We start from the raw sequence: 144,179 nt of genomic DNA on the forward strand, positions 1-144,179 counted from the left end.
GGACTCTGTGTTTGAATGATTGCTTTCTGGTACCATCTATGTCCTTCTAGACATTGTGTCAAGTTACATGTGTTTCAAACATATTTTAAGTGGCAGAAAAGCACTGGGAAAATGAGAATAGGAAAAAATGATCATTAGGTTTTTATAGTGCTAAAGGGAAGCTATGATGTCAGATCTCCACATCAGAGAACTCAAGGCCATGACCCTCCTGGTCACAGTGGCAGTTTTACATGTGTTTATGACATTTGATTAACATGTGTCAGGCTGTAAGCTCCATGACAGTAGAGAGCCACATCTCTTTTTTCCTCCTTCTTCATTTGTCTTAAAGCTAAGCATAGCTTAAGCAAAGCACTTAGCAAAGCATCCAATAAACACTGTTGACTGAACGAGTGTTAAGATGCTTTAACCCCTTGTTGTGGGTATTATTATTTATAGGCAAAGAAACAGCCTCAGAATACCCAAGACTACATACAACTGCTGGAGCAAGGATTGATTCCAAGACGGCTCTGCCTGACTCCATAGCCCATGCTCTTTCTACTGTGTCACACTCCTTCCCCAGGATTGAAGGGGCTCCGGAGGGTGGGGGGAGACAGGAGCACCTGCACTGGGTAAGTGCGAGAGTCTCCACGAAAGAGAGATGAACCAGACGCAGCGAGGCAGGCAAAGGTGGAGTCTACCGCTCCGCCTAAGTCCCGCCCTTGGAGAGGAAGCAAAATTATGAGTGGATGGGTTTCTGCATCGTGCTGAGAACCGTACATTTCGAGGAAGGTGGAAAGAGTTAGGATGCCCTGGGGGGTGGGGGGGATGAGGCAGAGGAGAGAAGGAAGGACTAGCAAGAAGAGGGGTGTAGCATTCTTCCTTGCATCGTGTCTTGCAGAGAAACGTGACCCTGAGTCCCAGCCATTGGTGTCAGGATGATTCCTTAAAAGACGCTTGGTAGCCCAGGGTGTTCAGTCACCTGTACAGGTGAGGCATCGGCGCGCGAGCTGCTTACCAGACCGTGATCTCGTCAAGTAACTTCTCCCCGATTTGAGGAGGAGCGGGCAGATAACTATTTTAGTGGGGAAGAGATTTAATAAATAAGGGATGTTAGGGCTCTGGGAAGAATTACAATGCAAACACCATGGCTATTATCTTAATCAGACACCATTTCAACACCTACCTCTGCCTTCAAGTCAACCAGCCCTACAACAGGATTTATTTTCCAATAAGCGAAATCCCCGCCCGCCAACTCCGAGGCGCTGGGATGCGAGCTCTGTGGGAAACAGCAGAGACGTGGAGAGGCTATTTTGGGTGTGGGAAGGAGGAGGGAGGAGGGGCGGCGCCGCGGGGCTGGGCGCGAGTGCGCGGGGAAAGCCTCCAGCTCGGGCTGCCACGGCAACCGCGTCCAGGCAACGCGCCCGGAAGCGGCTCGGGCGGCGCGCGGCGGCTCGCGCCCCCCGGGAGCCGCGAACCCGGCCGGGCCGCGCGCGGGGCCAGGCGGCAGGCGCGCGCTGATTGGACGGCGCTCCCCGCGGCGCGGGCCCGCAGCCGGGCGCCCTGCACAGCCCGCGCCAGCGGCCGCCGCACCCAGCCGCACCGGCGAGGACATGGGCAGTCGCGGCGCGCCCGCCCCCCGCGCCGGTGAGTGCCGCGCCCCGGGCCCTCGGCCATCCTCCGGTCCCGGCAGCGGGCCCTCCCCGGGACAGCCGTTGACCTTGGGGCAGCAGCTTAGTAGACAGGCGGGGGGAAGAAAGGGAGCTGCGCGTGGCCCATGTGACACGCTGCGGGCGAGAGGGTTAACTGCATGCTGACGCGAAGGGCTGAAGTTGGGCATAGAGCGCAACTGGCATTGCATTTTCGCGGGGGCTGCATGCTAGCAAACCAGCAGAGGCCCGGAGGGGCTGTTGGGGGGAGCTGGCATGGTGCACAGATTGCCACGGGTAGGGGCGAGTCGGCTGTCCCACTACTCAGAGCTGAGTGACCTTGGGCAGGTTAATCATTTTGCTCCCTCGCTGCTTTTCTTTTTCTCATCTTTGAAAGGAGGGGCTTAGGTTCTTTGCAGTTTCACAGGGCTGTTGTACCATTGTACTGTGAGCTGAGAAAGGGTCCCAAAGTATGGTTTTGCTGGTACTGGATATACAAGGATTAACATGTTAATTTAACCGGGGGTTTCTGTTCATTGATTCCCAAAACGGCAAGAAATGTTACTGCTTAAAGGAAGGTTAGTTATGGCGAGAGCAGTTGATGGTCTAGAGAGTGGCTTCCTAAAATCACAGGTTAAAACCCCTTAAGCTGCCTTAATGTAGTGAACAAAATCAGGATTAATGCTCCCGAAGTACTTCTTTCCTGTAGTTGATCTAATAGAAAACTTTGTATTTGAACAGGTAAAATCAAAACCCAGTAGTGGCAGGCAGCAGCAAATTAAGTGAGTCATTTCTTCAATGTGCATGAGGTTTTGTGTGTGTGTGCGTGTGTGAGAGTGCGCACGCGCACACCCTCAGCTTAAAGTCTGTTCTTCATGTTAGAAATTATTTCATAGGAATAATCAGAATAACGCTAAACTTATTTGAACCCACAGAGGTGTAACTCCCAGAAGCAGGGACAAACATTTGCAGTTTATTCTTTTGGTGAAAGGTCCGTGAGTATAGACATGTTCTTCAGTGAGAACCATTCCCAGGATTTGTGCATTGTATCTGTCATGAGTGTGTATGTATATGTAGGGGGGTGACAAATAGGCTGTGGTACTTCGATTACTTTTAGCACTAGTTAGTACTAAAAAAAGATACTCAGGCCCCTTTCCATATTCTCCATCCATAAACCTCCCTCTTCCACTGAGAGGGAAAGAAGTGTTCCGGATTCCTCTGATAGATCCCTTGGGATGCCCCTTTTGACTTTCTGCTTCAAGGATGCCCTTGATATTCATTTGAATCTGATTTCATCTATATAAAAATATTAATTAGGAAGAAAAAGTTATCAATGTTAATGAATAAGCTTCTGAAAGCTGGTTTACCTGAAGGCTTAATAATGTTTAATGGTTTTTGTGTTAGAAATCTGATGGCATACAGATAGTAAAATCCTTAATGTTCAGAAATTGAACCACTACGCCCTGCAAACTCTATAGTGAAACATACCTCATTGTGCTTGGAACCCTCATAGCAAACGGATCTGCCACCTCTCTCTGCAGGGCATTAACCTGCATTATTCCGACCTGCCTGTCAGTGTCTTCTTTCTTGCACCCTGCAACCATACTTCTGTATTTTCTTGCCATCTTCTCTCTCTCCCCTCGTCAGAGCCTGAGTGAAAACTTGACTCAGAATCCTCTCTGCTGTCCTCTCCCGTTGTGCCAGAAGGGGATGCTCTTCCCCTTGCTCCTTAGAGTCACCTCCAAACCATTAACCCATTCCCAGCCAGGTCTTGTCTTAGAAAGTAGTTCTGTCTGCTTGTTCCTCTACTTTCTTTCTTATCTTCTGTCTTCCTTCTTATCTTAAATCTGGTGGCTCCTCAGAATTACCTGGAACATTTGGAAAAGCATGGCTTGTTAGACTCTCTCAAATATACCAAATTAGAATCTTGAGGGTGGGTGAGACCTAAAAGATCCTTATTTTAAAAACAAACCCAAAAAGAAGGAGGAGTGACAGGGGAGGGAGAGAGAAAAGAGAGTTTCCTGGATGATCTGATATTCACTCAGGTTTGAGAATCACTTCTCTTGATACTACAAAAAAAGTAATAAACAGAGTGAGCAGCCAGCTTCTTTCTCTTCTCTGTCTTGTCTTGTGCTAGTGACTTTGCAGATATGTTGAGGCTCTTAATTCATTGACCTTGAAGTTCTTCAGTGTTAAATTCTGTGGCTTCAGTTTTCATTCTACTTCAACAGCTAATACCTTGGACCTATTTAGTCTTGGGAATTTTTCTGTCTTCAAGAGCTAGAACTTGGACTTCTGCCCCCTATTGTGCCCGATTTTAACCATCCCTTAGGACTCTGTTCCAATGCTTCAGCCCCTTATGGCTCCATTTTTTCACTTGGAATATGTAGGTAACCAGCCATTTCAGTTCCACCTGGAATCTGGAATCCTTTGTCTTAACATTTTGGGCTTCTCATATTCTAGTCCTCAATCCAAAATCTCCCTCATCATCTGTATTTTCTTCTCCCATCCTGCCAAGCTATCTAGGAGAAGATTGCAAAGACCTTCAGACTGGTCACCATTGCAAATTTATGCTGGTTCTAATTTCACTGAGGTCTTGCTTTTCTATGGACAAAAGCAAAACAAAGCAAAAAATCCACCATTTATTAACTCTGTATCTGTTTAGAGGTTGAATGCTACATCTTTTCATTACTCAAACTTTCGGATACTTTCCTTTCCAGAAGTAGCCCCCTTTTACTGTTAAAATTAAGGATCCACATTCTAGTTTACTGTCTGTACTTCAATATAAATTCCTACAGCACCCTCCTCACTACTTCCAAACTTTTTTCTCTGCTTCTTCCTGTCCTTTATCTTCTCTTTCTCTATGGGAGAAAATGTCTGACAGTCCCTTCACTAAGGTTAACCCACATATACCACATTGTCTATTCTCTGGACTTTGTTCCTTCTTTCTTGCCTCCTTTGGGAATTTCCCCCAGTTTTTGTTCTCTTTGTCCATTTTTTTGGTCCCTCGTTCCTCTGCCCCAGCCCTCACTACACCATGTATTCAGGACATCTCTCTCATAAGAAATCCTGCTGGAGTCCCCACTCTGTCCAATAGAACTTTCAGTGGTGAGGGAAACTATTGGATTGTCCCACATAGTAGTCACTAGCCACATGTGACGACTGAACTTGCAAAATGGGTCTAGTGAACTGAGGTACTGCTTTGTAATTTAGGTTAATTTAAGAATAATTTGCATTCTCAAGGCTGAGAGTAGGGCTAACTGATAGATCACATGTTTGGGGTGCATGAGGCCCTGTGTTTGATCTCCAGCACCCTTGCCCCACACAATTTGAGTGGTCACATGGGACTCTTCACAGGCAAGTAGGGCAGCACAGTCCTCTAATCTGTTGCTCTGTTCAACCCTCTTCAAGTTTCTTCTTTTGCCCACTTGTCTCTGCTGGCGTCACTCTTACTTTCTGTTGAATCTACCTCCCTGAAGGGCTCCAGCGGTGGGGTTTTGGCAGCAGATCTGAGCCTGTGCTGTCCACTGCTCCTGGATGGTACCCTGCTCCCCTGCATCTGCTGCCAGGGTCAGCCCTCCTTCTGTGCTGCTTTTTCCTGTCTCTAAGGCACTGGCTCTCCAGGTTCCGCTCAGACAGATCTCCTTGGTTTCTTTCCTCTTCTGACCTCTAGGAGTGAGATTCTGTGAGACTCTGTTTCTCTTCCTTTCCTGGCCTCCTCCCTCCCAGCTCAACCTCACTCCAAGCCCCTGACAGCCAAGAAGAGTGGGCGCTTTCCCTGTGCTGACCTGGGAGCATGGTTCATCCCTGTTAACCCTTTCATGCTTCATTCCTCTTTGTGTGGCCAGCTCTTCTTAGTCCTGTCACATAGGTGAGGAGACTGGAGTAGAGGGGACACAGAATAAGTGAAGGGAGACAGTTCTTTTGGGGAGCAGGTCTGGGAAAGGAGCTCTGGCATCAGTGTGACCTTAGAGCCCAGCTTTCAGCCCTGATTTGCTCAGCCCCCTGCCCCTTCTCCCAGCTTCCGTTCAGAATTTAATACCAGAAAGCCTGACTGTTTTGTCATTCTGGTTCTGTAAAAGCATTTTCTTCTCTTTCTTAATTGTTTTTTTTTTTTTTTTTTTTGAAAAAAAGTTTAGATTTATAGGAAATTTCAAGAATAATTTAAGTAGTTCTGATATACCTTTCAACCCAATTCTATAAATATTAGCTTTGGACTACACTTGCTTAATCTTTCTTACTCTAGCACATTCTGTCATCCTCTGAATCTGTATACATACACATATGTGTACATATACACACATACATAATTTGTAATTTTTCCATGAATCATTTCAGAGTAATGTAGACATGATATACCTTTATCCTCCTAAATACATAAGGGCATATTTCCTTCTTAAAAAGGACATTTCTTGCATAACAAGTGTCAAAATCAGGAAACTAACATTGATTTGGTACTGTTATCTAAGCTATAGACCTTACTCAGGTGTCACCAATTGTCCTAATAACATCCTTTATACAAAAAGAGGGGAAAAAAGATCTCAAAACTGAAAAACCAAAACCAGAATCGAAAAGTTTCTGTTCAGGAGCCAATCCAGGATCCTTGATGCATTAGTTGTTATCCCTCTCTTGTTCCCTTTAATGTAGGCCATTTCCCTAGTTGTTCTGTTTCTTCTGACATTGACACCTTTGAAGGGTACAAGCTGGTTATTTTGTAGGATGCCCTGCCTTTTTTTTTGAGGTATTAGGGGTTGAACCCAGGGGTGCTCTACCACTGGCCTACATTCTCAGCCCTTTTTATTTTTTATTTTGAGACAGGGTCTTACTACATTGCCAAGGCTGGCCTCAAACTTTTGATCCTCCTGCCTCAGCCTCCCAAGTCACTGGGATTATAGGCATGTGCTACTGCACCTGGCTGTAGGGTGCCACTGACTTGTGCATGCCTGTGTGTTCTCCTGAGTGACCCTGTGGTGCCCCTCCCAGTGCACTTGCTGATGGTTTAAAGCTGCCATCCTTCTCCCTTGGGGTTATGCTGACTTTCTGCTCTTCTTTCCTCTCCCATGTCCAGTTGTCATCTAGTGTCGAGGTGCAGTCTCCCTCAACTTGTTTCTTCCTTCTGTTCCTGCTGTCTTTCCTGTTTCTAGCAATTCTGGAGTGAAGGCCTCTGCACACTGACCACACTCAACTCTCCAGCCTTATCTCCCACTCTTTACTTGCTGATTTCCACTAGTCAGTATTTCCTCTGCTTTGTCTCCTCACCCTTCCTCTTGCTGCCCCAAGTTCACTTAGCTGACCCTTTGGAATATTCGACTCAAATGCCTGCTTCTCAAATGCTTTTCCTGATGCCCAGTTCCAACTGATCCAGCCTTCTGTCCCATGGCCTCACCTGGTTTGTACCAGTCTTGCTTGGTGGTCTGCTAGTGCTATTTCCCTGTTGAGTTGAAGCTCTTGTGGTGCCGGGTCTGTGTCTTGTTCAGAGTGTCAGTGAGTGTTGACTGGACTAAAGTGTTCGGTTAAATCATGAAGCGAGTGCATAGAATGACCACAGAGCTGTCTGCTACCATCCAGTCCCTGGTGGAGGATGTGAGACCCGGGCCTACCCTTGGAGTCAGATGAGCATTGGTTCAAACCAGGATCTTTTAGGAAAGCGGTGGAAATTTTGGGAAGGTATTTCCATGTTGTAAGTGGAATAAATGATTTTCCCTGATGACGTCTTAATTTTGTGTTTATGTTGAGACAAAGAAAGAGCACATTTGATTAAGAAAATGAGTAGAGAAACCTGGCAGAGCATATTAAAAATGGCCCATCTAGTTCTTCACACCCCAAATGAGCAGCTGAATGTGAGAGGAGTAGTTTCTCCGGCTTCCTCCCTTTGGAGCCCAGCCACCTGTTCCTTGCATTGTCTGGCCTCCTGCTCTGCCTCCTCGGGCTCCCTCACTGCTGCCTCTTCTCCTCAGCCCTCCCCTTGCTCACTCCCTCTTCTTCCTTATTTCACTCTCCCTGCCTGTTCCTTCCTGTCAATAGCACTTCTGTTTCCTCCCTCTCCCTATATTATTTCATTTTTTTGTCTGATTAGATGTGGTTTTATGTTCCATGAATTTTTAATATAAAAGCAGGTATTTTTTGAAAAAAAAAAAATAGGAAACTCGATTGCGTGTGTGTGTGTGTGTGTGTGTGTGTGTGTTTTACTATTCAGTTGTCTTTTGTTGATTCCTCTCTATGGCTCAGTGGTTCTTGGTATTTTATTTAGTTTTTACAGTGCAGGGGATTAACCCTGGTCTTTGAGCATGCTAAGCAAGTGCACCAGCCAACCCCTTTACTATTTTAAAGATGTGGCTCTTGATGATAATAAAATGGTTGTTTCGGAAATAATCACCTCTCTCTGGAACACCAGGAAACTTACTAGGAATGTGCTGTTTGACAAGCATCAAAAGGCCTGAATCTTTCAGTCTCTGCAAGCAACATTTGTTCTTGAAGTCAAAAATCAGATGTGAGGATGGCGAGTGGTTGAGGTTGTGGGGAACTGCAGACGTCCCTCCTCAGGGTGTGTCTGCCTTGCTGACTGGTGGTCGGCTCTGCCACCTGCAATGCTTCTGTGGAGATGACGTCCTCCCTGGACAAGGAACCACAGAGGTAAAGGCAGAGATCCCGCTGCTGCTGCTCAGAGTGGCTTCAATAAAGTGTGTTTGTGTGGGAGAGAATGTGTGGGGGTTGCTTTTGCATTATGGAATTCTTAAAATTGTTTAACTGGGAAGATGTTATTCAGAAACCCCTGGTGTCTTCAGCTTGTTTTTTGTTTAGTTCAGATATCTTTTTTTTTTTTCTGCATTTTTAATTATCTGTGGAAGAGCTCAAGAGTCCTCCCCTGCTCTCTCTAAATAGTCATAAAATTAATGTGTCGCGCTCCACTTGTTACTCCAAATAAAAGAGTCTCCCAGAGTCTCCCATGTGTGCCAGGCAGTGCCACTGCTCCCTCTGCATGTGAGGAAAAGGGCACAGGCTGGGGCCAGGTCCTCTTCCAAGCCTGCACCCTTAGCTTTCCCTCGGAGATTCTAAAAGCCACAGCTAGCATTTTGCCTGCATGAGAACACAAAGTCGTGCTTTCCCCTCCCGTGAGAGCCCTGGTGCGTCTGGGGGTGTAGGTAGAGTTCAGTAGGTAGAGAGTTTATGCCGGCTTTGAATAATATTTTTTCTGTTCTTGCTATTGCATTTGGCAGATTCCCTTTTTAACATTTGGTAATGTGTCTTCTCTAATGCTAGAAAGAAAAGTTGCCAAATATAGCTGTTGATAAAAGTAATATTAAGACATTTCTTTTTGGGTGTGGGTGTGTGCACGTGTGTGTGCCTAGGCCCGCTTCAGGGTGACCTCAAGCAGTCTGCCAAGTTCACAGCTGGAGGGGCACCTTGAGTCAGCCATCGATATGTCATTTGAGCAGAGCCACTCAATAATTAAAATGATGGGCCTTTCCAAATTAGAAAAACAAAAAGGCAAATGAGCACATATTTATGAGCATCTGTGAGGAGGCACTCTGCTGGGCTTCACAGGGATGCGGCTCATATAGGATGTGGTCCCTGATGCCCGGAAGCAGCTTGGTTGGGGAGACATAATCCGTGAGAAGTTCAAATAACAATAGAAGATTTAAATAGTATTTCAAAATAGCTGTTATTAATAGATGAGAACAAAAACCAGTCTGTTTTTACCGGGGTTCTCCTAGAAATGTTAACATTATTCTAAGCTGTGGAGAGTGGCTTAAGGCAACATCAGTGATTGTTCCTTGGGTGCCAGGGGTTGGTTTGTGAGTCCATCTGTATCTGACAGAGGCCACATGTATGTTGCGTATTACTGGATCCCTTCAGTTAGGCTGGAAGGCCACTGCAAATGTTTTAAGCATTTTGAAACACATTTTTGTGAATCAAACACATTCCCTTCTCATCTTTCTATCCCCAACAGAGTTCCCTTTGTGAATGTAACAGAGTGGAGGGGAAAGAAAGCAAGTCTTACAGAGTAGAATCAAGGTCATTTTCACAAAGGACATTGGGAATATCTGCCTTGGGACTCTGTGGAGGAATCACATTTTCCCTGGAACTAAGGCTTTTGGAATGCTGTGCTGGTGGCACCCCTAAGCCATTGTATCTGTGCCACATGCCTGATTCCCTTCCTCAGACAATCCAGTCTACAATTATGGCTTTGCTGAGGGTGACAGGCTCAAACCTTATGTGCCCCCAAGGGAATGAGGCAAAAGTAAAAATTGACAGCACATTTGTTTTAATTGAACCATAAGATCTTTCAGATCCAGAATCAGACTTGTTTCTTGGTTTTGATGACATTAAATGAGTACTTTCTGCATTTATTGTTGTTCATTGGTTCATTCTTTTACTTGAGAAATACCATTTAAGGCTGGGTGTGAGTGGCACATACCTGTAATCCCAGCAGCTTGGGAGGCTGAGCAGGAGGATTGTGAGTTCAAAGCCAGCCTCACCAACTTAGTGAGGCCCTAAGCAACTCAGGGAGACCCTGTCTCTAAATAAAATATAAAAAAGGGCTGGGTATGTGGCTCAGTGGGTTAAGCACCCCTTGAGTCAATCCCTGGTACCCCCCCAAAAAAGAAAGAAAAACTCATTTAAATTTTTGTAATTGTGAAAATAGCGCACTTACTAAAGTACTGAACATAAAGAAAAGCAGAATAAAAATGTATGGCAACTTTTCCTTGCTATACATTACACATTTGATACAATAACAGTCTTTTCCTCCATAACCCATATCTGTTGAGATGTAAATTATGGTTGATTTATCTGATATATGCATGCAAACGGTGCCTCTATACACTCAGTGATACTATTAATATTTTTATTTACTTCTTCTCACCATTTAAAAAGATACTACTATAATTAATTTCCAGGGTGGCACTCATGCCCTATCCTTTCCAAGATCGTGGAGGGATTTCTGAGTTTGGTGGGGTAATGTAAGTTTGAAAAAGCATCAGCGTATAACAAATGAATGGAAGCTTCATCAGCCATTGCCTAGTATTATCCAAAGACAGACCCTTTGGTAAGGACACCCAATACCTTAGAGGCCAGTGGGGAGACCCTGGAACTTACCTGTATGCAGCAGGACAGTGTTGCCTTGCCCTGGCCCCAGGATCTCCTGCTCCAACCGCCTCTGCTGGGTCAGGATCTGGTTGACTTCTCACAGTGTGGAGAAGGAGGGGGAAGAGGAAGAAGACTGGGATTTGGCAATAGTGGCATTGGTAGTATTGGTAGAGAATTTGCAGGATTCTTTAGACACATAAGTTAAAATATTTGTCCCACCTAAATTGCAATGCCAAGAAATAGCTCTGGATTCTAGGCCCTGATTATGGTTGTATATAATACTGTAAACTTAATTTGTTTTTGTCTTAAACCTTGACATAAATAGCACATAAATATTTCCTATGTTACTTCATAGTCTGTATAACCATAATTTTAATTAGCTGTTGATAATCTTTTGATAAATAGCTGTGGATGGCTTTGATAAATAGCCATTGATGCTGTAATTAACTTCTATTACTGGACACTTAACCTGTAGCCACTTATAGAAATATCAACCTCTAGTTAAGATCACATTATTGTTGAGTTGTTGCCTTGGTTTGAAACGGATGTGCTTTCTGCTTGGCCAGTTCTTACAGTCTTTGGTTTCCACCAAAGTAAGTCTTTGTTGCTCACCGTAGTAAGGCCCATAAGCAGATCTACTACTCAGACAAGTACTTTGACGAGCACTATGAGTACCGGCATGTCATGTTACCCAGAGAACTTTCCAAACAAGTATCCAAAACTCATCTAATGTCTGAAGAGGAGTGGAGGAGACTCAGTGTCCAAGAGTCTAGGCTGGGTTCATTACATGATTCATGAGTCAGAACCCCATATTCTTCTCTTTAGACAACCTCTTCCAAAAGAGCAACAAAAATGAAGTATATCTGGAATCATCAATTACATCTTTCACAAATTTAATGTACATATGTATATAAGGTAGTATTCAGTGAATGCTTGAAAAGTGTACAAATCATTCATCCAGACTTGTGCATGAGCTGTATTCTTCACAGCAGCAGAGCTCCGTTAAATGCAAGTGCAAGTAGGTTATTATAATGTGTTTAAAATTTCTTCTAGTCACTTTTTCTCTTAATGTAAGTGCCCGTTTGATATAACCTGTTACTTTTGTTAAGTAAAGTTTGTATGTTGCATTTACCACCATTGGAAGTTACTGAGGTATATTTTCTTAATTTGTGACTATTGAGATTGATTTTCATTTTATAATTTTATCCCTGAGGAAATAAACTTAAATGAACGAAATTAAAAAAAAAATCACATTATTAAGTATGGATGAAATGCTTGAAGGGTAGAGATTTGGTGCAGATTAGTTATCATTGCCATGAAATTCCATTTGTGGGCTTAGAATGTGTAGGGCAAGATTGAATCCTGGGCATGTCCTGGAAAATCTAATAATGTGACAAAAACTTACATATTTTGTCATTTTTTTTTAAAGTGGGAAATGGAAAAAGTAATTTTCTTTCTTTTTAAATGATAGAGTAGAAAATTAAGCATAAGAAGTAAAACATCTGACAGTTTACTTGACTCCCCCTATATTATTCTGACTCCCTCTAGCTCCCACTCAGAAAAAAAACATGTCCCTGGTTTGGAACTGGTGATTTCCATTTTGATCTTCTTTACATGTTACAGAGATGGCATACTATATGATATATTTTAAAACTGTATCAAAATGGCACCATAGTGTCCACATCCTTCTTTATCTTGCTTTTTTCTCTTTATGTATTTGTTAGAGTCTTTCATACTGAGCTTGTAATTCTAATTAGTTTATTTTCAATATTGTTTATTCTTTCATTGCATGAATATCCTAGTGTGCTCACCAGTGGCCTAATGATGGGAGACCAGCTCCCACATTCATTTTTTGCTCTCAGAAATAACACTTTCTCAGGGGGCAGGTTGGGAAAGGGAGGTTGGATTTGACTAGTGAGCACTATATGCATGTATGGAAATATCACACTGAACCACATTACTACATAAAATTTATATATGTTAATTAAAAATAAAATAATTGTTAAACACTATCTTTAGTACCCTTGTAAAAGTCTCCTTATGAACACATTTGTAAAGTTTTTTGAGTAGTTCCTAGCAGTAGAATTTTTGGGTCATGAGATTTCTGCATCTTCAGCTTTACTAGATACTGAACACTGTTTTCCAAGTAATGGTACCAATTCTCATTTTCATCTGGTGTTCCTATTGTTCCATGTAGATTCTTGTCAGTAGTTAATCTTATCAGACTTGATTTTTGCCAGTCCAGTGGAATGAAATGGCTTCTCTTGTGATTTTTTTTTTTTTCTGGTGGCAAATTAGATTCATTTTGTAATTTGCTTTCACTGCCAGAATAGAGCCAATGGTATGGAAAAAAATTGTTAAAGTTCTTGTTGATTCTTTTGATATATTTTTTGATATATTGATAATATATAAAGTATTCTTTTGATATATTTTAAGCAAGATATCCATCTGAAATTTGTGAAATGACTTAAAAATTAAATTATAAAATAGCAATTCTATTTCTAGTGAATGGAACTACATTTTAGGCGATTTAGCATTAGAATTGCAACTGATTACAGCTGTCCACTTCTCTTCCTGCTGCTCTGGAATCTTAGGTTCTTGGAAACACTGATACATTTCATCTCTTCAAATTACCCAGTGGAGTAGAGCTTGCCATAGTCCAGTTACTTGGGATACTGAGGCAGGAGGATCATTTATATCAAGGAGTTTGAGATTAGTCTGGGCAGTATAGCAAGACTCTATCTCAAAGTAAAAATTTTAAAAATTAAAAATTAAAAGAAGAAAAATTGTTTTTACTAGCATGATGTGGTTACCAATCTCCTTTCTAGTTGCACATTTATTTGTCAGTCAAAATATAATTCAGTTGATCAAATCCAACATTATGAAATTACTTCAGTTCATACACGTGTCCTTGAGAGTCACTCATCCAGCAAACATTTGTTGGTCAGGTACTGTGCCTGGTGTTTGGGATATGGCTCTGGACAACATAGCTCCTTTCTTACCAAACGGAACAGAGCCCAAGACTGATATTGAACCAGAGTGAATGTTTGCCTTGTTTCAGTCTCCCATATAATTTTTACAGGTCACCTGGTTTTATTACTTCTTGATTCTTCAAATTTCATTAGCAGAGTCTCATCTTAACTTGAATTTTGCATGTAGCTTGTACTTTGCCCCATTCATTTTCCATATACCTGAATCATTCTGTAGAACAAAGGAAAGGAAAACAAGATACTAAAAAGCTGAACTAAATCATGATAATAAACAGTATTTCAGTGTAAATGTTCATCAGCAGTAAGGAGCTGGCTAACAATTATGATATATTCATTCCCAGGACTATTTTGCAGGAATTAAAAATGGTGATATAGGACTGGGGGTGTGGCTCAGTAGTAGAGTGCTTGCCTAGCATGCCTAAGTTCCTCGGTTCACTACCCAGCACCCCCCAAAAAAGTGATATAGATTTTTATATCAACATGGAGAGATGTGCATAATATAGTACCAGTTAGGAAATGCAGGGTACACATAGTGTGAAGTATGCGTTCATTATTTTAAAAGGAAAATTATATGTATCTTTGAGAGATTTTTTTTTTTAATGTAAATTGTTAGAATATCAGCAATTTCTTTTTTCTTCTTTTTTGTTACTAGGAATTGAACCCAGAGTCTCAAGCATGCCAGGCATGCTGTACTCCTGAGGTATACCACCGCCCCAACACCAGCAATTTCTGAGTGTCAGCTTTCAGTTTATTTTTTATGTGTCTATGTAGGACCCAAATCTTAATAGTATATTACTTTTTTAATCACATACACAAAAATACATTTTTTAGCTTAAGAAAATTTGTTTCTCAAAATGTTTCAAAGTTCTTCAAACAAAATACATGTTACAAATCATTATTTTTCATGTATGTGCTCTGGTTCCCAAAACACCAAATAACGCACCATTACTTCAGTCCAGCTGTAACCTCAGCACCCTTTGACCCAGGAGAGACAGATTTGGCCACCCAGGGGTTCTTGTAGGTACTTAGCAATTTTCCATTAACCCCAAACAAAAAACAATGTAATATTTCTTTAAATATACCAATGAATACTGTTTCCTAGAACCTAACTTATAAAGGTTTATTAAAAAAAAAAAATAGACAGATGTGCATGAAGAGACATTAGCTAGGGAAGGAACCAGCCTTTTTTGGAAGCTTATCCAGTAGCCCAAGGCCAGACCCTGTCCTAGAGACCCCACAGCTTCCCTGTGATGAAAAGGTCAAGGCCCTGGGTTCGAATCTCTGTCCTCCTCCTCCTGATAAATGTTGAACATTTACCTGGCTCAGCTTCCTTCTGTTGAATAGAAGAAAAGCTGCCCCTTCTCAAATAATCGTGAATGAATTAAACTACTGCGCCCAAATACTCTTCTTGAGCGCCTGGCCTAGGGCAAGCTTCTGTCAGTGCGCACGGCCAGCCTGCCAGTGGGCCCTTTCCCAGCGCGCTGTCAGTTTTCCAGGACTGAAAGTTTTGCAGGACTGCAGCTAAATGGAAAATGGCGAGTGCGAGGAGGAGCAAAAGGGATGGTGGAAGGAAGGGAAAGGGAAGTTAAGGGAAGGGAGAGGGCAAAGGGAAGTGAGTGGAGCAAATCAATAAGAAAGAGGAGAGCTGGAGGGAGCGATGGCGGGCAGGAGCGGGCTGGAGGAGAGAGGGAGCAGCGGCTATGGTGACCAGCCCTACTCCAGCGGGATCCCACCCCGTGGCGCCTGGGGGCTCCCCAAGCTTGCCCTCCGCTACCTTGCTCTCACCTGCCAGCACCCGGGGAGCCCGGGAGAGCTCGCCTCCAGACCCGAGTGAGAGCGGCTCCCACCTGTCTTGCACACACCTTCAGCTGCTCCCGCCCTCTCTCCTCTCACTCTATTTTTGACTGCAAGGAAATGGGCGATTTCCCCCCCTACTACCAAATTACAATCACTTTATTCATAAATTCTTTGCCTATTTTTAAAAAATCTGACACTTGGCATAACACATCAGCACTATATTTTAATAGTAAAGTGAAAACTACATTTTTACATGATATCCAGTTTTTCAGTAAAAGTTGTCATTTTAAATTCATGCCTTGTTTACATTAAAATGTTTCTCTAGCATTTCTACCCAGTATCACTTTACTTATAAAAATATAGTAGTTGGCACTAATGTCTTCTTTTGTCATTAAGGTACTAAATATGCATAAGTATGTGCACGTACGCGCGCACACACACACACACACACACACACTGCCTCTTTGTGTTTTTTCTCAGAATCCTTATAATCACAGATAACTCTTTTGATTTATATGGTAGCATTTTCCTTTACTGTTGTGTGGGCCTCCAAATTCTGTTGATGTATTACATATTATTTTGGGCATCATGATTTTGCCTTTCTTATGCTTTCCAGTTCTTTTCTTTTTGCTTTACCTACCTGTCTCATCCCCTAATTTCTCCCAACTCATAAAGTGGAAATCATTTATTGTAATAGTGAACATGACACAATCAGCACAGTGTACTACACAGACCTGCTTGATAAGGCTGTGGACCACTTACAGTATCAGTGATCAGATTTATAAATGCATAGGAGATGATAACCTCAGCACATAACCCAGAATTCACAATGGGAAGTTGGGGAAATGCTGTTTGAGAAGATATTTAATACAGTGACTTATTTATTATCCACACTTATTCCTCTACAATATAGATCCCATTGTTCTGGCAAAATATCAGGATGCTAACCGATTAAGTGCCCTAAGAAAGGAACAGAGCTTTACCACATTCTTGAAAGGTGCAATTTTGAGTAGACAGCAGTGACACATGAAACTTCCTGTCATAGAGCTAGAGCCGTAGCACTGGGTAACAGGAAGGTCTGCTACTGAACGCCTGTTTCCAACAAGTAGTGGTGTACACACTGCTTTTTCAGTAGGTTGATCTGTGCGGGCTTCTGTAGGTCAGGCCAGGTAATTCCAAGTGGATGAAAAGAACTTCAGGGTGTGCCGGAGGCGGTGGGGGCAGGGGCAGACAGCAAGTCTCTGTTTACTCACAGATCCTTACTGGGCTCCTAACTGCTGGAATTCATCCTCTGTAAAGAGCTCTACTTTTTAACTAAACCATATTCTGGGATGCCTTTATTGCTGCCATTTCTGATCCAGGAACAGTAGCCATTCACTCATTAACAAACGTGTGGTGTATTTTAGGTCAGTTCTATGTCTATTAAGGTTTGAAATGTGCCCTTAAGGAGTGTGTAGTTTAATAAAAGAGGCAGCCTGTTAAACAACTGAAAATAATGGTGCACAATAATTAGTATAAAACATGCAGGTAGAGAGTTGAAGAAATACACAAAAGTCACTTTCTACAACTGAGGGCCTGGAGACTCTTACAGGGATGGGAAGGCATTTCTAGAGAACCCAGGAATCTGTGATGGCTGCAGAGCACAGGACTGACGCAAGCACAGTGGTGGATGGGGTGGCAGAGGGATGTTAACATGAGCAGGTGTCTGTGGCAAGTCATGGCCAGATGTGAGGCTGGAAGAACAGGTTTGGCTTTAGCTGAGAGTGGAGGAGGAGAGCTAGTGTTGGGGAGCCTAGGAGAGGAGCTGTGGGATCATCTCTGTGTTCCCTACTCTGGGAAATCCTGCTCATTCATTGGCCTTAGTTCTTCATGGACCCAGCTGCCACACAGGACAAATGCATCCCTCCTCTTTTGTCCTCCCTGTGTGATTTTGTTCATGTTATTATTTATCTCCCTGCTTTATGATTGTGTTAGCTGGCCTCCTCCTGATGGGGTTTTTGTCTTACCTATTTAGATTACTTAGCTACTTAGTAGACGCTAATAAATGTTTCTTTCTTTCTTTTTCTTTTTTTGTACCAGGGATTGAACCCAGGGGCACTTAACCACTAAGCCACATCCCCAACCCTTTTGATTTTTATTTTGAGGCAGGGTCTCACTAAATTACTTATAGCCTCACTAAGTTGCTGAGCCTGTCTTGGAGCTTGTGATCCTTCTGGCTCAGCCTCTGGGATTATAGGTGTGTGCCATTGTGCCTGCCCCATAAGTGAGGCTACTCTGTAGATGAATATTTCAGCTAATGTGTCTTACAACTTTAAAAGCAAATGATTCTGTGATTCTGAAAGCATTTTTTCACATCCATCTAATTTTATTTAGTCTAAATGGCAGCATTTCTTATCTTTGACACTTAAGAACTCCTTGGGCATCATAGCTTGTTTGGCATGAATTACTTTTGTTCTTAAATGAAAATTGTTTAAATTTTGAAGTTCTTTGTCTATGAAAGTAAAATGTTCACATTCTGAAACTCTAAAAATAAAACACCAGAGAGCTGATGCCAAAACAATGGTGTCAATCAGAAATGCCTTCTGAATTCAGTGTCTGAGAACAATTACTGAGTCAGATCCCAGTTACTAGGCATTCATTGTTTTAAGCCAATTAACAGCAGTGCTGAGAAACCAAAGTAATGAAATCTTTTAAAAACTCTCTAGTTTTCTAATGAGTTGTGATGATCAAATGTTCCTTATGTGTTAGATGCAATACATATGATTTTATCTTATAACATCGTTTAAAGCTTTAATTAAGAATATTATTCTCATTTTGTTAGTGGATAGTTAGGTTCCCCCAAATCATATGACATTGACCACGAGTTGTTTTATTTTTGATTTAGAAACAAGCATTCTTGATTGCCATGGAACTTACTGAGATCAAATTTACTAAGATAGTTTCCTGTAAATTTGTACAGAGAAGTATAAGATTGAAAAAAATCTACTAAAGAAATTATCTTGCCAGGCACAGTGTAGTCCCAGTGACTCAGGAGGCTGAAGCAGGAGAATTGCAAACTTGAGAACAGTCTTGGCAATTTAGTGAGACCCTGTCTCAAAATAAAAAGAGCTGGGATGTAGCCCAGTGGTAGAGCTCCCTTAGGTTCAATCCTCAGTAAAAAAAAAAAAAAAAAAAAAAAAAAAAGAAAAGAAAGAAAAAGAAAAAAGAAACTGCCTTGTTTCTGAAAAAGTGGCTTTTTGTTTATTTGTTTGTGGTACTGGGGATTGAACTCAAGGGTGCCTACCACTGAACCATATCCCACCCCTTTGTTATCTTTTTATTTTGACAGGATCTTGCTAGATTGTTGAGGCTGGTCTCAAACTTACATCCTCCAGCTTCAGACTCTTAGTTATTGGAATTATAGATGTGCACCACTGTGCCTGGCTTGGAAAAGTGTTTTTTCAGCTTGAGATGTAGGTGTGGAGTTAGGAAAGTTCTGGAAATGCCATTTGACAGTCTGCGTTGATTGGTTCAGCAAAGTTTAGTAGTATTAACTTCAGAGGCATTTTGATTTTGCTAAATTCTTTTCTCTTTTATTTGGAAACATTTACTGTTTATTTCACATGATACACAGCCATTCAATAATATAACTGATCAGTGTGTCAGCATGATTTATGAGCCACTTAGTAACTTCATAATAAGCTTTGTGGTCATTTTAATTTCCAGGTATAAACTGTTAAATAATTTAGTACTTGTTTTTTCAACAGATGTGAATTATTAAAAAGAAAATGGCCCAACGGAGCACTGTATTTCCTTCTCTTGTCACCGAGGAAAGGTATAATATATGGAAAATATGCATCTAAGGTATACTTTTCCTTTCTGCCAATCCCATGAGGGCTGCTAGTGGGTGTGATGGTCTTTATAAATGAAGTCTTGTGGCTGTTATATTATCCAAGTATAGTTTTGTTCAAGGGCAAGGAAGTATTCTTGTGTCCCCTCTCCTGGTTTCCAATTTATAGGATACCATGGAACACTCCATGACCCCAAGAGGTGGATATTTCACAGTTGCCCTATAGTAGGGTTGAACTTCCTATCAACAGTGAACTGTAACACTGGAGGCTTAAGGTTAATGTTCCTGTTAATTAATTAATTAATTAATATGTACTGGGGATTGAGCCTAGGGATGCTGTAACACTGAACTATATCCCCAATTCTTTTTATTATTTACTCTAAGACAGGGTCTCACTCAGTTGCCAAGGCTACCCTTGAACTTGACATCCTCCTGCCTCCTGAGTCATAGGTGCGTGCCACCAAAGCTGGCCCTGTTAACCTTTTTAAATCAAAAGTTTCAAACTGGGGGCCTACATGACAAAATTGACTCTTGGAAGTACATTTCATGATCTGTATGATCTTAAATACTTTTAAAAATGAGTTGTCAACTTTTAAAAATAGGGCAATTTCACATACAAGTCTGAATTTTTTGACTTTTTTTTTTTTGAAATACCAGATAATCTGAAAAGATGGACTTGCACTCTCAGATGATCATTTATAGGAGGAGCAGAATTGTGGCTCCCTTTAGCTGGGAAATGCCCTGTCCAGTTCTCCAAAGTCCCCGCCACTCCCTCATGCATGGTGTGCTTCACTCATTTATGTCACTTGCCTGACCCTTGTAGGCATTTGACTTTGTAACCATTGTTTTCAGGCACAGGGCTGGGGAGGAGAGCCTGTCAGAAGATCTTGTTAGTCAGCTGTATCTTGATTTCACAGCTTGTGTGGGGACAGAGGTCTGTGCCCAGTTCTGCCAGCCTCTTGACCTTGGAGGTCATGCGCATAATTCTATGAGTACAATTATCTCAAGATCCTGCCTGGTTCATGGAGGAAACTCTGGGGCAGAAACTTTGCCTCAAACCCTGTTAATCTTATAGGGGTAAAAATTTGTATTTCTTTCTCTGTGAAGTCTTGAATCTGCTTTAAGAATTATTTCTTCCTAACGAGCCACCCTCATCCTGTGGTTTCCTTCTGCAGACGAGTGAGAACCATGCCGCGACACAGCCAGTCCCTGACCATGGCTCCCTACTCCTCGGTCAGCCTCGTGGAGCAGCTGGAAGACAGGATCCTCTGTCATGAGAAAACCACCGCTGCCCTGGTGGAGCATGCTTTCCGAATTAAAGATGATATTGTCAGTAGTTTGCAGAAAATGCAAAACAAAGGGGGTGGCGACCGCCTGGCCAGGCTTTTCTTGGAGGAGCACATCAGAAACATAACTGCCATAGTGAAGCAACTTAATCGGGACATTGAGGTAAGGTGTGTGCAAGTCATGTGGGCTGTGTCTCTTCCCACAGAATTGGTCCTTATCAGGTCACCCCACTCTAATTCCCACTTCTCAGGCAGTGTGCATGCAGACCTAAGCTGTCCCTCTTGTCTGTAGTGATCGCCAAGGAAACAGCTAGCACAAATATACTAATTAAATTTATTCTAGCAGTTTCTGTCAGTGTTATTTGTGTTTATTCTGCAATTGCCTTGCTGTTTATTAAATCACTTTGTTTTGTTTGGCTTTCAATGGGGAGAGAGAACTAGTCAAAAAGTTTCCTTGTAAAACCCTTCATATCTTTGAAGATAGCTATTAAATCAATTACTAGGTCAGCCTTTGCTGCTCCAGATTAGATGTTTCTAGGCCAGAATGATTATATATTATGCAATTTATTATTCAGAGAGCTTAGGTATTTGAATTGCTTCTCAGACTCCCCTTTATTGCTCTATTTTGCTCTGAAATGGATCCCATAAAAAAGCCAATGTTGTCTACTTGTAGAATTTAAAAGTTTACTGCTATTTTTTGGGCAGTCACAGGGATCATAAAACGTAGTTCAGAAATCTTAGATTATTTAGGGCCTGGACTTCCATCGCTGCATAATGGTAATATTCTTCACATGTAATTATTAAATATAGAAATAAATATATATGGCTAAATTAAGGAAAATCTTTGTGTCTTCTCATGGGGATTGTATATGAACTATGCTTCCTGAAATTAAGTGCTTTTTTTTTCTTATTGCCAGATTTGTGTTGTTATTAAACAGCTTTATTGAAGTATAATTTAAGAACCACAAAAAATCACCCATTGTAGGTATACAATTAGATAACTTTTAGTATAGTTGCAGAAATATGCTACTGTCAACACAGTTCTGTTTTATGACATTACCATCACCTACTGAAATTCATACAAGCCCTGATTCTATTCCAGCCCAGGGCTTATCCATTTACTGTATTTATAAATGTATATTTTCTGGACATTTCATATAAATGAAATTATACAATATGAAGTTTTTTGCATCTGCCTACTTTCAGTGGACATAATTTTTTGGGGGGTGCCAGGGATTGAACTCAGGTGTACTCGATCACTGAGCCACATCCCCAGCCCTATTTTGTATTTTATTTTAGAAATAGGGTCTCACTGAGTTGCTTAGCACCTCACTTTTGCTGAAGCTGGCTTTGAATTCACAATCCTCCTGCCTCAGCCTCCTGAGCTACTGGGATTACAGGCATGTTTCACCGTGCCTGGCACTGAGCATAATTTTTTGAGGTTCACCTATGTCCTCGCATGTGTCATGTCATGTCTTCTTGATGTCTCAGTAGTATTCTATTGTGTAGATATACCACTTTCTGTTTATCCATTAATTGATGGGCATTTGAATTGTTTCCAATTACTGTCAGTAAAGCTGCTCTGAATATTTAAGTACAAGTCTTTGATGTGGAAAAGTCTTCATTTCTCTTGGGTAAATATTAGGAGTGGAATTGCCGGGTCTTATAGTGAACTTATGTTTAACTTTTAAAAGCATAGCCCAACAATTTCCAAGGTGACTGTCTATTTTATAATCCCACTAGCAATGTATGGATGTTCTAGTGTGTGTGTGTGTGTGTGTGTGTGTGTGTGTGTGTGTGTGTGTGTGTGTTTTGCAGTTCTGGGGCTTGAACCCAGGGTCTCAAGCATGGCATATCCCAGCCCTTTAAAAATTTCATTTTGAGATGGTCTTGCTGAGTTTCCTAGGCTGGCCTTGAACTTGCAATCCTCCTGCCTCAACCTCCTGAGTCTGAGATTACATGCATCCTTACCTCTTAAAATGCTACCACAGTGGGGACTGAGTCTGAATATGAATTTGGGAGGGACACCATAATTTAAATCATAGCAAATGCTTATTAGTGAATAAACACCCAGTTTAGAGTGAAGGCAGTTGTAGATTTTCTAGTGGGGACTCTGAGGTCATCTCTACAAAGTGTATCCTTTCAGGATAGGCCCAGTGAAGTGACCTGAAGTCTCAAGTGTCAGTGCTGAGACTAAACCCAGGGGATTAAAAACTCCAAAAATGTTTTCCTTTCCCTTTTCTTCTTTTCCTCTTGGAAGCTGTTCTGGAACGCTGATCTTATGTAACCAATTCTCATATGTGACAGGATGGCCACTGTAGCCATTCTCTGCTTTCTGAGTATTTCTAACCCTCCAGGGAGAAGTTGTTCATGAAACTAGGTAATTCCAGCACAGTCCTTACTGAGTTCTCCCTGGCCTCATTCTGTTGATGAGCATTCACTGGAACGACTTTGATAACTGGGCTCAGTACCAAACATACCTAGGAATTCAAAGTCATCAATCATTTTATGCTTTTGCTAACTATTTCTCCCCAAACATGTTTCTTTAAGACAATTTTTGAACACTTTACAACGCAGTGAGTTTTAAAGTAATCGCAATTTTGCCATTTTTCCAACATCTGAAACACATTTTATATACTGATTATGTCAGCCTCACCCAGACAGCACTTTTTTCCATTTATTTTTAGAGTATGCAAATTTTGCGAATAAAAATATGATTTCTGTTGTAGAGAGGGAAAATTGAGTAAAATCTAATTTTGACAAAAAATTTACTTTGGGCATGCGAGTGTTTACTTTTTTTATAACTGGGAATAACTGTATATCATATTAAAGTAACAGCATGAAAGTTTAGAAATGTAAGACTGCTCTGAAGCACTAATTATATGTACTTGTGTATATTATGAACTTTGAATACGTCTACCCAAACATAACCAAAATTAGAATACTTGATGAAACATCAGAATTGCTACATTGTAGCCAAACTTCATCAAAATGAAATCATGACAAATTAGTGTGTGTGGCTTAAATAACAGAACCATATAGCTTCAGTTTTAGAGACTGGGAACCCCAAGATCCAACCTGTTTCCTGGTTCGTAGATGACTATTTTCTTGTGTCCTCACAGGGCAAGAATGGAAGCAAGACCTTGGGTCTCTTTTTTTTAAGGGCACTAATACCATTCTTCAATGCTCCACCCTTATTACCTAAGTACTCCCCAAAGTCCCCCAAATCCCCACCTCCTAATACCATTGCAGTGGTGGGGATTTCAGTGTATGCATTTAGGGGTAGATACAAACATTTAGCCCATAATAATAATATAGGGTAAAAATTTTAAGAAGTCCTTGTTTATAAGTAATAATAAAATTGGGAGGGTGGGTATTATACAAAAGATGATAGTTGCATATTTAAAACTACAAATGTAACAATATTCCAATTGTTTTTAATTCGTGTGTGTGTGTACGTGCGCGTGTGTGTCTGTGGTACTGGGAATTGAACCTACGGGTTCTACACTGATCTTCATTCCCAGCCCTTTTTATTTTTTATTTTGAAATAGGGTTTCACTAAGTTGCCCAATCTGATCTTGAACTTGCAATCCTACAGTCTCTCAACCTCTTGAATAACTGGAATCACAGAGCATGTGCCACCATGACCAGCTTTAAATTATATTTCAGTGATGTGAAAAGTGTATTTTTTTTGTCTATAGATTCTGAATTTCTTCTGAAAATTGCCTGGCATTTTGCTATTTTTATTACTGGCTTATACTTGTTTCTTCAGTTCACTCAGTAAAATTTTACTAGGCATTTATTTTGTAAGAGTAATCCTGCAGGTGATTTTGTGTTACAAAGTTAAAGCAAAAAGCAAAAACCATTCTCAATATGCAGAGCTCACTCTAGGCTCTTGACAGAGCTGGTCAATTTGAGAGATGTTAAATCTGCATCTTGGTAAATATACCTAGATAAGTCTTTATGATTTTTTTTATCACATGGCTCTCAACACAGTTATATACTAGAAAAAAGTGTAAAATATGTTGTCAAACCACTAGGCTGCATGATCTTCAAGAACTAGAACAGAGTTTTAATTTTTCAATTTTTAGCGCGTGCCATGGTGTTCAACACATAGTAGGAGCTCAATCAATGTTTCACAATCAAAGGCTCCAGAGTCTTTTGTTCTTCTAGAACTCCATAATCTTTGCCCATATTCCATGTGCAGACTCCAATATGAAAACAAATGACTTTTGTACACTAGTATACAGTAGGTACTTAATAAATGCCAGGTGGAAGAATCTATTGTTTTAATACTTCCCCACCCATGTCTCCATTAGCATTTTGCCTTGTGTTTGGAGTATGTCATCAATTATTTATTCTTCCAAGACTTGCCACAAATTATCATTGCCATTATAAATTTAGAAGAGGTAATGTAGTCACTCTGAATTATAAATGTCTGGATTATCCATACTGTCTCTGGGTAAGCATCATCATCCCCAGAAGCCAAGTTCTGGTAAGTAGTCTGTTGTCCCTTTTTGGGTGGTAAGCTTTCCCTTCTATGCCAACTTGATGGCTTGGAAAGTAGTTTGTATTCCGCTGTGTCCTCTTAGCACTTTAGTTGTATCTTTGGCCTTTGGGGAACCAGGCAGTGGGGCCTGATGGTTAGAATCTGTAGACCTACCCCTGGTTTCCATGTGCTCAGACCTCATGGTGTCCTGCTGGCTTCACATGCTGGCATTGATCTTGTTGAGTTATGGAAAACTGTATCAAGTCTTTATCTAACTGAATAGGTTGTATACAGTTTGGTAGTTTAATATTTTGCAAGTGAACTGCTAAAGAGTTTTCTGAACTCATGGTGAGTGCAGCATTGGATGTTATTAACATGTCAAGATAGAGATATAAAAATGATGTTAACATGTAGTCGGACTACAGAGAGTCTTGGTTCAATGTGTATCCAGCACTAACAATGAGGAGGAATTTTTGGCTACTGAATTTCATATATTGTACCTAAAAATGAAATTTTGAAAGGACTGTTTAGAAAGGATGCTGCTGAGTGATCTGGTCCCATTGAATTGAATAGAGGGATTTTAGTGATTTCAGTTATCATCCAAATTCATTTTATTTTAACTCCACCCATTAGACTTGACTTGAGTCAAGGGAAAGAAGACAACAAATTGAGTGGAATTTGAATATTCATTCAGTTCTATCGACAGAGGTTTTTCACTGTAAATAAATTGGTGTTTTGGTGTCTGCCTCATCTCTAGTACATCTTAGCTTGTCTGAGTTTATCTTTGAGGGTGTGGTCACCTATGGTACAAGCTAGAATAGTTTCTGAGCCTTCAACTTGGAAGACCAGATCCCATAACATGGCATTAAATTAATTGCTAAATTCCTCAGTTACCCAGGGTGAGCCAGGTACTGTGAGAGTGACAGGGGTTACAGTACTTACCCAGGCATACAGGGTCACTACCCTTAGCCCTGCTCCACATTCTAGTAGGTGTACAGGCAGTAAAAACTCAAGTAACCAAGGTAATATCAGTCCATGTCAATGGTCTGATAAGATAACATGATGGCGAGTGATTGTGGGCTATTTAGAGAGGATGGAAGGTGACGTAAACTGAGACTGGCAAAGGGGCCAGGCTGGCAAAGGTAGAAGAGACAATGGGGAGACCATTCCAGAGGGAAGGAAGGCCATAGGCAGGAAGGAACTTGGTATACTTGAGCAGGGAGGACCAAGGGACTGGAGTATCATGAATGGAGGGAAAGGACCAGTCAGAAGCCTTGAAGTCTCTTAAGAAGTTTGGGGTTTGGATATGGGAAGCTGTTATTTAGTTTCCTTCCTTCCTTCTTTCTAATAGGGGTCTTTCTAAGTGGCCCAGGCTGGCTTTGAAACCATGATTCTTCTGCCTTAGCTTTCCAAGTAGCTGGGATTACAGGCACATGTCATTGCACCTGACTTCGCTATTAAGTTTTAAGCCAAGGACTTTAAATAATTAATTCACACACCTGGTGCTGGCAACACATTAGTAAACAAAACAGATAAAAACCCTTGTGGAACTTTCAGACTAATTAATGTTTCGAGAAAGAGTACTCTGGCTACTGTGAGAAGAAGGGGTCGTGTGGGAGCAAGAACAGAAGCAGGGAGTTGGGTTGTGTCTCCTGCAGAAGTTCCAGGGAACATGTGATGGCAGCTTGAATTAGGAGAGTCACTAGATGTGGAGACAAGTGGGTGGATTCTGGACTTATTTTGGAGGTAGAGATGGCAGGACTTCCTGACGTTGGAGTCTATTTGGGACTTGGCATCTTTTAGGGATCCACTGAATACCCAAGTGGAAGTAAATGCCAAGAAGGCCATTTGATAGAGAGGCTGGAACTCGGGGGAGTTGCAAGCCCCAGTGTGGAGATGGGGAGCCAGGTAGGGAGCACCTACCTTGCAAGGCTCTGCCTTGAGCAGGTGGGCCTTTCTCTAGTGATAATGGAGTTATACATTGATTTCCAAATCCTTATTAATCTAGGAAGAGTTGGAGAAGGAGAAACATGGAGAACTCTTTCTTTCCTGGTTGTTCCTAGGTAGTGCTAGCCTGTTTGGGTGGCTTGGAAGTCCCAGGGTATGGGTTGTCCCCACCTTTGTATAGATAGCCTTATAGAGCCTGCTAGCCTGACACAGGAGTCCCTGTTCCATGCTGTCTTTGGGAAGGGAATTGCAATGATAGGCCATAACTTAGAAAACATAAAAAATGGCAGAATGTCCTTGTTCTAAGGTGGCTGGCCTCTTCTCTGTGTGTGTGTGACTCATGTTTACTGGATAGACTTGGCCATGCATTCACCTACCCTGTAGGCTTCTCTGCTGCAAATGAGCTCCCTGAAGTTATACCTTGTGCTCTGCATGTAGTAGGCAGGCAAAAACGTTTCTTGAACTGACAGTAATGGAGAATTGATGACTTACTTAAGGATAACCTTTTTAAAGTAAATGCATCATGATAATAAATTTCTCCAAAATGACAAATTAGGGCACATTACTGATTTTACAGGATTGTTTTTCTAAGACTTCATTTTCAAATTCTGTTAAATAGTAAGCTCTGCAATGCCTTCTGTTTTCAGTAATATGAATATTGTGTTAAGCTCAGATAGAATTCTTTTCTGTGTTCTTCAGAGTACTTCTAATACAATATCTTATTCACCTACATAAGAACTCTGAAAGATAAGTCGTCTATTTTTTCTTATTCTAAGCATTAAAAAAAATACATTTCTTTTTCTGGTTATAAAGTAATGTATGTTAATTGTGGGAAATACACAAAAGAGGAATCACCCATAATCCCACTGGAGATAAACAAAACCTTAACGTTCTAGTACTTTATGAGGATTTTAGCACACAGCTGGAATCATGCTGTGTGATTATTTTGTGCCCTTTCTTTTTGCTTAACATTAGATTGTACACATTTTGCCTTGTTTTAAAAAGCCCTCCATGAACCTCCTAGTGCTTGTATAACGATGCTTCTTGTGAAAGACTTTGTGTGTGTCACACTATGAGAACATTTTTGTTATTTTTCTTAATATTTCCTTTAAGATTAATTCTAAGAACTAGAGTCACTGAATCAAAAGTCATGAACATTTTGAGTGTATTTTGCTGCATCACTCTCCCGAAAAGTTGTTTTAGGAAGGGCCCAACTGTGCCTTTTTGATTTTTGATACACTTTTTTAGTATTAAAGTTAAAACTATTTCCTACCCCTTTTTTTTCTCTTCCTCTGCGATACTGGGAATTGACCCTAATGTGCTCTACCACTAAGCTATGCCCCCAGCCCTTTTAATTTTTTAATTTTGAGACAGGGCCTCACTAAGTTGCCCAGGTTGGCCTGGAACTTGCAATCTTCCTGCCTCAGCCTCTCCAAATCCCTTGAATTACAGGCATGTGCCACTGCATGACCTAAAAATATATTATAGGCATGTGCCACTGCCTGACCTAAAAATATATGCTTCTTCTACAAGTAAAGATGATATGATATTTTGATTTTTTAAAAAATACACTTTGGGCTGGGGATGTAGCTGAGTAATAGCACATGTTCTGTGTGCACAAAGCCCTGGGCTTGTTTCCCAACCTACTTATTTACTTATTTAAAATAAGCCTATAAAATAAAAAAAAAATAAGTAAATAAAAATAAAAATTAGACTTGATCTTTTTTTTTGAGCAGTTTTAGGTTTGCAAGAGCTGAGCAGAAAGTACAGAGAGTTCCCATATAGCCCCTACTCCCACACATGCACAGCCGCCTCCACCATCTACATCCTGCACTGAGTGGTACATGATAATGGTATGATCTTATTTCCTGACTCTTTGCTTACTAGAAAGGTTGAATCTTTAAAAAAAAAATATGTTGTTTAATTATTTTTAGCTTCTCTTTTATGAAACCACTTTCCATTTTCTTTGCTTAGTGATTGAAAATCAACCCAAATGAAGTATGACTATATCTAACCTTTGCTGTTTCCATTAGTCTAATGCAATGCTGCTATCTCCAGGAATGGTTCATGACCCTGAATAGCTGGACTCCTGGGTCCATTCCTTACCTTTGTTTTTTTTGTGGGTGGGGCCTGGGACTTTGCATGTGGAATAAGCCACCTGATGATATTTATACACCCCAAAGGCCTTTGAGAAGGACTAGTCTTATGCTTTATAATAAAGGTGTGAAGCATTCCATACAGAAAGCGTAAGTGTTACTTCTATTAACTGTTAACTAATAGGTGTTACTTCCCATTAAGAAAGAGAGAGTGCTTACCAGCCTTCCATTCAGTGGGAGAGTGCCAGGACCTGATTAGTCAGATCTGAAGTGTTCTTGCAGGAATATGTTCAGATGACTAATGTTTTGTCATTCACAGGTGATTGTAACTAGTTTGTATTCTTCATAGAGCAAATTCATTCAGAAAAAAGTTGGAAACTACAGAAAAAACAGATAGATCTGACAATTCCAGCTTCCTTTCAGTGAACTATTTCTTTATTGTCATTGTTACTCCATCCAAAGTGACCCCTGTGAGATTTCCAATAAGGAAAACACACAACACCCCCATTCCTAATTTCTACTTTTTGCTAGGAAGTTTGAAAATCCTAAAAAATGTACATTAAATACACTTTTCTGTGTGTGCATTATGCCAGAGAGAGAGAGACAGAGAGAGAGAGAGAGAGAGAGAGAGAGAGAGAGAGAGAGAGAGAGAGAGAGAGAGAGAGAAAGAGAGAGGGAGAAGAAAAGATAAAATAGTTGAGGAAAGGATTCACAAAAATAATTTCTGTAAGCATAATTGCATTGTCTTGAATTGGTCTTCCCTATTCATTTGCAAATGGGACCACAAATTGTCAGTATATCAGAAACCATCAGATTTCTAGAAATGAACAGCTGCAAGTAGATACCCAAGCCTATATCCTCAGGAAAGGGAAGGTGGTGGTTTAGTGCCTGCCTCTACCGTGTTCCCAATCCTAGTGCCACCTTCCTGAAAATGGCTGTACTAGATAGACTGGAGGCCCTGGGGACCCATCAGGGACCCAGCTTGGGAAAGCCATGGATCCAGGGTGTGGAACCCATGGCCAGGAGTCTGTGGAGGAAGGGTCCATCTTATGGCCTCACTCTATAGATTTGAGCCAGTCTCCTGCCCTTGGAGGCCAGGAGGGGCTGTGGAGGTGGTCTGTGTCCCCACTGCCTCTCAGCTGGGGCAGGATGCAGAGAGCCCTTCTCCTGGTGCCTCACCTGGAGCCTGCCCCCATGCCTTCACAGGCTGCACCTCCAGACCAAAGCTCCTCCTACACTCAGGAACACCTACTTAAGGCACTCCAGTGAGCAGGGAAAGGGAAGTCACATCACACCCTAGGCACCCCCCCACCCCCAGCAGCTGGAGGGAGGAAGAATAAGAACGGCCCCTAAAACAATGGAAACAAAGAGGTGGACCATGAATAAAAAACCATCACACATTTAGGAGACCCAAGGGCAACATAAAATTTCTTTCTTAAACTCAAATTTTTAAAAGTGAGCAGATGAATTGGAAGCAATTAGTTGTCCACAAGACAAAGTGGAAGAATTCCATGAGACATCAGAGCCAAATGTAAAGAGAGAGGAACCAGAAGGGAAAAGGGAGAGACCTTGGTGGACAGATATAGGATATCAGATTGTGAATGACAGGGGTTCCAAAAGGAGAAAAATATACAGATGACAAAGAAGTATTAGTTACATAGAAGAATTTTATCCAAGTTGAAGAAAAATCGGAGACTATAGGTTGAAATGCTTACTGAGGTGCAGGTAGAATTGAATTTTAAAAAGACCTACAATCAGGAATCAGGTATGTTCTGGGAAAATTCCTGAACTCCAATGATGAAGTACTTACTTCTAGGTACCAGGACCCAAGATACTTATAGAGGAAGAAGCATTGGACACTCTGGCAGCCTCAAAGTCACCCGGAGGAAAGGCCCTTAGCTCAAGAGTTCTGTAACCCATTCACAGATCACCTACCTTCAGGGTGGGGGAGGATGGGAATCCCCATGGCATGGATCCAGAGTCTTTCCTCAAGTCCCTGATAAAAGGAATGCTAGAGAAAGGACTTGAATACAGTGAACATGAGCAGAGACCCTGAGGTAGGAGCAGATGAAAAGCACACAGAAGATCTGTGATCCTTAAAGAAAGATCTATATAATTTTGGGCAAATACATATTGATAAATGCCTGGGACTATGTAATGAAAGCATTAAAAAAAGAAAAAAAAAAAAAATCAAAACACTAGAGAGATTCTGCAAGCAAAATCTAATGATAGCCCAATCAAGAGTATTAAGATATTTTAGGAAAGCCTGATGGGAGTAGGGGACAGGGCAGAAAGGGAACAAAGTAAATTTCTTCTAAATAAGATTTCTGGGTTTGAAGAGTGATGGAGGTAGCCATGCAGATGTGCTGAGTGTTCATATGAGGACAGCCATGCAGGAGCTGAGCCTGGAATAGACGTGTGTGCAGTGCGAACGTGGGAAAGGGAAGATAACCACTCATGGAATAGCAATGTCTGGAATATTCCCCATTAACAGGCAAGATGAAAGCATGGATGCAAGTCTAAATAAGGAAAAGGAGAAAGAACAACACAGTGACCGACATCGAATACATACAGCGAGATGAGAATGCAAACAACCAAAGCAGTGTGGTGTCACTGTATGGAGCCAGACTCCCTGGGTTTGGATCCCAGCCCAGCCACTTGGTGTCTGCGTGGACTTAAGCAAGTTGCCTAGAGATTTCTCTCTCTGTGACATGGGGATAGTGATAGTACTCTCTTCTTGGGACTTTGTGAGGATTCAGTTAATACACCTGATACACTTAGAACAGTGCCTGGTGCACAATCAAACCAAGCAGCTAACACAAAGTTACAGTTTGCCTCGTTATTTCTGAAACATAATAGTAATATCAGGCAAGAGGAAACTTAATGTTAAAGGTACTAAAGAAGGTTATTACAGGATGGTAATAAACGCTTTTATCTAAATATGTACCAAATAAAATGGCAGCTAAATGGAGAACTTGATGAAAATATTGTGCAGTGGGAGAATTCATAATTCCTCTTTCACAGATGAAGAGATGAAGTAGATAAAAATAAATAAGATCTAGGGGAAATGAATAATGAAATCAACAAACGCATAATAGACAAATTCAAACCTTATGTTCCTCAAGTAAAAAATATGTACTTTTGCATGTCTATGGAACATTAAAAAACTCAATCATGTGCCACAAATCAAACCTTAACATATTCCAAAATTAGACTATATGTATCATAAACCCATGTAATGTGAATTTAATGATAAAAATGACCACAAAAACTTCACTGCTTGAAAAGGAAGATGTGCAATTCTAATTTTTTTTTTTTTTGAGATAGGGCCTCACTATGTTGACTGCAATTGTAAGTAATCCTTAAATATTCAGAAATCCTTAAATATCCAGATATCCTTATGTCAAAGAGGAATCCAAAACTGAAATTAAAACAATAAAAAAGAAAACAACTACCACAACAAACACACAAAAAAGAAACAAACCTACTTCACACTCGACCTCTGGGCACAGCAAATACTGTACTTAAAATGCCTTCATTATTTAAAAAAAATTAAAATAAAGGAACTTAGTTGTTATTGGTGAATTAAAGGACACACCCAGAGTGGTCCCTAAGGTCTCTCGCTTTCTTCCTAAGCCTCCTGGTTTACTCCTCAGCTACCTCTTTTTACCACATGACTACTAAAAAGAAGCTTCTTATAAAATAATAATAATAATAATAATAAGTTGTTAAACATTTTTATTTTTTCCCCAAATATACAATGCTTTTGTGACTGCATATAAATTTACAAATGACCTTCAGTGGTCTTTGTGTTCCCCAGGTACTTCAGGAACAGATCCGTGCCAGGGACAACATTAGCTATGGAACTAATTCTGCCTTAAAGACCCTGGAGATGCGTCAGCTTTCTGGTTTGGGTGATCTCCGAGGAAGAGTGGCAAGGTGGGTGTTCAAGTGTTGAGGTCTGTGCTCATCAAAAGCTGTGTTTCATAAACTCCACTTTAGTGAGCAATATATTCATGAAGCCCCAAATTCCTTGCATTTCTTTACACATTCCCTCCCTGCTTTGCCCATAAAATTAGTGGTCCAAATCAAGTCTGGTTGTGAGCATGCCATGATTTCTTGTGTTTCTGAAATCAGCATGGTCTTCATGGAAAGAAATGAGCAGAGAGTTCCCTCCGCTGACCTGTGGCATTTGGTAAGGTAACATGTTCATTTTAACAAAAATAATACAATGTTGGGACTAACATTTTGTATGCCTTTTTAAATTTTTAATTTTTCTTATAATTTGTTTTTATTTTCTGAAAGTATTGGTTTTTGATAGACTAGAAATTTTAAAAAGAGGTCCTTCCTCTAAGATAATGTGAAAAGTGCCGCTCTCTCTGTGTGACATGTGCTCCGTGAACCAGTAGCATCAGTATCACCTAGGACCTTGTCAGCAATGGACAATCTGGGGTCCACCCCACAACTACTGAATTGGAATCTGCATCTTAACAAGATCCCTGGATTCACGTGCATGTCAGTGTTTGAGAAGAACTGCACAGGACTGTATCTAGGATTATTTTTATCTAGCTGGGATATAGTTGTCCAAATTATTTATGGGCCTCTTCTGCCCTCTGCTGCTATCAAGAGCCAAGTACATGCATCTACACAGGAGCTTCAGAGTGAATGGATGTGTCCTATCAGCCTGCAGTGACGATGAGGGTGATCTGCAAGTGGGGTGGAAGAAAGAGTAGGGACCCCCCCAAGGTTCAGGGCCTCTTGGGAGTATTGAGATCAGTTTAGTGGCAGAGGAGAATGCATGAATTGAATGAAGGACTTGTTGACCACTCTCCTGTGGCTTTCTGTCCTTATCAGGATGAACTCCCATCTCCTTAGTATGAGACTTGGTGATGGACAGCCTGCTGACCTCTTCACGAGCTCCACCCTAGAGCGCTTTCTGCTGTGCCTTTGCACATGCTGTCCTTGTATCTAGCATGTCTGTCCTCCTTCTTTTCTAACTTCTTGGACTTCTGCTTCTGCTCAGATGTCACTCCTCTGGGAGGCTCTCCTGACACCCCCAACTCTACCAGGCTCTCCTGGATGCATGTACCATTCCACCCAGTCTCTGTTGTCCTACTCACTCTTGTGATCACCATCTTGGAGTGGGGTTCCATATCTTTTACTTCTGTAGCCCAGTTCCTGGAACAATCTCTGGAAAGCAGTAGATCTCAACAAATGTTTGTTTGGATGAGCAAATAATCTAGAAAAATCACTGTTAATGGGACTGAAAAAGCCTTAAATCCTTTACTTGTTGAATGGCTTAAAAGAAACCCCAGGTCTATGCTACCTCTGAGAATGGCAAGGAGTTGGAAGGACTTGAGAACAACAGGGTGGAGCAGGGACTTCAGGAGAGCCCTGAAGGTCTTCCTGGCCCCTCTGGTTGCAGGTTCTTGAAGGTTAAGTAAAGTAATGTATGTAAGAGGCCTTGGGCACAGCATGGGGTGGAGTGAGCTTATGCGAATGGTAGCTATCACCTCTGGGGCAATAGTGAAAGTTGAAATTTTCCTCATGATACTAGATTTAACACCCAAGTGGAGAAATTATTTGGAAACACTTTTAGAAATCTTACCTTTTTCTTCAGTTTCCTATCAATTTCTCTACCCAACTTGTTCCTTCCCTGTAACAAAAATACTTCTAAAATTGTCAAAAACATTTGTTATGAGCACCAGATATTTTTGCTTTGTTTTGTGGCTATATTTGTCTTTCCCTTGGAATGCTAATGAGAGTTTGATTGTTGAAATGAATTCATGGGAAATAAAAGTTCTTTGGCAAAGCTTTGACTTTCTTGCATTTATTATGTAATTGTATTAAAGTGGTATGAAATTTATTAGTGATATTCTTTTTTTCCTCCCTATGCTAGGGATTGAGCCCAGGGATACTCTACCACTGAGCTACATCCCTTGCCCTTTTGAAATTTTATTTTGAAACAGGGTTTTGCTAAGTTGCTCAGGCTAACCTTGAACTTATGATCCTCCTGCCTCAGCCTCTGGAGTAGCTGGGATTACAGATGTACACCACCACACCTGGCTGTGATATTATTTAATTTTATAGTTTTATGGATACATTGGTGGTATAATGAATAGCAAACAGGTCCTGATTTTTCTTTGTTAGATCAAACTCAGAAGGGTACAGGCAAGTGCTCCTTAGAGGTGAGGGACACATTCATCCCAGTGAACAGAACACATCCTAAACAGGACTTGGTCAGAGATTTTCCCATTTCTCCTTAAAGCAGAGCTCCAGGAGTTCAGCTTTCCAGTTCTTACCAGAACATTTGAACCATTATCTGGTATGTTGTCTTCACTTTTCCAAGGTTCAGTGGCCTCTTCCACTTTCCTCTGTGAGGTTGGTTGGCATGGTCAGAGAGCTTTATAGGAAAAATACCTGTGTGCTGAGGCAGAGGCCTGAGTCCCCTCCTAGGTGCTTAGTAGGAATTGGAATAGGATAATACGAGGAGTCCCTCAGGAATGGCACAGCAGAGATGCATGATGACCTTTTCTCTCTCTCTTCTCTCTTGCTCTTTATGAGGAGCTTTAGTGAGATAGAATCCACTCACCATAGAAATTACCTGTTTAAAATATACGATTCAGTAGGTTTCTTTCTTTCTTTTTTTTTGAGGCAGGGGGTCTTGCTAAATTGCCCAGGCTGGCCTCAAACTGGTGATCCTCCTGTCTTACCTTCCTGAGTAGCTAGGGTTACAGGTGCCTGGTTTTTAGTATATTTACAGAGCTGGGTAACTATCATAATTTATTTTGTAATATTTGTATCATTCAAAAAGAAACCCCACACCCATTACCTATCATTCCCCATCTTTCCCCCAACACCCACCCATCCCTCCATTCCTCTTGCTTCACCCCCTAGCCCATGGCAACCACCAAACACTTTCTGTTTCTTCTGACATATCACATGAATGGAATCATACCATATGTGGTCCTTTGAAACTTCCTTGTTAGGCTAAGCATGTATTTTCAGGGTTCATCCATACTGTAGCATATATGAGTACTTCATTCCTTTTTATGATCAAGTGATGTTCCATTTGTATTTCATGTTTTTTCTTTCTTTCTTTCCTTTCCTTTCTTTCTTTCACTGTGCTAGGGATTGAACCCCAGGCCTCACACATGCCAGGCAAGTGCTCTACTATTGAGCCATATCCTGAGCCTGAATGTTTTGTTTATCTGCTCATCAGTTGAATGTTTAGATTGTTTCTACTTTTTGACTGTTATGAAGAATGTTGCTGTGAACATTTGTATACAAGTTTTTATGAGATTGTTTTCATTTCTTTTGGATATGTAACTAGAGAGACATCGTTGAGTACTATGGTAACTAAATTAGACCTTTTGAGGAATAAAGTAGCTAAACCATTTTCCAAAGTGGCTGCACCATTTTACATTGGTACCAGCAGTGCATGAAGGTTCAGATTTCTCCACATCCTAACACTTAACTGTCTTTTTGATTATAGACATCCCATTGGGTTTAAAGTAATATCTCATTGTGGTTTTGATTTGCATTCCCTTAATGACCAATGATGTTGAACATGATTTAATATGCATATTGGTTATTTGTATTTCATATTGATTATTTGTATATCTTCTTTGAAGAAATGTTTTTCCAGGTTTCTTGCTAATTTTTAAATTGGATTGTCTTTTTATTATTGAGTTGTAGGAGTTCTTTATAGTCTAGCTACAATTCCCTTATCATATCTGATTTCATTTTTTTTCCTAAGAATCATCTTCTCACTTTCTTTTTCTTTTTTCTTTTTTTTTTTTTTTTTCTGTGGTGCTGGGGATTGAACCCAGGGCCTTATGCTTGGGAGCTATACCAACTGAGCTATATCCCCAGCCCTCTTTTTTCTATTTTTGGTACTGGGTATTGAACCACCCATTTGTGTTCTACCACTGAGCCACATCCCTAGCCCTTTTTTATTTTTGAAACAGTGTCTTGCTAAGTTGCTGAGGCTGCCCTTGAACTTACAGTCCTCCTGCCTGAGTAGCTGGGATTACATCACTTTCTTGATTGTGTCCTTTGAAGTGCACCCAAAAAGTTTATCTTGATTACATCTAACTTATTTATTTTTTTCTTTCGTTGTATGTTTTTGGTTTCATATTTTAGAGACCATTGCCTAAACCAGGTCATGAAGATTTATACTTATTTTTTTTCTATAATTTATAGTTTCAGCTCTTAGATTTGAGACTTTGATTCATTTTGACTTAACTTTTTATATATGGTGTGGAGTAAGGTTCCAAATCCAGTCTTTTGCTTGTGGATATTTAGTTCTTCCAGAATCATTTGTTGAAAAGTCTGTTCTTTTCTCCATTGAATTGGTTTATAATCCTACCTGAAACCCATTTGGCCACAGATATATAGGTTAATTTAAGACTCTCAATTCTATTCCATTGATCTATTAATCTGTTCTTATGCCAGTACCACACTTCCTTGATTACTGTAGCTTTGTGGTAAGTCTTGAAATCCAGAAATGTAAGTCCTCCAATTTTGTTCTTTTTTTTTTAACTAAGCTTAGGATCTTGCTTAATAGCTGAGGCTGATCTCAAGCTTGCCATCCTCTTGCCTCAACCTCCCAAATCACTGGGATTATATCCCTTTAATCTTTGGGTCACTGCTTTTTTTAAATTTATTTTTATTGTAAACAAATGGGATACATGTTGTTTCTCTGTTTGTACATGGTGTAAAGGCATACCATTTGTGTAATCATAAATTTACATAGAACAATGTTGTTTGATTCATTCTGTTATTTTTCCCTTCCCCCCACCCCTCCCACCCCTCTTTTCCCTCTATACAGTGCTTCCTTCCTCCATACTTGCCCCACTCCCTAACCCTAACTCTAACCCTAACACTAACCCTTCCCTCCCCCGCATTATGTGTCATCATCCACTTATTAGCGATATCATTCATCCTTTGGCTTTTTGAGATTGGCTTATCTCACTTAGCATGACATTCTCCAATTTCATCCATTTGCCTGCAACTGCCATAATTTTATCATTCTTTATGGCCGAGTAATATTCCATTGTATATATATACCACAGTTTCTTTATCCACTCATCAATTGAAGGGCATCTAGGTTGGTTCCACAGTCTGGCTATTGTGAATTGAGCAGCTATGAACATTGATGTGGCTGTATCTCTGTAGTATGCTGATTTTAAGTCCTTTGGGTATAGGCCAAGGAGTGGGATAGCTGGGTCAAATGGAGGGTCCATTCCAAGTTTTCTAAGGAATCTCCACACTGCTTTCCAGAGTGGCTGCACTAATTTGCAGCCCCACCAACAATGTATGAGTGTACCTTCCTCCCCACATCCTCGCCAACACCTGTTGTTGCTTGTATTCTTGATAATCGCCATTCTAATAGGGGTGAGATGGAATCTTAGGGTGGTTTTGATTTGCATTTCTCTAATTACTAGAGATGTTGAACATTTTTCCATATGTTTGTTGATTGCTTGTAGATCTTCTTCTGTGAAGTGTCTATTCATTTCCTTAGCCCATTGGTCGACTGGATTATTTGAATTCTTGGAGTAGAGTTTTTTGAGTTCTTTATAGATTCTGGAGATTAGTGCTCTATCTGAAGTATGATTGGCAAAGATATTCTCCCACTCTGTAGGATCTTTCTTCACATTGCTGATAGTTTCCTTTGCTGAGAGAAAGCTTTTTAGTTTGAATCTATCCCAGTGGTTGATTCTAGCTTTTATTTCTTGTGCTATGGGAGTCCTGTTGAGGAAGTCTGGTCCTAAGCCGACATGTTGAAGATGTGGACCTACTTTTTCTTCTATAAGATGCAGGGTGTCTGGTCTGATTCCGAGGTCCTTAATCCATTTTGAGTTTAGTTTCATGCATGGTGAGAGATATGGGTTTAGTTTCATTCTGTTGCATATGGATTTCCAATTCTCCCAGCACCATTTGTTGAAGAGGCTATCTTTTCTCCATTGCATATTTTTGGCCCCTTTGTCTAGTATGAGAAAACTGTATTTATTTGGGTTTGTGTCCATGTCCTCTATTCTGTACCATTGATCTACCTTTCTATTTTGGTACCAATACCATGCCGTTTTTGTTACTATTGCTTTGTAGTAGAGTTGAAGATCTGGTATTGCAATACCCCCTGTTTCACTCTTCCTGCTAAGGATTGCTTTAGCTATTCTGGGTTTCTTATTCTTCCAGATGAATTTCATAATTGCTTGCTCTATTTCTGTAAGGTACGTCATTGGGATTTTAATTGGAATTGCATTGAATTTATATAGCACTTTAGGTAGTATGGCCATTTTGACAATATTAATTCTTCCTATCCAAGAACATGGAAGATCTTTCCATCTTCTAAGGTGTTCTTTAATTTCTTTCTTTAGTGTTGTATAGTTCTCATTGTAGAGGTCTTCACCTCTTTTGTGAGATTGATTCCCAAGTATTTTATTTTTTTTGAGGCTATTGTGAATGGGGTAGTTTTCCTAATTTCTCTTTCTGAAGATTCATCACTTATGTATAAAAATGCGTTGGATTTATGGGCATTGATCTTGTAACCTGCTACTTTACTGAATTCACTTATGAGTTCTAAGAGTTTTCTGGTGGAATTTCCAGGTTCCTCTAAATATATAATCATGTCATCAGCGAACAGGGATAGTTTGAGTTCTTCTTTTCCAATTCGTATCCCTTTAATTTCTTTGGTTTGTCTAATTGCTCTGGCCAGAGTCTCAAGAACGATGTTGAATAGAAGTGGTGAAAGAGGGCATCCCTGCCTTGTTCCAGTTTTTAGGGGGAATGCTTTCAGTTTTTCACCATTTAGAATGATATTAGCCATGGGCTTAGCATAAATGGCCTTTACAATGTTAAGGAATGTTCCCACTATCCCTATTTTTTCTAGTGTTTTGAGCATGAAGGGGTGCTGTATTTTATCAAATGCTTTTTCTGCATCTATTGAAATAATCATGTGATTCTTGACTTTAAGTCTATTGATATGGTGAATTACGTTTATTGATTTCCTGATGTTGAACCAACCTTGCATCCCTGGGATGAAACCTACTTGATCATGGTGCACTATCTTTTTAATATGTTTTTGTATGCGATTTGCTAAAATTTTGTTGACAATTTTTGCGTCAATGTTCATTAAAGATATTGGTCTGAAATTTTCTTTCCTTGATGAGTCTCTGTCTGGTTTAGGTATCAGTGTGATATTGGCTTCATAGAATGAGTCTGGGAGGGTTCCCTCCTCTTCTATTTTATGGAATACTTTGAGAAGTATTGGAATGAGCTCTTCTTTAAAGGTTTTGTAGAACTCGGCTGAGAACCCATCTGGTCCCGGACTTTTCTTTGTTGGTAGGCTTTTGATGACTTCTTCTATTTCAGTACTTGAAATTGGTCTATTTAAATTGTGTATGTCCTCCTCGTTCAGTTTAGGCAATTCATATGTCTCTAGAAACCTGTTGATGTCTTCGAAATTTTCTATTTTGTTGGAGTATAGATTTTCAAAATAGCTTCTAATTATGTTTTGTATTTCAATCGTGTCTGTTGTGATATTTCCTTGTTCATTCCGAATTTTAGTGATTTGGGTTTTCTCTCGTCTTCTCTTTGTTAGTGTGGCTAAAGGTTTATCAATTTTGTTTATTTTTTCGAAGAACCAACTATTTATTTTGTCAATTTTTTGAATTGTTTCTTTTGTTTCAATTTCATTGATTTCAGCTCTGAGTTTAACTATTTCCTGTCTTCTACTACTTTTGGTGCTGGTCTGTTCTTCTTTTTCTAGGGCTTTGAGCTGTAGTGTTAGGTCGTTTATTTGTTGAGTTTTACTTCTTTTATTAAATACGCTCCATGAAATAAATTTCCCTCTAAGTACTGCTTTCATAGTGTCCCAGAGATTTTGATATGATGTTTCTTTGTTCTCATTTACCTCTAAGAATTTTTTAATTTCCTTCCTAATATCTTCTGTTATCCATTCATCATATATAATAGCATATTGTTTAATCTCCAGATGTTGGAATAGTTTCTGTGTTTTACTCTTTCATTTATTTCTAACTTCAATCCATTATGATCTGATAGAATACATGCTAGTGTCTCTATCTTCTTGTATTTGCTAACATTAGCTTTGTGGCATAATATATGGTCTATTTTAGAGAAGGATCCATGTGCTGCTGAGAAGAAAGTGTATTCCCTCTTGGTTGGATGGTATATTCTATAAATGTCTGTTAAGTCTAAATTATTGATTGTGTTATTGAGATCTATGCTTTCTTTGTTCAATTTTTGTCTGGAAGATCTGTCCAGTGGTGAGAGAGGCATGTTAAAATCACCTAGTATTATTGTGTTATGGTCTATTTGGTTTCTGAAATTGAGAAGGATTTGTTTGACATACATGGATGAGCCACTGTTTGGGGCATAGATGTTTATGATTGTTATATCTTGCTGATTTATGCTTCCCTTAAGCAGTATGAAATGACCTTCTTTATCCCTTCTGACTAACTTTGGCTTGAAGTCCACATTATCGGAAATGAGGATGGATACTCCAGCTTTTTTGCTGAGTCCATGTGCATGGTATGTTTTTCCCCATCCTTTCACCTTTAGTCTATGGGTATCTTTTTCTATGAGGTGAGTCTCTTGTAGGCAACATATTGTTGGATCTTTCTTTTTAATCCAATCTGCCAGTCTATGTCTTTTGATTGATGAATTCAGGCCATTAACATTCAGGGTTATTATTGAGATATGATTTGGTTTCCTGGTCATTTGGTTCATTTTTAAAATTTTATTTATTTATTTCTTTGACACAACTTGTTTCCTCCTTTATTTGACAATTCCTTTAGGATAATTCCTCCCTTTGCTGATTTGCTTCTTTGTTTTTCATCTCTTCCTCATGGAATATTTTGCTGAGAATGTTCTGTAATGCTGGCTTTCTTTTTGTAAATTCTTTTAGCTTTTGTTTATCATGGGAGGATTTTATTTCATCGTCAAATTTGAAGGTAAGTTTTGTTGGGTATAAGATTCTTGGTTGGCATCCATTTTCTTTCAGGGCTTGAAAAATGTTGTTCCAGGCCCTTCTAGCTTTTAGGGTCTGGATTGAAAAATCTGCTGATATCCGTATTGGTTTCCCCCTGAATGTAATTTGGTTCTTTTCTCTCACAGCCTTTAAAATTCTGTCTTTATTTTGTATGTTAGGTATTTTCATTATAATGTGCCTTGGTGTGGGTCTGTTGTAATTTTATGTATTTGGAGTCCTATAAGCCTCTTGAACTTGATTTTCCATTTCATTCTTCAGATTTGGGAAATTTTCTGATATTATTTCATTGAATAAATTGTTCATTCCTTTGGCTTGTTTCTCTAGGCCTTCCTCAATCCCAATAATTCTTAAATTTGGCCTTTTCATGATATCCCATAGTTCTTGTAGATTCTGTTCATGATTTCTTACCATCTTCTCTGTTTGTTCAACTTTGTTTTCAAGGTTAAATATTTTGTCTTCAATGTCTGAGGTTCTGTCTTCCAGGTGTTCTATCCTACTGGATATGCTTCCTATGAAGTTCTTAATTTGGTTTATTGTTTCCTTCATGTCAAGGATTTCTGTTTGGTTTTTTTTCAATGTCTCTAACTCTTTATTGAAATGATCTTTTGCTTCCTGTATTTGCTCTTTTAACTGTCGATTAGTGCGATCATTCAATGCCTGAATTTGCTCTTTCATCTCATCATTTGCTTCCCTGATCATTTTAATTATGTACATTCTGAACTCCTTTTCTGTCATTTCTTCTGCCATGCTGTCATTGAGTTTTATTGATGTAACATCTAGATTTGTTTGCAGCATTTTCTTTCCTTGTTTTCTCATATTGTTCAGTTATCAGTGGACCGCTGAGATATTGCAGATTTCCTCTATTGACTTACAATGTCCCTGAAGATTTCTATATATATCCCCTCTTAGCCTTCAGTAGGCTGAAGTCTTGGAGGAAGTTGATAATGCGGTGCTCCACAAGGAAGCTGCCTCTCTAGGAGTGGTGGCCTTCAGGTGGGGTATATTCCCTGCTAGTGGGCAGAGGTGCCTCCACTTGTTGACCAATGGTCATCCAAAGGGGAACTAGGCTGCGGGCTGAGGCAAGGCCTGTTTGGGCCTGAGGTTTCCTTGTGGGGAAACCTCACCTGGCAGGGAAGACTCACCCGGTGGGGAGGTCGCTGGTCAGTTCCCTCCTAGAGGTTCCCCTCAATTTACAGCTACTGCCTGAGCTGGGCTGCCTTCCTCTGCCCAATTTTGTTCTTTTTCAAGATTCTTTTGGTACTTCTGAGTCCCTTATATTTCCATATGAAATTTAGGACCAGCTTGTCAATTTCTGCAAAGAAGGTAACTTATAATGTTGATCGGGACTGTACTGAATCTATAGATCAATTTGGAGAATATCATGATTCTGTAAGTATTGTCTTAGATTTATGAATGTGGGTGTCACTTCATTTGTTTAGGTTATCTTTAATATCTTTCAATAATATGGTTTTCAGAGTATAAATTTCATACTTCCATAAACTTATTCCTAAGAATTTTTTGTTTTCTTTTTTAAAATATTTTTTTTAGTTGTTGATGGACCTTTTCTAAAATTTATTATCTTTGTATGTGGTGATGAGATTTGAACCCAGTGCCTCATGCATGCTAGGCATGCACTCTACCACTTAGCTACAACCCCAGCCCCTATTTTGTTTTCTTAATTTAATTTTCATTGCTACTGTATAGAAGTACCATTGATTTTTTGTATTTTGGTCTTTTATCCTGCAATCTTGATGAACTCATTTATTACTTCCAATAATTTTCAGTGGAATTCTTAGGATTTTCTACATACAATGTCATGGCATCTGCATATAGATAGTTTTACCTCTTACTTTCCATCTTGGGTGACTTATTTCATTTTCTTGTCTAATCATGTTCAACAGAACCCTCAATAAGCTGTGGAATAGAAGTGGTGAGAGCAGACATCCTTGTCTTGTTCCTGATCTTAGGGGAAAACATCCAGTTTCTTACCATTAAAGATGATGCTTGGTTTTTTTTTTTTTTTTTTTTTTTTTTTTTTTTTTAGTTGTTGTATGTTTGTTTGTTTGTTTTTTAGTACTATGTATTGAACCCGGGGCACTTTACCATGGAGCTACATTCCCAACCCTTTTTGAGACAAGGTCTCACTAAATCACCCAGGGCCTCACTAAGTTATTGAGTCTAGCCTTGAACTTGGCAATCCTCCTGCCTTAGCTTCCCAAATCACTGAAATTAGAGGCATGCACCACTGGGCCTGGCTCTGTGTGGATATTTTGTATTTTCTTTTTGTCAGGTTGAAGACAGTTCTTTCTATTTCTAGTTTGTTGATTGCTTATATCATGAAGAGTGTTGAATTTCATCAAATGTTTTTTCTCTACCTATTGAGATGATCATGTGGTATTTGCCCTTTATTCTATTGATACGGTATATTCAACTAACTGCTTTTCTGTTATTGAACCAAACTTGCATTCTTGGAATAATTCTCTCAGTCATGATACATAATTGAGGGCAGATTTCTGAGTCCACTTGAACTTCTGTTAAAAAGCATGATTTATAGTGCAGTTTCTTTGAGCAGGGCCTTGCATTTCATAGTACACAAGGAAGCTTTTACGTGTGTTTTTATATTTTAATAAGAAGTTGCTTTGTTGTTTGCCTGGGCAGATGTGATGCCAGCATAGCCAGACTCTCTGCAGAGCATAAAACAACCTATGAGGGGCTCCAGCACTTAAACAAAGAACAACAAGCTGCCAAACTGATCTTGGAAACGAAAATCAAAGATGCAGAAGGACAGGTATGACCTGTTTCAGGTAGCTTTTAGAAGCAGGTGATTTGTTCTTGGCTAAGAATAACGTGGTGTTGATTATTTTTTTAGGAGAAACCAGCTGGGACCCCCAGCTTAGGTTTATGCAAATAAGCATGTCTTTTCTCTACTCTTTCTTCTTTTTCACTGGAGTGACTCTTGATGAGTCTGGCAAACAAACCACCTAGATTTTTTGATATGGTATTAATTGTAAAGATTCCCCCTCAGTCCTAAAACAATTAATGTAACCCAGAAATTTCAAGTTATGTCTCCAAAACTACCTCTTGCACAGGTAAGTGATGGAGAGCTCTTTTACATACCACTCACCCCAGTTTTTTATTCGGGAGATAGAGTACTGAGACTTATCACATGCACTTCCTCCTTACATGGTCTGTATGTAGGACACAATTGGGACTAAGCTAGATGAGAGACTTGCTAAGAATTTTAGATATTCTAGCTTGTAATTGATGGATTAATTTTACAAAGCAATACTTTTGGCATTTCATAGTTTGTTTTTTGTCCGCTTACAAGTTTCCCTTTGTCATAGTAATAGGGCCTGTCTTTTAGAACTTTTCTCGTAATATCTGTCCTATTTACTATTCTTCACACACAGACTGTTCTAGAAAAGTGGGGGCATCTGGTCAATTTATTGGATTAAAAATATTTATCTCCTAACTATCTCTAGTAGGAATCTGAAGTACTGATGTGAGAAACACAGACATTATAAAACAGTGAAAAAAAAAAAAGAATAAAAAGACAAGTCCACTTTTTAAAAAAAATTTGAAGAATAACTGTGAATGAAATTATTATACCAGAAAATAGATGCAAAATAAATCTTAAGCTGTCTGGTAGTTAGACCAAGTAAAATACTTACAGAAACCCATCAAGAGAGGCATGCTAGGATGGGGGCCATAGCTCAGTGGTAGGGCATTGCCTAGCATGTGCAAGACCCTGGGTTCAATCCCCAGTACTGAAAAGTAAATAAATAAAAATAATAAATAAAGACATACTTCTTTTTTTTTTTTTTTTTTTTTTTTTGGTTCCACTGACAGATATCATGAATCTTTAAGTAAAGCACATTGAACAATCGAACACAATTTCCTTTCTCTCCTTCTTTCTTTCTGGAAAATGTGAACACTTCACACAGGATAAGGTTTAGGTTAAATTTTAGTGAAAATACAAGGGAAATGGATATGTAGTGAGAAAAAGGAGCAAGAGGGAGATAGTCTAAAATGATATTTACTGGCGACTTGACTCTATAGTCCCATCTGGGTCCTTGATGGATTTTATAAGCAGTAGGAATTCCATTTCTTGTGCCTCAGAGCCACTTGAAATTCCAAGGTAAAGATATTTTGGTATTTTGTGCCAGCTGGTGGAAATGCTCATTGTGGGCAGGAGGAAAAGGTTCATGCTCAGTGTGGGATGGGTATTTTGGTAGTGCTACCAGTCTCGATTTTTTTGATGGCTATGTAAGAAAGAAAACGTAGGTGAAAAGATGAGGTGAACTCCTAAGTGAATTTATTAGACTGAAAATGATGCTGACTAGATTGTAGTTTGAGATGTTTTCTGAAATTATATCTGATGAAGTGTGAGATTGATAAGCAAGTCTCTTCTTTTCCAGATTTCTCAGCTTTTGAACAGAGTGGACTTGTCAATATCAGAGCAGAGCACCAAACTGAAGATGTCCCACAGAGACAGCAACCACCAGCTTCAGCTTTTAGATACTAAGTAAGTATGAATTTATCAAAAGAGTTTTTGGTTGAAGTTCTTTCTGAATTTATGAAATACTATAATTTTTTTCCTCTTGGTTTTTATTTATTGCACATAGTGGAATCAGTAATGGCAGTTAAAAGGAAAAGTTTACCTGTAGTAGGTGGCTAGTTTTTCTTCATAATTATTGTTCTTAGTGGTTGATTATTCAACAAGCATTTGCTGAGTACTGGCCTAGGGGCCTAGAATTCAGTAATGAACAGAAAAACAGATTCTATTCTTATACTTGTAGAGTTTATAATCTAGGGAACTGATAACCATTAATCAAGTAGGGACTTAAATAAACCTATGCTACATTATTAATAAGGGTTTTGAAGGAAAGTTACATGATTGTGTAGGCTGAATAATGGTCTCCAAATCTCCATATCCTAATCCTGGAATTTTTGATATATTACCTTATGTGGCAAAAAGGGTCTTTGCCGATGTGATTAAGTTAAGGATCTTAAAGTGGATAGGTTATCCTGGGTTATCCAGGTAAGCCTGATGTAATGAGTGGGGCAGTTACAGAGCACACTTGGGACTTCTCTGTCCTGGTGGAGTTGTATGTCTTAAGCAGACTGTGGGTGCATAGCTGTACTAGTGTAGGTACGGGCTAACTTCAGTGCCACAGCTCCCACATAACAGTTCCAGGATCTGTGTTCCAGGCCAGGCAGCACAGCACTGACAACTGTGTGGTGTCTGCACTGCTCCAGACCTTGTCCCTCCCCATTCATCTGGGATAGGGAGAGAATCTAGGGCAAAAGTTTTGTTTTTTAAGATATGACCAGATATGTGAACTTATTCCTTCAGGCATGTCCCATTGCCTAACTTAGTTATGTGGCCACCCCTAACTGCAAGGGAAGCTGGGAAATGTGATCTCTGGCTAGGTAGTGTTATGCCCCATTTGAAGGCTTCTTATAGGGAATAAGAGAACAGACACTGCAGGGCAATTAGAAACTCTGCCCCACTAGGTGTTGTTGTTATTTAAATCACTTATCTGCATCACATATATTAGTCAATATTTTTATTTCCTATCACAATAAAAACTAGAAAAAAGTATCTAAGGGTATAATGGTTTCTTTAAGGAATGTGGAAAGGAGATGGCTAGAGGAGTGGAAGGTTAGCAGGATCTTCTTCCCTTTTAATTTTACTTCTGATTTAAATTAGGATGTGTCCATACGGGGCAAGAGTAATTCAGGGAACAACACAGAGAAAGGGAGCCAGGCTCCACTTGTGGGCCATAAAAGGGACAAGAAGAGCCCAGAAAAGCAGGGGAGCCTGGAAAGGTAGATCAGGGAGACTATGTTTTCCAAGCTGGGAGCACCACGGACCCTGGGAATTGCAAAGGTTAGCACCTGGCACAGCTTGGGGTCACCATGTCATCTCAGTGCCTACACTGCCAGTTCCTTACAGGTGGCAGCAGCATCACCAGCTCTTCTATCGTACCTTCTTGTCCTCCCTGCTTTCCCAACATGGTGCTGAATACTCTCCTCAGAAAAGGGGAGCATGCCATTTGGTCAAGCTGAGGTTAATGCTGGCAAAGTTATCAGAAATCTGATAGTCAGAGGTTGCTGAATGTCATTTAAAAATTGTTTTGTATCTATCTTGTTTTTTGTTTGTTTGTTTTTTAGATTTAAAGGTACAGTTGAGGAACTCAGTAACCAGATTTTATCTGCGCGGAGTTGGTTACAACAGGAACAAGAACGAATAGAAAAAGAACTTTTACAGAAAATTGATCAGCTTTCCTTGGTTGTTAAGGAAAATAGTGTAGGTATTGATGGTTAGCAATAATTTAGCAGTTATTCACTGTGGGGGCGGCTACAGTATTTGACTAATACCTAGCAACTTATTACTGATGGATTTGGTACCATCTAAAGCTGTTCAATTGTTTCTTGCCTTTGATCACATTTTCATGGTTTATATTCATTCTTTTTTTTTTTTTTTTTGGCTCTGGGGATTAAACCCAGGGTCTCACACATACTGAGCCCATGCTCTACCACTGCTCCTATTTTTGTATTCTTTATGAAAAGGTCTTGGAGCACTTTGATTTGTTTGGGTTAACAAAGGCTAAAAAGAAAATTTCAGTACTTCCAATTAAGATGAATTTAAGGCAAGATCTTAATGATTCAATTGGTTCATCTCTCTTTCTGAGTAAAAGTAACAATTCTCAACTCGATCCTGATTGGTTTTAATTTTATGACCTGGTTTTGCTTTTTGCCAGTGTCCAATAGATTTCTTTCTGCAGACCCCTCAATACACTGTGACCACAATGTGAGATATCTCAGTGCCTCGGGTAACAGTATCCACCATTGTCTTTTCCATCTCCTTCTTTTGCCCAAGTCTCTCACAGAGCTAAGGTTTGCAGAACTGCTTCAAAACCATATCAAGAAAGCCTTGTGGTGGGCTGGGGTTGTGGCTCAGTGGTAGAGCACTTGCCTCACATGTTTGAGGCACTGGGTTTGCATCTCAGCATTGCATATAAATAAAGGAATAAAATAAAGGTCCATCAACAACTAAAAGAAAAAAATATGTATATATATATGTATTATTTTTAAAAAAGAAATGTCACAATGTTAAATAAAAAAATAAAAAAATAAAGCAAGCTTTGTATATACGGTGTTCAAAACCAGTAGGCTCTGAAACCAGTACTTGGCAAGCAGATTTTTGTTGGTTTCAGTTAGTTAGCATGACCATTCCTTCTCCCTTCTCTTTTCTTGCACTTCTTCCTCCTGCTGGACTTTAACTGGCCAGAAACAGTGGGTGCAGTTTGTGTCTCTGACTTTGCTGTCTCAGGTGCTCAGCTGCTGAATTGCAGACTCACCGAGTGCCATCAGGAAAGCTTTGTCGTGCTGTAGCCACTTTCAGCTTTCTCTTATGGTCCTGGCCTCCAAAGCTCAGCAGCAGACAAAGTTTCCTGAAAATTCCAAGCATGGTGGAAAGGAAAGGAAAGAAAATACTTAATATTTCAAATATATTCTTTTAGTATTTTCCCATATTTTCGTCAGATCTACTGATAGTTTTATTTAGATTCATGCTAATACATTTGTAGGTTTCTGGGTCTCTGGATTACTGTTTATTTTTGCATGTAGATTAATAACTAACAGTAAACCTGGAATAATGGTGGCGCTAATAAGATAGAGGCTTATTACTCTTTCACAAAAAAGAAGTCTGGATGTAGGCTAGACGGTACTGATGTTATGGCTTGTAACTCATTGATACTCAGGATCTTTTTATTTTAACTTTCTGCCAACCCCAGAGAATAATCCTCATTTTTATAATTCAAGAGATCTGTTAGAGCTCCAGGAATTGTCTGATACAGAAACAGAAGGGGAAAGGAAGAAATAAGGATGTGTATTGGGTGCCTTGTAATGCTGTCTGGAAGCTGTCACACATACTTGTAGTTACATTGCATTGGCTAGGACTTAATCCCAAAGTCAGGAGACAGAGGAAAATGTAGTTTGTATTATGGACCACTTGGCACTGAGGTAAAAATTGGGGGTCTGTTAGGGCAGAACAACTGAGAATGGATATTGGAATGGGCAGCAAGTAGCCATTGCAGTTCTGTCCCTGCAGATTATTATGACTGATGTGAATGCAATGCAGACTTTCTTTTTGGAGTAATCAAGTGCAATTCTTATCATGGATCTCAGGGAGCCAGTGAAAGAGACATGGAAAAGAAGCTCAGCCAGATGTCAGCCAGACTTGACAAAATAGAAGAGAGTCAAAAGAAGAATATGGAAGGACAGAGAACAAAGCAAGAAGAAGAGAAGGTGCATGGGCGAATCAGCAAGCTGGAGTTGCAGATGAATGAGGACTTGAAGGAAATGAAAGCAGAAGTTAATGCTGGTAGGCCAAACCCAAAACAGCTCACATGGCTTTTTTTCCATTTTATCTAAAAACCTTTTAATTAGTATCTCCTTACAACTACTTATGAACCTTGCTAAAGGTTTGAATTGCAGTGAGATGCCCTTGGTTGCTTTTCTAAGTAGCTGTGCTATACTGAACTAAAGTGCTATTGGAATTCCAAATGTGAAGAGCCACCATGAGGCACAGGCAAACAAAACTGTGCTTGTTGGCTTGCACCTGAGACACGTTTTCTTTAATGCCATCTGCTGATTCTTTTCTGTTCATAGTCAAGTTCAACGTATCTCAGAAACAAGCATATGTCATTGAGGGGCTTTTCAGGGTTTATTTTATACTGCTGACCATATACCAACTTGGCAATGACTTCCCTCCACTCAGAGGTCAACAAGGCCCATGAATGTACCTTATTTATAGGTGACTGTCTGAGCTGGTTTCAGGTTCCTACTGCTGCCATTTAAAGGAAGGTATCAGTTCATTTTCCACTGCCACAACAAAACACCTGAGACTGGATAATTTCTAAAGAACAGCGGTTTATTTCTTACAGTTCTAGAGACTGAGAAGTTCAAGAGTATTATGCTGGCATGAGGTGAGGGCCTTTCTTCTGTGTCATATTATAGTGGAGGACATCACACGATGAGGAAACGCACACACAAGACAGAAAAATGAGGCTGAATTCACTCTTCTGTCAGGAACCCATTCCCGTGATCATGGGCTTAATCCAATCACATCTTAAAGGTCTCATCTCTTAATACTATCACAATGGCAATTAAATTTCCAACATGCATTTTGGAGTAGACATTCAAATCAGCAGAGAGGTTAGATTTATTTATACTCTGAACTCAGGAATACAAAAATGGGACCAATAAGTGGAATTTACCTAAGGACAGGTTTTAATTCAATATTAGGTGAAAGTGTCTTAGAATTCATGGTCCTAAAGACATCAATGGCTTTATGAGTTTGAGAGAACTTTGATACTGAAAGTGTTAAGCACAGGCTGGCCGTGCATGGTGGCACACTTGTATAATCACAGTGGCTCAGGAGGCTGAGGCAGGAGGATTGCAAGTTCAAAACCAACCTCAGCAAAAGTGAGGTGCTGAGCAACTCAGTGAGACACTGTCTCTAAATAAAATACAAAATAGGACTGGGGATGTGGCTCAGTGGTTGAGTGCCCCTGAGTTCAACCTCCCCTGCCCCAACCCCCTGCCAAAAGTGTCAAGCAGAGGCTGGTTGATCCTGGTCAGGAAAGCAGACAGTCCTGGTGAAAAGTGGGACTAAATTATCTCTTAGCTCCTTCCAGTTCTGTGACTCTGAATTTTCTTTTCGGGAATTGTTCTATTTTGGCCACATGGAAATAAAAATAGTTATTTCAAAAATGATTTTGTTACCACCAAAAGTTTATTATTTTATTTAAGTAGAAGCTACAATTAAACTTATAAATGGGAGAATTTATACAGATAAAAATGAATTTTCTTTTTTGGTCTTTTGGGCGCTTAGAATATGGCAACTGAATGTTTCATTCAGTTAAATTGAATGTTTAACTTTGTATCATTTCCTGAATGAATTTTTTGTCATCTATTTAACCTACCATTGAGGTTGTTAATATTTGGTTCCTAATAAGAAACAGATGAGTCTTTTAAATTAAAAAAATTTTAATTACAACATACTTCTTAATGGAAAATCTTGAGGCACAAGATATTTTTAAAATGTTCATACCTTCTCTTACCCAGTGGTTATTTTTATGTATATATTTCCATACATGTAGGATATTTATGTGCTTCTTCCAAATTAAAGCACATGCTATACATGCTGGTTTATAACTTGCTATTTTATTTAGTTAATAATATGTTCTGTCTTTTTATATCAATACAAATATTTTTAATGAGAATTTTTTTCATTTTCACATAAAAAATTTCTGAGAGATTTCTAAATTTTACTAATTAAGATAAATGAAGATAAAAATTAAATTTTAAAAATATAAAAACCAATAAGAATATAGAATATAGAATAATATGAATTTTTTGTGGTACTGAGTATTGAACTCAGGAGCACTCTACCACTGACTGCAGCCAGAGCCCTTTTTATTTTATTTTTAAATATATTTTTTAGATATTGATAGACCTTTATTCATTTATTTATATGCAGCACTGAGAATGGAACCCAGTGCCTCACACTGCTAGGCAAACGCTCTACCACTGAGCCACAACTCCAGCCCTTATTTTTTTATTTTGAAACAATCTCACTAAATTGTTGAGGCTGATCTTGAACTTGCAACCCTCCTACCTTAGTCTCCTGAGTAACTGGGATTACAGGTGTGTGCCACTGTACCTGGCTTGAAATGCTTTTTTTCTTCTTAAAATTTTTTATTTGAAAAAGAGATAATTTCAAATTTAGAAAAACCATAAGAGTAATCCAAAAACTATATATCCCAGACTTATCAATTGTCGACATTTTTGGAGTATATTTAATATCTGTGTATGACTATAACTTTCCTTTAGGAATCTTCTGGACGTTATAGTAGTCATGATTTTTTTTACAGTAGTCTTGATATTTTTATTATTTCAATGTATATTTCCTAAAAACAAGGACTTTCTCCTACATGACTATACTACCACGCAGTATTGTTGAGATGTTGTCAAAATTCAGTATTTAACTTGGAATATTGTTTCCTTTCTAACAAACATTCACCAGCCAGCTTCTTTCTTTCTTTTTCTAATCAAGCATTTCTTTAAAAAAATTAGTTATACATAAAGTATATATGATATTTTGATACACATATACACAGTGAAATGGTTTCTATATTCAAGCAAATTTAATGATTCAAGCAAATTTCTACATGCAAACCATCATCTCCCAGTTACCAGTGTGTGTGTGTGTGTGTTTGAAAGGCACCTAAAATCCACACATTTAGCAAAAATCCTGAAGCCTATACAATATTATTGTTTCTTATATATTGTATATTAGATCTCCAGACTTGGTATCCTATGTATTTGCAGCCTGAATCCTTTGACCTACATCTCCTTATCTTCCCCATCTGTTGACCCCATGCCCCTGGTGACTATCATTGCATTCTTTGTGTATTTGACTTTCTTTTCTTTTTGATTCCACATACGAAATCATGCAGTATTTCTCTTTCTGTGTCTGGCTTATTTCACTTAGTGTAATGTCCTGCAGGTTTGTTCACGTTGTGGCAAATGGCAGGATCTCCTTCATTTATAAAGTTGGGTAATGTTGATCATATCTATCGGCCACAGTTTCTTTATCCATTCACCCATCAACAGACACTTTGGTTATTTCTATGTTTTGTCTGTTGAGAATAATGCTGCAATGATCACGAGAGTGCAGATGTCTTTATGAGGTGATGATTTCATTTCTTTTGGGTAGAGACTCAGTAGGGGTTGCTTAGGTCATGTGGCAATTCCATTTTTTAATTTCTCCAGGCTCCTCCTAGTTCCCCACGGTGGCACCATTTTGTGCTCCCACCATAGGGTTCTCTTTTCTTCACATCCTCGCCAACACTGGCCATCTCTTGTCTTTTTTTTTTTTTCTCTCCTGTCTTTTTGATAGTAGCCATCCTAACAAGTGAGAGGTGATATTTCATGTGGTTTTGATTCATTTCCCTGATGATTCGTGATGTTGAGCACTTTTTTCATGTACCATTTGGGTTCTGATCCAGAATTACACATCATACTTATTTACCAGGTTTCTTAGTCTCTTTAATCTAGATCAGTTCCTCAGCAGTCTTGATATTTCAAAAGAATATGGGCCAGTGTTTTGAAAAAAGTCCTTCACTTGTGACATGATTTGGAACAGAAATGCCCCAACGGGAAATGTTATGTCCTGTAGGAGTATCTTTTTTTTTTTTTTTAAATTTATTTTTATTGTAAACAAATGGGATACATGGTGTTTCTGTTTGTACATGGAGTAACAGCATACCATTTGCATAATCATACATTTATATAGGGTAATGATGTTTGATTCATTCTGTTATTTTTTCCTCCCCCCCACCCCTCCCACCGCTCTTTTCCCTCTATACAGTCCCTCCTTCCTCCATTCTTGTCCCCCCACCCCCTATTATGTGTCATCATCCGCTTATCAGTGAGATCATTCGCCCTTTGGATTTTTGAGATTGGCTTATCTCACTTAGCATGATATTCTCCAATTTCATCCATTTGCCTGCAAATGCCATAATTTTATTATTCTTTATAGCTGAGTAAGGTTCCATTGTATATATATACCACAGTTTATTTATCCATTCATCAATTGAAGGGCATCTAGGTTGGTTCCACAGTCCGGCTATTGTGAATTGAGCAGCTATGAACATTGATGTGGCTGTATCTCTGTAGTATGCTGATTTTAAGTCCTTTGGGTATAGGCCGAGGAGTGGGATAGCTGGGTCAAATGGTAGGTCCATTCCAAGTTTTCTAAGGAATCTCCACACTGCTTTCCAGAGTGGCTGCACTAATTTGCAGCCCCACCAGCAATGTATGAGTGTACCTTTTCCCCCATGTCCTCTCCAACACCTATTGTTGCTTGTGTTCTTGATAATCGCCATTCTAATTGGGGTGAGATGGAATCTTAGTGTAATTTTGATTTGCATTTCTCTTATTACTAAAGATGGTGAACATTTTTTCATATGTTTGTTGATTGCTTGTAGATCTTCTTCTGTGAAGTGTCTGTTCATTTCCTTAGCCCATTTGTTGATTGGGTTATTTGTATTCTTGGTGTAGAGTTTTTTGAGTTCTTTATATATTCTGGAAATTAGTGCTCTATCTGAAGTATGAGTGGCAAAGATTTTCTCCCACTCTGTAGGCTCTCTCTTCGCATTGCTGATAGTTTCCTTTGCTGAGAGAAAGCTATTTAGTTTGAATCTATCCCAGTTATTGATTCTTGCTTTTATTTCTTGTGCTATGGGAGTCCTGTTGAGGAAGTCTGATCCTAAGCCAACAAGTTGAAGATTTGGACCTACTTTTTCTTCTATAAGATGCAGGGTCTCTGGTTTCATTTCAAGGTCCTTGATCCATTGTGAGTCGATTTTTGTGCAGGGTGAGAGATAGGGATTTAGTTTCATTCTGTTGCATATGGATTTTCAGTTTTCCCAGCACCACTTTTTGAAGAGGCTATCCTTTCTCCATTGCATATTTTTGGCACCTTTGTCTAGTATGAGAAAATTGTATTTATTTGGGGTTTGTGTCCGTGTCTTCTATTCTGTACCATTGATCTACCTGTCTATTTTGGTGCCAATACCATGCTGTTTTTGTTACTATTGCTTTGTAGCATAGTTGAAGTTCTGGTATCTGCAGGAGTATCTTATCTGGGGTACATGACATTGGTTTCTCCCAGTGTTACTGTATCACTTGGTTAAAGTGTTATCTGCCACATTTATCCATGGTAATTGTTCCTTTTCCCCCCTTTGTAACTAAAAAGTAATATCTAGGGTGATACTAGGTACTATGTAACTCTTGTTCCGCATCCAACTTTTACCTCTGGAGTTTTATCATGGATTCATAATTTTTTGTCAGAAGTAACTATTGCATATACTATAGAATCTGATATAGTAGTACTTTTAAAAAAATATTAACATGTGAACTTTACCTCTTCTTAAAGGGTTTACAGCTATCTATGAAAGCATAGGATCCCTCAGGCAAGTTCTTGAGGCCAAGATGAAGCTGGACAAGGACCAGCTGCAGAAGCAGATCCAACAAATGCAGAAGGCAGATTCTCCCATGTGAAGACAGCTGGGACAAGGAACTGAAAGAAGATTTTGCCAGTGGGGCTGGGAGCTAGATACCTCTGTAGCCAGGCCAGCGCTGCATTCAGGATTGTTCTACCCATGGCGTGCATGTGCCAAGAAATGTGTTTTCATGGGTCTAAATGTTTACCTTGAGTCTTGAAAACACCCTTTCTTTAAAAACATTAAAAACACAGTTTTTACCACTGTATTTCACTTCTTTAAATTCAGTGGAATCCCCCCTAAGGTTTTGAAATGCTTTTCTCTTCTTCATTTTATGAATGAAAAGACTTAGATTTTTCCCAGTGCTTGATGCTCTACCAAGACTATTTACTATTCTGAAAAATGTCATAGTGATTTTTTTTAAATTAAGAAACTGAATTCTCACAGGATTGTGTTGCTCCTCACCCTAAAATAAGAGAATGTCCCAATAGATTAGAAACCAACCTTTGAGTCCATATTTGGATTTTATTACTGTTGTCTGTACATTTCTTATATTGGTTATTTTCCTGTAAATCTTCTGTCTTTTATAGGGGGAAGAAATTTAACATTTGGAAAAAACCCAACTGTTTATGTAATGAAAATAGCTAAAAATTGATAACTGCCATACAAATTCCAAATTAAATGGAAACTTAAGACAATTATCTAGATAATACAAGGCACAATATTTATATCCACCTGGATATATCAGGTTTTAATATTTAAAACTTTTTGAATTATCCATAGCCTGTATAGTGATAGCCATATAATAATGGAATGGTGGCTAACAGTTTGTTGCACAATTAACTGTTCATTAATCATAACAGAATGTGAGAATTTTTCAGACTTTATGGTCTCTCTAAATGTTTCCGAAATTGGCACAAAGTGCTAAGGTTTATATACACTTATTGTAATTGTATCCTTGTGCCTTGGTTTTATCATGTCAATGCACTGTACCCTATAAAAGTTTTGCCAACAAAATAGAAGGCATGATAATACATCAGAATTACAATGTAAAAATGGGATCCTATGTATTTTTTAAATGTTTAAAAATTTTATCACTGTTAAGACATGAATCATTCAGTATTATTAATGGAATAGAAATTCATACTTTTGTATGGACAAAGAACCAAATTGATATTGCATTTATAATACTGTCAAGAAACTTTCATCTTGAGCAACTTTGTAGATGACGGGTGTTTTATTTTCAATCGCCATATTTGATTAATCGTTGAAAATTTGAATGAGTGCTGTTTGTTTACCTATGTATGTAAAAACTGACAAACACACCGTTCTAAACTGTGAGGGTGCCCTAGGAAAAAGAATAGGAATACTTAAAAAGATTTTTTTAAAAAACAATTTTTTTTTTCTGTTTGCCAAGGACTCAGGAAAATAAAAACATTTTCTATTTTTAGAAGTCACAAATGAAATATCAAACTGGCTATTACTGTTTACCCATATAAAATATGCTGCTAAAGTACATGATATTCTACTCTCAATGGCTTAACAAAACTTTTTTTTTTATTCAGACCTGAGAGGTCATATAAGGAATATGTCTTCTTCAACAATATATTTCCTTTTTTTTTTTTTGTCACCAGTCTTTTCATTTCTCTATAGGAAGACTAATCCACTCAAAAATAAGGTTAATGTTCTTTTGCAATCAGAAAATTCCTTTCTTTTTGTGATAGAGTAGCCATGTTTCATGGAGTTCTCCATGATTAAGCACAAGCCACAGGACAGAGAGCCACCGCCCTCTACAGCATCTCCCCTCTAGGGTCTCTAAGGAGGAAGGATCTGCACATCTGACACCTGGGAAGAGCAGGGGCAGGGGACACCCAGTTGGACTCTGGTTGAGGGGCTGATGTAAGCAGGTGATTTCTGGCTGTCAGCTGAATCTTCTCAGGTGCTTCTGATGTTGCCAGCCCTCAGATGAACTACCACAGGGACCCTGCACCTTGGCTGCTTGTTGGGCTCACCTGAGGGAGTTTAAAAAGCTGTTGATGCTGAGCTGTGCCCCAGACTAAGTAAGTCAGCACCTCTGGGAGGCACCAGGCAGGCATCAGTGTGTATCAGAAGTCCCTGGTTATTCAGTGCGCATCAGGGATGGTGAGCCACCTAGTGCAGCAGAGTACTTTTCTCACCAAAGTTTAAATGAGAATCAGCTTCCGTGTTCTTTCCTTTACCCGAAATTTGCAATAAAAGAATAAAATTTCCAAATAAATGTGGTGTATCATTTTTAAAATTAAAAGTCTTTTAGCTTAAGGAGTTTGAGGTTAAAAAAAAATAGGTAAAATGTTTTAGGAAATATCCCTCTGTGCTTCCTTTAAAACCCTTTGATGGTTAAAATAAAGTGCTAAGGTCCTGGCAGGCCCTATGGGAACTGGGCCCACTCTACCTGTAGGTCCCAGGACACCAGGCCTCTCTGCTGCCTTCTGTCCTCTGGAGTCTGCCTGCCCCTGCCACCACCCCAGATGCTGCACGTGTGCCATGTGCTTGTGCTGCGCATGTGTGTTCTAATTCATTTCTTTTATCAACAACTAGTTGAGTTTTATACTGGTCATTTACCTGTTTTTCTGACGGGAAAACTGAATCACCTAACTAAACAATTTGTCCCCAATTCTATAGCCAATAAGTGGGAGCCACAAATCAAACCAGGCACCTACTTCCACAGTCTGTGTGTTTAACCAGTGTACCACTTATCAGAAGATGCTTGCCAGTGTCCCCATGACTGACTTGCCAGGCCACCAACTCCAGCCCTTTATATTACCTTTACAATCAGATGCTGACTACATTAGCTTTTTTAATGCCCCAAATCCAAATAAAGAGATTGGCGACCTTCGTAGCTTTCCTTGGATCAGAGGTCTTCTGTTGAATTGATGGGGTCACAGGAGGTCAGGTGATGGTGCCATGGACTGTAGAATCATAGGCATTTTCTTTCCTGTGCTTAGCTTAGACTGAGCGAGGGAGTGGACTGCGGCTCTGTCCTTTGGGAGATGGGTGGTACTGGATAGAATAGAAAAGAAGCCTCCATCCAAATTGTGATTATCCCATTAGACTTTCAGAGTGAAAACAAAAATTGCAAACCATTCATGATATCAATAGTAACCATATAAAGTTTTTCTGACATACCCTCTTCTAGCTGTGTGACCTTGGACGACTCTCTAATCTCTATAAGTCTTAATCATCTGTAGAATTAAGATTATAATTGAAAAGAGAGAACTGAACTGATTTTCAAAAGGCTAGTTTATGTCATATTAGCATCAAATAGTGAAAGATGGGATGTGGGAGGGGAGTTATCAATGGTGTGACATAGAAAGTATATGAGTGACCTAGAAAGTATATGGGGTCCATGTTTTGGTCCAAAATATTCCATTATCTGCTGGAACCACATCCGGGAAGTGATCTAATCTACAAAGAAAGTGATGTCCCCTTCTGAGACATAGGAAAGCAGTAGGGATGAAGAGAAACAGGCTGGACCTGATTGTGGCAATCCCTGAATATGGGAAAGAGCTGGGCCGAATCCCAGGCTAGTTAGTGTCATAACTGGAACATTCAGTGGGGTCAGAGCTGGGGTAAAGGTAGGCCCCAGCCAGGAGGGGCAAGGGCTCATATGAATAGAGGTGGGGGTGTAGAGCCCAGAGTTCAACTTGGGAAATGACAGGTGGTACTGAGGCTCAAACGGCCAGTGGCATTTGAAATACAAACTGGAAGAGGCTGTAGGGTGTGGGTTGGACTGACAGGTGTGTGTTTTCAGCTTGTAGCTCCATCAGCCCTTAAAAAAAAAAAACCCAAACAAAAAACAAACAAACAAACAAAAGAACCTGGCAGTTGCACTGAATAGTGGCATTAACAGTGTAGATTTATACTTATTAAAATATGTGGTAGATTATATTCTCATTCTGGGTTTTTGGTTCAGTTAGTTTCAGAATTTTGTCATCCACATTATTTTGAATCCAAAATTCAAGGGCCTTTCTAGGTATCCTTTTATATAGATCCTGCACCACAGTCAGGATCCTGGCAATCTCTATAATGGTCCCCAATGGACCCACCTCTTGCTATGCATCCTCTGTGTAATCTGGAGTATGTTCTAGATTTGATACTCATGGAGAGAATGGCGGAAGTGATGGTGTGTCACTTCGGGGACTAGGTTATACAAAGACAGTGGCTTGATTCTTGTTCTCAGTCTTTCTCATCATTGGCATTACTGGAAGCAAGCTTCCATTTTGTAAGCAATCTCTGAAGAGGGCCATTGGTGTGGCAAGGGACTGAGGTCCTCGGTTCAATAGCCCAAAATGAACTGACACTTCCTGACAATTTTGTACGTAAGCTTAGAAATGGAAACTTCCCCCAAAACGAATTGAAAGCAGGGACTCAAACATATATGCACACGCATGTTCATAACCCCATTATTTGCAATAGCCAAAAGGTCCATGGACTGGTAAATAGATATATAAAATGTGGTATGTACATACAATGGAAGATCATTCAGCCTAAAAAAGGAAGGCATTCTTGCCGGGCACCAGGGTGCATGCCTGTAGTCATAAGTACGTGGGAGGGTGAAGCAGGAGGATGGTGATTTTGAGGACATCTTGGGCAATGTAGTGATACCCTGTCTCTAAAGAAATAATAAAAAAGTTCTGGGGATATGACTCAGTGGTCAAGTGCCTCTGGGTTCAGTCCCCAGTACTGAAAAAAAAAAATTCTGATACATGCTACAACATGGATAACCTTGTGGCTACTATGGTAAGTGAAAGAAGCCCATCACAAAAGGACAAATATTGTGATTCCACTTATATGTGGTACCTAGGGTAGCTAATATGAAGAGACAGGATCATGGCAGTTTCTAAGGGCTGGGACGGAGCAAGTGGGGAGTTAGTGTTTAATGTGGATGGAGTTTCAGGTGGGGAAAATGAAAGCATTCTGAGATGGTTATACAACAATTTTGGGGTAATTTGTCATACACACAATAAATAACCAACACAATGGCACTGGGGAAACTCGGCAGAATTGTGTTGTAAAAATGTTTATTTTTAGATGTGTTACAAGTTATATGTTCACGTTTATAATATCACTTAATACACTTTATGGGCAAGAAATGACCTTCACAAAACACTTTAAATGGCATGTGTACTTCATCCTTAATGTTTGCATTTAGCCTATCTGGTATGTACTACTATTCCATTTCGCAGATGGAGCAGAGAGAGGGAAGTTAACTAATTATTCAAGGACAAACAATGAATGACGGAGCAGAGATTTGAATCCATCTCTATGTCTCCAAAGCCCAGTGTGCCACTTCAAGATAAGAAAACCAGTACCTGAGACATAAAGTGATTTCTCCAATATCCCACGGCTCTAGTATAGCATCTAGATTAATAGTTCTCCAGGTGTCCCAAGACCAGCAGTGCCATGATTACCTGGGAACTTGTTAGAAATGTAAACTCTCAGTTCCGCCCAGACCTCCGAGACAGAGGCTCTGAGGGTGGATTCAACAGTCTGATTCCACAGGATCTGGGGATGATTCCAGCATTAGGTAAGATTTGAGCATTGCTGATCTAGGCCTGACCTGTCTACAGCCATCAGTCACCATGGCCTTTAGTTTTCCTCCCTAATCCAGAAGCTATTTATTTATTTTTACACTTAGGATGGGCATAGGTTCCAGTAGTTTGGTTCTCACCAAGTGTGCTTTTCTGGGTGGAGCAGGGACCCTAGCACTCTTCTCACTGGCTTTCTTCTTTTTCTTGATGATTTTCCTTCATAGATTTTAGGAAGTTAGCTCCTAGAGTGCTTAATATGCTCAATATGCACTCAAATTCTCTTGGCCAGAATCCTGCCCTACTGTGTGTGTTTACAATGCTATCAGCATGAGGGTTACCATTGTAGACTCTTCCAGTTCAGTCACGGGAACATTTGTAGGGCTTTCCTTTTTAAAAACTACCCATTCCCTTGAAGTCTATAATATCACTTTTCCTGTAGATTTGCATGCATGTGGCCAAAGGAACAATTTTGCTTTCTAAGAAGCCTAGAGAACATACAGCAAGCACCTCTCCTGTTTTCCTTCATGTTAGCCATTTTGGCGAGTTACTATAAAATGGCAGTTCTGGCCAAAAGGAAGCACATGGTCATTTAAACTAAACTATAAATTAATCAGAGTTAAATAAATTTTAAAATTCAATTCTTCAGTGGCACTAGCCACATCTCACTAGTCACATGTGGTTAGAGGCTGTAGCATTGTCCTGTGCAAATGTGGAACATTTCTATGACCACAGAAAGTTCTATCAGACAGTCCTAGTCCAGAGCACTGGTTTCCTCATTCTTTCAACTTATAACCGTACCCACAACTTTGTATCTTTGTCAGCCTAAAATGAGCTTTGGACCTGGAACTTCCTCCAGCCTCATTCCTGAAATGTGACGCTAGCTCTCCCTACTAGAGATAATTTTGCAGGTCTTTAGGTATAGGATTTATCTTTATGCAAGATGACTAAGCTCTTGAGATCTGGACAACACTGTACCGACTACAGTCAAGAGTCATGTATTGAACACATAAACATCTGTCAAGAGGGTAGATCTCATGTCATAGGTTCTCACCATAACAAAATAAAATGTAAAAATGATTTTTATCTCATCTCTCAGTTGTGATCAATAGATTAAGAAGGCTCTGGTGGCTGGTGGTCACACTACAGTAAGATCTAAGGTGTACCAGTCACATGGAGGGACAGAAGGGCAACTGTCTGTCCACTGTGTGTCTGCAACTTTACCCCAGAACATTCTAGATATGTTGGACCAGGGTTTTTTTGGGGGGGGAACTCAAGTGATTTTGATGTTACCCAGTGAGGGGGACCTGGTAGGCTGGAGATTAGGGTGAAGTAAAGTGAGGCAGTTATCTTGGAAAATTGAGAGGTGCATCAAAAAATCATAATTAAGATAAACATTTTAATGCAATAATTTTAAAGATCAAAATTAACACCAAAAATGCATGAGCCAAATATTAAATCTTATTTAAAGACCAGCTCCAACCATTCTATGTAGTGTCATTTTGGAATTGAGGCAAAAGGGAAAATGTCAGTATACACATTTTAATGCAAAAACTGAACATTTTGTTTACTGTGGGTTTTTTCTTTTTCGTTGTTGTTTTTTGCTAATTTTGATTTTTAGGCATGTTACAATGAAATGTTATTTAACTTGCTCATTGCAGGTTTGGGCTGACCCTTCCTTGCATTCTTCATGGGAGATGAATGCCTAACTTGCCTTATTCCTGGCCCTGCTCAGATGCCTTTCTAAGCTAAATTTCTAAGCTAAATTCAGTGCCCAATTATTGCAATTAGCTTATTTCGGGGGGTATCCGATTGCTTTAGATGGTCTCTGTTCTGTTTTTATCCCTAATTGCATGCTTTGTTTAATTTTCAAACTTGTGACTCAACTTTTCTTGAAAACAGCCTGGGCTACAAATAGAGCAAAGATCCGACTCGGAACTGTGACTTCTCTTTGAGATGTGGAGGAAGAAGGGAGGAGAGTGAAGATGCTTTCAGGTTTCATCAGAGGCACTGGGCCACTGTGAGAAGCATGCTAGCTCCCCAGAGCCACCAGGCTCTCTGGAATTCACTGTCCTTTGCTGCCCCCACATGGAGAGAATGGAAACTACTAGGGAATCTGTTTCAACAGGGAGAAGTAAGAACTAAACACCTCAGTGCAGGGCTCTTGGAGATTAGTGGGCTCAGCTCTCATATTCTAGAACGGGAAACTAGTATGAGAGAAGTTCAAAGCGAACTTTTCAGGAGACGCTGAATGATAGTATGAGAACAGACTGCAACCATAATATCGACTCAGCACCACTTCTGCACAGATAGAGCGCTGAGCAAAGCAGACAAAAAATTCTGCCCTAGGTTTTCAATCTAGGCAGAGGTTGGGGGAACAGGGGAGAAAACCCACCAGTAAGTGAAGCCCAGGTGTAGTAGGCGATGGTAAGTCTTTTGGAGGAAAGCAAAGCAGAGGAGGGGAGAAGGAGTGCCAGGAGAGAGGTGGAAGTGAAGAAAGAATGGCCAGGGAAGCCTTTGCTGAAAAGGGGACATGGGAGCAAAGACCTCTGAAGAGGGAGGAGGAGCCAGGCAGGAATCTGTTGGAAAATATTTCCAGGCAGAAGGAACAAGAGCAAAGGCCCTGGGGCAAAAGCGTGATTTCATTTTACAACGAAAGAACCCGACAAGGTTGATTAATTACATTTTACAGATGAGGGGCTGACGGGATTTACTTCCTCAGAGCCCTACTGCCCCCAGAGGAGGCCAGGCCCATTGCCCATGCTCCCTGCCACACCACTGAGCTGCCTCCAAAGTTTCCATAACCATATTCTGCAGGATGCTTTCTACGTGGTAATGGGTGGAAGAGTTTCTGTAGGAGTTGTCTCTGACATGATGGCAGCTAATGGGAAGAGTGAATCAGTGTGCAGATAGATTTTACCCGCTTCAGAAACATACAACAGAGAAAGATAGGCAGGAAATTGATGAGGGCTGCCTGTAAATGGCCGCTTTCGCTGGTAAGGGACCCAGTTTTCTCTTGCTTTCTCCTCATCTTTGGGGCAGTGGGGTGTGGAAGATCTGTTCTGCACATGTTACTTCTGCTCCAGGCACTGTACTAGCACCCTATGTTTACCTCCAGGAAGTGTGGCCAGTTTTGGTGTTTTACAGAATCTAATATCTACAAAAGTCTCTACATTCCAGCAAATTCCTTTAGAAATGAATTAGTCACTATTTTCCTTGTTCCATCATTTCTGCCACAAACTTATTTTGGAAGTGTATATGTGTGTGTGTGTGTGTGTGTGTGTGTGTGCATGCACGCACATGTGCTGGGGATCAAATTCAGCACCTCATGCCTGCTAACCCTACACCCTACCCTCTGAGTCATCCTCAGCCTGCCTTAAACTTATGGTACACCTACTCTGTGCCAACACTGTGATACGTGCTGGGCACAGTAATAAATCCTTAAGAAACTGCTCTTCTCAGTTGAGACCCAGGCATGTAAAGCCACAACCCCCCCACCACTGTAATGAAAGACATATACAAAGAAGAATGAGGGGAGGATGGATCTGAACATGGTAGTCAACCCATTTTCCTCTTTTTTCACACCCCTAAGAGTTAATGTCAATGTCTGCACGTGGACACAGGTGTTTCTTCCTGCTGTTGCTCACTCTTGTTTATTCTCCCTCTTCCCCCTCTCTCACTAATCCTTCAAGCCACTTCAACCTGCTTTCTATTCTCACTACTCCGATGGAATTGTTCTTGCTAACATCCCCAAATCTTCCTGTTGTCAAATCAAATATTATATATACCACTAAGCAATAGTTGTCGAGCACTTCTTACACACCAGGCTCTGTGTTAGGGGCTGTTTTTTGTGACGGAGGAGATGGACATACTCTCTTCCTTACCAGGCACTCTGCTCCCTCCTTCTCAGTCCTTTAAATCGACTGTTCTTTTTATGATCATGTCAAACACAAAGAACTTACAGTGATCAGTACAATAAACACCAATTACCTCTCACCTACCTTTAACTTTATCATCATTTTAATCTGTTTTTATTTTGCTGAAATATTTTAAAGTAAATCGAAGTTATTTCATCTCAAAATATTTTTCTTTCAGAGGATTCATCACTTATGAATAGAAATGCATTAGATTTATGCATATTGATTTTATATTCTGCTACTTTGCTGAATTATTTATTAGTTCTAGAAGTTTTCTAGTGGAGTTTTTTGAATCCTCTAAATATAGAATCATGTCTATATTTAGTAAATAGTGACAGCTTGAGTTCTTCTATTCCCACTCGTATCCCTTTAATTTTCTTTGGTCTATCTAATTGCTCTGGCTAGGAAAACCACTCCATTCACAATAGCCTCAAAAAAATAAATAAATAAAATACTTGGGAATCAATCTAACAAAAGATGTGAAAGACCTCTATGATGAAAACTAGAAAGAAATTGAAGAAAACCTTAGAAGATGGAAAGACCTCCCATGTTCTTGGATAGGCAGAATTAATATTGTCAAAATGGCCAAAGGTGCTATACAGATTTAATGCAATTCCAATTAAAATCCCAATGACATTCCTCATAGAAATAGAGAAAGCAATCATGAACTTCATCTGGAAGAATGAGAGACCACAAATAGCCAAAACAATCCTGAGCAAGAAAAGTGAAGCAGGAGGTATCACAAGACCAGACATTAAACAATACTACAGAGCAATAGTAACAAAAAAGGCATGGTATTGGTACCAAAATAGACAGGTACACCAATGGTACAGAATAGAAGATACAGAGACAAACATAAATACAGTTACCTCATACTAGACAAAGGAGCCAAAAACTCACAATGGAGAAAAGAGAGCCTGTTCAACAAATGGTGCTGGGAAAACTGGAAATCCATATGCAGTAACATGAAATTAAACCTCTATCTCTCATCATGCACAAAATTCAACTTGAAATGAATCAAGGACTTAGGAATTAGACCAGAGACCCTGCACCTAATAGAAGACAAAGTAGGCCCAAATCTTCATCAAGTTGGCTTAGGATCAGACTTCCTTAACAAGATTCCCAAAGCACAAGAAATCAAAGCAAGAATCAATAAATGGGATGGATTCAAACTAAACAGCTTTTTCTCAGCAAAAGATACAGTCAATAATGTGAAAAGAGAGCCTACAGAGTGGGAGAAAACCTCTTCTACATGTACTTCAGATAGAGCACTAATCTCCAAAACTTATAAAGAACTTAAAAAACTTCACACCAAAAATACAAAGAACCCAATCAATAAATGGGTCAAAGGACTGAACAGACGCTTTACAGAAGAAGACATACAGGCAATTAATAAATATATGAAAAAGTGTTCAACATCTCTAGTAATCAGAGAAATGCGAATTAAAACAACTCTAAGATTTCGTCTTATTCCAATTAGAATGGCTATTATCAAGAACACAAACAATAGATGTTGGAGTGGATGTGGAGTAAGGGCACACTTCTACATTGCTGGTGGAGTTGCAATTCTGGAAGGCAGTGTGACAAATCCTCAGAAAACCTGGAATGGACCCACCTTTTGACCCAGTTATCCCACTCCTCTGTTTATACCCAAAGGACTTAAAATTAGCATACTACAGTAACACAGTCACATCAATGTTTATAGCAGCTCAATTCTCAATAGCTAGATTGTGGAACCAACAGATGAATGGATAAAGAAACTGTAGTATATATACACAATGGAATATTATTCAGCCATAAGGAAGAATAATTTATGGCATTTGCAGATAAATGGATGAAGTTAGAGAATATCATGCTAAGTGAAATTAGCCAATCCCAAAAAACAAAGGTTGAATGTTTTCCCTGATAAGTGGATGATGATATATAATGGGTGTGGGGGAGTGGGGGGTGAGAGAAGAATGGAGGATCTTTAGATTATGTAGAGGGAAATGAGAGGGAGGGGGTATGAAAAATGGTGGAATGAGACAGACATCACTACCCTATGTACATGTATGATTACACGAATGGTATGAATCTACATCGTGTACAACCATAGAAATGAAATAATGTACCCCATTTGTGTACAATGAATCAAATTGCAGTCTGGAAAAAATAAGAAAATAGATACCCCTAAATAAAACTCTAAAAAAAAAATATTTTTCTTTACATCCCTAATGATTGTCTAAGGCTGCCAGGCATCCCTAATGTCTTCTAGAGCTGGTTTGTTGTATTCAGGATTTGACCAATGGCCAGACTTTGCATCTGGTTGCTATGTTTCCTGAGTCTATTTGGATCTGGAAAAGTCCATTGCTTCTTCCCCCTGATCTTGAGGTGTTAGAGACTTTGAGCACTTGTCCTCTTGGAGTCCCGCCTTCTGGCTTTGTCTGATGACTCTTCAGTGTTGTCTTGTAATCTGCTCCTCCTGCATGTTGCAAGTTACCTCTAATGGCTGCACTAAGCGTTTTTGTCATTTAGCATCAGATGGGAAATATGCCATGTTCAGAGTCTCACTCTTAGTGACGGTGCACACCCCGCCCTCTAGACCAAGGAGGTTGCAGCCTGGTCCCGCCTTTGTGAAGTTACAGCTATCCCTTGTAATCAGCAAGAATCCAGGGGTGATATCTTGGACCATGTGAACATCTGGTTGCCTTCCAACCTTTCACTCAACGGTTACTTTTGTTGATCCTATTTGGAAACACCATCTCCACTATCCTTTCATCATTTCTCTATTGGCTGTATTCTTCTGCCCCGAAGAGCATGTTTATCAACTGGGACATCCTTTCAGTGTCCTGCTCTTTAAAGCCATGAATTGCCAGGTACTGGAGGAAATATTCTTGCATGAAAAAAAAAAGAGCCCAAGTTAAACAACTCAGGATAAGGAATTGGAAGATGAAGTTAAGGAAGTCCTCTGAAGTTAGAATAAAAAAGAAGAGAGGTTGAAACAGGAGAATAAGGATCAGTCCAGGAGGTTGAGCATTTCAGAAGAGAGATTTGAGGAGGGAATTGTATTGTTTTAAGGTATTTCCCTAGAATTGAAAGACTGAATCTCCAGATTGAAATAGCCCACCTAATGCCCGTGGAATGACCTTACACAAAAGCACGCCATTTTGATATTTTACACGGGAGGAATGAACAACATGCTAAAAATTTCCAGCGGGGAAAAAGCACGTCGTGTACAAAGGATCAGGACTCCCATGGGGACCAGACTTCTCAATGGGGACACTGGAAGCTGCAAACAACTGGAGGAGTTCTCAAAAATCTTTAGGGGAAATGATTTGCAGAGCAGATGTCCATGTACAGATTACCAAGTGCACACCCAGCACATCTGCAGCCTTTCCCCTCCTCACATCCCACCTCACTACCTCAGGCTACCTGGGCTTTTGGGCCAGTTTTTCCACCTCAGTCCCCTCAAGAGAAAGGAGAGGGAGGACATGTTCTTCCATTGTCCTGTCTCTTCCCCACTTCTCCTGTGATGGAAGGGAGTTGGAATTCTGCATCTGCTTTCTTTCTGGAATGGTCTTCCGTTCTCCTTCCGGGGATGGGGATGACCTGCACCCCTTCACAGGGGGAGCAGCATTCTTTCATGGACATGGGGGTACGAACTGGTTTAAGCTTTGAGTTTGTGTTCTTGGCAGATGAAGGAATTCTGAAAATTCTCTCATGACCAAAGCCTGTTTTTTGTTTTGTTTTGTTGTAGAACTAGGGACAGAACCAAGGGACTCATGTATGCTAGGCAAGTGCTCTACCACTGAGCTACAGTCCCAGCCCCAAAGCCTGGTGTTTCAGTCTAATGGATTTCAGTGCTTTCAGGATATCTGTTCTACTTTCAGAACTGAATGTGGACTGTCTCCTCTTTGCAGTCCTGTCATAGCTATCCTGGTTTCCATTTGGGCAAACAAATGCCTCCACTAAATAGGGAAAGAAAATGCAAATAACATAAGCAAATTGAAAGGAGGCCGCTCGGCACAGCGCTGGGACTCGGAGCAACCACTGGGGCTCCGGCGGCTGCCCAGGGGAGGAGTGGCGAGGAGAGCTGTGTGGACTCAGGACACTGGGGCCTGCCCTGAGGAGGAGGAGGAGGAGCGTGGCCACTTGGATTCGGAGTGACTGCACCAGAGCTACAGGTGGTTGCCAGAAGAGAAGCTCCGCGGCGAGCTGTTTGGACTCAGAACGACGCTTCTGAACACCGGGGCCTGCCCTGAGGACGAGGAGGAGGAAGAGGAACGCGGCCGCTTGGATTCGGGGTGACTACACCAGAGCTTCAGGCGGTTGCCAGAGGAGAGGCTGCGTGGCGAGCTGTTTGGACTCAGACCACTTCTGAACCCCGGGGCCTGCCCGGAGGAGGAGGAGAAGCGCGGCGGGTCCTTTGGACTCGCAGTGACTGCATTAGCGCTCCAGGCGGCTGCTCAGAGGAGAAGGCGAGTGGTGAGTTGTTTGGACTTAAAGGGACAGCGCCTGAACACAGGGGGGCTGCCTGGAGAGGAAGCGTGGTGGGTCGCTTGGTCTTGAGTGGCCGCACCAAGAGCTCCGGGCGGTTGCCCATAGGACCCGTGCAGCGGGTCATGTGGATTCAGAGCCACTCAGAGCGACCACTCCTGAACACTCGGGGGGTTATCTGGAGGAGGAGGAGGAACGGGGAGGGTCACTTCGACTCGGAGTGATTGATTGCCCAGGGCTACGGGTGGTTGGTGGGAGGTGGAGGCACGCAGTGAGTTTCTTGGACTCCTAGTGACCGCACCGGAATACTGGGCGGCTGTCTGGAGGAAGAGGCGTGTGGCGGGTCTCTGGGACTCAGAGAGATTGTACGGGGCCCCAGGTGGCTGCTCAGAGGAGGGGCCGCATAGCCAGGCGATTAGGTGCACAGCAGGGTCCCAGGATCTAGGAGGCTTCTGGGTGGAAGAGCCGCACAGAGACAGGCTTAGGGCGGAGCAAAGGTTCCAGGCCTGCGGGCATATTCTCTGAGGAGGGGCAGCCTAAGGAGATTCATCTGCGAAGGGTGAGGCTCCCAGGCCCAGGAGGTAGGGCCGGGCCCCTGAGAACTTTGCAGAGGAAGGCAGCCCAGCCCAGGCGGTAGCTGCAATTGAGGGGAACCTCTAGGAGGGATCTGACCAGCGACACCTCCCCACTGGGTGAGTCTTCCCTGCCGGGTGAGGTTTCCCCACAAGGACGGTAAAACTAGAGACTCAGGCCCAAACAGGCCTTGCCTCAGCCCGCAGCCTAGGTCCCCTTTGGATGACCATTGGTCAACAAGTGGAGGCACCTCTGCCCACTAGCAGGGATTATACCCCTCCTGAAGGCCACCACTCCTAGAGAGGCAGCTTCCTTGTGGAGCTCCGCATTATCAACTTCCTCCAAAACTTCAGCCTACTGAAGGCTAAGGGGGGATATATATAGAAATCTTCAGGGACATTGTAAGTCAATAGAGGAAATCTGCAATATCTCAGCGGTCAATGATACCTGAACAATATGAGAAAACAAGGAAAGAAAATGCTGCAAACAAATCTAGATGTTACATCAATAAAACCCAATGACAGCATGGCAGAAGAAATGACAGAAAAGGAGTTCAGAATGTACATAATTAAAATGATCAGAGAAGCAAACGATGAGATGAAAGAGCAAATGCAAGCATTGAATGATCGCACCAATCGACAGTTAAAAGAGCAAATACAGGAAGCAAAAGATCATTTCAATAAAGAGTTAGAGATATTGAAAAAAAACCAAACAGAAATCCTTGACATGAAAGAAACAATAAACCAAATTAAGAACTCCATAGAAAGCATATCCAATAGGATAGAACACCTGGAAGACAGAACCTCAGACATTGAAGACAAAATATTTAACCTTGAAAACAAAGTTGAACAGAGAAGATGGTAAGAAATCATGAACAGAATCTACAAGAACTATGGGATATCATGAAAAGGCCAAATTTAAGAATTATTGGGATTGAGGAAGGCCTAGAGAAACAAGCCAAAGGAATGAACAATTTATTCAATGAAATAATATCAGAAAATTTCCCAAATCTGAAGAATGAAATGGAAAATCAAGTTCAAGAGGCTTATAGGACTCCAAATACACAAAATTACAACAGACCCACACCAAGGCACATTATAATGAAAATACCTAACATACAAAATAAAGACAGAATTTTAAAAGCTGTGAGAGAAAAGAACCAAATTACATTCAGGGGGAAACCAATACGGATATCAGCAGACTTTTCAATCCAGACCCTAAAAGCTAGAAGGGCCTGGAACAACATTTTTCAAGCCCTGAAAGAAAATGGATGCCAACCAAGAATCTTATACCCAGCAAAACTTACCTTCAAATTTGACGATGAAATAAAATCCTTCCATGATAAACAAAAGCTAAAAGAATTTACAAAAAGAAAGCCAGCATTACAGAACATTCTCAGCAAAATATTCCATGAGGAAGAGATGAAAAACAAAGCAGCAAATCAGCAAAGGGAGGAATTATCCTAAAGGAATTGTCAAATAAAGGAGGAAACAAGTTGTGTCAAAGAAATAAATAAATAAAATTTAAAAAATGAACCAAATGACCGGGAAACCAAATCATATCTCTATAATAACCCTGAATGTTAATGGCCTGAATTCATCAATCAAAAGACATAGACTGGCAGATTGGATTAAAAAGAAAGATCCAACAATATTTTGCCTGCAAGAGACTCACCTCATAGAAAAAGATACCCATAGACTAAAGGTGAAAGGATGGGGAAAAACATACCATGCGCATGGACTCAGCAAAAAAGCTGGAGTATCCATCCTCATTTCCGATAGTGTGGACTTCAAGCCAAAGTTAGTCAGAAGGGATAAAGAAGGTCATTTCATACTGCTTAAGGGAAGCATAAATCAGCAAGATATAACAATCATAAACATCTATGCCCCAAACAGTGGCTCATCCATGTATGTCAAACAAATCCTTCTCAATTTCAGAAACCAAATAGACCATAACACAATAATACTAGGTGATTTTAACACGCCTCTCTCAGCACTGGACAGATCTTCCAGACAAAAATTGAACAAAGAAAGCATAGATCTCAATAACACAATCAATAATTTAGACTTAACGGACATTTATAGAATATACCATCCAACCAAGAGCGAATACACTTTCTTCTCAGCAGCACATGGATCCTTCTCTAAAATAGACCATATATTATGCCACAAAGCTAATGTTAGCAAATACAAGAAGATAGAGACACTAGCATGTATTCTATCAGATCATAATGGATTGAAGTTAGAAATAAATGAAAGAGTAAAACACAGAAACTATTCCAACATCTGGAGATTAAACAATATGCTATTATATGATGAATGGATAACAGAAGATATTAGGAAGGAAATTAAAAAATTCTTAGAGGTAAATGAGAACAAAGAAACATCATATCAAAATCTCTGGGACACTATGAAAGCAGTACTTAGAGGGAAATTTATTTCATGGAGCGCATTTAATAAAAGAAGTAAAACTCAACAAATAAACGACCTAACGCTACAGCTCAAAGCCCTAGAAAAAGAAGAACAGACCAACACCAAAAGTAGTAGAAGACAGGAAATAGTTAAACTCAGAGCTGAAATCAATGAAATTGAAACAAAAGAAACAATACAAAAAATTGACAAAATAAATAGTTGGTTCTTCGAAAAAATAAACAAAATTGATAAACCTTTAGCCACACTAACAAAGAGAAGACGAGAGAAAACCCAAATCACTAAAATTCGGAATGAACAAGGAAATATCACAACAGACACGATTGAAATACAAAACATAATTAGAAGCTATTTTGAAAATCTATACTCCAACAAAATAGAAAATTTCGAAGACATCAACAGGTTTCTAGAGACATATGAATTGCCTAAACTGAACGAGGAGGACATAAACAATTTAAATAGACTGATTTCAAGTACTGAAATAGAAGAAGTCATCAAAAGCCTTCCAACAAAGAAAAGTCCGGGACCAGATGGGTTCTCAGCCGAGTTCTACAAAACCTTTAAAGAAGAGCTCATTCCAATACTTCTCAAAGTATTCCATAAAATAGAAGAGGAGGGAACCCTCCCAGACTCATTCTATGAAGCCAATATCACCCTGATACCTAAACCAGACAGAGACTCATCAAGGAAAGAAAATTTCAGACCAATATCCTTAATGAACATTGACGCAAAAATTCTCAACAAAATTTTAGCAAATCGCATACAAAAACATATTAAAAAGATAGTGCACCATGATCAAGTGGGCTTCATCCCAGGTATGCAAGGTTGGTTCAACATCAGGAAATCAATAAACGTAATTCACCATATTAATAGACTTAAAGTCAAGAATCACATGATTATTTCAATAGATGCAGAAAAAGCATTTGATAAAATACAGCACCCCTTCATGCTCAAAACACTAGAAAAAATAGGGATAGTGGGAACATTCCTTAACATTGTAAAGGCCATTTATGCTAAGCCCATGGCTAATATCATTCTAAATGGTGAAAAACTGAAAGCATTCCCCCTAAAAACTGGAACAAGGCAGGGATGCCCTCTTTCACCACTTCTATTCAACATCGTTCTTGAGACTCTGGCCAGAGCAATTAGACAAACCAAAGAAATTAAAGGGATACGAATTGGAAAAGAAGAACTCAAACTATCCCTGTTCGCTGATGACATGATTATATATTTAGAGGAACCTGGAAATTCCACCAGAAAACTCTTAGAACTCATAAGTGAATTCAGTAAAGTAGCAGGTTACAAGATCAATGCCCATAAATCCAACGCATTTTTATACATAAGTGATGAATCTTCGGAAAGAGAAATTAGGAAAACTACCCCATTCACTATAGCCTCGAAAAAAATAAAATACTTGGGAATCAATCTCACAAAAGAGGTGAAAGACCTCTACAATGAGAACTATACAACACTAAAGAAAGAAATTAAAGAACACCTTAGAAGATGGAAAGATCTTCCATGTTCTTGGATAGGAAGAATTAATATTGTCAAAATGGCCATACTACCTAAAGTGCTATACAAATTCAATGCAATTCCAATTAAAATCCCAATGACGTACCTTACAGAAATAGAGCAAGTAATCATGAAATTCATCTGGAAGAATAAGAAACCCAGAATAGCTAAAGCAATCCTTAGCAGGAAGAGTGAAACAGGGGGTATTGCAATACCAGATCTTCAACTCTACTACAAAGCAATAGTAACAAAAACGGCATGGTATTGGTACCAAAATAGACAGGTAGATCAATGGTACAGAATAGAGGACACGGACACAAACCCAAATAAATACAATTTTCTCATACTAGACAAAGGGGCCAAAAATATGCAATGGAGAAAAGATAGCCTCTTCAACAAATGGTGCTGGGAGAATTGGAAATCCATATGCAACAGAATGAAACTAAACCCATATCTCTCACCATGCACGAAACTAAACTCAAAATGGATTAAGGACCTCGGAATCAGACCAGAGACCCTGCATCTTATAGAAGAAAAAGTAGGTCCAAACCTTCACCTTGTTGGTCTAGGATCAGACTTCCTTAACAGGACTCCCATAGCACAAGAAATAAAAGCTAGAATCAACCACTGGGATAGATTCAAACTAAAAAGCTTTCTCTCAGCAAAGGAAACTATCAGCAATGCGAAGAAAGAGCCTACAGAGTGGGAGAATATCTTTGCCAATCATACTTCAGATAGAGCGCTAATCTCCAGAATCTATAAAGAACTCAAAAAACTCTATACGAAGAATACAAATAACCCAATCAACAAATGGGCTAAGGAAATGAATAGACACTTCACAGAAGAAGATCTACAGGCAATCAACAAACATATGGAAAAATGTTCAACATCTCTAGTAATAAGAGAAATGCAAATCAAAACTACCCTAAGATTCCATCTCACCCCAATTAGAATGGCGATTATCAAGAATACAAGCAACAACAGGTGTTGGCGAGGATGTGGGGAGAAAGGTACACTCTTACATTGCTGGTGGGGCTGCAAATTAGTGCAGCCACTCTGGAAAGCAGTGTGGAGATTCCTTAGAAAACTCGGAATGGACCCTCCATTTGACCCAGCTATCCCACTCCTTGGCCTATACCCAAAGGACTTAAAATCAGCATACTACAGAGACACAGCCACATCAATGTTCATAGCTGCTCAATTCACAATAGCCAGACTGTGGAACCAACCTAGATGCCCTTCAATTGATGAGTGGATAAAGAAACTGTGGTATATATATACAATGGAATATTACTCAGCCATAAAGAATGATAAAATTATGGCATTTGCAGGCAAATGGATGAAATTGGAGAATATCATGCTAAGTGAGATAAGCCAATCTCAAAAAGCCAATGGACGAATGATATCGCTAATAAGTGGAGGATGACACATAATGGGGGGGAGGGAAGGGTTATTGTTAGGGTTAGAGTTAGGGTTAGGGAGGGGGGCAAGTATGGAGGAAGGAAGTACTGTATAGAGGGTAAAGAGGGGTGGGAGGGGTGGGGGGAAGGGAAAAAATAACAGAATGAATCAAACAACATTACTCTATGTAAATTTATGATTACACAAATGGTATGCCTTTACTCCATGTACAAACAGAGAAACAACATGTATCCCATTTGTTTACAATAAAAATTAAAAAAAAAAAAAGTAAAAAAAAAAAACATAAGCAAATTAATATACTTCAAAACTGTCATCCTTGTTTTTTACGCGCGCACACACACACACACACACACACACACACACAAACACACACACACACACACACACACACACACACCATCCTCTCCCTGTACCGATCTACTTGAAGGTGAGCCCACATTTCCCCAAATACCTTGAAATGTCTAACAGAAGTATGATATACACCACTAAAAGACTTGAAGTTCAACTAAGATCTCAGGTGTCCTTATATGGTCTCACATGATGTCAGCTCTTTGTGATGAAACATCTTGTCCCATACTCATTAGAAGCTCCAATCAGTAGTTACAGATGGATTAAGGTCTTTGATTAATGGGTTAAAGTCTTTGAAAAAAATAAAATGAATTACTCTATACAATTTTACTAACTAATCTTTCTAAAGGGTCTGTGTTTGGGAATAAAATACCAAAAGAAGGTAAAAATCTTGAGGACCACTGAATTAATCCCTCATTGAGCACTTATTCACGCAAAGCGGTTTTGTACAAATACCTCTTTTACAGGTTCTTTCTTTTCCTTCCTTCCTTCCTTCCTTCCTTCCTTCCTTCCTTCCTTCCTTCCTTCCTTCCTTCCTTCCTTCCTCCCTTCCTCCCTCCCTCCCTCCCTCTCTCTCTCTCTCTCTCTCTCTCTCTCTCTCTCTCTCTCTCTCTCTCTCTCTCTCTTTCTTTCTTTTTTGGTACCGGGAATTAAACCCAGGGGCCCTTAACCACTGAGCCACATCTAGCCCTCTTTTTTATATTTTGTTTAGAGACAGAGTCTTGCTGAGTTGCTTATAGCCTCATTGAGTTGCTGAAGCTGGCTTTGAATTCATGATCCTCCTGCCTCAGCCTTCTGAGCCACTGGGATTACACGCACACATGCCACTGTGCCCGGCCTACAGGTTGTTTCTGGGCAATATGAAAAATAAATTTTATCAAAGGTATCTGCTATGCATGTGTTCTGAAAGCTATAAAGTGTAGACTTGTCTGGTTTTGTAAGACTCAATAAGCAGAAATCATTTCAGTTGAACCTCATTTCAACTTTGTCTGAAATGCACCTGAAACCATGGAGTCTGTCACTAGAGGGAGCAATCAGCTAAAATTTTAGGAACCTACCTACCACTGCCCCTCCTTCAAATGTCTTAAATAAGGATGATCTGGTATGTGTGCAGGACTTTGTAGCTCACAAAACACGTCTACCTAAAAACGTATACTTTATAACAACACTGTGATACTATTATTATTCTCATTCTCAGAGGAAGAAAGCAAAGTTACACTAATTTTAATGGGACATCTTCTATGTGTCAGACACTCTCAAATATGCACCTCATTTAATTTGGATAACAACCCAGTGAGTAAGATATTATTGTTTCCATTTCACAAACAGCTAAAGGAAATATCAAGGAAATTTGGTTCAAGCCACTGAACCAGTAAAACAAGGCTGAGCACAAAGCTCCTTTGACTCCAGACCCAGTGGGTTTCCTTTGATACCTGTGACATTCCCAGGGCTCCCAGGAGGGAAGACCTGTGCTGGAGCCTTGCCTTTTAGGCCAGGTCTCCTTGGTTTGCCTTTTCTAGATCTTGAGAGCTGCAGAAAGTAAGAGGAAGGAGGAGAAAGGAGCGTTCCTGTGTGACACTCACTCGTCCTAGCCTGAGAAACCCCTCTCCGCTAACTGTCCTCAGTCCTGTTCCTAAGCTGACTTCCTCGGACTGCTGAGTTGTTCTCTAGGCCCACTGCAAGGAGTTGGGGTGGCTGGGCCTTTGAAGAAAGCCTCCAGGCAGTTCTTTATTCTTGGGTTTCCCTCATCGAAAATGCTTGTTGGTGGCAATAAGTTCCCAGTCTACATTGTGATCTCTAACTTGTCCCTGAATCCCTCTTAGAGTTCAAATTCTAATGCCTAGAAAAGACCAGTAGATAATTAATGAGTAATGTTGAAAAGATGATTATTAACTCATAGGGGATACATTCCAAGACTCCTAGCTGAATGACTGAACCCTACATACACGATGCTTTTTTTCATGTGCATATAAAGTTTAATTTTTAAGTTAAGAGATCAACAGCAATAACTAACAACAAAATGGAACAATTATAATGAAGTACTGGAATAAAATTGATTTCAAATTTATGACTTGTTTATTTCTGGAATTTTCCACTAATATTTTCAGGCTGTGGTTGACCTTGGGTAACTGAAACGGGAAAGCAAAACCTTGGATAAGGGAGGGATCACTTGACTGAAAATCCATTGAAATAGGAACAGGTGGTATTGTTTCTATTTGAAGCGTTAGTGAATCAGCAAATGACATGAAACCACATGGAACACTAGCTATTATCACAAAATTCACTCTCAGTGGTCCTGTGAGTTGGCCACCTTGTGGATTGTACCAGAATCGTCAGTAGTAGCCGGGACTGGTTAAACAGAACTGCTTGTAAAGGACAGTTTCAACTGATAGTGAGTCCGTGTGGTTCAGCAAGAGCACACAGCTGCCCACACGCCCAGGAGCTTTAGCATCGATATTAATGAACCGTCACTAACCACCATGGAACACTTCCACAGGGACGGCGCTGTTCTAAGCTCTGCATGTGTCTCTCCTCCTTTAAGTCAACCCTCATGATAACTTTGAGAGGTAGGCACATTGGCTCCATTTTACACGTGAGAACTCCAGAATAGAGCTCCTCACCCACTGTTCTGATCTGCCTGAGGAACCAGCAGTGTGGGGCAATGCCAGAGTGAAAGTGACCTGTGACCAGGACTCCTGAAGTTCAGGGTAATAGAACTGCCTGTCAGAGGTCGCTGTCTCTAAGGCAGTGCCCTCAAATGTAGGGCCTGCATGCTAAGACTCACCTCATTGGAATCACTGGGGGAGGGGGACTTTAAAACTGCTGATACCTCTTGATGTCATGGGTCTGGGATGCCTCAGCCTCCGGGGCCACGGAGGACCAGCAGTTATGGGTATGCACCAGCACACCCGGCATCCTGGGTTATTCTAATGTGCAGCCCCTGTTGCTCACCTCTGCTCCAGGTTTTCCAACTTCAAGGGGCAGCCTGTGCATCTGCAGATCTTCTTTAAATTTAGAATTTGATGCAGGTGGTCTGCTTTAGTGTGCAACAGTCCTGTTTCTAACAAACTCCAGGTGATTTCAGGTGGAAAGGCGATCCCAGCCTAAGTCTTACTACTTCAAGTGGTGGACCAGCAGCATTAGCATCACCTGTGAACTTATTAGAAACTCAGACTCCCAGGCTCCAGCCCAGACCTGTGGGATCCAGAAATGAATGCTAACAAGAGGCTGGGTGACTTTGTGCACTTTAAAGTGTGAGAAGCGCTGTGAGCCCAGCACACCTGCAGGGAAGAGGGAGTAGGACAGTGAGAAGGCTTGAAAATGAAGCATCTGAATTGGGATGGAAGGAACTGAAGATGGTTAGCTCAGAGGCGGGAAGAAAGAGCAAAGGAGGCGTGCAAATATTCCTGAGTCCTGGAAAGGGAAGAGCGCAGGGACTGACTTTGTATCTTCTAAGGTGTCCACCAGCTTTCCATCACTGTGATAAAATTTCTGAGAAATCAACTTAAAGAAGGAAAGGTTTATTTTGGCTCCCGGTTTTAGAGATTTATGTCAGTGGTCACTTGGCTCCATTGCCTATGGCAAGGGAGTGCATCGTGGTGGGGGAGCACATGGCAGAGGAAACTAGTCACCACATGGTGGCTGGGAAGCCAAAAGAGAGAGGAGGAGCCAAGGTTCCAATCGCCCTCAAGGGCACACTCCCAGTGACCTAGCTGTCTCTTACTAAGCCCCACCACCTAGAGGTACCACCACTACCCTATAGCCCCATCAGCTGGGGACCAAGCCTTTAACACAAGCATTTTTGGGGGACATTTAAGATCCAAACAACACCACAGAGGAACCAGAAGGGCAGGAAGATATCTTGTCAGACCCCACAGCGGTGGCAGTGGCCTCCCTAGGGCTGTGGAACCTATACTTATATGAAAGGACCAACTTCGATGATTGTATTGCAAGGATTCCATGACTCTTATGCTTCCTCCTATTTTGAAATTCTCAAGTGCAGGCTGGGAGGGTCACCTGGAGATGCAGCCTACTCTGTGGAGCTGAGGTGAGATGTGCCTGAATTGGGTGTGGGGTCAGGGAAAGCACAGTGTCTAGGACTGAAACAGCAAAAACCTACTTCATGTGAGGAGATGTCCATGGAGGAGAGCAAGGTACCTTACACAAATGTGTGTCGGAAGAGACTGCACACCCCCGGATCTAGCAGAGGTGACCCCAAAGGCCCTTACCTGTCTTGCTGTGATCTGATGTCTCAGGTAATGGCAAAGGAGGAGCCAGGAGGCTAAGGACTATGATGGAATCTTTCTCCTATACTGGTCAAGCAGAGGGCTCTGGTTCTGGTGACCTGGTGCTGGTGCCTTGAATAGAAACCTGAACAGAGAGGGTGAGCAGAAGCACCACGACTTCCTGGGGTAGAAGGATTAGAACAAAATATTTGAAGCAACGCAGGTTCATTGTGAAGAGACCTCAGGGAGGTCCAGGCTCATACATGTCAACAGCATGACTTTCTAGATCTTTCTTCTGGGCTCTGTCTTGTGGATTTGGCTCCTCTCTGTGCCTCTGCATCTTCTCTCGGTCAGTTGGCTCCCCAGCCTCTTTGCAGCCGGCACAGTCAGGCCAGCATGTAGAGATCCTCTTTGCCTGGGAGGACAGGACCTCATTACCCATACTTCTAGACTAGAGGAAGATACCTTAGGCAAGTCCCATGCTTTTAAAGGAGAATGCTTCATTTTGTATATTAAACACCCAGGGAAGTTCTTCTCTTCCACAAAGAAATTTTCTGTTTCCTGTTTTGCTTGAAGCATGAAACCCTTTAGGCAACCTGCATTTTCTTTGTCATATTTTACCAAGTTTTCAGGCATCTGAGTTTTTCACGAGAACTTGGAGGGTCTGCACTTCTCTTGGGAGTTTTTTCTGCCTGCCTGCTGTGGGGGCTGACCCAGGGCTTTCTCCTTGGTTTGGGCATCTCTGGGACATGGCAGTGCATGGAGGAGTGTTGGTCAGAGGAGGAATGGGCCAGGGACCCACTTGACCTTAGACACAAACTGATTAAGTCATGGAGTGGGAATCATGGGTCTTGCTCTCAGACAGAAGTGGGTCAGATTTTCTTAGCCAGCCCTGGGGAGAGAGGAGCCAGGAAACAAAGCAGTGAATTGTGCTGGAGATGGAGAGGGACCTCACAGGGCCCTTGCCCCAGTTGATCTGCATGGGACAAGGCCAAAGCAACCTCTATTGAATTAAGGGAGCTCCTCCTGTGAACTTGGTTGTGTTCCTTCCATTAATAATCTCCTCCAATCCTCATAAAACTCCCATTTTAGAGATGAGTATGTCATGGAGGAGTGACTAGTCCCAGGTTAGCCACCCAGTGAGCAGCAGAGTTGGAACTCTCTTCCATTCCACACTGGTGTCCAGAAACTTAGACCACCAGTCACCTGTGGAGGGCACTTCCTATACAGACACCTTAACTGCTGGGACACCTGGAGACATTTGCCTTCAGGACAGAAAAAAAAAGCTATTATTCTCCAAGCCCTTACCAAGTTCATGGTTCCTTGGCCTTTAATCTTTTTTTTTTTTTTTAATTTTTTTTGACTGATTATCATAATCTCAGAAAGCTGTTCATTGATTTTGGGTGCTAGTTTGTCTTGGAGGGCTCATGAGGAAATAACTGCTCAGAACCATGTGTTCCATGGGCACCTGAAATGGAAAAACTGAGATAAAAGTTTTGTTGTATTTGTCGTGTGCATACCTTCAGCATCTGGTGCTGCAGCCCCACTCAGGGGATGTTCTTACCCTCCCTCCATGTATTAGAGCAGGCTGAGCCTGGCTTCTCTGCTCTGCTCTGTCCAGTGGAGGTGTGTTGTTTCCATGGTCTCTAGTCAGCTCACTCAGCTCATCCTCTCATCTCTGTGAATCCTAGCACACTCCCTGAGCTGGCTCCACACCTTTTATTTGCTAGGGGCACCAACACAAAGTCTGCAAGAAACCATGATTATGGAGAACTTCTTAAAGAGTAGTCAGGACGGGCATAGTGGCACACGTCTGTAATCTCAGCACCTCCAGAGACTGAGGCAAGAGGATTGTGAGTTCAAAAACAGTGGCAGCAACTTAATGAGACCCTAAGCAATTCAGTGAGACCCTGTCTCTAAATAAAGTATTTCTTAAAAAGGGCTGGGAATATAGCCCAGTGGTTAAGCACCCCTGGGTTCAGTACCTGCCACGATTATAAAAAAAAAAAAAAAAAAGGCAGTTATTCCAGGTCCAGTGGCACATGCCTGAATCCCAGGGATTTGGGAAGCTAAGGTAGGAGGATCACGAGTTCAAGGCCAGTTTCAGCAATTTAACAGCAACAAGACTCTGTCTCAAAATAAAAATCACAGGGGATGTAGCTCAGTGGCAAAGCACCCTTGAATTTAATTCCCAGTACCACCCCCCAAAAAAATCAGGTACTCCATTCTTCTAAATCAGGGGATGATGGTCACTATCTCTTAGCTGACTTCACACTGCGCCCAGCAGTCAAAGCAGTCCATTTATTTATTTATTTATTTATTTTTCCTTACCCCCACCCCTCCCACCCCTCTTTTCCCTCTATACAGTCCCTCCTTCCTCCATTCTTGCCCCCCTCCTACCCCCCATTACGTGTCCTTATCCGCTTATCAGTGAGATCATTCGTCCTTTGGTTTTTTGAGATTGGCTTATCTCAGCATTATATTCTCCAATTTCATCCATTTGCCTGCAAATGCCATGATTTTATTATTCTTTATAGCTGAGTAGGGTTCCATTGTATATATATACCACAGTTTCTTTATCCATTCATCAATTGAAGGACATCTAAGTTGGTTCCACAATCTGGCTATTGTGAATTGAGCAGCTATGAACATTGATGTGGCTGTATCTCTGTAGTATGCTGATTTTAAGTCCTTTGGGTATAGGCCGAGGAGTGGGATAGCTGGGTCAAATGGTGGGTCCATTCCAAGTTTTCTAAGGAATCTCCACACTGCTTTCCAGAGTGGCTGCACTAATTTGCAGCCCCATCAGCAATGTATGAGTGTACCTTTTTCCCCACATCCTCGCCAACACCTATTTGTTCCTTGTATTCTTGATAATCGCCATTCTATTTGCGGTGAGATGGAATCTTAGGGTAGTTTTGATTTGCATTTCTCTTATTACTAAAGATGGTGAACATTTTTTCATATGTTTGTTGATTGCTTGTAGATCTTCTTCTGTGAAGCGTCTGTTCATATCCTTAGCCCATTTGTTGATTGGGTTATTTGTATTCTTCGTGTAGAATTTTTTGAGTTCTTTATATATTCTGGAAATTAGTGCTCTATCTGAAGTATGAGTGGCAAAGATATTCTCCCACTCTGTAGGCTTTCTCTTCGTATTGCTGATAGTTTCCTTTGCTGAGAGAAAGCTATTTAGTTTGAATCTATCCCAGAGTTATTGATTCTTGCTTTTATTTCTTGTGCTATGGGAGTCCTGTTAAGGAAGTCTAATCCTAAGCTAACAAGGTGAAGATTTGGACCTACTTTTTCTTCTATAAGATGCAGGGTCTCTGGTGTGATTTTAAGGTCCTTGATCCATTTTGAGTTGATTTTTGTGCAGGGTGAGAGCTAGGGATTTAGTTTTATTCTGTTGCATATGGACTTCCAGTTTTCCCAGCACCATTTTTTGAAGAGGCTATCTTTTCTCCATTACATATTTTTGGCATCTTTGTCTAGTATAAGAAAATTGTATTTATTTGGGTTTGTGTCCATGTCCTCTATTCTGTACCATTGATCTACCTGTCTATTTTGGTGCCAATACCATGCCGTTTTTGTTACTATTGCTTTGTAGTAGAGTTGAAGTTCTGGTATTGCAATACCCCCTGTTTCATTCTTCCTGCTAAGGATTGCTTTAGCTATTCTGGGTTTCTTATTCTTGCAGATGAATTTCATGATTACTTGCTCTATTTCTGTAAGGTACATCATTGGGATTTTAATTGGAATTGCCTTGAATCTGTATAGCACTTTTGGTAGTATGGCCATTTTGACAATATTAATTCTGCCTATCCAGGAACATGGGAGATCTTTCCATCTTCTAAGGTCTTCCTCAATTTCTTTCTTCAATGTTTTGTAGTTTTCATTGTACAGATCTTTTACCTCTTTGGTTAGATTGATTCCCAAGTATTTTAATTTTCTTGAGGCTATTGCAAATGGAGTTGTTTTCCTCATTTCCCTTTCAGATGTTTCATCGTTTACGTATAAAAATGCTTTAGATTTATGCATGTTGATTTTATAGCCTGCTATTTTGCTGAATTCATTGAATTTATTTTTTTAAAACAAGCTCTGCCAAGTTTTATTAAAGAAAAATTTTGTGTGTTTTACTTTTCACCAGTCTGTTCTGGCATGCTTCTAATGATATCAGAATCACCTGAATCAATGATGGACAGTGTGCACCTCTGTAGTGTTTTCCACATGCTGTGCCCAATTCAATATTATTGCCACTGTAATGATGGACATCATTTTTTTTTTTTTTTTTTGCAGTGCTGGGGATTGAACCCAGGACCTTGTGCTTGCAAGGCAAGCACTCTACCAACTGAGCTATACCCCAGCCCCTGGACACCAGTTTTGACCAACATGGCAGAGTACTCTATTTTAGATTTCCTCAGAGCAGGACAGTTGTTGGCGAGGATGACCAATTTTGCTTTGCCCTGTCTGATTATCTTGAATCTGCTTGTACCTCAGCACATGCTTTCCACTTTTCATAACAAGCTGGAGCCTAGAGTTGATTGACTCCAGAGACTTTTTCATCTTCTTCGTGGCCACCATCTTCCTGCCTTAGATGCAGGACGGCCCCCAACCAAGAGCAGTCATCCAAAGCAGTCCTTTCAATACTTAAGATAAGTGAGACCATTTCTCCACTCAAAACCCTCCAATGGTGTCCTCCGAAGTACCTGAAATGATCTACCAAGTCCTATGGAATCTGCTCTGCCCTCTACCATTCCCTCGGTCCCTTGGAACTTCTTGACTCCCATTGTTTTTTATTTTTTTTTTTAAAACAAGTTAGTTTATTACTTTAATTGACTCTTTAAAAACAAAATATATTAATAGGCATTAAAATAAAATAAACTTTTAAATAGATTCTAAAAGAAATAAAAAAGAATTTTGAAAGCAAAAAACAAGAAGCACTGTGATTAAAGATTGAAGAGTCTTATGTGTGTAATTTTAGCTCTCTTCAACTACATGTATCATCTCCCAGTATAAAGTTTCGTATTTACCTTCTGAAAGAGGTACTTTTTAATTTTTTTAGCATATTATAGTTATACGTAATAGGTGGGTTCATTTTTGACATATTCATAAATGTATATAACAAAGTTTTCTCCATTTCAATCCCCAGTACTACCCCTTTCTTTCTCTTCCCTCCTCCCGCTGACCCCCTTCCTCTACTCTATTGGTCTTCCTAATCTTTGTGTATTTATTTTTAAATTGCTGTATTATAGTTATATATGAAATTTAAATGCACTGTGGTATATTCATACTTGCAACTCATATAATTTGGTCAACTTCATTCCCCAGTTCTTCCCCCTCTCTTCCTGTCCTCCCTCCCCCTTGATACCCCACTTCTGTTCTACTGATATTCCTTCTATTTTTGTGAGATTCCCCTGTTTTTCTCTTTAGCTTCCATACATGAGAGAAAACAATGGACCCTTGGCTTTCTGAGTCTGGCTTATTTCACTTGGCAAGACGTTCTCTAGTTCCATTCATTTACCAGCAAGTGCTATAACTTCATTCTTTGTGGCTGAGTACAACTCCATTGTGCATACTTACCATGTTTTCTTTATCCATTCCTCTATTGATGGGCACCTAGATTGGTTCTGTAATTTGGCTATTGGGAATTGCACTGCTATAAACATTGATGTGCCTGTATCACTATAGTGTGCTGATTTTACATAAAATACCCTGGAGCAGGATAGCTGGGTCACATGATGGTTCCATCCCTCATCTTTTGAGGAATCTCCATACTGCTTTCCAGGGTGGTTGTATTGATTTGCAGTCTCACCACCAATGTCTAAATGTACCTTCTGCTCACATCCTCGCCAGCAGTTATTGTTATTTGTACTCTCAATGGTTGTCATTCTAATGGACTCCCCTTGCTTTCTGCTCTGGCCACATCATCTGGTGTGCTTTTCTTCCAACAAAGCAAGCAACCCTCTACTTTAGGGCCTTTGTACTTGCTGTTTCTCAGATATCCACACAGTTTCCTTGTCTCTTTAAGGTCATTTCTCAAATGTCACCTTCTGCTAAGACTATAACATATCCTCCTTCTGATACTTCCTTATGCCTTCTTGCTTTATTTTCTGTAATACTTACCATCAGATATACCATATAATTTTATTTAATTATCTATTGCTGTTTCTTCCCACTAGAATTTAAGTATCCTGAGGTAAGATGTTATTTGTTCCTTTGCGAAGAACACAGTGTCAGACAATAAAAAGTGCTCAGAAAAATCTGTCACACGAGTAGGTGAACAGCGGGCGTGTTCAGCAAGGTGATGCCATTAGGGACTAGTTACACATTGTACACATATGAAGTGCTTGAACTCAAAACAGTAGAGGGTGGAGAGCTGAGGCAAACAACAGCAATAACAATCACAGAACAGTCCAGTTAAACAAAGTCCATCTGTGGGCTGCCAGTCTGTGTGGGTGTACAGCAGGCCAGCTGACGGTGTCGGGGGCCTGGTCCTCCTTGGAATTGCCATCAATAAATGGCTCTGTGGAGAAATGCTCATGGTTTCCTTTGAGGGATCTTACAGAAGTAGTTCTGTGAAATCTGTCACTTTGCCATTCTTAAGACGTTGCCCAGACAGAGTTCATTGCATTCCACGTGAAGAAGAAATTTCTTTCTCATGTAGGTATCAGGTCAGTTTGCCCAACAGTTTTATTTATTTACTTATTTTCTTGAATCAGAGACACTCATGCTACTCATAGTTTTTTCTTTTTTCTTTTTTTTTCACTAGAAAATTCAGAGCTGAATTTGTGGCCCTCTTTCTTAAGGGTATAATCCTTGGCACACGTTTTTTATTAGCCACATTCCTGATTCTATTTTTTTCTCCTGTACCTTGTGCTCCTTTGTCTCATCTGTCTTCAAATTTTTATTACCTTAGTATATTTTATGAGCATTTCAATTAAATCCCCATTTTAAGATAAGCTGGTATGTAAGAAAATAAATAAATGAAATGAATGACTACTAACTTGCTCAGACTCCAGGAATGGAAAACATCTCGAAGAAACAGAAATCTTTCTTTCCCTTTCTTTTCTTCCCTCTTTCTCACTCACACACTCCCTCTCTGTTTTAACTAACACCCTTCAGCTTACAGATGACCTGTGCTGTGATAGTGCAAACTGAAAGAGAAATAGAAATGGATGAGAAATACTCCTGAGCTCTGAGGGGGTGGGAGAAGGAGGAGGGGTTATGGAGGAGGCCAAAGTGGAAGGAATTAAATGATCAGAGAGTGGAAGGGCGTGACATGGCTTTTCCCAAAGCACAATAAAATATCTGTGCTCCAAGAGTTGGATTCCACTCCTCTTTAGAGAAGATCGAACCCCAATTAGTACAAAAATTTTCCCACAGTGATCTGGCTGACCACAGGTGCTGTGTACACAGTGCGGTAAAGGAGGCACAGCTTGTCCTTTGGTTGGTCGAGGGTATTTAGTGGTCCATTTTCTTATGATTCACATGGGTATGGAGGGTCCTCTCCAGCAGTGACCTATTGACTGTACTACTCTAGTAAGAAAGGCACTCCTTAGGGGAACAAAATTGACCAACTATACCATAATATTGTGTTCATGTACAAATATGTGACAATGAATCCCACCATTATGTATAATTGTAAGGCACCGATAAGAATAAAGACATTCATTAATGACTCCTACAGACCTCAGAAACTCCCATTGTTCCTATCTCAGGGACTTCAAATCTTTGGTCAGGGCTGGGCAGGTGGCGTACACCTGTAATCCCAGCAGCTGGGGAGGCTGAGGCAGGAAAATTGCAAGCCCAAAGCCAGCCTCAGCAATTTAGTGAGGCCCTAAGCAACTCGATGAGACCATGTCTCTAAATTTAAAAAAATATTTAAAAAAAAGGACCGGGGATATGACTCAGTGGATAAGTGCCCCTGGGTTCAAAACCTGGTCCAAACAAACAAACAAACAAACAAACAGCAACAACAACAAAAATCTTTGGTCAGTACAAGTTCAACCTCATGCCAGTCAAGAGCCTAACGGTTGTGAGCCTATCAGCCACACTGAAGCTAGGGAAAGAGCTCAGTGGCATTATCAGAGGAGCAGTAACCGTCACTTCCAGTCCAGCTCCATCTACAGAGCAGAACACTGAGTGTCTTCCCAACCTCTGTGCTCTGCTAATACATTTATTGTAAGTAGAGGGTAAATGTTTAAGCTTGCCTCTTTTATCCTCTTCCTATCTGTATTTATTCCAATACCCATATTGATTCAGTGTTCACTGGTAATGTAACTGTTCCTTCATCTCCCTCCTGAGGGCTGACACTGAGGTTGTAACCCCAACAGGTGGATGCTTTTTATGACAAAGTAGCAACTGCATGACACATACCTTCCCATAAACTTGTGTCAATTTAGGTGAATGATTCTATTATCTTTTCCTGTTGGTTCTCTTCCTGCTTTCACTAAATACACATGTGTGTGCACGCCCATATACCACTCCCCCCAGAGGGGTTGAGTCATCTATCTACTCGAGTTTTTATTTTCTTTTGGCAGATACCTAAGTAAACTAGTTCAGCAGGTGATTCCATTCCCCGCTTGGCCAGAATTCAGTCAAAAAGTATTTAGAGATCACCTACTATGTGCTGCATACTGTTCCAGGCATTGGGGCTACGGCAGTGAATAAGATGGACTATCCTCTCACATGAAACAAAGTTTTCAGCCAGAAGACAGGTGACAAGCAAAATAAATAAGTAAAATATATGGTGGTGAGGCAAATGAACCAGGAAAGGGAGATAAGGTGGAGGGATGTAATTTTAAAAAGGTTGATCAACCAGTGAAGATTCTGTGAAGGTGACTTTTAAGGAATGATGTGAAAGAGTGGGCCATTTGGATAACTGAGGAAGAGTGTTCAGGTATCAGGAACACAGGTAATGCAGAAGCCCTGAGGAAGCAGGGAATGGGTGTTCCAGAAATTGCCAAGAGTCCCATGGTTGGAGCTGATGGGAAAAGGAGGAGAAAGAGTAGAGGGCAGATTATGTAGGGCCTAGCAAAGAATTTGCCTTTGACTGAGATGGGAGCCCTTAGGACTTTGTAAGCAGAGGAGTGATATGATCTGACTTTTAACTTATTCCCTCTAGCTGCTTTCTAGGGAATAGTCAGGGACCAGGTCAAAAGCAGGGAGTATAGCAACATGGTAGCTTGGCCTCAGGGCAGTGACATTGGTTGGTGAGTTGTACAATCATGAGAGTCAAGGTAAAAAAAAAAATTGGTTCTTGATCCAAAGGCAATGGGAAGCATGAAAGGTAAGAATGGGGTCAGGGATTTATGCAACCAAAGTATGTCTTCTATGATCTGTGTTAACAGGTTATCTGTGTGTATGTTTGTGAATTTGACTTCAGATAGCATCTTAGAATATAATTGTTTGTAAGGGTACACGAAGCCCATCTAGCCCAATGCTTTTGTGTTGGTAAGGGAAGCAGGCCTGGGAGGAGAGGGATGGTTCACCATCAGTGGCCCATACAACTATGGACAAGACCCCTGGTCTGATCCTGTCTGGGACTGGGCCCATGCTACACCAGTGAGCAATGTTTTAGCTTAACTGTCAACTTGCTGACAGCTTGGGACATGGCAACATGGCTTCGGAAAGTCATAATTATAATTCCAACTCTGACCCTGGCTGAGGTTCCAAACCTTCCCAGACTGGCAGTTTCCATATGGTAAAATGAAGACATTGGGTTAGAGTTCACCCTGATAATCTGAATCATTTTTTTGTGGAATTTTGTAAAGTCCTTTTGTACATATTAACTCATTCAATCCTTAATCCAACTGTGAGTAGATGGAAATGATATTGGTTGTGAGGATATCAGGGTTTGGAGAAGGATCAGGTGACTTGTTCTGGGTTATTCAGTGAGTAAAAAGCAGAACCCAATTCTTGAATTCCTTTTCCGGTGGCTTTTCTATACCTTCATACTGCTGAAATAAAAATAATTTCTCTTTGGATACCTGTTTATTAACTCAGATTTTCTGCAGATGAGATCCACCCACATCCAAATAAGGGTTAGCCTGGGTTTGACCCATAGAAAGTACTCAACAATGTGGGTGAAATAAGAGAGAGGGTGATAAATGAAAAGAGAAGTCTTTCTGGGAGAAAACTAAATACCTGACTCTGGCTTCATGATTTATGATCTTCTTGTGTGCCTTTCCAGTCTCTGAACCTGACCCTATTTGTGTGTCTTTGTTACCTGGTTGTGTCCATTAAATTCAATGAAGAAATATATTCATAAATGTCATCCTGACCTTGTTGAATAACATAGATCCTCAGTTGAAATACATTGTCATTGTATTATGGGACAAGTAATTCAATACGGGAGGGGCTGCAATGCAAGAATAAATTGAAGGTACACTTTGATATTACTTGTCAATCAGTTTCTTGGGTCATGTACTCTTAGAGTTTAACAACCTGGACTTTTTAGTGAAAGGAATACGGGGAAGTTGAAACTTTCTTAGAAGCTTCAGCAATTGTCTGTTGAAACAACTGCAATCGATACCCATGGCCAAAAGCTCCGTCCTGGTCCCAAATGCCAATTAAATAAGGAGGACACGATTTTGAGAAAAAGGAAAAAGAGGTTTTATTGCTTTGCTAGCAAAAGAGAAGCACAGAGGACTCCTGTCCCAGAGATTGTGATTCTGCCCATCAGGCGGGACAGGGGGATTTTAAAGGAGCTCTTCAAAGCCTACATTCCAGGTGTGCCCTGACAGGGGGTCCCTGGGCACCCTGATGGTGTGTTAACATTCACTTGTAAATTTGGGAAATATTCACTTCCTAGATCCTCTGGCAGATACCTCCTTCCTGTGGAGAACTGACAACTCAAGGTAATCTTGTTCCCCACTCCCAGGTTAGGGAAGGGGAGAGGGAGGAGAGGAAAAGGAAAACATGTCCCTTTTAAAAATTAGCCTCAGAGTTTTATTCAAAAGGTGAAGTGGATCATCGTTACATTTCTATGGCCGGACTAACATGAGAAAAAGCATACAAATTTATCAACATGCAAATGTGCACAGGGGTCATGCAGAATATGAAATTCAGAGACGATACAGATGATTGAGGCTTAATACTCTCTTCCTGAGGGCGTGGGAGGTAGGGAACTGTAGGCAATTTTGGAGGGACAGTAAATAATTTTTAGGGGAAATTAACAAGCCCAGGGAACAGACAATGGCCAGGGACAAAGTTCTTGTGGGCTCTAGGAGTGTTTCTTCCTCCATAATATGGATGTAATGTTCCTTGGGTAATGACATTTCAGTAAAAAGATGTGAAGTTAATTGTGTCCCGCCCTGCTCCCATGCACCCCCGCCAGTTAGGCAGATCCAGGCTTTAAATGCAAAAAGGAACTTCGCATAAGGCCTCTCCCTGTGCTTCAGGAGAGAAAGAGGATCAAAGATAATCAAGAGACAGGAGCTGGTGAAGGTCAGAGAGACCTTAGTTGTGAGATCTTCTTTAGCTCAGGATGTCAAAGTGCTACATTTTGGTTCATCACATTCTGAGTTCATTAGGAAAATGCAACCTCAGTTGACCAGTCTGAAGTCAGAAACACTATGATGTGGACCTTTAGGGCTTTGAGGTTGGTCTGTTACTCAGGGATCTTTAATAGAGGAATCAGTGTGGTTCTCCTTCATGTCACTTAGAGCAGGATTCACCCATAACACAGAGATATTGTTCGTATCTTTGGCATTTTAAAAATGTATTTTTTATTTTTAATTGATATATGGGACATTTCAATAAATCTTTGGATTTTGAAGGCAAGGCACAGAATTAGAGTACCTTGAAATAATCTCTTCTTTGCAATAAATTCTTAATCTTTTTGCTTGTAGATTCAAATTGAAATACTAAGGAAAACAGGAAACAATGGATTATTCCACAAATGATCAGGAAACAGTGGGTAATGATTGGGGACCGTGTTAAGTTGGATCCACATCTCACATTGTTGACCATTATAATTTCCAAATGGATTGAAGATATAAGTATAAAAATTAAAGTCATAAATGTACTAGAAAAAGAAATAGGAGAATGCCTTTATATACTTAGAGAGGGAAAGGACTCCCTAGCCATGACTCAGAAACTAGAATCCCAAAAGAAAGGGTATATAAATTTGGATGTCATTAAAAACAAACAAACCCACTAAGCCTCTCCAACTGGCAAAAGAAAACATATGCCATAAGAAAAGGTAAAAACAAATGGCAACCTGGGGAAAAACAGCTGTAACTCACACCAGAGTCAGGAAGAAGGGCTGACCTCCTAAGTATGGAAAGAACCAGAAGAAAAGGATTGAAACTCAAAAGGAAGATGTACAAAGACTGAACAAATAGTTCACAGAAAAGGAGATAAAAATGGCTTTTAAACATATGAGAAGGTAGGGCTTGACCTTATCCATAAAGGAAATGTGAGGAGTCCTCCCAAGGTTCTTGTGTTTACTCAGGAATGTTCAGAGGTGACATGATTGGGTTGTGAGAGTGGTAGCCTTATCAGTCCATCCTAGTTTGATTGGACCAACTGGAATTCAATTATAATTTCTAATTCTAATATTTCAAGAGGCTTAGTTTATATTTATCTGTTTAAGTTTCTAGTTCTCTGTCAATAAGTTCAATGCTATTTTTTATCTCCCTGGTCATGGTAAGCAAAGTGTTTTTATGTTCTGTACCTTGTGGTTCCAATAAATGGAGTCTGTTGTGAGTTTCTTTTTATTTATATGTAGCTTCTGCTCATTTTGGTGTATGAATTCTTGTCTTCTTGTATGCTTGGTGATCTTTGAATTGCTGGGCTGTATTTTAAAATAAATTTGTTAAAAGAATTTGAACCTTAGCAAAATATTATTTTCTCCAATTTTTATTTGCCTTGGTCAGCTGCTTGGGGTTTAGTTTTATCCAGTCCTGAGACTGTGATCTTCTGGGACACTCAGATGACTTAAAGCTAGCCTGCCTGCATTGACTCTTATAACCCAAACCTTCAAGTCAATCAGGTATTACACTTAATGTCACATGCTGCCTCCTATCCTTGAAGCTCACCTCAAATGTCTCTTCCACAATCTACAAATGCTGCTTGGGTGGAAGCTGTCCCAAATGGTAGACTTATCTTACTGGATATTCATCCTGTCCTGAATTATGGCCCAGTAATTTTTCACTCTCATTAGCTCTTAAAAGTTTTAAGGAGATTTTCAAATGTGTTTTGTTCAGCACTTCTAGTTGTACTGAATGGGAGAGTTAATATGACAGATCAAATTTTCTGTTTTGGAAATAAGAGATTTTGTATGATTAAGTTTTGAACTATATGAATTAACCAATTTAAAAATTAAATTAAAAATTCTTTAAAAAGGAAAACTAATTTTCTGAACTTAGTTGTATGTCTCTGATTTACAGGTGTCCATCAAAAGCCCTTGTGTAATGGCTCTTCCAAATCTAGAAATTTTAAAGGAATTAGTTGGAATTCCATATTGTTCTTTACCCTGCTTTCCTCTACAAGTGATTTTTGGGTGATCTATTCACTCCTGCATGGTGCATAATCATTGCTAATACACTGATCAGTTCATCTAGGAAGGTTAGGAAACCAGATAAGCTCTGGTTTCCTGAATATTCCATTTAATGGAGATTTTCCATGTATATCATATAGTGGTAATTTATTTTTATAAAATAAACCCACAAATAGAGAACAGCATTATGTTAAAATGAACTGGCACCTTATTAAACTTTCTGTGAGTTTGGTTATGCATTATACTGTTGATTAACCTCTACTGCCGTTGTGCAAGCTGTAGCTGAGACTGGCATAGAAGACTGGCTGGATGAGTTCCCACCTGGTGATATGTTTTTTTTTTTTTTTTTTTAATTTAATTCATGAAAAACATCCCAATATTACCTTCACATGTATTGGGTCTTAAAAGAAAGGGTAAAGAATATAGCTTGGTTTAGGGTGAAAAATGTAATGTTGCCTTTTAGTTCATTCCAGATACATGAGCATGTGCCAACTTAAAAAAATCAGTACTGCTGGGTTGGGGGTATAGCTCAGTGATAGAGTGCCTGCCTAGCATGTTAGGGGCATTGTATTCAATTCCCAGTCGTGGAAAAAAAAAAAAAAATCAATGCAGCTTTTACTGCTGATAAGAACAAGGATATCATGACGATAAAAATCCATACTGCTGACATCACTTATGTTAAATTAATCCCAGAATTCGTGATAGGTTTTGAACTCAGCAGTTACCTAAAAGTGAAAAAAAAAATAAACCATAGTTTTCTAATTTGGAAACATTTCAGTAATTAATATCTTAGAGAGCTGACATTTCCTGGTTCAGTTAAAACAAGTATGGAATTTTTTCTACCATTTATTTCCTTTGTTCTCTAAGGACTCTGTCAATTGTCTGGATTTAGGAAAATGTGCAAAGCTTATCTAATGTTCTTAGTATCTCTTAATAAACTAAAAAAAACACTCAAAAGTCACATGCCATGTTACTGTACAGCTTTTTATTTTTATTTTGTTTTGTTCTGATGGTGCTGGGCATTGAACCTGTGGTCTCATGCATGCAAAGCACACATTCTGCCCCTGGGCTGCACTCCCAGTTCCTGCTTTTGAATTCTATTTTTTTAATTTTTAATGATTAGGTATATGTGTAAACAAATGTACATTGAACAAACACTTCAGTATCTTTGTGTAATCTTGTGTTCTCACTAAATATACCAATTATAAATTAATTCATGCTAGCAAACACTTATTCACAAAATTCTAACTATTTTCTTCCTTAAGTATCACAAAGTTGGTGTCTAAGATTGGGAAACATTAGAGACTAAAGATGCTTTTGAATCACTTGAGTAATAACGGGTTGTTCACACTTGCTTCTCTGTCCCCATAATTGCTTGTAATCTTGATATTTTTAGCATCTTTATGAATTAAAAGTATAAAGTCAAGGGAGAGCGAAGAGTACGGGGAATACCACTTGCATTTTTTATTTGATTTAACTTCTGGGTGTAACTTTGGTCTCCAGTTGAATTATATGATGCTCGAAATCAAATGACTTCTTTCAAGAGTCACCAGGGGGCTGGGGAGATAGCTCAGCTGGTAGAACACTTGCCTTGCAAGTACAAGGCTCTGAGTTTGATCCCCAGTACCGCAAGGAAAAAAGAAAGAAAGAAAAAAAAAAAAAAAACCTTTGAAGAGATGATCAACCCTGAGTGATGTTCTTTCAAGACCTATAAGTAATTCTTCCATCTCCTTCAGTCTGAATAGGCAATTTCTACTACTTACATGCTGCCTTGTCTTCTATATAACTAATATAATTTTGTCTTAAAACAATTTTATCACTGAAAATAAGACAACCTCATGTCTGTGTCATTCCTACCATGGGTACATAATGTGAATCTGTTGTTGAGGAAATGTCAGACAAATCCATGGTGACAGTCTACAAAATAACTGACTTGTTTTCTTCCAGCATATCAATCTCTAAATACAAAGATTGAGGAAATGTTCAAAGTTAAAGGATGTGAAACAGCCTGAGCAACTGAACTCAGTGTATGATCTGGGATTTATTTATTTTTTTAATGTACAAATATTTATTTTAATTACTCCTATCTGAAGGTACTTATTTTTGGAGAACAGCAAGACATTTTATTATCCACTCTTTCCACTGCTTGAAGGCATCTGCAGGTTTTGGTAAATACACGTTATTTTCACAACTATGTTTCGGAGTTGCTCTTGATGTGTCAGCAGATACATCATCAATCCACCTTACCAGTGCTTTGTATCTTTCTGCAATATTGAAGCCAATGGCACACTGCAACTTGCATAGACAGATAGGGCAAAGGTTTAAAGGATGATGGCCAACTTCCTCCAAGTGGTTGGAGTCTTCCATTAGGCATGTGAGCCTCTGGCAGTGTCTCAGACTAAATATGTGTCCAATCTCATGGGTTAAAGTCTTACAGGATGGCAGCAGCAAAACACTAGTGATTTCAGGATAAAGTAGTTATCAAAAATGGAATAGTCATTGGAAGATTTTTTTCTGGAGTTTCTTCACTGTGCCTTCGTAGTGTGAGCTATAGAAATCACTGCCATATCTAGTAAAGCTGAATATCCCCACACCATCTGTCAAAGAATCCTGTCCAAAGACAAAATTTTAGGAGTTTCGTGGGTAAAGATCAATCATTGTTCTTCCCACAACACAGAAGGCATCTTCAGGTTTCTTCTTTTGTAGGAACTTCAGGATATGCCCTGCATGAATTTGTAAATTGCATGTGTGATTGTTGACTATAAAAGAACACCATGTTGCAGAAACAAAAACCCCTTCTAGGAATTTTACAGTCAAGCTGTAGAAAAATGCTTGGTAGTGGCCCTTGAGCCATTTAATATATTCTTCACTGATAACTTTGGTGTTTCCTAGAGATCCAATGGACAGTTTATAAATACTGTGCTTCTCTGGAAAGGGTATCTATCTTTCTGTAGGGATTACTAAAAAACTGTTCAAAGTCTTGGGGAGTCTCAGGATGGGAGGTGATCCAATTTGATTGTGAATGCAAAGTAATAGGTCCAAAGAGATCACTGATTGACTGGAAGGCATCATTCATTAATTGCTCTTCCTTAGCATCTAATTTTTCATACCGTGACACAAGCACTGGGTTCTTAGAGAGGAAGAACTGTTTCTAGTGTCTGTTCAGAGTGATGTAATACTTGCATCTCTATAAAGGAAGGCTCCCATTGAAAGTTTTATGTTTCAAGGACAGGTATGTCCAGAAGGTGCTGTGGAGGGTGCCTTCACCCCCTCCCCCCTAGGTCTCGCCACTGCCCTCAGGCCTCTTGCAGCCGCCCCAGCTCAAATGCCTGATCTGGGATTTCTTTTGCTAAGGAATTAATTAGGACAAGTGGCAAAACGCAAAGGTCCAAAGATTAATGAAAGAATTGTATCAATGTTAATCTTCAGATTTTGGCAACTTTAATGTGGTGGTTTAAGAAAATCATCTTGCTATTTAGGAGATATAAACTGAAGCATTAGGGGCATGGGGGCACCATATCTGTAACTGACTTTCACATGGTTTGGAAAGCAAATTAAATATTACAATCTGGGGGACTCTTAGAATTTTTGGTGCTATTTTTGCCACTTTTGCGTCAGTATGAAATTAGGAGAAGATAGCCAAGTCAAAAGAAAAAAAATTGCATTGTGATGTAATCCCTTTGAAGATATTTTCGGAAGAAATGAAAAATTCAAATTAAAGTTAAAATTCCACAGTGAGGGGTCCCACAAATGTTGTAACAGAGAAACTTGTGCTGCTCAGCCCAGTTTATACGCACAGAGCAAGGACAGCTAGCTGGGCCTCGACCCTTCCTTCCCCTCACCTCATAGCCATTTGATAAAGGTGGCAAGAAGATAATGTTAGTGAACATGGAGCACCTACTTTGTGTTAAGCAGTTCCTCTACATAATTTAATTTAATCCTAACAAGAAACTGCTGCTTTGGGGAATATCTGTATTGTAGAATTAATACAATATGGTATTGAGATTGATAGAATTTATAGAACCTAGTGATACACTGGCATGAGGAAAAAGTCAATGCCAGAAGCCACCTTTAGGGGTCCAGTAAAAATCACTGGTAATATTTCCTGAAGGGAGACTTGGAAGAGAAGTTGATTTGGTTAGTGGGGGAGCTGGTTAATGGTGGACTATCAAGAGATCAAACTTACACATTTAAAATGTGTCTATAGGGTATCTAATTTTTTTTTTTTCTAATTGTACTGGGGACTTAACCCAGGGGCACTGAGCTGCATCCCCAGCCCTTCCTTCTTTTTATTTAAAGACAGAGTCTCACTAAGTTGTCCAGGCTGGCCTCAACTTGAGATTCTCCTGCCTCAGCCTTCTGAATCACTGGGATTGTAGGTATGTGTCACCATGACCAGCTCATTGGGATATCTAAGTGGAGAGGAATATACAGGTCTGATTTCCAGAGTAGAGGATTAGGAGTTGAAGAAATTTGTGCCTTACCCAGTCAGAGAGCATGCAAAGATGTGTGTGTCTGCCATGAGACAAAGAATAATGGGAAACCCTAATAAATGTCCATTGTTCCACTTTAATTGTGGTTTGAGGGATTCAGTACTATGGCTGAAGTTCTGGGGGTCAATCTTGTGTCCATACTTCTACCCTTGGCTCTTCATAAGACTTAAGACCCTTTTAAGGAGACTTGAAGAGAGATGATCATAGATGCAAGGTTCATTGCTCAGTGGGTTCCTAGCAGTTGCTTTGCAACTTGACCAATGGAATTGCTAAGGTTGTCAGTCATAGATAATAGGATCTTGGTCTGTACGAGGCACCAAGGTCACTATTTGTTGTCCAAATTGAGCACATGCAACTATGTTGAAGGATTTACCAGAAAGGGTTAGAAAAACCTCTCAAAAGATTAGAAATTCTTATCTAAGGTAAATCAGTAAATGAAAATGACATTTGCTCTTGTCTTTCATTCTTAGTGAACTCAAAGTTAACATATTTGATGATTAGTTCCTGTAATTTTCTGGGGACAGAGAACACTCTAAAATATATGCAAGCATACATGTACATGTGTACACATGCACACGAGTTCAATCTAAGAAATGAAATAGTAAAATATTTTACTTAATTGGGATTAAGGATCATGCAACAAAAAATGAATGGGATCCACGTATGGTATGCACACCTGTTGTGGAGAGCTGCGGCAGAGGATGGAAGAGCAGTGACTGAGATTGGGGTCTCTGATGACCTCATGGCTGTGGCATGCCTGGTGTCTGGGAATGTTTCTATGCAAAGGCACAAGATGCTCAGCTGCTGTGGCAATGCCCTGCATGAGGAGGCTCTGTGCAAGAGTCCTATCAGCTCTGACCTTGATCTCAGGCATGTAGTTCTTGGGAAGGAAGAAATTCTTTTTTTAAATTTTTTAAAAATTTTAATGCCAGAGCTGAAGAAATAGCTCCTTTTGGAGAGCGCTCGCCTAGCATGCGCAAGGACCGCGGTTCAAATCCCCGGCCGCCCAAATGAGAAAAAAATAAATAGCTAAAAATTTTAATGCCTATTTTTTTTTTTAGTATTTTTATTTTATTTTATTTGTTCTCATTAGTTGTACATGACAGTAGAATGCATTTATACAGTTTGACAGATCATACATAAATGGAGTCTAATCTCTCATATTGCAGTCATACAGGTATATGAGGTAATAATATCTGTTTAACGCTACTATTATTTCTTTCCCCATACTTGTCTTCCCTTCACTTCCTTCTATCTAATATAAAGTCACTCTATTCTTCCCTATCCCACTCTATTATTGTGAATTAACTTCCACATATCAGAGAAAACATTTGGCCTTTGGTTTTTTGGGTTTGGCTTATTTCACTTAGCATGATATTCTCTAACTCCATCCATTTACCAACAAATGCCAGAATTTCATTCATCTTAAGGCTGAGTAATATTCCATTGTGTGTGTATGTACACATTTTTTTTAATCCATTCATTTGTTGAAAGTCATCTAGGTTGGCTTCATAGTTCAGCTATTGTGAATTGAACTGCTATAAACATTGATGTGGCTGTGTCACTGTAGTATGCTGATTTTAAGTCCTTTGGGTATAAACTGAGGAGTGGAATAACTGGGTCAAATGGTGGTTCCATTCCAAGTTTTCTAAGGAATCTCCATACTGCTTTCCTCAATGGTTGTACCAATCTGCATTCCCACCAGCAATGTATGAGTGTATCTTTCCCCCCCTACATCCTCACCAACATTTATTGTTGCTTGTATTCTTGATAATTGCCATTCTGATTGGAGTGAGATGAAATCTTAGAGTAGTTTTTTTTTTTTTTGTGATGCTGGGAATTTGAACCCAGGGCCTTGTGCTTGCAAGGCGAGCACTCTACCAACTGAGCTATATCCCCAGCCCCTTAGAGTAGTTTTGATTTGCATTTCTCTACTTGCTAGAGATGTTGAACATTTTTTCATATATTTATTGATGGATTGTATATCTTCTGTGAAGTGGCTGTTCAGTTTCTTAGCCCATTTATTGACTGGGTTATTTGTTTGTTTGTTTTGGTAGTAAGTTTTTTATAGTAGACAATCACAATGTTTCACTAGCTCTGCTACTCCTGAGCCTGCCAGCTTAATAGTAAATTTAAAACAATGGACTTTCTTGAGAGCTACACAAAGTTCCCAACATTGCACTTCGGAACTGTGGATTGCAACTGCAGAAAAGCTGCATAAATGCTTCTAAGTTTCTGTAACTTTCTGAGTACAAAGAATAAAGCTTGCATAGTCTTTAATCTGATAATGGTACATATATGAATAGATTGGTGGTGTAACTTCTTAGATCTGTATCTCCATCAGAGAGAAGCACTCCACCAGATCCCAGCTGTATTTTCAAAATCTGCACGTGTGAGTCTTTGTTTTTCTAATCCCCCAGCACCCCTCCCTGAACCTACAGGTTTAGCTGTGCTGATCCTGGCAGCCTGTAATCTCAGCAATTTGGGAGGCTGCCGCATGAGGGTCACATGTTAAAGGCCAACCTTAGCAATTTAGTGAGGCCCTAAGCAACTTAGCAAGACCGCATGTAGAAATAAAATACACAAAGGACTGGGGATGTAGCTTAGTGGTAAAGCACTCCTTGGTTCAATTCTTGGTTTAAAAAAAAAAAAAAAAAGAAAAAGAAAAAGAAATAAAGAAAAGAAAGAGCTTACAGCAAACTATGGCTCACTTACACTCCGTGAAAAATTTCAGAAAATCATGCATTTGGCATTATGAGTCCATATCTCTTCTCCTGGGGCTGTGTTATTTAGACAGGTTTTTCTTTCTTTTTTTTTTTGGCCTCCATTATGAGCAGGCAAGGCTGTTGTGGTATCTCCGCTTGCTCTGCCATATTTCCCAGTTCCACACTGTTAGGTAGGGTTATGTGACCAATTCCAGCTGAATTAAATGATGATTGAAGTATCCAAGAAGTGGAACGAGACCTTATGGCATTTCCTTCCCTGTCACAAAACTATTTACCATCTCAATCTAACAGATGATTGTAGAGTATGCTTTCCAACTACAGCATGATAAACATCCTTTTATAGTGCACATGGAACATTTACCAAGTGATAGACCATATTCTGGGCCATAAAACAGTTCTAATTTTTGTTTGTTTGTTTGTTTTTGGATTAAATCCAGGAACATTCTACTGAGCTACTTCTCCAGCCCTTTTTATTTTTTATTTTGAGACAGGGTCTTACTAAGTTGTTCAGGCTGTGATTAAACTTGTGGTCTTCCTGCCTCAGTCTCTCAAGTAGCTGGGATTATAGAAATGTGCCACCATGCCCTGCCTTCTCAATAAATTTTAAAGATTTTTAGGTCATACTAATTACATTTTCTGACCACAGTGTAATTAAATTAGAAATCAGTAATAGAAAAATAACTGGGAAAACTGTAAATATTTAGAAACTAACACTCTTTTAAATAATCCTTGCATCAAAAAAGAATCAAGAGTTAAATTAGAAAGTCCTTTGAAGTAAACAAAGATAAAGGCACAGCACATCAATATTTCTGGGATATAGCTAAAGTAGTACTTAGAGGGGAATCTGTAGCACTAGATGTCTATGTTAGAAAGGAATAAAGGTCTTATATCATGCTAAGTGAGATAAGCCAATCTGAAAAAACCAAAGGACGAATGATCTCGCCGATAAGTGGATGATGACACATAATGGGGGGGTGGGAGTGGTTAGTGTTAGGGTTAGAGTTAGGATTAGTGAGGGGGGCAAGAATGGAGGAGGGAAGGAATGTATAGAGGGAAAAGAGGGGTGGGAGGGGAGGGGGGAAGGGAAAAATAACAGAATGAATCAAACAATATTACCCTATGTAAATTTATGAGTACATAAATGGTACGCCTTTACTCCATGTACAAACAGAGAAACAACATGTATCCCATTTGTTTACAATAAAAAGAAAGAAAAAAAAAAAGAATAAAGGTCTCAAACATCTTCAGCCTCTACCTTGAGAAACTAGAAAAAAATGAAGAATTTGATCCCATAGTATGTAGAAGGATGGAAAATAATATAGCCAGGAATAAAAATTAATGAAATAGAAAAGATTCTGGAAAGATGGCTGAGTAAGAATCAACAATAATCTGTCTCCTTGCCTAGAGAAAATTTCATTGTTGGAATCTGTCTGATGTAAATATTTTGAAACTCTAGAATCTTTTGAAGGTTTGCAAGTTCCAGGAGAAGGTGTGGATGGTAAGTTGTGGTGGATTTTGGTGAATTTCAGTTCTTAGCACTGTGACAACTATTCATCACCCCACCACACACACACACACACCACTAGACCTTGTGGCAGGCAGCTTGCACTATGCACGTGCATAGTCCTGTGGCAGCTTGCAGGAGCCAGAGTGGGCAAAAAGCCCCTTGCTCTCCAGTTGCGGGCATCTGTACTTGGACTGCTGGTTGGTCTTTCTGATCACAGAGGTAAGAAAATAATAGTAGGTGCTGTTGCTGCACCTTTCCCATTGTTACGACCCTCTCTTCTAGCTGCAGTGACTTCATTTTTCTTCTTTTCCCCCTTTCAGAACAAGGCACTAAAGTCTAGGACCCTAAAAAACAACTGCATATATGGGGAAACTAGAAAGTGACTCTACATGCCCAGAGAAAGTCTTAGGCTTAAAAGATACCTAAGTTTCCATATGAGGATAGTGCTATTGGAAGTCCAGCCTCAGGAAAAGCTTAAGGGATTTATCATGGCTGCCATGAAAAGGAACAATGCTAATAAAACAAGTGGGCTGAGGCAGCAGATTTCATGAAGTTCAGAAGGAAGGCAAGGTGGAGGAAAGGAGACAATGAAGGCAGAAAACATGACATCAAGTTTGGTGAAGAAAGAAAGAAGAGATATGTCCAGAAGGTAGAGGGCAAAGAAACCTAAATGAAGGGGAAATCTGAACAGAGAAATACTTAAGACCACCTCCCTTTCAGAAGGGTTAGGGTTACCCTTCCTGTATGGAGGGTAAGCTGACTAGTGGCTGGTTTAGAGGCCCTGAAACCAGATAGCAGGCAACTGTGGTAGACCTCCTCAATGTTAGTTACAAAGGCAAATAGGGGAGACCCATTCGACTCTTTCACCCAATGGAGAAATACAGTGTGTATAGAGATACTACCTTTTAATTTTCAGATGCCACAAAAAGGAAGCCAAAGATTTTGTTATCTGCCATGTCTATGACTAGATGAGTGTATCCCTGGAAATGATCATTGGCATTCATTCATTCGGTCACTCACTCACACATTCAACAGACATTCCCTGGGGATCTGCTTTGTGATTTATATTAAATACACTGTATATGTGTAAACACATATAGACATATATTCGTCCACATTAACATGAGCAGGATATTAACATTCACAATATTACCATGGTTTGTATGAGTAATGATGCCTAATACATACTGAACACTTACCTTCTGCCAGGCTGTGGACCTGCACCTCACTTAAAAGTCACAAAACCCCTCTATGAGGTGAATAGTATCACCATCCCATTGTACGGGTGCAGATACTGAAGCTTCTAGAAACCAGGTAATTTTTTCAAGAGCTGGGGAGTGGTGGGGACAGGACCAGAGCATAGTTGAGTCTGAGATCAAAACTGGTGCCAGTAAATACTGCCCAAGAAACACCCAAATAAAGACTAACACCCTACCTGGGATGTCCCCTGTGGTGTGTTGGCACCTTAACCATGAGAGACACTATCCCTTGGTTACAAGGGCATGAGTGGACAGGGTAGGGGCAGAGAAGGAAAGGGGAAGCAAAAGGAAGGGTAGTGAGTAAGGTCTCGAGGATGGCTGGATCCCAGATGCTCTCCTGCCTAGGTGTTTCCCTATCAACAGTTCCCTGTTCATAGTATTATTTTCTTTCCTTTGTGGTTAATTTATAAAGGTGTGTTGTCCAACTGAGATGCTGCTGGCCCACATAGCAACCCAAACACCTCTGATTATTACTCAGAAGGAAGCCCATTCCTTATGTAACAGCTGCAATTACTGGAAAGTTTGTACTTCTTTTGGAGTTCAAATCTGTTACTTTGGCCCAGAAAATGTGTGCCGGAGGCTCTTTGAGTAAAAAAAGCATAAAGTCATTCCCCAAGCCCCCTAATCTGAGGAAACTTGAGGAAGAAATCCCACAAACAGCGGAGGTCTCAGTGACCAGCTGAAGGCCGGAGTGGGGCAGGGCAGGCTGCGAGGCCTGGAGGTGTTCAGGACAAGGGCCTTCTCTGGAATGGCCTGGCGGCCTTTCCCAGCTTGACCCGCCTTTGTACCAGGAGCCCTCACTACGTCATCATCCTCACCATCCCTGTAGACTCAGCGATGTCTTTTTCTCTTCTTTCCCTTCCCTCCCCTCTCCTCTCCTCCCCTCTCCTCTCCTGTTTAAAGCATCTCTCCTTTCCTACATGTTTACAGACCCTAAGTGCTGGAGGAGAGGATGGCACCCTCTGCGTGGCACCTTTTGCTTCTGATGATGATGTCGCCACCAGCCAGGCACGCTGCTGCTCTTTACACTTGCTGCCACCACCTCTAGACTCTTCCAGGTGCCCTAAGAACCTTGGCCTCTGGGTCTCGGGCTTGCCCAGCTCTCAGTCCCTGGTGGTCACCTGGGCATCTCCAGTGACTGGATGAGTGACTCATTCACTGTTTGGGCTCATGGTGATCTTACCTCCTCTAACTTGAGCAGTTGGCTTACAGAGTTCCCTGTGCAGAACCTGAAATTACAAACTGGAGGTACCTTTCGACAACAATGATCTTTTCTACTCCCCCTTCCTCTTCTGCTTCTTTTACAATAGCATCTCATGCTCTGGTTCCAACCTGTCCTAATTCTCCCCAGGGCTCAGTCCCTCTGGCTTCATTTGTTTCTCTGACTCACCTGGACCTCATATCCAACCATTTCTCTACTCTCATAAATTTCCTCTTACCTCCTCACCCTTGATTTCTTTTCAGGAGCTGGTCAGTATCCAGTTTCAGGAAACTTAATGGCAAATGTTTAGTGTATGTGCACCCAAGCTGGCTAAATTGTGCTGGCAAAACAAACACTAAAAGAGCACAAAGCCTCAAGGTCCTTGTGACCTCCCTTTAGCTGGACCCGACATGCTGTTTGCTGATTCCTTCGTGTGTGCCCGGTTACTCTCTACATTATTCTCCTCGACTGCTTGGAATCATTTTTATTTTCATCCTCATTTTTGTAATCTTATTCTAGCCCCAGCCCAGTTCTTCCTTCTTCTGGTACTCTTGTTCAGTGACTCAGCCTTCCACTTTCTGAGAAGATCGTGGCATAAACTTTCCTGACCTTCAATAAAGTATCATAACATCCCTATATGTTCTCTTCATCTGTTCTCAAGGGAGAAAAAGTCCCTCTTCTCGCCCAAGGCTATCCTGTCTACCCAAGCACTTGCTATTGTCCTCATCACCAATAATGATTCCTTTTCTGCCACATATTGTATTCCATCACATACCCCTAGCTAAGCCAAAATTTAACCCAAGCATCGTCATCCTTAAGCACAAATAAACAAAACTTCTCTTTCCTTCTCATGTGCCTTTCCATGGCACATTGCTTGGACTTCTATTTAGCTTCTGTTTCGTTCTTGCATTTTTATTTTTATCTGTGTCAGTCAGTTTTCTGTTATTGTAACAAATGCCTGAGAGATATAAACTTATAAAGAGAAAGGGTTTATTTTGTCTCAGAGTTTCAAAGGTTTCAGTCTGATTGAGTAGTCTCATTGCTTTTGGGCCTGTGGTGAGGGACCAAATCATGGTGGGGAGCATGTAGTGGATCAAACCTGTTTACCTTATGGCTAGGAAGAAAAGAAAAAAGAAAGAAAAAAAAAAAAAAAAAAAAAAAAAAAGGAAAGAGGAAGAGACCTAAACCCACAGGCCCCCTTCAAGAGCTTAACCCCAGTGACCTAAAACATATCATTAGGTCCCACCTCCTGAAGTTTCCACCACCTCCCAAGAGTGCCTCCTGGGGACCAAGCCTTTAACACATGAACCTTGGGGGACATTCCAGATACAAACTATAGCATTGTAATAACCTGGATTCAGGACCTGAGTCCTTTATTGTCTTTTAATTTCTTGAGTACAAGAATGTTTATCAATTTTGTATGTTTTCTCTACCCATGACCCTAGACTGGATCACGGAAACAGCATTTATATTTATTCATGAAGCACCAGCCCTTGAGTGTGGGACTCTGGTGTAAAATAACCAGAGGTCACTGTGCCCTGCTGGAACCTGCTGAGATTCGTCTTGAGACCTGCCCATTGTGAGATAGAAGGAGGCACAGGGAGTGGGGCAGGACAGATCTGTACTTTGGTGGAAATTATTCAGACAGCTGCAGTGGAATGCCATTTTAAGCTAGAATCATCACAGGACATCACAGGACAGGAATGTCAAGAAGTGACTTGCTGACAGTTTTCAAGTTGCTAAAATTGGTAATTGGTTTCTATACTGACTATTTTTCATCCTCAACAAGGGAAGCAGAATGAGTCATATTGTAGTAGTAGTATTACTTGCAGGTGTTCACTTCTTTTTTCTTTCTCTCTCTCTCTTCTTTCCTTCCTTCCTTCCTTCCTTCCTTCCTTCCTTCCTTCCGTCCTTCCTCCCTTCCTGCCTTCCTCCCTCCCTCCCTCCCCCTCCCTCCCTCCCTCCCTCTCTCCTTCCTCCTTCTCTCTCTCTCTCTCTCTCTCTCTCTCTCTCTCTCTCTCTCTCTCTCTCTCTCTCTTTTTTTTTTCTCTCTACTGGGGATTTAACCCAGGGAAACACTGTGCCAAGTTACATCCCTAGCCCACAAGGGCTATTTAGATAGCTGAATCTCAGTGGTGACAATAATCCACAATACCACATTTGGGAAGGATGAACATTATTAATTTATTCATTTGATTTTTTTTGCTAGGGATTGAACTCAGGGCCATGCATTCTGCTTGCTACTCTACTATATCCCCAGTCCCAGGATGAACATTTAAATGCTTCAAGGAGGTAGATGTACTAAGCTAGGAGGATATAAGAAAATACAACAAGGTACATATTGCATCCAGTCTGAAAAATGCAAATATTCTGGATGAGCAGGTCTTTTTATTGTGAAGATCAAAGTAAATGAGGTGTAGTGTACTAATTCTATTATTCAACAGATTTTTATTTGAGTTCTTATTATGGGGAGGACATGGCTCTAAGCATTGGGGACATAATAGAAGCAAAACAGAGTCCTTGCCCTTATGGTCAGAAAGGCCTGACAGAGGAGGGGACATTTGAGGAGCAATGAAGCATCAAACTTAAGGGTGTGGGTGGGGGCAAGAGCATCCTGCATGTGTAAAGCTCTGGAGGTGGGAGATGCAGTGTGTTTGAAGAATAGTACTATGGTTCAAATGTGGTTTGTCCTCCATAGGTTCTTGTACTGGAGGCTTTGTCCCCAAAGGAATGGTTTGGAAAGGTGGTGAAGTCTTTTAAGAGGTGGGGACTAGTGGGAGGTAATTAGGACATGGGAACACCATTCTCAGAAGGGATTAATGTCTGTCTCGTGGAAATGGGTCAGGTCTCTCAAGGTTGGATAAGTTACCTGGAGAGTGGGTTGTTGTAAAGTGGAGACGCCTCTTCCCTTTTCCATGCACCTTTTGCGATGCTCCATGTTATGTTGCAGCCTGGGGCCCTTGCCAGATGTGGCTTCCCAGACTTGGACTTTTCAGCTTCCAAAACAGTGAGCCAAAATTCTTTATAAATTACTCAGCCTAAAGCATTTGCTATAATAGCACAAAATGGACTAAAACAAATAGCAAGGAGACAACTTAGTGAGGAGCAGAATGAGGAAGAGGAAGAGTATCATTGAAGATTTAGTCAGAAATGGGGATGTTAAGGCCTATGGATCAGGTCAAGCACAGCATGTGTGTGAAGAACTGTGCAAGTTGCAGTTACTGCTAAAGGAATTAAGTAGAATTAACCTATTAAATTGTTTAATAATTAAAATTTAGACTTTATTTATTCTTGTATATTACACGTCCACCAAAATATGACTGTTATCAAGTCAGTAAAATGGGAATAAAAATAAAAACAGTAAAAACTTCACAGGATTGCTGTGGAACTAAATGAGAAAAGCATTTAGCAGCAATATCTAGGCCATATAAAGCATGCAGTAGATTTATTTAGCTAGTAGCAGATTCTGTTTATTAACTATTACTAATTGATAGTAATCAATAATTATAGGACTTTTGCTTTTATCCATATGTTAATTATACTGCTGTAAATATTGGTTTTTATTATAACTCTGGGAAGTAGAAACCCATTCTTGTTGAGGAAACCAAGGCACAGAGAAGTTCAGTAACTTGTCCAATGAAATTTTACACTTAGCAGTTGCAAGATTGGGATCTGAGCCCAGGCCCTGACCCCTGTACCTGTGCCTGTACTGAGCAAACAGTATGCCCTGCAGTGTTCCATTGTGATCAGGACTCTGAAATCCTTACTGGACTTCCTTCCTTACGGCCTTACTAACTCCTAGCACCACTCTTTAGGTATGGAGGAATGACTTCTTAGTGACTCAATGGTTTTATTGCAGCCTCATAAGCATTGTTTTAGAAATCCCTATAGCCAAATGACTAAATCTCCTTTTCCCTGTTTTATAGATTAAGAAGTTAAAGGTCTGATGAATCATTCCCCAGAAATTGATAAAATGGAATGCAATTTTTGACTGGGGAAATTGCACTGTAAGGATCTCACACCAGACTTGAAGGAAGGGTGTGGTGTGGGGAGGCATCAGGAGAGGAGGGCAGCCAGCATGTACATTCCTGGTGCTGGGATCATCAGCTGAATGATTTAGGATGACACAGTATGCCTTTCTCTAACTCCCCCCACTTTTTTTTTTTTCTGTGACAGGAATGAGGAAGAATACCTGCAGCATTGTGGATGGAATCTAAGTATGTGTTTTTATAATTTATCATTTGACCGGGAAATGCCCTCTTTGTCTTATTCTTCCCTGTTGATCAACAGGAGACCATGAAACCTATTGAAGCATTTGAAATAGTTGCTTAAGGCTGTGAAGTGCAACACCTACTGTGGATGAAACTCAGAGCAGGCAAGCCCATGGTCTATAAGGGAGTGTAAACAAATAATTATTGTCTCAGGACCTACAAATAGAATAAAGAAGTTGTAATCCTTGAGTGATCAACTTTAGATTTATTTTATTTTATTTTTTGTGGTGCAGAGGATCATGTCCAGAGCTTCATGCATGCTAGGTCAATGCTCTAACACTGACCCACATCCCCAACCCTTAAATTTAGTTTTTTTCCCTCTGGCCTTTGAGCAGCAATGGTTACTCTCAACCACCCCTCCATCTTGAAATGCCTTCTCTGGGCTTCCACGACATCATAGCCTTCACAAACTTCTAGTGATCTCTCTGGAGTCCTCTTTCTCTTGTTCTTCCTCAAGTGTTGTTTTGTCTTAGGGTCAATCAAATGCTGCTTTCTCTGTACTTACTCTCTCCCTGGGTATTCTCACCCATTGGTTCTTGCTCCCACAACCCTTTCCAGATCTGTCTCCTGGGCTCCAAAACTATTTGTTAGTGCTTGACTGAACATCTCCACTTGGATTTTCCACAGTCATCTCAATCTCAGCAGCTTCAAAACTGCTCACCATCCTCCATGCACCTTTGCTCCGTGAAAGGCAAGCCACCCATTCCACGTTCCAGGCTAGACATTCACAGTCATTTTTGACTCTTTCCTCTCTCATATCCAGTCATAAAGTCCTATTGATTCTGTTTCCAAATCGTCTCCAGAATCTTTGACCCATGCTCTTTGGGAGAGGACATATAATGGTTGAGAGCACAGCAGGTAAATTCCAGCTCTTTCCTGACTGCTTTGTGGCCTCTGGCAAATTGTTCAGTTTCTCTTTGCCTCAAATGTAAAATGTGATAGTGCTTTCCTTGTCAGCTGCCCCGACGGCAAGTGGTGAGTACCTGCAGAGAACTTAGAACTGTGCCCACTTCTGCAAGGGTCCATGGTGACATTGCTGCCACAGGTGGTTTCATTTCACATGAGAAATCCAAGACACTCTGCCTGGTCTCCGTCTAGTCTTACCCAAATCTATTCTTCACCTGGCAAACCAGCAGATAGTTCTAAAACTTGTATTGGGTCCTTTCCTGCTAATTATAGTTGGGTCCAAACTCCTTGGCTTATAAGGTAAGGCTTCATTTTGCTGGTAAATGGATGGAACTGGAGACAATCATGCTAAGTGAAATAAGCTAATCCCCAAAAAACCAAAGGCCAAATGTTCTCTCTGATATGTGGATGCTAACACGTAAGGGTGGGGGAGGGCAAAATAGAAGTTCATTGGATTAGACAAAGGGGAATGAAGGGAAGAAAGCGGGAATGGGAATGGAAAAGACGGTAGAACGCATCGGACAGAACTTTTCTATGTTCATATATGAATGCACCCCCAGAGTATGTCCACATCACGTACAAGTGCAAAAATGGGGAGGTAGGGGCATGGGGGTAGGAATGATAGTAGAGTGAAACAGACATTGTTACCTCATATACACTTATGACTGCACGCCTGATGTGATCCTACAATATGTACAATCAGAAAAATGAGAGATTACACTCCATTTATGTATGATCTATCAAAATGTATAAATGCATTTTACTGTCATATACAACTAATGAGAACAAATAAAATAAAAGGATAAAAAAGAATGGGAAGTTATACTCCATGTATGTACGATATGTCAAAATACACTCTACTGCACTGCCTTGTATATCTGAAAAGAACATACAAAAAAAGGTTCTTCATAAGCTGGACTTATCCCTTGCTTTTGTCACAATTGTCTCCTGCTGTCTGTCCTATTTAAACTCCCCTCTCTTCTTTCCCTTCAAAGCTTTCTATGTGCTATCCTTCTGTCCAGTGGTTTCTTCCTCTCTCCTTTGCCTGGTCGATGCCTTTCCACCTTTACCTGGCCAATGACTCCTTTAGGTCTCAGTTTAGGTCACTTCCTCTGGGAGGAATTCCCAGACCTCCCCTCCCCTAACCCTCATTCTTCCAAACAAAAACTAGTTTGCCTTCTAACTGGGCAAAGCTCCTTGTCTGTTCCATCCCCTTCTCATCCCCTGTGCATGTTTCACCTGTAATATGAAGATGGAGCAGGTATGTCCTGGGAGGAGAGCTACTTTAGGGATGATTTTGACCTTCATGCTTTCTTTGTTCTTTTTTCTTCTCCAATAAAACTTCAGCTGGCAGAGGTCACTCTTCCCTTTTTTTGTACCCAAATAAAATGATCTACAGAGTCTGCTGAGTTTTCCCTGAGTATTTCAGAGACTGCCCAGTTGGTGTGGCCCTGTTTCCCTTGTCTATCCTGAGGTTACTGCGCTGGCCTCTACAAGCCTTCTTGCTCCAGACATGCAGGGGAAGGATGCTCTAGCTGCCATATTAGAGCCTTTCTAGGTGGTTGCCATTCATGCCCACATGAAGATACATTCTCTTTTCCTAATAAAGAAAGTCTTGGGGTTAACAGGAGGGTCGCCTGAAGTCTCACACTCTGCTTTGTTCCCAGTAGCTGCCCTGCTTTGTTGGTCCAGTCTCTCACCTCTCCTTTGCCTCAGAAGAAAGAAATCTCCCCTCTCTTCATCAGCATTCTTGCAAATATGTAGCTCCCTCCCAGGAAAGATACCCCTTAAGACTCAACCTTCCAATTCCAGGGCAAGATCTGGCCTTTTTCTTTCAACTCCCAAATGGCCATGAGGTATCCAAAATAGAAGGTGAACTTTTAACACCAAAGTTGAATACTGCCTCTTCTCTAAACATAAAACTTCCAGCAATTTTGACAGAGTGGTTTCTTCTTCTATTTGTCAAGCTTCCAGAATTACTAGGTGCATCAATCATTGTGTGGGCACCGTGGGAACTTGATTTGGAGGAGGTGAAGGCAGTTACGGTCCAATTGCACAAGACCGAGAAACTTCTCTGACTAGAACTAATTTCAAAGGAAGAGAAGTTCAGGGCAGAGCCAAGCCCAGGTTAGGGTGTGGAGTAGAGATTATGAATTCTGAGTCCAGCTAAAATATTGCACCTGGGTCCAGTGGAGAGGAGGCTGGACATAAATAGCAACAATAGCAGCAGCAGGGACAACAACCAAGACAAAAGAGTTACTTTCTTGGTTAGAGATGCCATCTCTAAGAGATTGGCCATGTGTTATACCCAGTCTAACAGTGTAGCACACAAAGGTAAAAGAAAAACTGTGTGTCCTCTGGGAAGTACTTTCAAGATAGACTCAGTGTCAGTGAAATGAGCTCTGAGGTGGTAACTGTCGCAACTGTGCCAGGCCCCATACTCAGGAGGGCCCTGTGCTTGCTTTAAGCTCTGCTGCCACCATCTTGAAATTCTTCACAACTTTTTGAAAAGGGACACCATGTTTTCATTTTGTACCAGACCTTCCAAATTAAGTAGCTGGTCCTTAAGAGATGGTGCCAGCAATGTTTTTACTCCATTTGTCCATAGTTCCTAAAATGAACTGTCTTGGTGGAATTTTGGTGGCTCTAAGTTGCAGATATCACCACAGGGTCCCTTGGAGGCCTTGGCAATGCTAGTGCAGCAGAATCCCAGCTCAGCACCACTGAGGCATCTACGGCTTTGATGGGCACAAATAACTCTAGGAGCAGTGAACGACGGGGACTTGGCATTGGACATCAGTGTCCTCAAGGGCAGATACCAGTCACCATGGCAGCTGCAAGTTTATCTTAGGTAGTTCTTCAGCCAGTGAAGGGGTCAAAACAGCCATCGAGGTCAGGAGAATGTGGCAACTTAGGGGACCCAGGAGACACCCATAGGACAGCTTGATAGGACAGCTTGATAGGACAGGGAGAGGCGGTCCTGCTTTACACCATTTGTGGAGATTGGAGTCAGAGGTAGACTTCTGAAGTTTTCTGTTAATAGACTTCATTTTAACCTCAGGATTGGTGCAACCTCAGAAACAGTTTACACATGAGAAGTGAAGATAACAACATAGACGTGTTCACCAAATTCTGCAACTGAAGTAAGACTCTTTGGAAAAAGGGAATCCTGAGACCAATTTGCTATGGGGACAAGCCTGGACTCACTAGACTCTAGGCCAAATTAATATTGAATAGTGATAGTAATGAAACCGGTTATACTAATATGCCAGTATTGTTTCAAAGTGTTTTCATGTATTTTGACTTAAATGAGCAAGAGAACAAACCTATAAGGAAGTTAAGATAGAAATTATTCTCACATTATAGATGAAGAATCTGAGTCTGAAAACATCAACTGGCCTTCATGCTGGAACTCTGCAGGTGCGATGTGGTAGGTCTATGTTCTGGCCTTCAGGATGGTCAGGGAGATGCTTTCTGTATTCTTGCAATCTAGAACCCCATGTACAAAGAGGCATTTAACGGATCCTTGCCAATTGCACCCAACTTAAACTGAAATAATAAAACAGGATCCAATACATAATTTCCTGGTTGAGACTTGAAATAGAAGAAAAAAAAAATCCTTTCATGTTTCATGGTTGTTGGGGAGCAAGGCTCTCCTGAGAAAAAGTATATGAAACTTGGAAAGCAAGCCATAGATTGCTATGTGCCCCTTCAAAAACCGTATTGGGCAACAAAGTATTGTTCAATATATTTGCTAGGTCATTTGATTCTAAGATATAATCTTAGTCTACTAAGATAATCTAACCTACTATTTACTATTGATTAAGTTCCAAACTCCACAATGTTAACTGAGAATTTTTTTTGTACCAAATAAATACAAATAATTTCTATCTGTTAAAAAGATAACTTGAAATCTTAGTTTACTTACCATTATACCATTAATCAGCAGTCTTATTTTACCATTCTTTAAAAAACTAGTTATGACTAAAGAAAGAAATTAAAGAAAACCTTAGAAGATGGAAAGATCTCCCATGTTCTTGATTGGAAGAATTAATATTGTCAAAATGGCCATACTACCTAAAGTGCTAAACAGATTCAATGCAATTCCAATTAAAATCCCAATGACGTACCTTACACAAATAGAGCAAGCAATTATGAAATTCATCTGGAAGAATAAGAAACCCAGAATAGCTAAAGCAATCCTTAGCAGGAAGGGTGAAGCAGGGGGTATCGCAATACCAGAACTTCAACTCTACTACAAAGCAATAGTAACAAAAACGGCATGGTATTGGTACCAAAATAGAAAGGTAGATCAATGGTACAGAATAGAGGACATGGACACAAACCCAAATAAATACAATTTTCTTATACTAGACAAAGGTGCTAAAAATATGCAATGGAGAAAAGATAGCCTCTTCAACAAATGGTGCTGGGAGAATTGGAAATCCATATGCAACAGAATGAAACTGAACCCATATCTCTCACCATGCACGAAACTAAACTCAAAATGGATTAAGGACCTCGGAATCAGACCAGAGACCCTGCAGATTATAGAAGAAAAAGTAGGTCCAGATCTTCAACATGTTGGCTTAGGACCAGACTTCCTCAACAGGACTCCCATAGCACAAGAAATAAAAGCAAGAATCAATAACTGGGATAGATTCAAACTAAATAGCTTTCTCTCAGCAAAGGAAACTATCAGCAATGCGAAGAAAGAGCCTACAGAGTGGGAGAATATCTTTGCCAATCATACTTCAGATAGAGCACTAATCTCCAGAATCTATAAAGAACTCAAAAAACTCTACACCAAGAATACAAATAATCCAATCGACAAATGGGCTAAGGAAATGAATAGACACTTCACAGAAGAAGACCTACAAACAATCAACAAACATATGGAAAAATGTTCAACATCTCTAGTAATAAGAGAAATGCAAATCAAAACCACCCTAAGATTCCATCTCACTCCAATTAGAATGGCGATTATCAAGAATACAAGCAACAACAGGTGTTGTTGAGGACGTGGGGAGAAAGGTACACTCATACATTGCTGGTGGGGCTACAAATTAGTGCAGCCACTCTGGAAAGCAGTGTGGAGATTCCTTAGAAAACTTGGAATGGACCCACCATTTGACCCAGCTATCCCACTCCTTGGCCTATACCCAAAGGACTTAAAATTAGCACACTACAGAGATGCAACCACATCAATGTTCATAGCTGCTCAATTCACCATAGCCAGATTGTGGAACCAACCTAGATGTCCTTCAATTGATGAATGGATAAAGAAACTGTGGTATATATATACAATGGAATATTATTCAGCCATAAAGAATGATAAAATTATGGCATTTTAAGGCAAATGGATGAAACTGGAAAATATCATGCTAAGTGAGATAAGCCAATCTCAAAAAACCAAAGGACGAGTGATATCGCTAATAAGTGGATGATGACGACACATAATGGGGGGAGGGAGGGGTTAGTGTTAGGGTTAGAGTTAGGGTTAGGGATGGGGGCAAGAATGAAGGAAGGAAGGACTGTATAGAGGGAAAAGAGGGGTGGGAGGGGTGGGGGGAAGGGGAAAAAAAACAATGAATCAAACAACATTACCCTATGTAAATTTATGATTACACAAATGGTACGCCTTTACACCATGTACAAACAGAGAAACAACATGTATCCCGTTTGTTTACAATAAAAAAAACTAGTTATGTATTTACTAATCTCTTCCACGTTCCTTGAAATCAGCTTTAATATCCTGCTGGTGTTTCCCTTATTAATGAGTTAAATATACCTCTGATATATGCTCACTATGATCTTTTATGTCAGGTTTTAGTTTTTTTGAAACTTATATTTTGATAGTTCAAATGTGTATTATTAAAATTTATTTGGAATAAGTTCCATTTTAGGTTTTGAAAAATGCAGTTTTGCAAAATAATGAGCTTTGTATGTTACTAGTCTCTTTGTTGGTGCATGGAATTATACATTCTCAAGAAATAGTTGTTGGGATTACAATCATGTCAATATTGCATCAATAACATTGGATATTACCATTTTTAATAGTAACTGTACTTTAGAAAACTTCACCATGAAAGATTTTGAGCGTGCCCAAAAGTGAACGAAACAGTAAAATCTCCATGAACCCATTGCAATTTCCATAACTATCAGCCCTTTGGCCAATCCCACCCCATCCACACCTGCATGCGCTGTTTATGTGAAGCATTCACAGGCCACAAGTCATTTTATCTGTAAATGTCTTCTTAAATCAGAACACATAAGAGTAAGTTCTCAGTTGAGTCACATTTCGGGCTAAATCTAGTGAAATTGTTTGTCTTGTCAATAATCACATGCTGAGTAAGTTTCCTCAAAACTAAATGTCTAGCTTTTTCTTAATTGACAGGACATGAAAATATTGCTCTTCCATTATCACTAGAGAACATTTCCTAGCAAAAATACGCTAATCGGCAGGTGTGGCCTTAAAACCATATATATGGTATATACATGTAACCTGATTAAAAATGGTCATACCGATAAAAATTATCCTCACATTACAGATGAAGAAACTGATGCTGAAAATTTTTTGTTTGTTTTAAATGCTTAGGTGATAAAGAATAAAGGTACCAGCTAGGAAAAACGAAATAAAAAGAGGTAATTATGTGTTGTTCCTTAACTTAAGAGATGGATTACAGTGATACAAGGACATGAAATCTGGAACTGGATTCATTCCAAGAGCCCCACCCTGGTTCTACCACTATGCAGCTGGGCCTTCAATGACTCTTTGTGTCCTCAACCACAAAACAGGGAGAACCATAGAACTGACCTTCCAAAGTTCTTATGAGGATTAAGCCCTCAGAACAGGGCCTGGCACACAGTAAGTACTATGTAAATATTCATAAATCTCTTCCAGACCTTGCCTCGCTGTATGCAATTTATATATTCATCATCTTAGAGTTTGCAAAATTTTGTAGCATGTTTTTCTCTTTATAATCAGTATTTATTTTCTAATTTCTATCATATGCACTCCTCTTTGAGTGCAATTAGTTTCCACAATGCTTATTTAAAGTGGTTTAGTATTTAATAATATTTACTTTATTAAGCTCTTCCTGTGATACAGGTATTTAGGTTATTTTCAGTGTTTCGCTGTTGCTATAAAAGGCTGCCATCTTTGTGTAGAAGTGGCAGTGAAAGTGGTGGGGTGCCCGCGTTGTCACCGTAGGGAGCTGGTGCTGCTCTCAGATGTTTTCTTCCAATGTGTGTTTGGTGTAGGATGTTGGAGAACCAAGAGCAGGAGGAGGTGATCACTGTGCGCGTTCAGGACCCCCGCGTGCAGAATGAGGGCTCCTGGAATTCTTATGTGGATTATAAGATATTTCTCCACGTGAGTGCGTCCAGCTTCTGTATTGGGGTCAACACTCTCCAGGGCTGAGGGCTTTTGCTGAGGTGGAACCAGTTTGTGGTTGTTTCCAGTGGCCCAAGACAGAAGACTTGGAAGAAAAGGAGGGAGGAGAGGAAAGAGCATGAGACCAACAGCAAGGCTTTTACTGCGAAGACTTCCTGTGTGCGGCGCCGCTACCGTGAGTTTGTGTGGCTGAGAAAACAGCTTCAGAGAAATGCTGGTTTGGTGCCTGTACCTGAACTTCCTGGCAAGTCAGCCTTCTTTGGCAACTCGGATGAGTTCATTGAGAAGCGACGACAAGGTCTGCAGCACTTCCTGGAAAATTGCTGCTTTCTTCCAAGATCGGGGAAGAGGAGCTCTCCTTCACCACCTCCCAGTGAAGAGAAGGACCCTTTAGAAGTGTGGGTTCCTGTGGTTGACTCTGAGGCTCCTTCCTTGGAAAGTCCTACCTTGCCACCTCAGTCTTCACTGTCATGCTGTGATTTTTCAAGATCTGATGAGGGAACCACTGCTTTCCAGCCTGTGAGGAAGGCTGTGGGAAGGGACCATGCTGTGCCTTTGGACCTTGATCAGTTAGATGCAGTTTGGGAAAAGTGAGCTCTGTTCTAAGCTCTGAGTTCTACTTTGAGGCAGACGAAGGAGATGCAGGCCAGGAGTTCTGTTCAGGAGGGATTGGGCACGGGGTAGGTGTAGGGGGATGTCAGGCTGCTTAGCATCTTATAGTTGCCTCTGCTTGAGTTGGCTGTGCAGAGTTTGGTTGTGACTGCTCCTCATGCCTCTTCCATAGGAACAGACATCACACACTTGTTTGTAAGTTAAGCACAAGGGCCAGAGGTGGTTGGTTTTGAATTGAATCCTGTATTTACTGTTACAGGAGTTGAGTTTCTTCAGGTGTTTGTCTAGGCTCAGGAGCACTGTCTCTGGTGACTGGTTTTGGGGATCTAAATGCCGTAGATTCTAAGCCACCAGATTGAATATCGTCCCAATAGGGATGCTTGTATAGTTGTGCTCCCATCTTGGCTGGCTTCAGTTTTTGCTGCAGCCCCTGGAGCACTTTGTTTTTGGGAGGCTGGCCTCTCGTTTACCTCCTAGAATGAGTTTTCCTCCTCTAAATACCACTGAATGGAACTGGTGCTGTGACTCCTTTGCTGGCATTTCCAGCAGATCCCAAGACCTCATTTGGGCTGAGTGGAGCCTAAGAGCCACGTGCAGCTTATGGCTCATGAGAGAGAAGGGGTTGGCTATCGCCAGAGGAAAAGGCAGCAGCTCAGGGGCTTTGTTTGGAAAAGGTTGTCCTGGGCTGTCATTGTCTTGCTTATAAAGCGGAACCATGTGTATCTTTTCTGCAAGGTTAGAGTGGGCTCCTTTTTTGAATCCTTCTCTTTTAGTAATAGGTCCCTACCCCCAGGGCTTCAGCCACCATTGAGTCCCTCTGCTGCGTTGCAGGGAGGCCGTGTGTTCTGTATGTTCAGTCCGGTGGGGCACTGGGGCTTTGTTTCTGCCTGGAAAAGAGGGCTCTGGGGATGGAGATGAGAACCAACACGCCTTCCTTCAGACAATGAGGCGTTCTGCCCTCCTGCTGCCATAATTCCTCTCCACTGAGAATCAGAGCTGGTAGGAGCCAGTGCCGCCTCCGGCTTTCTGCATTGCTCTGCTCTTGGGTTGGTGTGTGTGGCTTTTTCCCCTCTAGCCCACTCCTCCCCCCTCTAGCCAACCTGCCTGTCTGTGGGCTCTTTTACTACCAGCCTATGTTGTGGGACTGTCATGGCATTTAGTTCAGAGTTGAGGGGCTTTGGCCTGAAATAAAATGCAAGTATTTAAAAAAAAAAAAAAAAAGAAGAAGTGGCAGTGAAAAGTCCCAGGAATAAGTAGGGGAAACCAAAAAGGAGGGGATATCAATGGGAGTAGGAAAGTGCTTGTAATCATCATATTAGTCAGGGTTCTCCAGAGGAACAGAACTAACGGAGTATATAGAATTGAAAGCACCTATCCTTCAGAGAAGCCCATATGGATTAGCATTCCAGAGTGAACACCCTGCAAGCTCACACTGAGACTTCAAACCAAGAAGTCATGTAGCACTGTTCACAGAAATCTTATCTGAGGAGACTGTTACTGAGCAGAAGCTTCCTGCTATTCTCAGAGAAGTTCGGTTTCCTAGAAGTTAGGGTGCCCACATTATTCTTTCAGGAATCAGTGCAAGCATGCAGATTTAGGAGTCTCCTCCAGACTGATATTTGAATTACAAAGAGCTTACATCCTTTGTGTGTGTGTGTATGTGTGTGTGTGTGGCATAAACGTTTATCAAAGCCAGTGATCACTATAAAAGGCAAGTATGGAAACACACTGGTATACACTGCAAAAAGATGCCCTTCCAGTCAACAGAGTACCAAGGGTTGGTGGTGGGAGCTGGTATTCTGCATCCCAGAGTTCAAGTTCAAATGGCTCAGCTGCGACTTGCATACCTTCCTCCAAAGTGTGCTGTCTGGCAGGCTCCTCAGGTGCTCAAGAGACAGGATGGCCAGGTCTGTTTAGCCAAATAATCCGTTTTATGGTCTGCCAAGAGCTCTGTGCTGGGTATGGTGAAGATTTCAAACTGTGCCTCCCCAAAGGCAGGTCCTAGTCTGAAGATGCTGCAACCCCACTGTCCCTGCTCCAGGTCACCATTTCCACCCTGCAGACTGTCAATCCTTTTTAGAAGGGGTCATACATTACTCCTTCCTGGAAATCTAGGGACCCTGTTTGGCCTAGATGGGTAGGAGCAATGGATATCCCATTGACCAAAAGTATGAAATTAGTACCCAGGAAATTCATGTTAAAGCTGGGCATGGTGGTGCATACCTGAAAACCCTGTCACTTGGGAGGCTGAGGTAGGAAGATCTTGAGTTCAAGACCAGCCTCAGCAACTTAACCAGATCCTGTCTCAAAAAAAAGGGGAGGAGCCGGAGATGTGGCTCAATGGCTAAGCACTCCTGGGTTCAATACTCAGAGCTGAAAGAAAAATCTGTGACAAATAAAAAAATTCTTCAAAGGGGAAGCTATGCCACAGCTGTGCCTGAAGAGACCAGAATTGCTACTGAAACGGGTAAGGGAGAGGAACAGAACATACAGTAGAGGGGAAATAAGACAGAAGACAGTGCATGCCATAAGGAACAGAGATTGGAAGTTAAGTGGGACAAAGGTGGGGTTAATATTTACCAGGTTTCTAGTTCTTCTGGGGAATTCTGAGTGCTATGTTGTCTTGCCATGAGGCTACTAAACCTAGGGTTGGTAGGGCAGGCAGGGCCTGTGACAAATGAACTAAGCTAACCAGGTCTTTCTGGTACTTTCAGCAATTAATCACATTAGATGGACTTCAAGACAGACTGGCTTTATAATAAATCCCACAGAACTCCAGGTATTGGTACAGTCTTAAACCAGGGCTGAGAAGAGGAGAAAGTTTCTAGTTCTCAAAGTTTCACAAGGACGTACATATCAGGAACATCTCCAGGGTGACCACCCTGATGAGGCAGTTGCTAACATATACCCATAAACTTACCAAGCTTAAGCTTACCCTTATTAGCAATAGCTTTAATATCTCTGCCCTCCTAGGTTGCTGCTTCCAGGAAAGGATGAGGACTGTGAGCAGTTAGTCATCTACACGGCATTCGTTTGGAGGGGTCGCTAGGAGCAAGAGCATGTGAGCTGACCCACTGCAATGAGTGCAGGAAAAAGCCTCTTCCCTCTCCTTCCTGCTTTTGCTCCAGCCTATTCATCAGGAGCTGCAAAGGCCACTGAAGACAAGGAGTGAATAGCGTGAACAGTCTCATGTGCAGGGTTCACTGCAGAAGTCTTCTCCAGGAGTGCACCAGTCACGTGGACAAAGCCACCAAAGCCATCCCTTCCCTTCCCGAGAGAGGGAGGGTGAGAGAACCAGGACTTTTCATTTCCTAAGGACTATGCCTCATGGCACTAGTTCCCACTCCAAGATGTCAAAGAAAGCAGAGCGGGTTCGATCGCAATTACTCCCAAGCGGTCTTCACAGTTAAGGCAGGTGTATATTTCAAAAGGCAGCCTCCAGTGATTTCTTTCTCTCACTCTCCTGTGCATGCACACACACACACACACTCACACACACTTGCACACTGATGCTGTGGGAATGCCGTCCAGCCACTGGGTGTGTCTGGCCTGTGTCCAGTACCGCACCAGGCACCACGAGGAACGTGGCCACACATGTGAGCAGCACTCCGCCCATCGTGATGTGCTTGCCTTGGAAAGCCCTCTTCTCAAGGAGCCACATTACTGTGTTAGGTAAGCCCCGCATGTTGGCAGTGTCAACGACTTCTTTCTGAGTCCTTCGAGGTCAGTCTCTGGGTCCTCAGTCCCTCCAGACTCCTGTGGCCACCTCCAAAGAGGTCATCCATGCCGTGGTGAGTGTGTGGAGGGAGGAGTTAAAGTGCAGCCCTCTGTCCATCGGTGCGGTGGTGTCAAAGTCGCGCGTGGTGAAGGTGCGAGTAAGAGGCTCCTCTTGCTGTCTGTCGCTACTCCCTGGCGTAGTGCAGACGCGGGAAGTTTTTGAGAGTATTCTGCAGGTGCTGGACGTCATCCTTTAACTGGTTGACTTGCAGTTTGGCATTCTGTCTTTTGTTTTGGAGTTCCTTGCTGGACAAAGTCTCCAGATGTTCTAAATGGCTACATATCTAATCTATGCTTTCTTGGATTTTGGTTTTTGTGTGTTTGTTGGTACGGTGGCTCGATGTCACTGGCCCTGCTGGCCTGGGCTCCAGCTTCACAAAAGACTTGCATTCTTAAACAACTACACAATTATACACACACAAATATGTACAAATATACACACATATATAAGATATATGTTTAATACATACACAATACACACTATATATGTAAATGTTATACATGTGATTCATATATATGTAATTTACATGATTGTGTGGAAAATAACCCCGTATATTATGCAGTATAGAATATGGTTTTTTTTTTTTTTTTTTTTTTTTGGTACAGGGTATTGAACTCAGAGTACGTAACCACTGAGCCACATTCCCAGCCCTTTTTGTATTTTTTCAGAGACAGGGTCTCACTGAGTTGCTTAGTGCCTCGCCATTGCTGAGGCTGGCTTTGAACTCGAGATCCTCCTGCCTCAGCCTCCCAAGCTGCTGAGATTACAGGTGTGTGCCTCCACACTAGGCTAGAATATCTTTATAGGATTTTTACAAACTTCTCTTTTCTCTGTTCATATTTTAACAGGACGGAACCATAGTTTGGGATTGGAATGTCCCCTAAAGGCCCATGTGTTCAAAGCTTGGTCCTAAGCTTGGTGCTCTTGGGAGGTGGAGGAAACTTTAAGAGTGGGGCCTAGTGGGAGGTTTCAGGTCATCATGGCTGTGGCCTCAGAGGCGATTGTGGACACTCGTGTCTCTCTCTCTTTCAGATCTGGTCATGATGTGAATGGGCCTCCTCTGCCATGTGCCTCTGTCATGATGTGCTGTCCAGGCTCAGAGAAATGGGCCACGGAATGAAACCTCCAAAACTGTGAGCCAAAATAAACTTTTCCTTTTTTAAAAAAAGTTGATTATCTCAGGCACTTTTTAAAAGTACTGGAACACTGACTAACAAATAGTATATATACTTTTATTTATTTACCTATTTATTTTTTGATTTTTTACGGACTGCATTTTGATTCATTGTACACACATGGGGTACATTATTTCATTTCTATGGCTGTACACAATGTAGAGTCATACAATTCATGTAATCATACATGTACATAGGGTAGTGATGTCTGTCTCATTCCACCATTTTTTATACCCTCCTCCCTCTCATTTCCTTCTACATAATCTAAATTTCCTCCATTCTTCTCTCCCTCCCCACCTCCCCCACCCCCATTATAGAAAATTCTCCACTTATCAGGGGAAACATTTGGTCTTTGGTTTTTTGGGGGATTGGCTTATTTAACTTAGCATGATATTCTCCAATTCCATCCATTTATTTGCAAATGCTATAATATTCTTCTTTATGGCTGTATAATATTCCATTGTGTATATATACCACAGTTTCTTTATCCATTCATCTGTTGAAGGGCATCTAGGTTGGTTCCAGAATCTAGCTATTGTGAACTGAGCTGCTATAAACATTGACGTGGCTGTGTTACTGTAGTTTGCTGATTTTAAGTCCCTTGGGTGGGTATAAACTGAGGAGTGAAATAACTGGGTCAAAAGGTGGGTCCATTCCAAGTTTTCTGAGAATTCATCACACTGCTTTCCAGAGTGGCTGTGCCAATTTGCAACTCCATCAGCAATGTAAAAGTGTGCCTTTTTCCCCACATCTACACCAACATCTATTATTGTCTTGTGTTCCTGAAAATAGCCATTCTAATTGGAGTAAGATGAAATCTTAGAGTTCTTTCAATTTGCATTTCTCTAATTCCTAGAGATGTTGAACACTTTTTCATATATTCATTAATTGCCTGTATGTCTTCTGTAAAGTGTCCAGGTTCTTGGCCCATTTATTGATTGAGTTCTTTGTATTTTTGGTATAAAGTTTTGTAAGTTCTTTATAAATTTTGGAGATAAGTGCTCTATCTAAGAGTGTGTGGAAAAGATGTTCTCCTACTCTGTAGGCTCTCTCTTCACATTCTTGATTGTATCCTTTGCTGAGAAAAAGCTTTTTAGTTTGAATCCATCCCATTTATTGATTCTTGCTTTCATTTCTTGTGCTTTGGGAGTCTTGTTGAGGAAGTCTGATCCGAAGCCAACTTGATGAAGATTCAGGCCTACTTTGTCTTCTATTAGGTGGGGGGTCTCTGGTCTAATTCCTAGGTCCTTGATCCATTTTGAGTTGAGTTTTGTGCATGGTGAGAGATAGAGGTTTAATTTCATTTTACTGCATGTGAATTTCCAGTTTTGCCAGCACCATTTGTTGAACAGGCTATCTTTTCTCCATTGTATGTTTTTGGCTCCTTTGTCTAGTATGAGGTGACTGTATTTATGTGGGTTTGTCTCTGTGTCTTCTATTCTGTACCATTGGTGTACCTGTCTATTTTGGTACCAATACCATGCCTTTTTTGTTACTATTGCTCTGTAGTATAGTTTAATGTCTGGTATTGTGATACCTCCTGCTTCACTCTTCCTGCTCAGGATTTCCTTGGCTAGTCGAGGTCTCTTCTTCTTCCAGATGAAGTTCATGATTGCATTCTCTATTTCTATGAGGAATGTCATTGGGATTTTAATTGGAATTTCATCGAATCTGTATAGCGCCTTTGGCCATTTTGATAATATTAATTCTGCCTATCCAAGAATGGGAGGTCTTTCCATCTTCTAAGGTTTTCTTCAATTTCTTTCTTTAATGTTCTGTAGTTTTCATTGTAGAGGTCTTTCACCTCTTTTGTTAGATTGATTCCCAAGTTTTTTTTTTTTTTTTTTTTTTTTGAGGCTACTGTGAATGGAGTGGTTTTCCTAATTTCTCTTTCAGAGGATTCATCATTTATGAATAGTAATGTGTTAGATTTATGCATATTGATTTTATATCCTGCTACTTTGCTGAATTCATTTATTAGTTCTAGAAGTTTTCTAGTGGAGTTTTTTGGATCTTCTAAATATAGGCTCATGTCATCAGCAAAGAGTGACAGCCTAAGTTCTTCTTTTCCTATTTGTATCCCTTTAATTTCTTTGGTCTGTCTAATTGCTCTGGCTAGTGTTTCAAGGATGATGTTGTATAAAAGTGGTAAGAGAGGGCATCCCTGTCTTGTTCCAGTTTTTAGAGGGAATACTTTCAGTTTTTCTCCATTAAGATGATGTTGTACTCAAAAAACTCTACATCAAGAATACAAATAATCCAATCAACAAATGGGCTAAGGAAATGAACAGACATTTCACAGAAGAAGATCTACAAACAATCAACAGACATACGAAAAAATGTTCAACATCTCTAATAATAAGAGAAATGCAAATCAAAACCACCCTAAGATTCCATCTCACCCCAATTAGAATGGCGGTTATCAAGAATACAAGCAACAGGTGTTGGCGAGGATGTGGGGAGAAAGGTACACTCATACATTGCTGGTGGGGCTACAAATTAGTGCAGCCACTCTGGAAAGCAGTGTGGAGATTCCTTAGAAAACTTGGTATGGAACCACCATTTGACCCAGCTATCCCACTCCTTGGCCTATACCCAAAGGACTTAAAATCAGCATACTACAGAGATATAGCCACATCAATGTTCATAGCTGCTCAATTCACAATAGCCAGACTGTGGAACCAACCTAGATGCCCTTCAATTGATGAGTGGATAAAGAAACTGTGGTATATATATACAATGGAATATTACTCAGCCATAAAGAATGATAAAATTATGGCATTTGCAGGCAAATGGATGAAATTGGAGAATATCATGCTAAGTGAGATAAGCCAATCTCAAAAAGCCAAAGGACGAAATAAAATTAGAGGAGGTTTTCAAGATGGCGGCCTAGAGGGTGGCTGCATTACGTGTTGCTCCAGAACTCAGGATTCAAGAGAGGAGATATTGAGACGCTTGGGACCAACTCAAAGTAGCCGGGTGACTCTCACCCCCTGGGGGGGCATCCCGGATGGGACGGGGGTCCCGGAACGCAGGAAACTTTGTGAAGTAGAACTGCCGGCGAGACGCCCCTCCCCCCGCTGGAGCGCCGTAGAGGAGGCCGCTCGGCACAGCGCTGGGACTCGGAGCAGCCACTGGGGCTCCGGCGGCTGCCCGGGGGAGGAGTGGCGGGGAGAACTGTGTGGACTCAGGACACCGGGGCCTGCCCTGAGGAGGAGGAGAGGAGCGTGGCCACTTGGATTGGGAGAGACTGCGCCAGAGCTGCAGGCGGTTGCCAGAGGAGAAGCCGCGCGACGAGCTGTTTGGAATCAGAACGACGCTTCTGAACCCCGGGGCCTGCCCTGAGGACGAGGAGGAAGAGGAGCAGCCGCTTGGATTCGGGTGACTATACGGCAACTACAGGTGGTTGCCAGAGAAGGGGCTGCGTGGCGAGCTGTTTGGACCCTGACCACTTCTGAACCCCGGGGCCTGCCCGGAGGAGTAGGAGAAGGAGGAGAAGGAGCGCGGCGGGTCCTTTGGACTCGCAGTGACTGCATTAGCGCTCCAGGCGGCTGCTCAGAGGAGAAGGCGAGTGGTGAGTTGTTTGGTCTTAAAGTGACAGCTCCTGAACACAGGGGGGCTGCCTGGAGGAGAAGCGTGGTGGGACGCTTGGTCTTGAGGGACCACACCAGAGCTCCGGGCGGTTGCCCAGAGGACCCGTGCAGCGGGTCACGTGGATTCAGAGCCACTCAGAGGGACTGCTCCTGAACACCCGGGGGGTTATCTGGAGAAGGAGGAGGAACGGGCAGGGTCACTTCGACTCGGAGTGATTGATTGCCCCGGGCAACGGGTGGTTGGTGGGAGGAGGAGGCACGAAGTGAGTTTCTTGGACTCCTAGTGACCGCACCGGCATACTGGGCGGCTGTCTGGAGGAAGAGGCCTGTGGCGGGTCTCTGGGACTCAGAGCGATTGTTCGGGGCCACAGGTGGCTGCTCAGAGGAGGGGCCACGCAGCCAGGCGATTAGGTGCAGAACAGGGTCCCAGGATCTAGGAGGCTTCTGGGTGGAAGAGCCGCACAGAGACAGGCTTAGGGTGGAGTGAAGGTTCCAGGCCTGCGGGCAGATTCTCTGAGGAGGGGCAGCCTAAGGAGATTCATCTGCGAAGGGTGAGGCTCCCAGGCCCAGGAGGTAGGGCTGGGCCCCTGGAAACTTTGCAGAGGAAGGCAGCCCAGCCCAGGCAGTAGCTGTAAATTGAGGGGAACCTCTAGGAGGAAACTGACCAGCGAGACCTCCCCACCGGGTGAGTCTTCCCTGCTGGGTGAGGTTTCCCACAAGGACGGTAAAACCAGAGACTCAGGCCCAAACAGGCCTTGCCTCAGCCCACAGCCTAGGTCCCCTTTGGATGACCATTGGTCAACAAGTGGAGGCACCTCTGCCCACTAGCAGGGAATATACCCCACCTGAAGGCCACCACTCCTAGAGAGGCAGCTTCCTTGTGGAGCACCGCATTATCAACCTCCTCCAAGACTTCAGCCTACTGAAGGCTAAGAGGGGATATATATAGAAATCTTCAGGGTCATTGTAAACCAACAGAGGAAATCTGCAATATCTCAGCGGTCCACTGATATCTGAACAACATGAGAAAACAAGGAAAGAAAATGCTGCAAACAAATCTAGATGTTACATCAATAAAACCCAATGACAGCATGGCAGAAGAAATGACAGAAAAGGAGTTCAGAATGTACATAATTAAAATGATCAGAGAAGCAAACGAGGAGATGAAAGAGCAAATGCAAGCATTGAATGATGAGATGAAAGAGCAAATGCAAGCATTGATTGATCGCACCAATCGACAGTTAAAAGAGCAAATACAGGAAGCAAAAGATCATTTCAATAAAGAGTTAGAGATATTGAAAAAAAACCAAACAGAAATCCTTGACATGAAGGAAACAATAAACCAAATTAAGAACTCCATAGAAAGCATATCCAATAGGATAGAACACCTGGAAGACAGAACCTCAGACATTGAAGACAAAATATTTAACCTTGAAAACAAAGCTGAACAAACAGAGAAGATGGTAAGAAATCATGAACAGAATCTACAAGAACTATGGGATATCATGAAAAGGCCAAATTTAAGAATTATTGGGATTGAGGAAGGCCTAGAGAAACAAGCCAAAGGAATGAACAACCTATTCAATGAAATAATATCAGAAAATTTCCCAAATCTGAAGAATGAAATGGAAAATCAAGTTCAAGAGGCTTATAGGACTCCAAATACACAAAATTACAACAGACCCACACCAAGGCACATTATAATGAAAATACCGAACATACAAAATAAAGACAGAATTTTAAAGGCTGTGAGAGAAAAGAACCAAATTACATTCAGGGGGAAACCAATACGCATATCAGCAGATTTTTCAATCCAGACCCTAAAAGCTAGAAGGTCCTGGAACAACATTTTTCAAGCCCTGAAAGAAAATGGATGCCAACCAAGAATCTTATACCCAGCAAAACTTACCTTCAAATTTGACGATGAAATAAAATCCTTCCATGATAAACAAAAGCTAAAAGAATTTACAAAAAGAAAGCCAGCATTACAGAACATTCTCAACAAAATATTCCATGAGGAAGAGATGAAAAACAAAGCAGCAAATCAGCAAAGGGAGGAATTATCCTAAAGGAATTGTCAAATAAAGGAGGAAACAAGTTGTGTCAAACAAATAAATAAACAAAATTTTAAAAATGAACCAAATGACCGGGAAACCAAATCATTTCTCTATAATAACCCTGAACGTTAATGGCCTGAATTCATCAATCAAAAGACATAGACTGGCAGACTGGATTAAAAAGAAAGATCCAACAATATGTTGCCTGCAAGAGACTCACCTCATAGAAAAAGATACCCATAGATTAAAGGTGAAAGGATGGGGAAAAACATACCATGCACATGGACTCAGCAAAAAAGCTGGAGTATCCATCCTCATTTCAGATAATGTGGACTTCAAGCCAAAGTTAGTCAGAAGGGATAAAGAAGGTCATTTCATACTGCTTAAGGGAAGCATAAATCAGCAAGATATAACAATCATAAACATCTATGCCCCAAACAGAGGCTCATCCATGTATGTCAAACAAATCCTTCTCAATTTCAGAAACCAAATAGACCACAACACAATAATACTAGGTGATTTTAACACGCCGCTCTCACCACTGGACAGATCTTCCAGACAAAAATTGAGCAAAGAAACCATAGATCTCAACAACACAATCAATAATTTAGACTTAACGGACATTTATAGAATATTCCATCCAACCAAGAGTGAATACACTTTCTTCTCAGCAGCACATGGATCCTTCTCTAAAATAGACCATATATTATGCCACAAAGCTAATGTTAGCAAATACAAGAAGATAGAGACACTAGCATGTATTCTATCAGATCATAATGGATTGAAGTTAGAAATAAATGAAAGAGTAAAACACAGAAACTATTCCAACATCTGGAGATTAAACAATATGCTATTATATGATGAATGGATAACAGAAGATATTAGGAAGGAAATTAAAAAATTCTTAGAGGTAAATGAGAACAAAGAAACATCATATCAAAACCTCTGGGACACTATGAAAGCAGTACTTAGAGGGAAATTTATTTCATGGAGCGCATTTAATAAAAGAAGTAAAACTCAACAAATAAACAACCTAACACTACAGCTCAAAGCCTTAGAAAAAGAAGAACAGAACAGCACCAAAAGTAGTAGAAGACAGGAAATTGTTAAACTCAGAGCTGAAATCAATGAAATTGAAACAAAAGAAACAATACAAAAAATTGACAAAATAAATAGTTGGTTCTTCGAAAAAATAAACAAAATTGATAAACCTTTAGCCACACTAACAAAGAGAAGACGAGAGAAAACCCAAATCACTAAAATTCGGAATGAACAAGGAAATATCACTACAGACAGGATGGAAATACAAAACATAATTAGAAGCTATTTTGAAAATCTATACTCCAACAAAATAGAAAATTTCGAAGACATCAACAGGTTTCTAGAGACATATGAATTGCCTAAACTGAATGAGGAGGACATAAACAATTTAAATAGACCAATTTCAAGTACTGAAATAGAAGAAGTCATCAAAAGCCTACCAACAAAGAAAAGTCCGGGACCAGATGGGTTCTCAGCCGAGTTCTACAAAACCTTTAAGGAAGAGCTCATTCCAATACTTCTCAAAGTATTCCATAAAATAGAAGAGGAGGGAACCCTCCCAAACTCATTCTATGAAGCCAATATCACACTGATACCTAAACCAGACAGAGACTCATCAAGGAAAGAAAATTTCAGACCAATATCCTTAATGAACATCGACGCAAAAATTCTCAACAAAATTTTAGCAAATCGCATACAAAAACATATTAAAAAGATAGTGCACCATGATCAAGTGGGTTTCATCCCAGGGATGCAAGGTTGGTTCAACATCAGGAAATCAATAAACGTAATTCACCATATTAATAGACTTAAAGTCAAGAATCACATGATTATTTCAATAGATGCAGAAAAAGCATTTGATAAAATACAGCACCCCTTCATGCTCAAAACACTAGAAAAAATAGGGATAGTGGGAACATTCCTTAATATTGTAAAGGCCATTTATGCTAAGCCCATGGCTAATATCATTCTAAATGGTGAAAAACTGAAAGCATTCCCCCTAAAAACTGGAACAAGGCAGGGATGCCCTCTTTCACCACTTCTATTCAACATCGTTCTTGAGACTCTGGCCAGAGCAATTAGACAAACCAAAGAAATTAAAGGGTTACGAATTGGAAAAGAAGAACTCAAACTATCCCTGTTCGCTGATGACATGATTATATATTTAGAGGAACCTGGAAATTCCACCAGAAAACTCTTAGAACTCATAAGTGATTTCAGTAAAGTAGCAGGTTACAAGATCAATGCCCATAAATCCAACGCATTTTTATACATAAGTGATGAATCTTCAGAAAGAGAAATTAGGAAAACTACCCCATTCACAATAGCCTCGAAAAAAATAAAATACTTGGGAATCAATCTCACAAAAGAGGTGAAAGACCTCTACAATGAGAACTATACAACACTAAAGAAAGAAATTAAAGAACACCTTAGAAGATGGAAAGATCTTCCATGTTCTTGGATAGGAAGAATTAATATTGTCAAAATGGCCATACTACCTAAAGTGCTATACAAATTCAATGCAATTCCAATTAAAATCCCAATGACGTACCTTACAGAAATAGAGCAGGCAATTATGAAATTCATCTGGAAGAATAAGAAACCCAGAATAGCTAAAGCAATCCTTAGCAGGAAGAGTGAAACAGGGGGTATTGCAATACCAGATCTTCAACTCTACTACAAAGCAATAGTAACAAAAACGGCATGGTATTGGTACCAAAATAGACAGGTAGATCAATGGTACAGAATAGAGGACACGGACACAAACCCAAATAAATATAATTTTCTCATACTAGACAAAGGGGCCAAAAATATGCAATGGAGAAAAGATAGCCTCTTCAACAAATGGTGCTGGGAGAATTGGAAATCCATATGCAACAGAATGAAACTAAACCCATATCTCTCACCATGCACGAAACTAAACTCAAAATGGATTAAGGACCTCGGAATCAGACCAGAGACCCTGCATCTTACAGAAGAAAAAGTAGGTCCAAATCTTCATCTTGTTGGTCTAGGACCAGACTTCCTTAACAGGACTCCCATAGCACAAGAAATAAAAGCTAGAATCAACCACTGGGATAGATTCAAACTAAAAAGCTTTCTCTCAGCAAAGGAAACTATCAGCAATGCGAAGAAAGAGCCTACAGAGTGGGAGAATATCTTTGCCAATCATACTTCAGATAGAGCACTAATCTCCAGAATCTATAAAGAACTCAAAAAACTCTACTCCAAGAATTCAAACAGTCTAGTCAACAAATGGGCTAAGGAAATGAATAGACACTTCACAGAAGAAGATCTACAAGCAATCAACAAACATATGGAAAAATGTTCAACATCTCTAGTAATAAGAGAAATGCAAATCAAAACCACCCTAAGGTTCCATCTCACCCCAATTAGAATGGCGATTATCAAGAATATGAGCAACAACAGGTGTTGGCGAGGATGTGGGGAGAAAGGTACACTCATACACTGCTGGTGGGGCTGCAAATTAGTGCAGCCACTCTGGAAAGCAGTGTGGAGATTCCTTAGAAAACTTGGAATGGAACCACCATTTGACCCAGCTATCCCACTCCTTGGCCTATACCCAAAGGACTTAAAATCTGCATACTACAGAAATACAGCCACATCAATGTTCATAGCTGCTCAATTCACAATAGCCAGACTGTGGAACCAACCTAGATGCCCTTCAATTGATGAGTGGATAAAGAAACTGTGGTATATATATACTATGGAATATTACTCAGCCATAAAGAATGATAAAATTATGACATTTGCAGGCAAATGGATGAAATTGGAGAATATCATGCTAAGTGAGATAAGCCAATCTCAAAAAGCCAAAGGACGAATGATATCGCTAGTAAGTGGAGGTTGACACATAATGGGGGGGAGGGAAGGGTTAGAGTTAGGGTTAGGGAGGGGGGCAAGTATGGAGGAAGGAACTACTGTATAGAGGGTAAAGAGGGGTGGGAGAGGTGGGGGGAAGGGAAAAAAATAACAGAATGAATCAAACAACATTGCTCTATGTAAATTTATGATTACACAAATGGTATGCCTTTACGCCATGTACAAACAGAGAAACAACATGTATCCCATTTGTTTACAATAAAAAAAAATAAAATAAAATTAAAATTAAAAAGGGGAAGGAATTAAAAAAAAAAAAACTTCCTACTGAGAAACTAAGGGTTTATTTCCACTGAAATGGTCAAAACTATTGACAAGGATGGATGTTCATTGCTTAAAAAAAAAAAAAAAAAAGCCAAAGGACGAATGATATCGCCAATAAGTGGATGATGACACATAATGGGGGGAGGGAAGGGTTAGTGTTAGGGTTAGAGTTAGGGTTAGGGAGGGGGGCACGTATGGAGGAAGGAAGCACTGTATAGAGGGAAAAGAGGGGTGGGAAGGGTGGGGGGAAGGGAAAAAATAACAGAATGAATCAAACAACATTACTCTATGTAAATTTATGATTACACAAATGGTATGCCTTTACACCATGTACAAACAGAGAAACAACATGTATCCCATTTGTTTACAATAAAAAAAATAAAGAAACTGTGATATATATATACAATGGAATATTACTTAGTCATAAAAAATAATAAAATTATGGCATTTTAAGGCAAATGGATGAAACTGGAGAATATCATGCTAAGTGAGATAAGCCAATCTCAAAAATCCAAAGGATGAATGATCTCCCTGATCAGTGGATGATGACACACAGTGGGGGGTGGGAAGGAGGTAAGAATGGAGGAAAAAGGAACTGTATAGAGGGAAAAGAGGGGTGGGAGGGGTGGGGGGGAAGGAAAAAATAAAGGAATGAATCAAACACTATTATCCTATGTAAAAGTATGACTACGCAAATGGTATGCCTTTACTTCATGTACAAACAGAGAAACAGTATGTATCACATTTGTGTACAATAATAAAAATTAAAAAAAGATGTACTCTTAGAAAAAAGCAAAGCAAAACACAAAAAAAGAATGATGTTGGCCATGGGCTTAGCATAGATAGCCTTTACAATGTTGAGTTATGTTCCTACTATTCCTTTTTTTTCTAGGGTTTTAAGCATGAAGGGGTGCTGTGTTTTATCAATCGCTTTCTCAGCAGATTGAAATAATCATGTGATTCTTAACTTTAAGTCTATTGATGTGATGAATTACATTTATTGATTTCTGGATGTTGAACCAACCTTGCATCCCTGGGATAATCCCCACTTGATTATGGTGCACTATTTTTTTAATATATTTTTGTATACGATTTGCCAGAATTTTGCTAAGGATTTTTGCATCTGTGTTCATCAGGGATATTGGTCTAGTTTTCTCTCCTTGGTGTGTCTTTGTCTGGTTTTGATATCAGAGTGATACTAGCCTCATAGAATGAATTTGGAAGGGTTCCCTCCTTTTCTATTTCCTGGAATACTTTGAGGAGTATTGGTATCAGTTCTTCTTTAGAGATCTTAAAGAATTTGGCTGAGAATCCATCTGATCCTGGGCTTTTCTTGGTTGGTAGGCTTTTGATGGCTTTTATTTCAGTGCTTGAAATTGATCTGTTTAGATTGGGTATGTCTTCCTGATTCAGTTTGGGAAGAGCATATGTCTCTAAAAATTTGTAAATGTCCTCATGATTTTCTATTTTATTAGAGTGTAGATTTTCAAAGTAGCTTCTAATTATGTTATGTATTTCAATGGTGTCTATTGTGATCTTTCCTTTTTCATCATGAATTCTAGTAATTTGAGTTTTCTCTCTCCTCCTCATTAATGTGGCTTAGGGGTTTATCAATTTTGTTTACTTTTTCAAATAACCAACTTTTTGTTTTGTCAATTTTTTGAATTATTTCTCTTGTTTCAATTTCATTGATTTCAGCTCTGATTTTAATTATTTTCTGTCTTCTACTATTTTTGTTGTTGATTTGTTATTCTTTTTCTAGGGTTTTGAGATGTAATGTTAGGTCATTTCGTCGTTGATTTTTTATTTTTTTTTATGTATGAGCTCAATGCAATGAACTCTCCTCTTAGTACTGCTTTCATAGTGTCCCAGAGATTTTGATATGCTGTGTCATTGTTCTCAATTACCATTAAGATTTTTTTTATTTCTTCCCTGATGTCCTCTGTTATCATTGCATCATTCAATAGCATACTATTTAGTCTTCAGGTGTATGAGTAGTTTTTGTTTGTTATTTTGTGTTCATTTCTAATTGCATTCCATTTCTGATAGGATACAGGGTAGGATTTCTATTTTTTTGTATTTACTAATGGCTTCTTTGTGGCATAGCATATTGTCTATTTTGGAGAAGGATCCATGAGAATAAAGTATATTCACTTGATGATGGCTAAATACTGTGTAAATATCCCTTAAGTCTATATCATTGATTGTATTATTTAGTTCTATAGTTTCTTTGTTCAGTTTTTGTTTGGAGGATCTCTCCAGTGATTAGAGTGGTGTATTAAAGTCTCCCACTATTAATGTATTTTGGTCTATTTGATTCTTAAACTTGAGAAGGATTTGTTTGATATACATAGATGCTCCATTGTTTGGGGCGTAAATATTTAAAATTGTCATATCTTGCTGTTTTATGGTTCCCTGAAGCAGTATGAAATGTCCTTCTTTATCCCTTCTGATTAACTTAGGTTTGAAGTCCACTTTATCTGATATGAGGATGGAGACCTCTGCTTTTTTACTGGGTCCATGTGCATGGTATGTTTTTCCCCATCCTTTCACCTTTAGTCTGTGGATGTCTTTTTTTTATGAGATGCATCTCTTGAAGGCAGCATATTGTTAGGTCCTTCTTTTTAATCCAATCTGCCAGTCTGTGTCTTTTGATTATTGAGTTTAGGCCATTGACATTCAGCGTTTTTATTGTGATATGACTTGTATTCCTGGTCATTTGGGCTTATTTTTGGTTTTTAACTTGACTTGGTTTCTCCTTTTTTTTTTAAATAGCATTTATTTTTTAAATGTTAATGTGTGCATTACAGGAAAAACAAAAGCACAAGCAAAGAACAAAGTCATCCAGTCACAAGCAGCTTAGTTGGACGTGTCCCTGCAGGTCGTGCATATACATACACAATATCCCATTTTGTGATTGAGATTGTAGTGTGTATCATGCTTTTCCACACATCATGAATATTCACCAATTCAAAATCCCAAAGCTACATGAGTATTTTTGATAACCAAGAATACACTATACCAACTCAATCTGTTATCCTTTCTTGAGGACAAAAATTTCACTGAAGACAGAAATGGCAACAGGCCTCTAGGATAGACATATTTGCAGAGTTACAACTAAAATAATGCATTCCCTTAATGTTCAATTTAAAATGAGACAAAGCAACAGGATACACCAAGCTTGTTTCATTACCAGATTTCTACTAAAGTATTAGCAAGAATGCATGTTCCCAGTGAATTAAAGTATTACTATAGTACAGCCAGAGGATGCACAGACCAGTGGCTCACATTAAGCACTTGCTCCTGTCTTTCCCTGTGTGTGCCCCTGTGCCCCTTTGCTGCCAGCCTAACGAGCAAGTCCTGATACACACTGCCCAGAGACAAAGCAATTCCATGTTCCAGATGCATCTTTTCTATCAATTATAACAAAGTTATTTACAAATTGACTAATTCACTAGCTCTATTTTTTATGATTCACTGTTACCCTCAGGACATCTAGAAAGCTTAGATGTTGTGAAATAAAGTATGAACTTTGTGCACAATAAACACAAGTACTTTACGAAAAATGCATATAGATCTATGGTTATAATCTAAACCTGCCTTCCAGATATGGAGCTCCTAGCAAAGAGCACATCCCCTCATCCTTTCTCCTCTCCCTCAGCACCATTCCAGTGACTAAATTCAGGACTACCCCTAGCTGCAAGAGGTGGATTAACAAGGGTCATTCCCAGAAAGCAGTTCTTCCTAAAAACTAACAAGGATATTTATATAGGGTTTATTTTGCTACTTCTAACAAACTTTGGGCATTAGGACTTATCCTTTAATACCCAGCAATACTAACTGCACATATAACAATGGAACTAATATATATCTTTCACATATTCTCCAAGACATCAAGTTCAACAATTCCATTCTCCTACATGGCAACCATTTCTATATAGTAACAAAAAATACTTAAAAGGCATTACTTTAGTCCTCAACTTTTACCATGTGTTGTGCACCTTTAAACATCTAGAAACACTAGATGTTTCCAACAAGGACCTAAGTTTTAAACTATACATACAGTAGCATTGAATAAACTGCAACTTACTGAACAAAGGCTACACTCTGAAGCAAAACCCCTCTTTTTAAAGGCTAGAATTTGAAAGTGTCTTCCAAACAAGAACATTCTGGCCTAGAACCCCTTCCCCTTCCAGTCTCTTATCAACACAGGGGTCAGATATATGCATCTGTAATGCTGAGAGATGACTAACAATTTCACTTCCTAAGTGGTTTTAAGAACAGTCTTCCCTATGAATTTAACATGAAGCGTACTCAGTGTGTTAGTTTACTAACTCTACTTGTCATACACTGGCAACCTCTTTAACATCTAGATAGACTAGATGTAAATTAGGACCTGTGTCCTTTATATACACTATTTACATAGTGAAACAAAACTCAGATATAAGAGACAATGGTCAATCTTGCTTCACAGAAAATACGTTGGTATAAAGCCCTTTGCATTTTCTTTTCCTTCTTCCTCCCTGAACAGCACAAATACAACGTGTACTGCTCAGAGAACTATTTTGATCATTCCATTTCTAAAAGACAGTTTATTTCATTATGGATTTTAACAAAAAGATACCTACAAAATGTTTTATTCACTACCTCTACTTTTAACATACTTTGTGCACTTCTAAACATCTAGAAAGACTAGATGTTTCAAATAAGGACTTAAGTTTGTCCACTATGTACATAGTAGTGTTAAATAAACTACACACATGTAACAATGGTTACATCTGAAAGTGTCTTCCAAGTAGCATCACTCTGGCCTGGAATCCTTCATTTCTTCCACTTCTTTCTCCTATGTCACATGTGCCACATGAGTGTCACATGATATGTTACAATTTCACTTCCAAAAGTCCTTTTCAGAAGACTGCCTTTCTATGAATTTTAATACAAAGTGTACAAAATGTGTTAGTTTACTAACTCTACTTTTGTCATACATTGGCAACCTCTTTAATATCTAGAGACTAGATGTTATAAAATTAGGACTCCTTTGTCCAGTATATATACAATATATACAGCACAGCAAAGTTAAATGAAATGCACATCACAGGGCAATGGGTAAGCTGAAGTTTTCTAGCACACTCTTAACAAAACACCCTTGCAACAACTTCCCTCCCACCTCCCTCAACCCAGTGAACAAGTACAGACAGTATTCTGTTCAGAGGTGGTTTAACAATCCCAAACAGTATTTCCCATCACTTCTTATTTTTATTTTATTTTTATTTTTTTAAATTTATTTTTATTGTAAACAAATGGGATACATGTTGTTTCAGTTTGTACATGGAGTAATAGCATACCATTTGCATATTCATATATTTACATAGAGTAATGATGTTTGATTCATTCCATTATTTTTTTCCTTCCCCCCCACCCCTCCTACCTCTCTTTTCCCTCTATATAGTCCCTCCTTCCTCCATTCTTGTCCCCCTCCCACCCCCCATTAAGTGTCATCATCCGCTTTTCAGCGAGATCATTCCTCTTTTGAATTTTTGAGATTGGCTTATCTCACTTAACATGATATTCTCCAATTTCATCCATTTGCCTGCAAATGCCATAATTTTATTATTCTTTATAGCTGAGTAATATTTCATTGTATATATATACCACAGTTTCTTTATCCATTCATCAATTGAAGGGCATCTAGGTTGGTTCCATAATCTGGCTATTGGGAATTGATCTGCAATGAACATTGATGTGGCTGAATCTCTGTAGTATGCTGATTTTAAGTCCTTTGGGTATAGGCCGAGGAGTAGGATAGCTGGGTCAAATGGTAGGTCCATTCCAAGTTTTCTAAGGAATTTCCACACTGCTTTCCAGAGTGGCTGCACTAATTTGCATCCCCACCAGCAATGTATGAGTGTACCTTTTCCCCCACATCCTCTCCAACACCTATTGTTGCTTGTATTCTTGATAATCGCCATTCTAATTGGGGTGAGATGGAATCTTAGTGTAGTTTTGATTTGCATTTCTCTTATTACTAAAGATGGTGAACATTTTTTCATATATCTGTTGATTGCTTGTACATCTTCTGTGAAGTGTCTGTTCATTTCCTTAGCCCATTTGTTGATTGGATTATTTGTATTCTTGGTGTAGAGTTTTTTGAGTTCTTTATAGATTCTGGAAATTAGTGCTCTATCTGAAGTATGAGTGGCAAAGATTTTCTCCCACTCTGTAGGCTCTCTCTTCCCATTGCTGATAGTTTCCTTTGCTGAGAGAAAGCTATTTAGTTTGAATCTATCCCAGTTATTGATTCTTGCTTTTATTTCTTGTGCTATGGGAGTCCTGTTAAGGAAGTCTGATCCTAAGCCAACAAGGTGAAGATGTGGGCCTACTTTTTCTTCTATAAGATGCAGGATCTCTGGTCTGATTTCAAGGTCCTTGATCCATTGTGAGTTGAGTTTTGTGCAGGGTGAGAGATAGGGGTTTAGTTTCATTCTGTTGCATATGGATTTCCAGTTTTCCCAGCACCATTTGTTGAAGAGGCTATCTTTTCTCCATTACACGTTTTTGGCCCCTTTGTCTAGTATGAGAAAATTGTATTTATTTGGGTTTGTGTCCATGTCCTCTATTCTGTACCATTGATCTACCTGTCTATTTTGGTGCCAATACCGTGCCGTTTTTGTTACTATTGCTTTGTAGTATAGTTGAAGTTCTGGTATTGCAATACCCCCTGTTTCATTCTTCCTGCTAAGGATTGCTTTAGCTATTCTGGGTTTCTTATTCTTCCAGATGAATTTCATGATTGCTTGCTCTATTTCTGTGAGGTACATCATTGGGATTTTAATTGGAATTGCATTGAATCTGTATAGCACTTTTGGTAGTATGACCATTTTGACAATATTAATTCTGCCTATCCAAGAACATGGGAGATCTTTCCATCTTCTAAGGTCTTCCTTAATTTCTTTCTTCAGTGTTTTGTAGTTTTCATTGTAGAGATCTTTTACCACTTGGTTAGATTGATGCCCAAGTTTTTTTTTTTTTTTTTTGAGGCTATTGCAAATGGAGTTGTTTTCCTCATTTCCCTTTCAGCTGTTTCGTCGCTTGCGTATAAAAATGCTGTAGATTTATGTGTGTTGATTTTATAGTCTGCTATTTTGCTGAATTCATTGATGAGGTCTAGAAGTTTTCTGGAGGAGGTTTTTGGATCCTCTAAATATAGAATCATGTCATCCGCAAATAGTGACAGCTTAAGTTCCTCTTTTTCTATTCGTATCCCTTTAATTTCTTTAGTCTGCCTAATTTCTCTGGCTAGAGTTTCGAGGACAATGTTGAATAGAAGTGGTGAAAGAGGACATCCCTGTCTTGTTCCCATTTTTAAAGGGAATGGTTTCAGTTTTTCTCCATTAAGAATGATGTTGGCCATGGGCTTAGCATAAATAGCCTTTACAATGTTCAGGTATGTTCCCACTACCCCTATTTTTTCAAGTGTTTTGAGCATGAAAGGGTGTTGTATTTTGTCAAATGCTTTTCCCATCACTTTTTAAAAGCTATTTACAAAGTTTTAATTCTACCACTTCTACTTTTAAATATATCAAGCACTTCTAAATAAATAGAAGGACTAGATATTCCACATAAGAACCTGTCCACTAGGCACACAGCACTGGTAAATAAAATTGCACACGTAGCAATGGTTAGAATCTGAGGTATTTTCTAATATGACCATTTTGTCCTTGAACCTTTCTATCCTCACATCCCTCTCTTTCAGTCCGGTGGACAATTACAGGCATATGTAATGCTTAGAGATGGCTGAACAAATTCATATTCAAAAGTCATTTACAGAGGACAAGCTTCCCTATGAATTTCAACACAAAGTGTATAAAATGTGCTAATTTTACTAACTACTTGGTCATACACTGGCAATCTCTTTAACATCTGGAGACTAGATGTTGCAAAACCGGGACTCATTTGCCCATTATATACACTATATACACAGCAAAACAAAATGCACGAAACAAAGAAAATTGATGTCTGAAAATGTTCCAAGTATGAACACACTAACATATTACCTTTTGCAATTGCTTCCCTCCCACCTCCTCCATATCACTGAACAAGTGTAGACAGTACTATACTGCTCACAGAGATGGTTTAACAGTTCCCTTCCCCAAAAGACTATTTCATATGAATTTTAGCAAATAGATATTTACAAAGTGATATTTTACTATCTCTACATTTAACATACATCAGGCACTTCTAAACATCTAGCCAGACTAGATGTTTCAAGTAAGGACTCAGTTTGTCCACTATGTACATGTTCTTGAATAAACTGCACACATGTAACAATAGTTTTAATTTTAAAATGTCTTCAAAATATGAGCATTCTGGCCTGTCACTGACCCAGTGGGCTATAATGCTCAAAATTTTCAGAAGACAATCCTTCCTAGGAATTTTAACACAAAACATACAAAATTTGTTTACTAATTCTACTTTTGTCATACACTGGCAACCTCTTTAACATCTAGACAGACTAGATGCAGATTAGGATTCATTTGTCCTTTATATACACTATATACACAGCAAAGTAAAACAAAACCCATAGACATAAGGTACAAGTCTTAGCTCACGGTAGGCACACCCAGGACCAGCACACAACTCTGTATGACTCAAAAGGGGGTTTGGCTACTGCCCCCCCCAAAAAAAATTTCATAAGAATTTTAACAAAAAGAAATGTACAAAACGTGTTGTATGTTACCACTTCTACTTTTAACATATATCAGGCACTTTAGAACATCTAGAAAGCCTAGATATTTCCAAAAAAGTGCTCATCATTTTCAACTATCTACACAGTAATGAGGAATAAAATGCACACACAAAACAATGGTTACAATAGGAAAATGTCTTTTATATAAAACCAGTCTGCACAGGACCTGCTCCTCCTCACGGTCAGTCTTCTCCACGTCCTCTAACCCCCTTAACAAACGTGGACCCGCGCAGCTCCAGAGATGGGCTAAGGAATCCATTCCAAAGCCACTTGCAGGAGACATTTCCGATTTTTAAAAACAAAAGGCCATTTACAAGACGTTATTTTCTAACCATCAGACCTCGGCAACCTCTTCACATTGAGCTGTCCAGACGCAGCACACGTTGTAACAGGATGGGGGCAAGTTGAGAGCAGCTTTTTCATATTATATACACAGGCCTTCTACACACGGCCAGGACATCTCCCCAGGGTGGCGGCCATGCACGTGATGACCGCTTCTCTCAGGGAGAACCCGGATGCTGGAGGCCGCTAACCGTTCCACCCGTTGTCATCTTTGGAGGCTTTGCTCACCTTCTGGGACGGTTAAGGCCTTTGTTCGCCTGTCCCGACCAGGCGTGGTCTCGAGGAGCCGCCCCGCGTGGTCGCGGAGGACCCTCCTCTGCAGGCTCCTCTGTCCAACGCGTGGACGAGCTTTTGGGCATCCACTCTCCTCCGAGGGCCCTCGAAGCCCCTGCCGGCCTCCGTGGTGTCGGTTGGCCGCCATTCTTCCCGCCCCACCACGCCTGCCGCCACCCAAAGGCGCCACTAGCCCTGCAGCGGCTTCGGCTGGGACGAACAGGACTGGGCCCCCGAGACCCGGCCGCCCGCGGGGTCCGGGGCCAGGATCCAACAGGTCGCCACCGCCATCAGGTCATCCAGCCAGGGGAAGAGGCTCGCAGGTCCTTCACAGGCAGGGCCAGCCAGTGGGCAGTCGCAGCGGGAGCTCTGGAAGTCTCCAGGGAAGAGGCCTCGGCCTGTCCCCGGGCCCCCCAGCTCACCCGGCCTGAGGCCAGAGGGCCCCAGAGGGCCGGGAGAGCAGGCCGCACTCTGTTTCTCACCACGCTCTTGGCCGGAGCTCCGTTTCTCCTTTGATAGACTTTTCCTTTAGGGTAGTTCCTCCCTTTGCTGACTTGCATTGTTGTTTTTCACTTCCTCCTCATGAAATATTTTGCTGAGAATATTCTGTAGTGCAGGCTTTCTATTTGTAAAATCTTTTAACTTTTGTTTATCATGGAAAGATTTTATTTCATTGTCCTGTCTGAAGGTTAGTTTTGCTGGGTATAGAATTCTTGGTTGGCATCCATGTTCTTTCAGAGCTTAAAATATATTGTTCCAGGCCCCTCTTGCTTTTAAAGTCTGTGTTGAGAAATCTGCTGATATCCGTATTGGTTTCCCCTTATATGTAATCTGATTCTTTTCTCTTGCAGTCTTTAAAATCCTATCTTTATTTTGTATGTGAGGTATTTTCATTATAATGTGTCTTGGTGTGGATCTGTTGTAATTCTGTGCCCCTGGTGTTCTGTAAGCCTCTTGTATTTGATTTTCCATTTCAGTTTTCAGGTTTGGGAAATTTTCTGATATTATTTCGTTGAACAGGTTGTTCATGGCTTTGGTTTGTGTCTCTGTGCCTTCCTCAATCCCAATAATTCTTAAATTCGGTCTTTTCATGATATCCCATAATTCTTGGAGATTCTGTTCATGACTTCTTAACATCTTCTCAGTTTATTCAACTTTATTTTCAAGATTAAATATTTTGTCTCATTGTCTGAGATTCTGCCTTCCACGAGATCTATTCTGTTGGTGATGCTTTCTATTGAGTTTTTAATTTGGTTTATCATTTCTTTCATTTCAAGTATTTCTGGTTTATTTTTTTTTCTCAGAATCTCTATCTCTTTATTGAAGTGTTCTTTTGCTTACTGCATTTACTCTTTTAACTGTTTATTGGACTGGTCATGCATTGCCTGCATTTGCTCTCTTATTTTGTCTTTTTCTTCA

At 40.4% G+C, this 144,179-nt stretch overlaps 2 protein-coding genes and 3 pseudogenes across 7 annotated transcripts; 3 read left to right on the top strand and 2 right to left on the bottom strand.

Moving 5' to 3' along the window:
- Positions 1–1,404: 1,404 nt before the first annotated feature.
- On the top strand, positions 1,405–59,379 carry FAM81A (family with sequence similarity 81 member A). 3 transcript variants are annotated; one of them, XM_079125930.1, is made up of 9 exons: positions 1,405–1,623; positions 19,249–19,316; positions 20,507–20,780; positions 32,970–33,088; positions 44,823–44,952; positions 46,583–46,689; positions 48,342–48,477; positions 50,361–50,556; positions 56,179–59,378. In XM_079125930.1, the coding sequence occupies exons 2-9, from the start codon at positions 19,270–19,272 to the stop codon at positions 56,301–56,303; spliced, it is 1,134 nt and encodes a 377-aa protein (XP_078982056.1). In that variant the 5' UTR covers positions 1,405–1,623; positions 19,249–19,269; the 3' UTR covers positions 56,304–59,378. The 3 variants fall into 3 exon arrangements, with proteins under 3 accessions (XP_078982056.1, XP_078982058.1, XP_078982057.1); XM_079125932.1 differs by having other exon boundaries at positions 1,406–1,623; positions 19,249–19,345; positions 56,179–59,375; XM_079125931.1 differs by lacking the exon at positions 1,405–1,623 and having other exon boundaries at positions 56,179–59,379.
- LOC306653697 (cyclin-dependent kinases regulatory subunit 2-like) lies at positions 8,227–12,233 on the top strand (annotated as a pseudogene). The gene is made up of 2 exons: positions 8,227–8,258; positions 11,333–12,233. The product of its transcript is annotated as a cyclin-dependent kinases regulatory subunit 2-like (transcript).
- A 25,450-nt stretch (positions 59,380–84,829) lies between the features above and the next one.
- Positions 84,830–85,336, bottom strand: LOC306653281 (large ribosomal subunit protein eL30-like; annotated as a pseudogene). The gene is made up of 2 exons: positions 85,075–85,336; positions 84,830–84,971 (listed from the first exon to the last, which is right to left on the bottom strand). The product of its transcript is annotated as a large ribosomal subunit protein eL30-like (transcript).
- Positions 85,337–96,316: 10,980 nt separating this feature from the next.
- On the bottom strand, positions 96,317–97,404 carry LOC306653535 (archaemetzincin-2-like; annotated as a pseudogene). Its single transcript has 2 exons — positions 97,090–97,404; positions 96,317–96,942 (listed from the first exon to the last, which is right to left on the bottom strand). The product of its transcript is annotated as an archaemetzincin-2-like (transcript).
- A 20,368-nt stretch (positions 97,405–117,772) lies between these two features.
- LOC306654758 (sorting nexin-11-like) lies at positions 117,773–118,910 on the top strand. Its single transcript, XM_079128617.1, has 2 exons — positions 117,773–117,957; positions 118,102–118,910. The coding sequence occupies exons 1-2, from the start codon at positions 117,829–117,831 to the stop codon at positions 118,570–118,572; spliced, it is 600 nt and encodes a 199-aa protein (XP_078984743.1). The 5' UTR covers positions 117,773–117,828; the 3' UTR covers positions 118,573–118,910.
- Positions 118,911–144,179: the final 25,269 nt, after the last annotated feature.

This window comes from Sciurus vulgaris (assembly GCF_902686455.1).
Source record: "Sciurus vulgaris genome assembly, chromosome: 2".
Taxonomy (NCBI): Eukaryota; Metazoa; Chordata; class Mammalia; order Rodentia; family Sciuridae; genus Sciurus; species Sciurus vulgaris.

Excerpts from the sequence above, each read along its gene's own strand:
- FAM81A (XM_079125930.1), top strand. The coding sequence starts at position 19,270 with ATGGCCCAACGGAGCACTGTATTTCCTTCTCTTGTCACCGAGGAAAG. Across the intron at positions 20,781-32,969 it reads AACTTAATCGGGACATTGAG|GTACTTCAGGAACAGATCCG; the intron begins GTAAGGTGTGTG and ends TGTGTTCCCCAG. Across the intron at positions 44,953-46,582 it reads TCAAAGATGCAGAAGGACAG|ATTTCTCAGCTTTTGAACAG; the intron begins GTATGACCTGTT and ends CTTCTTTTCCAG.
- LOC306654758 (XM_079128617.1), top strand. The coding sequence starts at position 117,829 with ATGTGTGTTTGGTGTAGGATGTTGGAGAACCAAGAGCAGGAGGAGGTG. Across the intron at positions 117,958-118,101 it reads ATTATAAGATATTTCTCCAC|ACCAACAGCAAGGCTTTTAC; the intron begins GTGAGTGCGTCC and ends AAAGAGCATGAG.